This window comes from Oncorhynchus clarkii, chromosome 32 (genome assembly GCF_045791955.1).
Source record: "Oncorhynchus clarkii lewisi isolate Uvic-CL-2024 chromosome 32, UVic_Ocla_1.0, whole genome shotgun sequence".
NCBI classification, from domain to species: domain Eukaryota; kingdom Metazoa; phylum Chordata; class Actinopteri; order Salmoniformes; family Salmonidae; genus Oncorhynchus; species Oncorhynchus clarkii.
In genome coordinates, this window is record NC_092178.1 from 27,141,518 (window position 1) to 27,285,696 (window position 144,179).

Sequence of the window (144,179 nt, forward strand, 5' to 3'; positions counted from 1 at the left end):
ACATCAGACTGGATCACATGGGGGGCGTCTCCACGCAACGGGTTCAGCTGGACACAGCCACGTCCACATCCGACAGAGTCCCATAGATACAGAATGAAGACAGTGTTCCTAGGTGAGAACAGGTCGGGCTGTGGGTTCTCGGGTGAGGCTGTGACAACCAACATGGTCAACATACACAACCGTGGGGCGGCAGCACCCTTGTGGTTGTGTTTAACCAACCAGTAGAGCAGTAGGGTAACTGACATATCAGGGCTTGAACAGTCACACATTCTTTGGATTCTGTTGTTATTGATGTTGTTGTTTACGTTGAACCTGGCTTTTCTCTCATTCTCATTGATGTTTACATTTGAGTCCACCTGATGCAATTACCTAGCATGCATTTAATTCCAGGAGGGATTTAGGAACTCAAGGTGTCCAATTATCCTGCGTGGTAGACTGGGAATCTCAGTCTCTCTGTGGGGGGCTAGGGCCGTAAAAATAAATGTTGTTTGGAATCCTGACTGGTCCCAGCAGAGAGGAGCGGGTCAGTGGAGGTTAACCTCCCTTTAATGAGGGTAGGTACAGGATTTCCATTTCAACAGGGTAATTTAATACTAGCGCGACCCTCGGCACGCCACACCATTTAAAACATTGTTTCTCACTCTTTTGTGCAATATTCAACGTCCTCACATGCTCGTAATACTTCAATTTTGCAGCAGCTTGAAAATACCAAATGGTACAAGCCTCAATTTTACAATCTCCTCCCCTCACCGAGCAGAACAGGGCTGTTCTTCTGCCTGTTTTTGCAGTGGAGTCGTAACGTGGTGGGGCAATGAGGAAATCATCTTCCTATAATAAAAAGAGTAAAAGAAGCCGTGCTATTTATACCACATTCAACGTTAAAATACCACAATAATGTACACTACAGTTCAAAAGTTTGGGGCCACTTAGAAATGTCCTTGTTTTTGAAAGAAAAGCACATTTTTTGTCCATTAAAATGACACCAACTTGATCAGAAATACAGTGTAGACATGGTTAATGTTGTAAATGACTGTTGTAGCTGGAAACGGCTGATTTTGATTGGAATATCTACATAGGTGAACAGAGGCCCAATATCAGCAACCATCACTCCAATGGCACGTTGTGTTAGTTATTCCAAGTTTATCATTTTAAAAGACTAATGGATCATTAAAAAACCCTTTTGCAATTATGTTAGCACAGCTGAAAACTGTTGTTCTGATTAAAGAAGCAAAAAACTGGCCTTCTTTAGACTAGCTGTGTATCTGGAGCTTCAGCATTTGTGGGTTCGATCACAGGCTCAAAATGGCCAGAAACAAAGAACTTACTTCTGAAACTCGTCAGTCTATTCTTGTTCTGAGAAATGAAGGCTATTCCATGCAACAAATTGCCAAGAAACTGAAGATCTCGTACAACACTGTGTACTACTCCCTTCACAGAACAGCTCAAATTGTCTCTAACCAGAATAGAAAGAGGAGTGGGAGGCCCCAGTACACAACTGAGCAAAAGGACAAGTACATTAGAGTGTCTATTTAGAGAAACAGACGCCTCACAGGTCCTCAACTGGCAGCTTAATTAATTAGTACCCGCAAAACACCAGTCTCAACATCAACAGTGAAGAGGATGCTGGCCTTCTAGGCAGAGTTGTAAAAAAAAAAGCCATATCTCAGACTGGCCAATAAAAATAAAAGATTAAGATGGGCAAAAGAACACAGACACTGGGCAGAGGAAGGCCAGCATCCCGGAGTCGCCTCTTCACGGTTGACATTGAGACTGGTGTTTTGCGGGTACTATTTAATGAAGCTGCCAGTAACCAAAAAAGTGTTAAACACTCTGAGGTTCAACTCATCCCAAACCATCTCAAATGGGTTGAGGTCGGGTGATTGTGGAAGCCAGGTCATCTGATGCAGCACTCCATCACTCTCCATCTTAGTCAAATAGCCCTTACATAGCCTGGAGGTGTGTTGGGTCATTGTCCTGTTGAAAAACAATTGATAGTCCTACTAAGAACAAACCAGATGGGATGGCGTATCGCTGCAGAATGCTGTGGTAACCATGCTGGTTAAGTGTGCCTTGAATTCTTAATAAATCACTGACAGTGTCACCGGCAAAGCACCCCACACCATCACACCTCCTCCTCCATGCTTCACTGTGGGAACCACACATGCGAAGATCATCCGTTCACCTACTCTGCGTCTCACAAAGATGTGGCGGTTGGACTCAAATTTGGACTCATCAGACCAAAGGACAAATTTCCACCGGTCTAATGTCCATTGCTCGTGTTTCTTGGTCCACGCAAGTCTCTTCTTCTTATTGGTGTCCTTTAGTAGTTGTTTCTTTGCAGCAATTCAACCATGAAGGCCTGATTCACACTGTCTCCTCTGAACATTTGATGTTTAGATGTGTCTGTTACTTGAACTCTGTGAAGCATTTATTTGGGCTGGAATTTCTGACGCTGGTAACTTGAACGAACTTATCGTCTGCAGCAGAGGTAACTCTGGGTCTTCCTTTCCTGTGGTGGTCCTCATGAGAGCCAGTTTCATCATAGCGCTTGATGGTTTTTGCGACTGACTGACCTTCATGTCTTAAAGTAATGATGGACTGTCCTTTCTCGTTGCTTATTTGAGCTGTTCTTGCCATAGTATGGACTTGATCTTTTACCAAATAAAGCTTTCTTCTGTATACCACCCCTACCTTGTCACAACACAACTGATTGGCTCAAACATTAAGAAGTAAAGAAATTCTACAAATGAACTTTTAACAAGGCACACCTGTTAATTGGCTGAGAGAATGCCAAGAGTGTGCAAAGCTGTCATGAAGGCAAAAGGTGGCTACTTTGAAGAATCTCAAATATAAAATATATTTTGATTTGTGTGACACTTTTTGGGTTACTACATGATTCCATACGGTGTTATTGCATATCGCCTGCTCTGTTCAGCCTCACTCACCAATTAAAACCATGGAGAGTGAGAGCTCCAATCAAATCCTGCCCTGGTCTGACCCCCCCCCCCCTCCCCACCCCCAGACCCCCTACCAGAACCCCCACGGCCCACCAGGACACGGTCAGACTCCTCAATCCACCTCCACCTCCCCCCCACCTCCCCACCTCCCCACCTCAGAGCAGACCTAACACCAAGCAGCCTGTTAAAGGAGGTTTAAACATGTCTGTCTGCTCAGCGTCATGGCCTGCATGGGCCCCTAGATCAAGTCAAATTTACCTACAGCTATTAGTGGAGAACATGAGTTTGCAATAGAGGCCAGCAGGAATAGTGAATAGGCAGCCAAGAAACCCTCTGGTCATGGTCCTCTACTATTTTCCAGGCCCTCTTTAGTCGAGGAGGAATAGAGCATAAGCAATTGTAGTGGAAACACTAGCCTGCTTGCTGTGTGGGGGCTAACTCCAAGTCCTTGCACAGCACACAGCACAGTCTGGTTCATTGATTCATTTAGGCTTAAATGTCACTCAACAGGACAGAGCCCCACAGAGTCGCTGGGTGCAGGAGGACATGGAAAAACAGAAAGAACTCATGTCCCAAACATTAACTGAACTATTTATGTCTCTACATCAGGATGCCACATCACTGATGAGTAAATTGATTATTTAAAAATGGATTTATCCCTATACACGAACAAACGTTATGATGCAGTGTAAAGTTTCAGTGTAACAGTTTATAAATATCTTAGGGATATTTCATAAATGAGTCATAAAAATGTATAAATATTCAGGCAATCATCAAGACATACCTTATAAATGATCTGATAATGGCTTATAAATGAATAGTATTACACGTGTTACTACTTTACAGTATATGTGAACCCTGTGGTTAACTGGGCCTGGATGCTGATGTGATTTAATCAGACCCATAATATCATGGTAATATCATGTCATCTGCAGCTTTCACTGCGGCTTATTGATCTACCAGATATTGATCCATAGTCTTTACTCATTCATGGACAAGTTCATTGCTTTGATCAGTGCGAGCATGGTGCTGAATCTACATCAAACATGCTGGGGAGTGATATCCCATCCTTGATGCAGGACTATAATGAAATCAACATGTTCATGCGCTGGTGTTCATCTGTTCCCTGTAGGGCTCAATTCAGCACCTCGGTTCACTATCATCAGGAAGTGCACCTGATCCATCCCCAGTGGAAATAGACTGATGTTTTTTTTGTTGCTTTAAGAACATTAAAGAGCCAATCCAACAGCAGAAGAGACTTCACCTTACGTTTTTACATGATCTTAGAGACTTGACTTTGCTGCTGTGAGCAACAGTAACAGTACTTACCCACATCACACAGGTCCACGCCAGTGGTGGCTGGTGGCAGTTTAAATGGGGAGGACGGGCTCATAGTAATGGCTGGAACGGAATAAATGGAATGGTATCAAACACATCAAACACCTGGTTTCCATGTTTGATACCATCCCATTCACACCATTCCATTCATTATTGTGAGCCGTCCTCCCCTCACCAACCTCCTCTGGTCCACACAGTCTTCCCTTCTCGCACTGCATCATCGTGTAGGTTTGTCATTTCTCCTGATAGGTCACTGAGGGGCAAGAGGAACCAGTCAGAAAACAGTCATCACAACCAACCACGATCCTGCTCATCAGTCCCTCAAGACACACACACGCGCACACCGTTCTGACGACTTCAAAGTAACACTAAGCCCTGACAGTGTAGGGGCCAGTACGGATGTTCTGAGTAACACTAAGCCCTGACAGTGTAGGGGCCAGTAGGGATGTTCTGAGTAACACTAAGCCCTGACAGTGTAGGGGCCAGTAGGGATGTTCTGAGTAACACTAAGCCCTGACAGTGTAGGGGCCAGTAGGGATGTTCTGAGTAACACTAAGCCCTGACAGTGTAGGGGCCAGTAGGGATGTTCTGAGTAACACTAAGCCCTGACAGTGTAGGGGCCAGTAGGGATGTTCTGAGTAACACTAAGCCCTGACAGTGTAGGGGCCAGTAGGGATGTTCTGAGTAACACTAAGCCCTGACAGTGTAGGGGCCAGTAGGGATGTTCTGAGTAACACTAAGCCCTGACAGTGTAGGGGCCAGTATGGATGTTCTGAGTAACACTAAGCCCTGACAGTGTAGGGGCCAGTAGGGATGTTCAAAGTAACACTAAGCCCTGACAGTGTAGGGGCCAGTAGGGATGTTCTGAGTAACACTAAGCCCTGACAGTGTAGGGGCCAGTAGGGATGTTCAAAGTAACACTAAGCCCTGACAGTGTAGGGGCCAGTAGGGATGTTCTGAGTAACACTAAGCCCTGACAGTGTAGGGGCCAGTAGGGATGTTCAAAGTAACACTAAGCCCTGACAGTGTAGGGGCCAGTAGGGATGTTCAAAGTAACACTAAGCCCTGACAGTGTAGGGGCCAGTAGGGATGTTCTGAGTAACACTAAGCCCTGACAGTGTAGGGGCCAGTAGGGATGTTCAAAGTAACACTAAGCCCTGACAGTGTAGGGGCCAGTAGGGATGTTCTGAGTAACACTAAGCCCTGACAGTGTAGGGGCCAGTAGGGATGTTCTGACTAACACTAAGCCCTGACAGTGTAGGGGCCAGTAGGGATGTTCTGAGTAACACTAAGCCCTGACAGTGTAGGGGCCAGTAGGGATGTTCTGAGTAACACTAAGCCCTGACAGTGTAGGGGCCAGTAGGGATGTTCTGAGTAACAGAAGGCAGCAGAGTTGTTTTTGACTTGAAGTTCAGTAACCTTCCTTCCAGTCGAAAACAGTCATATGCCAAATGTGAACGTTAAAGGGAAAGGGGACACATAGTCAGTTGCACAACTGAATGAATTCAGCAGAAATGTGTCTTCTGCATTTAAACCAGCCCCTTTGAATCCGAGAGGTACGAGTGGCTGCCGGTTTGAAAAGCGAGCTCTTTCCAGGGATGGAAGGTGTCGCCGTACTCCTAATTATCCCAATAGGCAAAACAAGAAGTTTGAAATACTGCTGTTTAAAAGAAATGTAAAAACATGATTTTCCGTCAGCATGATAGGCTAGTTAATGCAGCTCATTGGATTCCATAAAAATGCAATACTTAGCATTGGGGTGAGTAGCTCCCAGAAGTGTTGTGGAACTAAATGGGCTCTTTTACCAGTCGCTACCTAGCATGAGGATGAAAAAGGCAGTTTAATTAATAACTAGCAGTATTTTAATCTTCTCAATTTGCCGAATATGATAATTAGGAGTACAGTAACACCTTCTTTTCCTGGATTGAGGTGGGTTTTCAAACCATTTCTCTTCTTGTTCACCGGGATGAAAACATATTGGAATATGACCATTTGGACTTAAAGGTTTACTGAACTTGAAGTCAAAAACCCTTGGTTAATTGGTTCCCTGGTCACTGCTAAATAACTGTTTTTCAGGAAAGAGATTATATTTTCCCTTAGTTGTGGGGGTGGTAGATGCCTACAGTATCTTAAAGTGAAGGAAGGATGCTTAGATTCATGATCAGTAGGCTATGATTCATCTACTTAATCTTCTAGTCAACTTTAACATGAAAAGCTCATTTTGAGTCATATGGATGGTGCTAGGTGAATGTGTCACATTTCTAAGCAATGTGGTGACAATTACTGTAACCTCCTACTGTAGCTCAGATCTCATATGGAGTTAGTTTGGTAGGCTACAACAGAAATCCATTCAATGTTTATTTAAACAGAAACGGTACAAACAACAGGTTGAAGAAATGAACTATGGTGGCCCAGAGGGCAGTTGTGTATGGTGTTGTGATGCACCAGTTTTGAGATCTCTAATGGTCACACCCATATTGATCAGGCCACACCTCGCTACACCGTTGGACTTGGACTTGTAACCGGAAGGTTGCAAGATCGAATCCCAGAGTTGACAAGGTAAAAATCTGTTGTTCTGCCCCTGAACAAGGCAGTTAACCCACTGTTCCTAGCCTATAATTGAAAATAATAATTTGTTCTTAACTGACTTGCCTAATTAAAATAAAGGTACAAACAAAAACTGGAGGAAATGTACCTTAAAGGCTGTTAAAGAACGGTGCACACTGTTTTAGGGAAATGTGTTGTTCAGTAGCATGTTGTCCATGAACGTACAAACTGCCACGCAATGCAGAAAACATTGAACCGAACTGAATGGCAGTGGTGGAAGAAGTACTACATTGTCATACATGAGTAAAAGTAAAGATACCTTCATAGAAAATGACTCAAGTAAAAGTGTGTGTGAATTGGATAATTTTACTGTCCTGCTAAGTATTCAAAATGTACTGACTACTTTTGGGTTTCAGGGTTTTAGTATGGAGTAAAACGTACATTATTTTATTTAGGAATGTAGTGAAGTAAAAGTTGTCAAAAAATATAAATAAAGTAAAGTTCAGATACCCCCCAAAACTACTTAAGTAGTACTTTAAAGTATTTTTACGAGGGTGGCGCAGTGGTTAAGGGCGCTGTACTGCCGCGCCAGCTGTGCCATCAGAGTCCTGGGTTCGCGCCCAGGCTCTGTCGTAACCGGCCGCGACCGGGAGGTCCGTGGGGCGACGCACAATTGGCCTAGCGTCGCCCGGGTTAGGGAGGGCTTGGTCGGTAGGGGTGTCCTTGTCTCATCGCGCACCAGCGACTCCTGTGGCGGGCTGGGCGCAGTGTACGCTAGCCAAGGTGGCCAGGTGCACGGTGTTTCCTCCGGCGCATTGGTGCGGCTGGCTTCCGGGTTGGATGTGCGCTGTGTTAAAGAAGCAGCGGCTTGGTTGGTTGTGTATCGGAGGACGCATGACTTTCAACCTTCGTCTCTCCCGAGCCCGTACGGGAGTTGTAGCGATGAGACTACGAAATTGGGGAGAAATAGGGGTAAAATAAAATAAAAAAATAAAAAAAAATAGTATTTTTACTTAATTACTTCACACCACTGCTGAATGTCATCACTAGCTTCCATAGCCTCAAAGTCATAAACCCCAGCCATTTCTACAATTTATCTTCTTAAAATGTGATTTTAAACCTAACCTCAATCACACTGCTAACCTTATGCCTAACTCTAACCTTAAAACATTACTAAAAAGCTAATTTGGACTTTGTAGACGTGAATCTGACTTTGTTGCTATTGAAGCTAGTGTAAACCGAACTGAAAGCACCCCTGTAGGTTATGTGCTACTATTTTTTTTTTACCTTTATTTAACTAGGCAAGTCAGTTAAGAACAAATTCTTATTTTCAATGACGGCCTAGGAACAGTGGGTTAACTGCCCGTTCAGGTCAAATAAAAAACATGGTAAATTACTTTGTAGCATTAGCATTGCATAGATTGAGGGCTTGAAACAATGTTGCTAATTTGCACACTAAATGTGAATGGGCTCCAGGTCAGCTTTTCACAGGATCGCTGGAGCCACTGAGGAGAAATAGGAAACGAAGTAACTTGTAATTAGCGAAGAACCAGCTAGCCTACATGTGGGGATCCCATTCATTCAATCAAGATAGGCTACTTTATCCCGGATATATTATTCATCTCGCGTTTTGTAAAATCATTTTTACTCGGTGCCTGAAAAACGGCCTTTTAAAGTTGCCGCTGTCCATGGTAACGGATGTGATAGGCTGAACCAGGGGAAGAAAGAAACTCGCCTCGTTTAGAATAGCTGCGGTGCTGGAGTAGTCTACACTCGTCGCCTGATAGTTCCAGCCAAAACGGAACATCGAACCTTTTTTATTTTATTTATTTGGTTCGATTTAAATCCTCTTCTCACACAAGATGTGACTCTTTTCAAAGAACAGACTAATACCTTAGAATATCCATGTCGTTCAGGATAGCTGGGAGAGAGAACGTCAATGGTTTTTCTACGAATGGAAGTTATTTGTTGTGAATTGTTTTGAATATGTTATTCCGAAGTGAGTTTGTTTTTTGTTTGTCTCCGTTCGTCGTGGACCTTTAATTTGGAATCTAACGACGAAATCCAGATCGTCAAGGGAAACCCAAAGCGAGGATTCTACAAAGCCAGAGAGCTCACAGACCGGGGATTTAAATTGTTTGGTGTGCTCCGGGAGAAGCGAGAGTCAAAGAAAGAAATTCATGTGGCCATTCTCTCTTTAGCAAAACATTTTGGATTGCAGAATGAGCAAGGAAAGACCTAAGAGGAATATCATCCAAAAGAAATACGTGAGTAACTACTAGCCTATTATTGTCCAATGTGTAAAATAATTTAACCTTTACAAGTTTGCACGTTCATTTCGCCTGTTTTAAAGAAAATGCATAAACTTCGATCACGGAGTGTGAAGGTTACCATTACACAGCTGTGGCCTATTGGGGCCGAATTTCCTTTTTAGATGGTAAAGTTGTAGAATGTGTTATCAATTAGACTTTATTTAAATTGTCGATTTTGCTAAATTTCTTCAACATCAGACAAGACGATTTATTTGATTATTAACTATCCATGGAAGGGCAATGCGCATTCTGGAATCATCTCTGTACAATATAACAAACGACTTGTTGTGTGAGATTGATTGATTAAGTCAGAATTTTCCACAGGAGCTGGCTAATTGTTTTCAGAATGTCTTTGTTTTCTCCCATAGCCCCTTTCAGAGCCATGAAGACACAGCCATATCGCCCATGGCTGATTCCGGGTTCTATACCCCATGCTGAGTAGCCCTATATAAACTGTGTTATTTATAAATGAACACCTCGTTTTGCTATTGGATATCACAATATTCACTTTATTTATGTTGATGCGACTTGAGAGTACCTGACTAGCACCGTCCGACCATGACGAGTGGACTGTAGCTCTTTAATTTTCTCCGTAGGGGGAGAGCGCAGAAAGGGGGTCAGGCAATTGAACATTTCCGTATAATTTCCAATAATTTCCAATCGTAGCGGAACGCTCGGGAGGAGTTGCTTGTCTGCGTTACTAACATATATATGCAATAAAGTGTCTGATCATTTTAATTTCGCGTAGCACGTCTGTGTGACCTCTGTGAATGGGATATATTGCAGCCTGAGCAAGAATGTTAGATTCTCTGATAGTTTTTTATTTATTATTCGGGTTATCTCCAGTCAATAGTTTTTAAGCAGACGAGAGACCATGGATGCAACTAAACGAAATGTCAGCGGTTAGTTGATTTAAGCGCTAGCTTGTTTATGGTGTAATGTTGAGGTAGTGTTTCAGTCGCATTGCAGAGGTTCATGTGAAGGGGAAGCAAGAAGCGACCATTTTCTTTCTGCGATTACCTAATACCGGCGAATTTGGCAGAAGGGGGCGATATCAATGTTGGTAATTTCAAGGTTTTTACCCTCGGTGTAACCTACAACATTTAAAGTATTTTAAATGGGGGTTTAAAACAGGCGTAAGCTAAACAATGGCGTACTCTCAAACGGAGACACTCAGCACATCGCATGGCTGAGTTTAACCCTCACATTACAGCGTGTGTTCTCGTGTGAAGTTTCCTCGCGTGAAAACAATGTGAAGTTATTATGAACCACAATGAATAATACATTTTTATTTCAGATGTACCTTTTTGTTACCATTTAACTAATCTCAAAACATTTTGGCCACGTGTGGGCCTGCTGCTGACTGGGCTACTTTGTTTGTGGCCCACGATGCACTGAGAATAATCAAAGTCCATCATAACTGGCGATTGTTGCCTTCCCCAAGCGTTCCACTCTAATAACGTGGTTGAAACATTATACATTTATATTATGAGGTGAAATAATACTTAATTCTTGAAGTGTTAAGCATATAGTTTTCAAACTTGATTTAGTCCGTACATTTCCCCATGAGTTTGATACTCTTTCTCCCCAAAATACTCACCTCTTATGGCAACGCTATTAAAGTAATCAATACATTACATTTCCAACTTTATTTTGGGGCCTGGTGAGATGATTTGACAGTGAAAAGGACATGGGGAAAAAATTGAAGTCTAAAATGGTCTATTTTTATATTTTATTCTTAATAACTTGTGTAATTATAGATGTATGCTCATGTGGCTGTGCGTGGAATGGGCACGCACAGAACATGGCTTTCACATCTGCTGAGGTGCAGCAGCTGGGGTAGAAATCTGCTCCGAACAAACCATGCGAACAACAAAACAACCTGGAGGTGCCCCCCTCTCCTTGGGCCCCCACTCAAAACGCAACACCCTCCCCCCTCAACAACTCTTGGCCCCTCTGGTTTAACCTCCCCTTAATTAGCGTTAGACAATTATCCATGCTTGGCTTAAGCATGTCCCCTGGAACACTGGGAGTTGTTATTCTCCCCCATGTGCTCCATCCATGTTATTAAAATTCATCAGTCAGGGAAAAAAACGTAATAAAAGCAAACAAGGTAAGGCAATTACCGCTCCTTTTGATAGGACACAAAAGTTAAAACAGGCCCTCTCAAATAACTCTGGTTTCTATGATGGCTGATCACTTTGCCTGGCAATTTGACAGACATTTAGAGGCACAAACACGTTATCTCTATTCTGGAATTCTATATTTGTATATTCAGTGAATTTGTTGGGGTGGGTTTAGGTCAATTGGGAAGCAGCATTAGTTATGTTTGTGGTGTTTAACTGAACATAGCATTGAGAGGAGGTGTGCAGCCAGGGCCAATTTGTCCTGACAAGGCTGTTCTCAGGCTGTGTGGTGGGATAGAGCCGGGCTGTGTGGTGGGATAGAGCCGGGCTGTGTGGTGGGATAGAGCCGGGCTGTGTGGTGGGATAGAGCCGGGCTGTGTGGTGGGATAGAGCTGGGCTGTGTGGTGGGATAGAGCTGGGATAGAGCTGGGCTGTGTGGTGGGATAGAGCCAGGCTGTGTGGTGGGATAGAGCTGGGATAGAGATGGGCTGTGTGGTGGGATAGAGCTGGGCTCTGTGGTGGGATAGAGCTGGGATAGAGCTGGGCTGTGTGGTGGGATAGAGCTGGGATAGAGCCGGGCTGTGTGGTGGGATAGAGCCGGGCTGTGTGGTGGGATAGAGCCGGGCTGTGTGGTGGGGTAGAGCCGGGCTGTGTGCTGGGGTAGAGCCGGGCTGTGTGGTGGGATAAGCACAGCTGCTGCAGGGGTCTTTACAAATGTAAAGAAGCTGTCAGTGTTTCATCAGTCGCACAACTGATTAGGGCGAATTTGAAAAATCCTCTGCAGTGTGTGGCGCACAAAAAGAGGAAACAAAAATCGAGCGGGGGCCGGGAACGAGGCCTGTAAAGGTTCCGTCCCCTCTCACTCTCCCTCCCCAGTCCTTCAGCTTTACTATTTAAATGTGGGCCTCATGTTCACACAAGGGTTTGTGGACCTGAGCATGAATGTGCTTAATATAACCTTCTGTTTTAATGCAGATGGTCATTTATTAATTTTTATCCTTAGTTCCTCTCTGAGGAGCCCTGGCACTGTAACTGGGTCAGTGAGATGCTGTGAGTTAGGGAGGTTGTAACAGGAATGTTTCAGATACTTTATCCTTACTCTATACCACTACCCTCCCTCGCACCTTCTCGTCAAGCGTTCTCAGTATTAGCTCTAGTTATATCCTCTCTTATATCGGAAGCACCACTGACACCACAGTACGTGGAGAGCCGTATATCTTGGAAGGCAGGGAACTGGTAGACACAGCATTTTGATTCAGTTCTTCTCAGTGTTTTGCTGTCTGCCAACAGACAATGTTCCACTTTACTGCATCGTTACGGGAGCTCCCCAAACTGCCGGTTTTAATTTGGGCCGCCGGTGATCAGCAGCAGCCAGCCCATCGCTTCCTATTCTCCGTTTTCTCTCTCTCTCTCTCCTCTCTGTCCCGATTTTTATGGCAGCTTTACGTCACACACCCTGACCCTCTTACTCTGTCATGTAATGTGACCTTTCTCTTATCAGCTGTTATCATCTCGGGACATTCTCTGCACACGCCACAGTTCCTCCTTTGTTAGTTAGACCAACCTGTTTATGGGCAAACTACCAGCTAGGATCATGCCTTACTGTACCAGACAGGTGAACACAGTGTAAGGAATGTGCCTGCTGTGTTGATGTGGGTAATGACTGTCTGTGCGGAGGAGGATGTTTCCCTATGGACTATAATCCAGTCTAAAATATACACTATCGTATGTGCCAATATTCTGAGAGGACAATGTGTCGGACATTGTGCTGTATTGAAAGACTGTTCAGGTTATATAAATAATGTCACTTAAACCATGTGTATTCTGGATCTATATATATATGTGTGTGTGTGTCACGTACACCACATTCTCACTGAATGCACCGTTTAATTTTGCTCCGTGATTTATGTCGTCCTACTCCTGTGGGTTTGGCCGGACAGCTGGACAGCCCTGAGAGGACACAAGCTGTCTACACAAAGTGTGTGTGTGGCAGCCACAGCTCATCCGTCCAGGATCCCTGAGAAGCTGAATCAACATTTTAGATGTCTTTGGTTTGGCCTTAACATGCTTAAGCTCTGAGGAGGGAGGACACTGGACACTAAGCTGGACAGTACTAGGGAGGCTCCATAGGTTTGACTGGAGGGCAGAACAGGGGCGACTGGACTGTCACTAGAATGGAGGCCATTATGAACAAGAGACCTTAACCTCACCAGCTGAATGGATGAGGTCATGTTTAGAGATCTAGTGAGTCTCTACTGACTGTAAAGCCTAATGAAACTGATGGTGCCCTAGAAGAAGCCCTAGAAAGACACCGGAGCGGAGTCCCGACTTCTGTTCTCTGGAGAAACGGAAGTTAGGTTGAAAATACTGTATCTTTGAAACCTGAAAACATCCACTTTCTACCTACCCTGCGGAGAGTGTCCAACCACAGACAGCAGGTCAGTTTTATACGCTCTCGGTCAATCTGGTATTATCCCCAGATCCCCCTCTACCACTCGGACTTGTCTTCATCAGGCAGCAGTAAGCCTCCAGGGATAAAGCAATAGAATGGAGCCTTTGATTATATTGATCCGCATTAGACTCTTAACGCCTGTATGGCTACAAGCTGCTCAATGGGAAATGGGAGTGTTATTTTTAGTGTTATTCAACTTGATTTATAAATCATTATAGTCAATGTCTAAATATAGTTTACACTAGACTGTTGATAATCAGACTACACAGTTGTGTTAGTGCTTAGTGTTATACCTGGTTTATAGGCCTCGTATTTACTCATACAGTATCTGACTGAGTCGTAGTGCACTCATAACAAAACTCTTATGTAGTTCTGGGTTTCCTCCAATTTATTCTCTATGAATCATGAGTGATGCAATCAGGGTGATGTTTGTAATGACGCTGTATAATATCTTTGTTTCCTGCCAGAGTGCTCACATGGACTTTTTGGCCACTGCTCTGTGTTAGATTGGCACACTGACTTATCCACAGGTTGTTAGATTGTAGTCAGCGTTTCTCAGATGTCACATTTACTGTGACGATGAAGACATCTTTTTACTCTTTCCATTTTTATTGCAGCCATTTTGAGGCCTTTGAACAAGCCTGGGTAGTTTCTGAAAGATGACCTCCCTCTCAGTGCATGTTAATGCAGCCTTTTCAACATGCATCAGCCCCTTAGAGGACAGGCCTAACTCTGGGTGGCAGCTCCCCTCGGCTTTCTACAGTAATGAGCTTGTCCGAAAGTGGCTACATTGTGTACTCGGCTCACTATAAACTGCTGGAGTAGTCAGGCATTGGCTTTGTGTGAGCTGTGTGCAAAGCGAAAGTGGGCTAGAGTGTGTGGGGCGAGGGGGTGGTGGTCTCTCAAAGGTGGGGAGACAAGAAACAGTTGATTTTATTTTTTAGGTCAATGGAGACGAGTTTCAGAGTTACAGCTCTGTGGGCTCCATCGCCGTGAGAAATGCATTAGTCTCCCGCTCCATCTCGTCTTGTAATAGAATACGGAGTGGCTCTTTAAAAAATGAAAAAAAAATGTAATTCACTCGGTGTCATTACTCAGCCAGGTACAAAGAGCTGAGCGACACCATTTCCAGCGGGGTCAGCACGAGAGCATAACGCTACGGCTGTTCTCTCCCGCTTAGCCATAGATTCTCCTCCAAACTGCTGAGGGGTTGGGGCTGTGGCGGTGGGCTCTTGCTGCTTTCAGCACTCTTATATTAGTTTAGTGTGTTTATGTATTCATCATCTGTTTGGTGGGAGATCTGTCTCCTTGGTGGTTTCTTCTCACTGCACTCTTCCCCCATTTTGTTGTTCTCGCTTCAGGCTGCCAAAGGAAACGTTGGAAGCTTCCCCAGATAGATGTCATGCAGCTGGAGTCTAAACTGTGAATACCTCGCCTCTCCCTCGCACCATAAACCGGCACCCTGTGCTTTGTCCCTGTGGGTCAGCTATACCCATGAGGCCAGGGGTTTGGTTAAAGTGTTGCTGTTGCCTTGGCGGCCTGAAACATGGAAACATGAAGATGACTCAAAATATCATGTGATTTCATAAAGCACTTTGACAGATGTTCATTATGACCTAACAGTGAGATTAATTTTTAAAATATAAGAATTTTCAGAAATGTGATTGTCTGTCAAAAGTAATGTCTTTGATCTCCTCTCTGCACAATGGCAACATTTTAATGGCACTTCTAGCTGCTAAGTTTCCACTAGGCCTCACAGCAGGGTACTGTAGTGTTTGGTACACCCATGGAAGGGAGCCAAAGCCCAGGCTGAAAGGCTGGCCCTGCCCCCTGGCCCTGGATCAAATAACAGGCCCAAAGGCAGCACTAAAACACAACCTGTGACAGTCAGAGCAAACTAAAGAGGATAGAAATAATTAAATTGGGCACTGTCGTAGCTAATGACCGAGCCGGTTCTGGAAACTGATTTTAATTACTTCATGGAGTAAATGTAGCTCATGACAGATTCATATACTGTAGACGCAGAGAACAAAGCCTGGCTTAAATCCCATTCCATAAGTCATTTACAGCTGATTTACACTACAGCCATTAGGGCCCATAGATGTCCATCTAGGCCTAAAGTATAATCTGACAGAGCAGAGTATGAGATTAGTAATGGTTCAGTTGGTCATCCTAAAGTTCAACCCAAACCAACTCTGCCATGTAATGTAAACTGAATCTGGAAGTCACCCTAAAGACAGGGTAACCATAGTGACCAGAAGTTTATCTTTTTTTATACACCGTGCCATCAGAGGGGGCCTAACCACTCCGTTACTATAGCAACTGCTGGAGTGGGGCAGAACGGAGCGTCTGTCTGTTTCAGACTTGACACTCAAGTGTCTGAACATAGTGGAGAGCTGAAGTTAGATTAAAGTATCCCTGCACAGAATGTACTGAGTGGTGGTTGTGTAACCCGGCTGAGAGGCATGACTTACTGTGGTGTGAAATGTGTGGCAATTTACACTCCTCTGGTACTCCAAGCATTTCACACAGCAATAACTAAGGTATTGTCTGACAGAACGAGCTGTATCAGGCCTATCCCTTTAATAGCATACTATTGTATTTTGAATGAAACCATTACCTGCTATTGTAAAACAGAGTTCCACTGAAATCAACTGTGGCATTTACTCCTATCAGCCATTAGTTGACACATTTACTTGACTACCTGAATGGAGATTGAGTGGAGGAGCGGCAGCCATTTGGTTTCCTCTGGCTTAGTATTGAATGGTCTTACTGGCTTAGTGCTCAGACATAGTGGAGTGGAACCACCGGTAGACTCTCCTCCTTCAAGGTTGGCCGAGTACCTTGATCACTGGACAATCTGCCAGACCTGCTGACTGAGGCAGCAGCCATGGTTTGGTGTCGGGCTTTGGGTGACTGACATGGCCTGATGGGACTGGCTCTCCTGTTTACTGTGACGTTGGCAGAGGATCCTGTAAGGGGTGACAGGTTTGTCTGTGCCCGAGACGAAGGACATTTATTTCACCTCCAGCAGGATCCCGTTTGAGCTCAATTACCAACAAGCGGGGAGAGGAGTGAGATAATGAGAAGAGCAGGAAGGAGGCGCGAGAGGGAACGAGGTATGAGTCAAACCAGCTGCTCCTCTCTGTACAACCTCTAATCTAATGGAGATCCTTCCCTCCTCCCTCTGTATCGCACCGTTTCTCATACATCATCATAATGTTCTGCGCGTGGATCCAGAGTATGCCGCCTCACCGTAACACCTACCCCTGTAACCCCTTCCCTGGGCCTCTTCTCTCCTGCAGTCCCCAGGCTGCCGCAGGGTTCTTTGTGAGGCAACGGGCCAAGCTGTGAGGTGAAAATCACTTCTTAATTGCCCGTTTTCTGCAGCTCTGTGCCAGAGGGGGGCTTTAGTGTTGTGAGCCCCGAACATCCTGAACAGCTCCGCTAAACACCTGGCTTTGTGTTGATAGCAGGCTGGCCCACTGTAATCTACAGTCATATGGCCCTGCACTCTGAATGGCCATTTTCATCATGTTTTCTTTTTTTTTGCTTGCGTTACAAATGTAAAAAGCAGATCAAACATTCTTCTTCCCAATGAAGTTTATACAGTGTGAGAATTGCCATAACAATCTGAGATACCAAAAATGTGTCCATGCTATGCTGCTGTGGAATGACCCTTTAAAAAAAAAAAAAGTGTGTGTGTATATATACACATATGTATTTGTTTTGCTATTAGATCCACCTCAGTATTGTTGTTCTATGTTCATGAGATTGTGGGAGCCCATATGCAGTACCACAGTGCAGAGCCAGGCTGGGGCCCCTCTGTGGTCAGCCAACTGTGTGTGTTCTGCTGCGGTCGCCACCATTACCAGCAGAGTAACGGCTAATCTTATCTACCTGACAGTTAGCATTACTCTCAGCCTTCTCTCCTGCTGCCATCTCTTTTGAGTGTCACTCTACAGTTCAGCCACACTGTCCCCTTGCCCTATCTTCCTACCAGGCTGCTCATTGTCTCAGATGAAAGAGTGCTTTAGTTACAGAGTTGAAGTTTCTCCCTCCCAGTCAAACTGGCCTGTAAAGTCCAGGCCAGCTAATCGCTAGGCGCTTGTATCGGTCACCCACAGCGTGTCCTGTCGGTACACTGGGCCTGCTGCAGGAGTGCGGAGCTTATAGCTCCAGTAAACCACATGAAAACCTCTCCACTTAATTTGTCTTGGCCCTGATATCCACTGACCTGAGTTGTTTTCCTCCAGCTAACAACTAGAGCAGTGTAGCGCGACTACAACGTAACATAATAATTGAATCTCCCAGCATCTGGTAGGCGACTCTGCTCTCTGAAATCCATCCACCACTGGTTTTATGGGGCATGAATCTGTTGAAGCCATGGCTGCTGCTGCTGCTGGCTGACTCGCTCTTTTCTCCTGTTGGAAATAACTTCTCTCCATCAGAAATATTAGTCCTTTTTATTATGGGTCATTTTCAGGCCTACTTTTTTTTGAGCGTCTGAAAGGAGAATGACTTGTGAGTTAAAGTAAAAATGGTTGAAATGTGAGGGTCACATGGCGGGACTATATTGAGTAACCGTAGTGCTGAGAAAAAACAAATGACATTTTCTGCTGCTGTTCTTTTGGTTCCTGTAACATGGCTGGTAGGTTGGTTAGGGGTTAAGCACAGCATTTGTATACTGTGAACCCTCTGACCCTGATTGGACGTTTTACAGATGGGACAAAGCAGCTTAGCGCCTCGGCTCAGTCAGGGCCTGCCGCCTCACTCTCGCGCCAACACAGCTCCTCAACCGCCATGATGGCGCAGTGATTGTGCATGATTGGAGCTGCAGAATGCTCCTCTGTTTTTGTGGTAAGAGTAACCCTCCCACTACCCCGCCCCTCTGTCTCTCTGAGACACGTTTTCCCCGCTGCTAATTGACTGTGCTGCATGGCTCTCCCTGGCTGTCAATCTCTCTGCTTGGTTGTGAGAAACGGCTACAGAGCTATGCCCTGTTCTGTCTGTCCTAAAACCACAGGACTGTGATGCTGCCACCCACACATGCATGGGACAACCACCTACCTTGCCCTGTCCAACTCACTCCAGAGAAACTGAAATTCTCTTCAGTCCATGCCACTGAAATGGATATTTGAGTTTGACTATTCTCAGTTTATGATGTATTGGGGCTGGTTACTTGTCTTTCATTTTATAAATGTCTCAATGTTGATATTATACTGAACAAAAATAATAAATGCAACAATTTCAATGATTTTACTGAGTTACAGTTCATATGGGGAAATCAGTTAATTGAAATAAATTATTTGACCCCTAATCTATGGATTTCACATGACTCTGCAGGGGTGCAGCTAGGAGTGGGACTGGGGGGCATAATCCCATCCACTTGGGAGCTAGGCCAGCCAATTCAAATTAGTTTTTCCCCACATATGCCACACCCTATTACAGACAGAAAAACTCCTCAGTTTCATCAGCTGTCCGGGTGGCTGGTCTCAGACGATCCCGCAGGCAAAGAAGCCGGATGTGGAGGTCCTGGGCTGGCGTGGTTACACGTGGTTGTGAGGCCGGTTGGACGTACTGCCAAATTCTCTCAAATTGTGTTGGAGGTGGCTTATGGTAGAGAAATTAACATTAAATGATCTGGCAACGGCTCTGGTGGACATTCCTGCAGTCAGCATGCAAATTGTACACTCCCTCAACTTGAGACTTCTGTGGCATTGTGTTGACAAATGCACATTTTAGTGGCCTTTTATTGTCCCCAGCAAAAGGTGCACCTGTGTAATGACCATGCTGTTTAATCAGCTTCTTGATATGCCACACCTGTCAGGTGGATGGATTATCTTGGCAAAGGAGAAATGCTCACTATAAGGGATGTAAACAAATTTGTGCACAATTTGAGAAGCTTTTTGTGCATAATGAACATTTCTGGGATCTTTTATTTCAGCTCATGAAACAAACACTTTACACATTGTTTATTTTTGTTCCGTATACGAACATCACAAGGTATACAGTAGCCCTTCATGCTAGTTTAGTTTAATGTTCTCCCTTCTCACCAGAGAAAAGCTGGTCTAAACCATACTGTTTTATTTTCCGGTCCTGTGAAATGAATTCATGGAAAAGCTGAAGCTGTGAGTGTCTGACTCTGCAGTGTGCATATTCTCTCACTAAATGAGGGCATTGATGTATGAATAACCTGTCAGAGGAATTGATTCCAAAAGCAGCTGTCTCCTCCTCAAACACATGGCTGTTCCCAGTGAGCCTACAGATTGACAGCCAAATGGAGGTTATCACCTTCTATCAGTCAGTAGGACGTCTTGGCGTCTAAACCTCTACCGCTCTCTGCTTCACTTTTGTATTCAGGGCCAAGTGTTGTTTTTTTTCTTCTGTCTCACAAAGGATTTGATGAATAGCTTTAATACAAGGTTTCCGTTTGCTCTCTGAGAAAAATAACCACCAATGCATTAAACTGAATGTGCCAAGGGTCATTTTGTAAGCTGCAGCACTACTGCTGCCTTTTTCCTACTCTAGGAACTCCCCCTCTCTGTGGGTTCTCTTTCTCCTCACCCCTACTCTTTTTCATTTCCCGTCTCCTCCATCCATGCTGCAATTGTCTGTTCTGAACGAGACTCTAAGGCCACATGCCTCCCTTTTGTGTGTGAACCTGTTCCTTCTGTCCCGCTAACCTGACGTCTGCAGGTGTTTGTTGTAAACGGTGTGGTCAGCCATGTGTGTGTGTGTGTGTGGTCAGCCATGCATAGTGTAGCCCAACTGTATGGTAATATGAGACTAGTCATTGTACAGCAGTGATTCTACTCTGAGCAACAACATGGATCTAGAAAGCACCTGAACCTTTATTCTCTTCACTCATCATTCAGCTTCTCTTACAATGGCTGATTGACAGATGGCCATATTTAATGTTGTATTTGTATTTTTTTTTAATGACAAACAAAGGAGAAAGGCATTACATGTGCAATGTTAAGGGTCTTGTGTCCTGTGATTTAATGGAGCTAATGTATTTACAAAGGAGGATGGGACTGAAGCGGATTGCCAAGCCCAGTATCAACGTATTTTCTACGTCGAACTGGCTTTTATTCCTCAAGGCTGTTTGGACAAAGGCAGTGGTGTCTGAATAGGGATGTGAGATATTCACAGCTGTGTTCTGCTGAAGATGTTTCCTCTATAAAGCCTCTACAGACAGGGGAAAGAATGTTGGAATTCGAAACGGATTATTTTCTAAGGACAGGTATACAAGGCAAGTATCCTTGTTATATATTTTTTTATTGTGAAATTATAATTTATTCAATGTATTCATAATACACAAAAAAAATGGCATCTTATCCGTACTTCTTCTACAACTCTGAAATAAATCAATAGTAATTCAACTGCCCGTTCACAGTAGAGGAGGGCATGAGCTGTCAATCAGCGGCTCTTGTTGTCCCATCTCATCAAAGGGCCACTGCTCCTCCTCACACGCCCAAACCTCCCTTCCTGCATGATTCTGGCCAGGGTCTGTCTCACGGCTCGGCTCCTGCTCAGACAGGTGCTGGCGGTGTGTCTGAGCTGGTACATTCTGCTCGCACTCCCAAATACCCGGGCAGCCAGCCTCCACCTGTGCCATCCATGGTACAGCCTGGACAGATCGCTGGGTATAGGCACGCATGTAGGCACGCACACAGGGCGTATGGAGCAGAGCATATTAAGATGGCCGAGTTGTGTTGTGTTGTGTTGTGTGAGGCAGGCTGCTGTTAACACCTCTCTGTGCGGAAGGGAAGGGCCTCTCTCTTTGTTTCTGCTCTGCTCCCCTCGCTGGAGGAACGAGGGAGTACGACGAGGGGAGGGAGAGCCCAAGACAGAGAGCCACAATGACATAACCCCCCCCCCCCCCCCCCCCCCCGTGTGACGAAACATTTCACCTGGTCTTCTGTGGAACTGTGTATCCCTAAGCAGTCATAGAGGAAGTGACCATCTGCCTCTTTTACTCCCAGTTCCCTTCCTGTAGTGATGATTGAAAAGTAGGTCAGAGCAGAGACCTCGTTCAACTCTGTTCTGTGCTGCGTAGAGCGGACCTGCGTAGAACGATATGCCTATGCTGCCTCAGCCTCTCTGTTTCTGTTCAGTGTTTCCTTCCGCCAGCAACCAGCCTGACATCCCACTGCTTCTGAGCCACTAGGCAAGAGGCCCAGGAGGTGTGTGTGTGTGTGTGTGACCACTGAAACCCTTGGCTTGGAGGGTTCTGTTCAGTGTCGTCCTGAGTGGTTGAGGTGGGGAAATGGCGAGAGGTGCGGAGGATGATGACTGCTTCTCCAAACCGGACAGGAAAACAGGGCGACAGAACTGGAGGGAGAGTGATCGACGAGAGCAGTTGGTCTGCAGAGGAGAGGGAGGAAGCGGGAGAGACTAGCATGCTGCTGCTGTTGTTAGGGGATGGGGGAGAATGGGTGGAGCCACCCACATGCCTAGGCCAATCCCTGCCAAGCTGCCTGCTCACCCTGCTGTGTAATTGGCTGATGTCTCCGTGGCAGAACAAAGTGCTTTCGATAGGCGAGCAGCCGTGTAACCAGACTGTGGGGGTTGAGGGGCTCTGGGGGGGATGTCTCCCTATCCTCTTCTCCCCTGTCTCCCTCCCCTGGGTATTGTCATGTGTTTAAATGGCTAATAAGAGCTGAAACTAGAGCTCAAGATGGTACTACTGCTCTCAGGACACTCTGTACCATCCTGACTATGACGCAGAGCATCTTGAACACAAAGATGACTAGAGATCAATGCTGCCAACTACAATGGAAGCAGAGTTCAGAGTGAACTGTGTCAATAAAGTATTCTGACCACAGCGGTTCTGTGTAATGTTGGATCAGGGTTATTTGAAGCATCCATGCCTCGCAAACCGCATAGAATCCCAGATGGATGTTTTAAGTCTACAAATGGCCAACACTGCTGTCTTAACTGTCAGTCATGCATGGCAATATGAGGTAGTCCACTCGGGGACCATGGAGCCTGTGTGGTTGTACGCTAGTTTCCTCCATGCCAGGATCAGAGGTCATCCAGTCTGTCAGTAAGGGCTCTCTTCTCCCCTCTCACTGGAGCGTTCCACAGACCCTGGTCACTAAGCCATCCCTCATGTCTCTGCTTTTCTTTTCTCATCCCTTCATCATTCAGACCTCGTCACATTTACCAGCATTCAGACTGACTCGTGCGTGCGAAGAGAATTGGCAGAAATTCCCATGTATTTGATATGTAAGCTGTGACTGGTGCTCTATGGGGTAGACTGCAGCCTGGTCTTAAACCAGAGAACAGTTTCAATGACGACTTCTCCTCGGAAGGGGGGTGTGGTCTTCTTCTTCAGATGACTGGCACTGTGACACACGGGGATCCTCCTGTAAGTGGGTGACCAACCAACCCTAGTCTGTTAGTGGAACCCGGAGAATTCACCTAAAGTGTGGTTGAGAAACTTCCCATCGGTCCTAGCCTGCAGAAAGCAGTGCTGTAGGGAGATGGACCGTGTTTCCTTTGGCGACTAAACAGGATCCTTCTGGCTGCTCTTCCTGTTCAGATGGTTACATCACTATCATGACATTGTGGGTCATGGACTAGGGTCCATTCAGAAATCTGCCACCTGATAGGGGGATCCCCACTGTCATCTGACAGGAAGACTGGTGTCAGAGGAGTTTCACTATGAGAGAAAGATTATCAGATGAAGGGGAAATGGAAAACGTTTGTCACTGATTTGCAGGAAATAGTCTGGTCTCATTACCTCTTCATTTTTAACCCAAGATGATGCCACATTTTTCCTCTGCCTGGTCTGTTGGTGGCCATTCGAAACAATTACAATGGACCATACTGTGAGTCTGTAGCAAAGCCTTGCATCACGTGGATTGTGATCCCAGGGAGCAGACTTCTGTGTGGGTGGAAGCTGGGGGAAAGTGTTGGTATGGAAACAAAAGCTTTCTGTGCTCTGGTTGTTCCATAGCCTTGTCTGTCTTCTTATATGAGGGGAAAGTAAGGAAGATGGGGGAGGGGAGTTTAAAAATATATATATATATATATATATATATATATATATCATAACATGGAATGGAACATAACATTTTTTTCATAACTTAATTGACTTTAACTACAATGTGAGAAGGTGGTACAGTTAAACATTTTAAGTTGGAAATGAGTGGGTGTGAACCCTGGGGAAAAATCACACTGGCTAGCACAAGGGGAACATCCTCTGATGTCAAAGGTTTTACCACAGAACTGCCTACTCCAATACAGTATCTTCCAAGTGTTCCGAAGTAGCTTCTAGAAAAGAAAGTTTTAGTGCCCATATGAGGACAGGTAATTTGCAAAATAATGACAGCAGAGAAAATAGAAATACCATGTGATGTTTGTTAACATGGCGAATTGAGGATACATAGTTGGTTAGCCTGGTTCAAATCGAAATCCCACCACTGCCTTGACTGGGCTGCAGTGGACTGGCTGTAGAGGGTAGGAGGAACCAGAGGAGAAGGACCCACATGTTTTCTACAGAGCAGATGATCAAGAAACTAATGGTAGACTCTGACTATGTCACACTTTGACTGGCAATATCCTCTGGCACTGACAGTTGAGGGAGGAAGACTGGGAGAGATGTCAATGGCTGCTCTCTGAATAACAGATGTTTGGGCCAGTGACTTCTGTACTTTTTGGTTTCCGCTGTGTGTAGACAGTGGTAGTTAACCTGTCTCCAGCATCCTCCCCCAACCCAGCCCCTGAACAATTTGTTGTGAGAGCCACTCCAAGACGAGACAGCCCTACACATGCTGGTAGCTGGGCTCAGACCAGTCTGTCTGTCTACAGGGAACTGTGGTTCAGTGGGGTTAGAAACCTTGTGGCTTCCTATGGCTCATGTCTGTCTACTGGGAACAGGCCCTCCCTGCAACAACACAGCTCTCATCTAAACCGGGAGAACCCTCTAAATATTCAGACAGAGGCCCCTGTGGGACTGTGTGTGTGTGCGTGAGGGAGTGTCTGTGTATAATTGGGTCTATCTGAGACTGAGCTACCCTCATGGTTTCTCTTTTGGCTGATGCCGTGTCTGTTTGGCAGCTTCTGATAGGACAGCACCACCAAGCTCAATTCAAGGCTCTCACTTTTTTGAGCTCTCTCCCTCATTCCTCCACACTTCTGTCATACAGTTCAAACAGCGCTTCTTCTGGCCCAGAGAATGAGTGGAATGTGAATGCAAGCTGAGGTAGCTCAGATCAGCTTGGAGGCAGGTACAGTCTGCACCCAGACTGACATCATTGATATTGATTATTCTAAATCTAGGCAGGGTGATTTTAAATGAGTTTGATATTTTATTGTTCAAGTAAAAAGGAGTGACAGTGGCCTGATTAGAACAGAACAGGTTTAACTTTTCACAACCAGTCCCTCCTGCCTGTAGGAGGTAAAACTGATCCACTTCTGTGTAATTTTAGTTCCAAGACTGGCAGTCCAGTAGACACCTCCTCTGACAGTGTAGTCCCCCCCCCCCCCCCCCCCCTCTGAGCCCACTGGCACCCAGCCAACCTGAACAGCCAGGCGGAAGTGAAGACTGATTAAAAAAGGAAGAAGATATGGGGGTGGGAGGGACTGAGGAAGTTTCCTTTCCTGATAAGGAAGTGTACAATTAGGAGCCGTCAGGGTGATGCGAGGACCTACATCCCGTTTTTATGGTGCTGTCAACATGAACTGTTAATTCTCGTCAGCCTCCTCTGCCCCTGCATGCTGAAATCAAGCACATGTTTTGCGAACGTATTTCCCACCCAGCAGAAATGTGTTCATGAGAACCTCCCCTGTCCGTAGAATATTGATGAAGACGACATGAAAGAATGATTCAGGATGGCTGAGTCACAGTACTTTCCTCAGCGCTTCCCCTCCCTGCATCACATCCAATCGTTATGTGGGTTGTGACCCGAGGGGGTTGTTAGGAAGATGACATCAATATCGGAAGTGTTTTACATTTTTTTTCCCTCTTAGTTCATCCTCTACTAGAAGCTCCCTGCTTTGTTGACAAATGTTTGAGATCCTCCCCTGTTATTAGACTGAGCTGAAGGAAACTAGTGTTGTTACCAAAGGAAACTCTCAGTCATTCCTCTTGCTGCTGTCGGTGCCTTGTGGTGATGTCAGAATCTGTGAAATGTTCAGATCAAATGTGCTTGTCACCCACGCCGAATACAACCGGTGTAGACTTTACTGTGAAATGCTTCCTTAAAATAAATAACAAGGTTTTATACAAGGAGTACCGGTGCACGGGTACGAGGTGGCTCTTCAGAGAGAAACCGTTTCTCCACTTCAGTCTGTAGTGTTTCAGCTCTCTATCCTGTGATTCGGTGGACATTTATAACTGGTTTTGTGGTGTAGTTGTTTCTCCATGTGTCTATGGTTTCAGGTTGAAGAACCCTGTCTGTCTCTGGGGCATACCGCCCCCTGGCTAACAACATTACTCTGAGAAGAGACGACTTGCCAAGGTGGGGAGAACAAGTTACTAACCATCAAAGACAAATGACCTCCAGTGGCTTGCGGAGCCGGGAGGCATCCAGTCAACCAAGCATCTAGGCCCTAACAATGTGACCTGGGTGGGCTGAAGTGGGATGAGCAGCAGGGTGGCCATCGGGGTCTTCAGAGGGTATGAAAGAGGAACTTGATAAGACAGTGGTCAGAGTAGTCTGACACAAAGCGTTGGCAAGGCTTGAATGGTCTGTGTGTCAGTGTTGCTTTAACTCGGTCACATGATACACCTAACTGACTGAACCTCCGGTGGTTTGTTCCCCCACCACCATATTAAACAGGCTGTACTGAGTCATTTGTTTGGGTATGGGGTTTTGCATTATTAAGGCACAGAGGGGCTCCTCCATTAGTCTGTCAGACAAGGTCACTGTAGACCTATAAACACCCATCCAGACTGTATACATGGGCTGTTTAATATAAACGCTGTTTTTCTGAATGAGGAGTCACAGCACTGCAGTTAGCTGATGACGTGTTCTAATACAACTGAACTGTTTCAGCAGCAGACAGAAATATGTCAACTACAAAAGCAATGAACAAGGCCTCTCTGCCTCAGCGACAGCACATGCCTGTGATTGAGACATAAGTGAAAAATGCACAGACAGAATGTTGGGTGTTCCAATGTAAACTTCCAAAGTATAGCCAAGCCCAAGCAACACATGGCTGGTGGCTCGGAGTCCAGATTTATTTAAATTGGACGCTCAAAGACCCAGTGGAATGTAGCTTACTCTAGAGCGGAAGTACTAATGCCCTTATATGGATTTATAACCGACCCGAGAGGAGAGGGCTGCTAGGACAGATTATTTAAAGACTATTTGTTAACCCTGGAATGTTCATATTGATGTTTGTTACATTCCTGCATCGTGTTGTATAGATTTTACTGGAGGGCCAACTTGCATCTGAAAATGGGCCCTTGTGGAAAGTGTGTTATGTTGCTTCCAACATAACAATCAAATCTGCAACAGCAGTCATAAACCGTGTTTGAATGGTTATCTATTTGATATTACTGTAGCGACAGGAAGTCTAGTACATAATCTGGCCTAGGGGATAGTCCTACTTCTGTGTGTGGGTTGAAAGAGTTCCTAAGGGCACAGCATCCTTTCTTTTCCGCTCTCTCTCGCTCTCTCTCTCTCTTGCTCTCTCTCTCTCACTTAACATCCATTTTGTGCCTGCCTGGTGAAGTTTGTTGAATGTGGACCTTTGACATCAGCTCCTTCAGCCTCCCACCCGCTCTCCACCCACAGCTCTGGGTTTCTGTGTTGTGGTCTGTCGGGTTGAGAGTGCACTGCTACTGCAGCCAAACTGGTTGCCATGCACAGATAACAGAGCTGCGTCTAATGCAGTAGTCTCCGCCGGGCTGTGCTCGGCAGGACCTCCGGACCTGAAGCCATTCCCAGTCATACATGAGCCTCTCCCATCCACCCGTCCTGGATGTGCACTGCCATTTAGTCCGGCACTAAGAGACCAGGTTAAAGCTACAGCATGGAGCCTCGGACCGAGTCAAGCGTACTCTTAGGTCTGCGCTCGGCCCATAAGAGGCTCACAGAGATGGTGAAATTAAATATTTCAAAGGTTAACTAGAAGATGCTGCTGTGGTTTTAGCTGGATGTGGATGCATCTTTGTTTGTTCGCTCCAGTGGCTGTCCCTACTAGACCTTCCAGATTGACTTTTTTCATTAATATGTAATAGAGTAGTGGAGCAATGATGGGGTAGTGGAGGGTTGTTAGGCTCTTATCATACTTGTCCATGATCGTTGATGCCCCAGTTACTCACTGCCCGAGCTGCAGCTCCAAAGTGGCCCTGCTTCCTGTCCTCCTTTCTAGCTTTCGTAATAGAAATGTGCTTGTGGGTGTGTATCTGTCTGTCTATGTATTTGAGTAGGAGGTGGGTGAGGGACAGTCAGGCAGGATCTCGCAGTGCTCAGTATCCACAGTTTTGTTGGCTGCACATCAAGATCGTGTGTGTCTCTCTCTCTGCTCGCTCTTTCTGTTCGCTCAGTCTGTTCGCTCAGTCTGTTCATCTTGGGGTCTGGTGCCTGAGTCATATATGCACTCCAGCGCAGTGCACCAGCCAACCCTGTGTGCGTCCTGTTATACCAGCCCAGCAGGACTGCCAGTCAGTCAGACACTGACAGCACGCCCCCCTCATGTTTCCCTCCCTCCGCTCTCTCCATCTCGCTCTCTCTCTCTCTCTCCATCTCTCTGTAATTGGAAAGTATAATCAGAGTAGAGGAGGATGTATCAGAAAGACTAGTCTTTTTAATTAGAGGCTTGTTGATCATTACTGTGAGTCCACATTAAAAGCCCATCGTGTGTTCTAGGATGTTTAGCCCAGTGGATGTTGGGATTATAGCTTTTTTTTCTGATCGGCTGGAGCCACATCAGTGCTGTCTGTTGGGATGTGGTGATGTCTGATGGCAGGCAGCCTCATCAGACAGACACCATCTATAATGTATTTCTATCTTCCCCATGAGAAAAAGGATGTGATGAGTTTGTACAAATTTGTGTAAGTATTTAACCCCCCCCCCCCCCCCCCCCATGCAAAAACATCCCTCTGAGAAGATGACTGTTAGCAGTTCCAGTTTCTGTGGGGGTTTAGACCAAACATCTGCTTCTTTATTTCTGCCCAAATAGGAGTAGCTGTATGGATGTCTTTCTGGCACACTGCCTTCCTAAGTGCCTGCTTCTCAGCCAGGTCTGCGGCCAGGTCTGTGGGTCTGCGGCCAGGTCTGTGGGTCTGCGGCCAGGTCTGTGGGTCTGCGGCCAGGTCTGTGGGTCTGTGGGTCTGCGGCCAGGTCTGTGGGTCTGCGGCCAGGTCTGTGGGTCTGCGGCCAGGTCTGTGGGTCTGCGGCCAGGGCTGTGGGTCTGCGGCCAGGTCTGTGGGTCTGCGGCCAGGTCTGTGGGTCTGTGGGTCTGCGGCCAGGTCTGTGGGTCTGCGGCCAGGTCTGTGGGTCTGCGGCCAGGTCTGTGGGTCTGCGGCCAGGGCTGTGGGTCTGCGGCCAGGGCTGTGGGTCTGCGGCCAGGGCTGTGGGTCTGCGGGGCAGCGGCCAGGGCAGCGGGCCAGGGCTGTGGGGCAGCGGGCCAGGGCTGTGGGGCAGCGGGCCAGGGCTGTGGGTCTGTGGCCACGGCTGTGCTGGGGGTTTTCCCTGGGCTCATGGATGACTGTGTGGAATAATCAATATCACCCCCTGGGCTTTAGGGAACCTGCAGGTCTGATCCGGTCCCCTTTTGATTTGACTCCAAACACCATTCCATTCTCAATCCTATATTTTACACACCTGGAATACAAACGTAATGTCTGTATTGTTTCATGATATTCCAGGCCTTTTGCGATTTCAGACTAATCATTACTATGTTCTATTGCCATTCCTGTCTGTCCAGTGTGTTGCTGCTATATATAGAGTCCTGCCCCTGCTGTAAGTTTTAGGGACATGATTACAGACCGAGGCTGTTAGCCTGGCCGCCGCCTCTCCTCCCGCTGTTGCTATTTTAAGCCTCTTTTGATTAGTGCAGAGGCCCTTGCAGACGCTGCAGACCTCCTGGCCGACTCTTCAGCCCGGTGTCTCCTCTCCTCCTCTCTCTCCTTAATGCACTATCGACCCTCCCTGGACCCTGCTCTCCTGTGGCCTTGTCCTGAAAAGGCAACTCACACTACCCTGCTCCACCTTGTCCCTCCCATCTCCCTGCTGAACCAGCTGATCTTTATCCTCTAAGAAGCAGCCTTGATTTCTAATATGGCTGTGTCTAACAGTAGTGCACCCCCCCCCCCTCCAGTCCAGTAGTAATGTAATTAGACTGTGTCCTGTCCTGGCGGAGCAAGGTAATTCAGTTTTCGCTGCTGCTGCTTGAGGCTTTCTGACGGCCATCACCAGTCTCACTCTCTGGCAGCATCCCCCCTCTTCTCCCACCTCTTCCCTCCCTCTCTCCACAGCTAGTTGACATCCTGTCATTTCCTGCCTAAATTGGGTGAATCTGCTCCGGCTCAGAGACTCACCAGAGACTTAATGAAGGGGAACGCCCACTTTACCTGCCGCTTAACGCTCAGCCTAGTTGAGGCTCTGCCTGAAGGATGTCTGGTTAAAGCTGTATCTGTCTGCTGCTTGGTTATCACTCCGTCTGGCCTCTCTACCTGCTGTGCATGCTGCCTGGTTATCACTTCGTCTGGCCTCTCTACCTGCTGAGCATGCTGCCTGGTTATCACTCTGTCTGGCCTCTCTACCTGCTGAGCATGCTGCCTGGTTATCACTCTGTCTGGCCTCTCTACCTGCTGAGCATGCTACCTGGTTATCACTCTGTCTGGCCTCTCTACCTGCTGAGCATGATGCCTGGTTATCCCTCTGTCTGGCCTCTCTACCTGCTGAGCATGCTGCCTGGATAAATCTATGCCTGCCGGTTAATGGTCTGCCTGGCTAAGGCTCTTTCTGGGACTCACTCAATCAAATGTATTTATAAAGCTCTTTTTTACATCAGCCAATGTCTAAGTGCTGTACAGAAACCCAGCCTAAAACCCCAAACAGCAAGCAATGCAGATGCCTGGCTTTAACTGCCTGGTTAACATGCTGCCTGGATAAATCTATACCTCCTGATGAAGGCTGTGTCTGGGACTGCCTGGCTTTAAATGCCTGGTTCACACGTCCTAAAATATCTATCTACAGACGTGAATGTCATGTGTAAATTGAGCTCTGAATATTTTCAGATTAAGGGGATAAGTGTGTTTTATTTCAGGAAGACCCCTCTCACCCAGACTGGGTATATGTAGACCGTATTATCTAGATGTGCATTGGCTCAGGGGATAAAATGGCATTAAAGACTGCATAATTGCCTGAGATATGGCTCGAATGACACCCATAGGAAAAAGATGACTTCACCCAGTGAAATGTACTTGCTGCACTCTCCCTCACGTCTCTCATCCCCCTCTCCCTGCACTCTCCCTCGTCTCTCATCCCCCTCTCCCTGCACTCTCCCTCATCTCTCATCCCCCTCTCCCTGCACTCGGAGTCTGAGAATGCTCTCACACGGCGCCTCTCTTGCGTGCTCTCTTTCTTCCCCTCTTGCGCTCGCTCTCTGTCCATTTTCCATGTGTTGATTCTTCTCTTGTGTGTGTAGTGGTGTAGTGTTGTGATTTTTCTATGAAAAGTCTCTCGGCCTAAATGAGCTGAAACGGAGACCGGAGCACTGTTATGGTGCGTTGAGCCCTGCGCTGTCAGAGTCACTTTGTCATTTAAAGAAACCAGCTCATTGTGCTAAATATTTGCAAAACATTAAGACCATCCTCTCCTACTGTACCCAACACACTGTTTACCCAACACACTGTTTACCCAACACACTGTGTACCCAACACACTGTTTACCCAACACACTGTTTACCCAACACACTGTTTACCCAACACACTGTTTACCCAACACACTGTTTTCTCTGAGTATTAGATGTGTTTCTGTTGTTTTCTTTCTCTTTGTAAAAATCATTAGAGCCTGTCTCCTTCAGACACTGAATGGATGGCTGTTATTCTACATTCCCTCCTCGCTACGCCCCTCCCTCACCCGCCTCGGCTCCTCGCAGCATCAGCAGAAGCCCTCCCTCCCTAAACCTCTAAACTGGGCCGGGGAAGCCTCGTGCCCTGTCCTCAAGGCGCCAGCCACATTATTGGCTCGCTTAATTGTGGACAGGAAATCTGGGAGTCCAGCGTCCCCCCCATGCCCAAGGGGCACTATGGGGGGGGGAGAGAAAGAGGCCGGGACGCTCTGTTTAGTCCCCTGTGTAAGGCAGGCAGCTTGGAGAAATACGGCTGCTCTCTGGAAGCTTGGTTTAATGGTTCTATGTGTAGCTGGGAGAGTAATTGAGTAAGCACTTGTTATTTAAAATGAGCCTGGCTTGGGTCTGAACTAGCCAGCATCAATGCATCCTATTGTGTCACTACAATGTTAATTAGGCTGCTATCAGACTCCGCTTTACTTTGCTAAATGGTTGGACTGTAACCATGAACATCTAGTATACTTTATCGATATGCTATTGAGTGTTCCATACCTACATTTTAACTCCTTTGAGATCACTTTTGTGATATATATTAGACCTCATTTTATTTGTCAAGTCTGAACATTTTCATGCCCTGGCACCAGTTGTGTCATTAGACATTCTAGTCCCGTAATGTTTTGGCTGCGATAGGGGGAAAAGCCTTTTTTTTCTGATCCATTTCCCCCCTAATAAACTGTTCTTTTCCAGCAGCAGCAGGGGCCTTCAGATTCAAACCTCCCACTAATGGAACGTGACCATTTCCCAGTGCAAAACCCCACTGCCATTCACTAGGAAATTGAACATGGGACTTGATTCCATTCCATATTGCTGACATCTTTAGAGCATCTTTTTCTTCTGCTCCCTGTTTTTTCCGAGGGAAAAAAGCCCAAAAGGCCCTCGGTGAGCTAATATACAGGGGAGTTATTGTGAGGTTTGCGAACAGAAAAATTGGTTAAATCTAAACGACACATTTTATGATGCCCTATAAATCACATAACATGTATACGAGTCACGGACATACATTAAAACGCCAGGACTGGTTTAAATGCCTAGTAGGGTTTAATCTAACAACCCAATCCGCTGGTCTCTCCTCCTATGGGTCTCTGTAGACAGACGGGAAAAGACTAATGTCCTGAGCCAATACTCTCCTTATTAGCGTCTCACAGAAGACAAATCGGCATTGTCTGACTTTGTAGTCAGTTAACGGTAGACCCTCTCCTCCTACAGTGAGTAGGCCTGTGTGTGCTGTTGCCAGAGGGCTACATCCTCAGGTCTGCCTGACGCTTATGTCTGGCTGAATTGTATTCACTGCCATATTTGTGTGTGTGGGGATAGAGTTCAGGGGAATGTGAAGCCACCTCATATCTCTTGTGTATTTCTCTGTGATTCCTGGTGACTGGCGCAGTGGATTCCTACAAGGTTGTAAAAAAAACCCACAAACAGTAAGTTATGACTCCATCAGGGTCAGTGAGAGGCCGTGCTGCTCCTCTCCCCCGAAAGGCTATCACTATCACTGTCCTTAAGCTCTGGGGATGAACACGTTAGAAATTTAGCCGGTTGGGATGAGTGTTATACGCGTAGGATCAGGCGGGGCAGTGCCGAGTCACAGACATGTCATGACGTGCACAGTGAGGTGTTGGGTACCTGTCCGGTAACGGCACCGGTGTAGCCGGTAAGGTTCCTAGTAGGACTACAGATGCTTATCCGGATCAGCGGGTAATAATTATGTGACCTGGTTTGACCTCTAACTGTGGCATGACCAAACTGGTGTTTGCTCTCAATATCCAGACATCAGAAATTAGTGTCTTAGGATCCAGGCCTGCTGCTAATGTAATAACACTATGTCCCAATGACTGTCAGAGCTGACGGTCTGTCTGCTCCTAGTGCCACACATGCCATGGTCATTAAACAGAGCTGGAAGGGACCGACTGTCTCAGCCACAAAACCAGCCTCCTCATTCCAGGTCGTAAAACAACATGCTGTCTGTCACCAGTGGATCCAGTGTATTAGCATTGTAAATCATATTCCAATCTAGGGTGTTCCTCTGCAAATCCCATGGACTTCCTTGAGCTAGATTCTCTCGTTAAAATATATCATTTCACACACACTCCGACACACAGGCACACGTCCCATGTACGCAACCTGGCAGCGATTTCAAACAGCCTGACTGTGGGTGTCTTTAAATAGACAGTGATTGATGGGAGGTATGATTTGTTTATTTAGATGCTGTCAGTGATTGATGGGGGGGACTGACATGTCTGAAGGTGTTAGGTGGGATTGGTTACTACTCCTCCCTGAGGAGGGCTCTGATTGGGCTGTTGGGAAGCTCTGTCATCATGGACCTAAGGGAAGGTCTGTCAGAATGGCAGTTCTTTCAGGAAGTAAAAATTGCCACTGAAACCAAACTTTCTTTCTGCAGAGGAAAAAATCAATGTCATATGTTTGGTCTATTTTCTCATGAAAGCCAGGTTTAATTCCTCCTAGACCTAGCCTATATGTATCGACTGGCTCTTGTCTTCTAGTTGACCAGTTTGGATGAATTGAATTCCCTTTTGAGCCCTAAACAGAGAATTGTCTATTGATGGAGCTAGCACCCTGTCCTCTGTCTGTTGATATCCAGGTCAGACACTGGCAGGGGAACATTTAACACCTCTAGTTTCACCCTGGAGGGGAAAGACAACCAGGGATGAAAAGACCCAGAATATGAGACACAATACCTGTCCCCCTCCCCCCTCTCCTTTCCTCCTTTGTCAGGACCGATTCAGCTGGTTGTGGGATCGGTTTCACCTGACAGATGGTTTGATGAGGGCGTTCTCCCTCTGGGAATCTAAACTCCAACGGAATCTTTACTAGCACAGATTGATGTTGTAGGCGATGAGCCACCCTGTCCCTCTGATCCTTCGGTTTAAAAGCAGGGTACTGACGATGGACCTGGTGCTATGGGGATTTCAGCCACCCTGGTATTGAAGAGTTTCTTTCATATATTTTTTTTGTCCTCTTTCCCCTCCCTCTCTGCCTTTCTCTCCAGTACCACTTTGTCATGTAAAGGGGCTTCTATCTAGCAGAGACCCTGGGGCTATGAGGGTTAGGGTGGGGGAGACTCGGGATGGTAAATAATCAATATTGATTGACAGGCTCTTTGAGCAGAGCAACTTAGAGGTGTCTGCTGCGAGTCACCTCTAACCCCAGAGGCCGGCTGCCTGCCTGACCCCTGACCTCTAACCCTTGACCCCTCTGGTGCAGCCCCCTGGACATGATCCTGTCTCTGTTCGGTTATCCCTCCCTCCTGTCTTCCCCTACAGATGTGTTCTGTCTCTCCTGCTCCCACAGATGTGTTCTGTCTCTCCTGCTCCCACAGATGTGTTCTGTCTCTCCTGCTCCCACAGATGTGTTCTGTCTCTCCTGCTCCCACAGATGTGTTCTGTCTCTCCTGCTCCCACAGATGTGTTCTGTCTCTCCTGCTCCCACAGATGTGTTCTGTCTCTCCTGCTCCCACAGAGCTTCGTAATTGCTGTAGACATTTTGAAGTGTCCCCCTCTGTCCAGACAGTTCCTCCTGAAGGCTCCAGTGTGTTCTAACCTCCAGAAGCCCAGCCCGCTCCGCATTTAAGCCTGGCTGGCTGCTGTTCCGTGTGATTTATGTTATTAAACATTTCACTAAATCATTTATTTCATTTTGTTGCCTTCGCAATGCGGTGTAATTTCCGTCTGCCCGCCAGCGCCTGGCATTAGTTTTGTGCTGTCTTGTAAACGGCCACTAACATTGACAAGTTAATGGATGCTGGAGAACAGGGAAGTGTAGATTTAATTTCCCTTTCTGTTTTAAATTGGGTCAGTGTGTCAGATTGAATCAACAGAACACAGTGGACTGCAATGATAATTAAAGGCCCACAGTGGCTGTTTGTGTCTGTATGTCCCTCACGCGCGTGTGTGTGTGTGTGTGTGAACTTTTCTCTCAGCCATGTGGGGGAATAAAGCAACGCAGTGTGAGGTCCTAGTGGTTGCTGCCAGATCTGTTTCTTTTGACTTCTCTGTAAAGCTGAGAGGACGGGAGAAGGCTGTGTTCGTTCTTCTAACCGTCAGGGTATGCTTTTGATCAGCTTAGATAAGCTACTGGTTATAGCCATACTACTGCTAGCCTTGTGGTAAACTGAGATGGTCATCACTCTACTGTGAATCTGCTTTTGACAAGCTGGAGCTGTCTGACTGATCCTGGCTGACTGTTTTGACAGACTAGTGCTGGCTGATTGGTGCTGGCTGACTGGACCATGATGTATTGGCCTATTTCAGTCATGCTGTTAGCCTGAATACACTGTTGTTCTGAAGCCTCAAAATGGGGAAAAAAAAGCTCACAGTACACAGGCTCTCTGTGTTAGTTTGGAAAGAGTAGCCATTTTGTTGGTCGGTCCCTCAGCAGTCAGTCTCCATGGCCAACGTGGTTTCTGTTCTGCAGCAGAATCGCTATAGGAAGTGAAGTGTGTCAGGGTCGACATACGTTCCATCTGACCCCTGTCGCTCGCAATTAATGCAAGTCCATATGGAGCTAGAGGAGAATGGAGGCCTTTGCTGAGAGATTGTGTGTGAGGCGGATGCAGCACACATCTGTGGTTTTACAGGGCTGAGGAACTCCACAGGATCTGGCTGGCTCACTGAGCCTCTGTGAACTGGGGGAGGAGGACACAGGATGCAGAGTGAGTAAGTGAGTTCAAGGCAGGAGCGGGTGAGAATTTAATTACATCACTAAAATGTCTGGGGTGAGGTGTGTAGGTTGAAACTCAGACAGGTTAACCAAAGAGAAACAGGTGACGCAGTCTACCAGGACCCCTACCGTCTACCCCTACCCTGCATCACACACTGGCTGGTAGTAATAAAATAATAATGGCCTCTGAACTATCAACTCCCTGCCAAGGTTTATCAAAGACACCAGGCCCATGTGCTGTAAAACACTGCGGATGGGAGCCTGAATGTGTTGCTCTGATGGATATTATGAAGAAAGAGCTGAGTGGTGCTTGGTAGTAGGGCTCAGGGGAAACCGGCTTGACCTCACACACATGCTACAACATGCACTGCGGTTTCTATGGTGGGGCAGCGTTTTTATCTAATAACAAATGGACTCTAATTAGATTTCCCGACGTCTGACTCAACCTGACCCTCACCACCGACTCTCTCTCTCTGCTTAAACTCTACTTAAACCCTAAACACAGTCATCTGAAAACAGCTGTTCATCCTCCAACACATGCACTCGATCAGTGCTCAGGCCCAGTAGTGTACCACAGGGCCAGTGGGTGGCAGGGTTGAGGAGGGCATCCCAGAACACTGCATCATTTACTGCTGCCCTGTGTCCTGACACCCCCGCTACACTCGACTACTCGCCGCTCGCTGCAACACGTCCAGGCTCCAGCCCTACTGCTGCCGCCAACAGCTTGGAAAGTATTTCTACCAGCTGTGAGAGGAGGTGTGAAAGCTCCCAGGGCTGACACACAGGTCCTGCATTGTTCACCCCACTCGCTCTCTCACTCTCCTTTTATTTTCTGTTCCTACCATGCTCCTTTCCTCCTCAGTGTTCATACACTACCATTGGAGTCATTTCAACTGACTATATGTACTCAACATAACATGTGGCGCAGTGGAAGCCAGTCTTAGTGAGTCACATGGTGTAAACAAGGTGGGACCCTGGCGCACTAGGTCCCAGGGGACAGGGCTGAATAATAATGCCAGGACAGGCAGGTGGACGTGGGTGGAGCCTCAGCGTTCAGTGCTCATTCATTTCAATAAGAAAACAGGAAGATTGATTCACCCCAGGAGACAGAAAGAGCTTCAGCATCATTGATTATGGTTACATGCACATAATAATGTGATTTTTATTGTATTTTATTGTGGATAATCCGATTAATTGGCTGCATTAACTCTAATAAATGCAGAAAATTAGCAATCAAAATTAACGTTCTACCACAACGTCTGAATTGGGAAGCTTATCTGATTCTGAGTCCGGACGTTTAAGGTTTGTACTTCGAAGACTCATACACTTGGTTCTTCCGAACTCCCTTCACTCGCGCTGAAGAGGGAGGCTCGCTCGGCTGGTGCTAGCACAAGAACAGATCAAATACACCACTGGAACGCCCATTTGTATCTTTTTATATATATATATAATTATTATTTTTAAACGAATTATTATGTCTTAATAATTAGAACGATTGCTCAGAAAACCAGGTGTTTTTAATCAGCGTATGCTTACTTCGATTTTGACCTGTCGCCGATTTTTTTTAAATGAGCAGTGTAAGGTGTTTACATGACTATTGCATAATCTGCCTACTGTCATAATCAGTTTATTGCATTATTACTGTGCATATACTCATTGTCTGGCTCTCTCCCAGGTTTAGTCAGACTGGCACTGAAGCAGAGTGGAGCAGGAAGTGGGAGTCTTTAAATGGCCTCTAAAGCTCTTTCTCCTGCTCAGTGACAGTTCTCGCTCCTGACCTACAGTTTGCCGCCTCCTCTCTCCCTCTCTCATTTGTATTCAATTTCTCTGTGTGTGTACCTACAGCTGTCTGCTCTTGTTGTAATAAAATAATCTTCTGAGTTGAAGGATGTGAGAGATAATATTCTGTGGCGCCCCCCCCCCCCCCCCGAACGCACGCGCATGCTGTTATTCTGACCAGGTGGACTCTGTTTCTCCTTCAGTCGTTTGAAGACTGGATTGACCAGTCACCACTGATCAAGGGTGGTCAGCCTGGTTGATAAAGCCTCTTTATTGGTCAAACTTGGGCCCTGTAACCTCCCTGTAGCTCCTATGGAATTCACTCTGGCATTTGTCTGTCAAAATAATCACTGCCCCCCTTTCCCTGCGCCTTTAAATCATTATCTTTCTGCTCCAGTTTGAGTCTGATAGCATTTTGTGCTCGACAGGGCTGAATGGCAGTGGCAGTCTGTCACTTAGACATGCTCAGCTGGCTTTAGCTCTGGCACGAGTGAGTGTGGCATGAGAGAGTGAAGAGGAAGAGAAACCACTTTCTACATCCCTCCTTCGGTTAAATACATTCTATGGAGTCTGGCAGTGTGTCTCAGATCAACAGTGTTCTCTCTCAGGGTGTTTACTGTCGGCCGCTGGGTACAGGGGAGGGCAGGACACACACAGGGACACAGCGAGGAGACGCGAGGCAACACCCCTCTTTCCCCCCTTGGCGTCGGCAGCCCCTAACATTTCCAAAGTCCCTGTCTGCGACTGGGAACAGGAATGTGGTCAATCCCAGCATGATGGTGTTCAAGGGCGTTGAGGTACAGGCGTAATGAGGTGACGACATTACGTTCCTCACACACCAGTTAACCCTAGGTTCTCTCTCTGCCCTTGTCCTGGTCTGCTCAGCCCTGCACTCTAGAATGGACTTATGCTGTGTTCCAGAACACTCCTTTGTGACAGGTGACTTGGTGAAATCCTGTTGGCCTTGGAACCTCTCCAATTAATTTGCAGCTTGTCACGTGTATATGTAAGCTAAGTTAATTTTTTTTAACAAAAATGGGGGGGGGGGGGGGCTGTGGGCTGTGAAATGTATTGTGCTGCGTAAGTCTGTGTGGAAATCCCTCCTGTTACAGATACACCAGCACTGACTGAGCTATGCATCTGGGACACGTGTGGAGCCTAGAGGGAGGGGGTTATACAGTACTAACACATTTCAGCCTGATCTCAGTTGGCTCCTGGCCCACATTCTCTGGTTGATGAGATCCAGACCATCATCAGCAGGCTATTATTAGTCTGCTATGTGAACCAACGCGTGCATGTTCCTTTTGTTTTGAAAGTGGGACAACCCCTCTCCTGTGTGTGTGTTTTTTCTTCTTTTTTTTCTTCTTCTTCACTGTGAAATTAGGGTGTGTGTGAACTTCCTGCTTGGTTAGATAGACTTAATTCCTCTTTCTCTCAGCACCAAACAGCTCAGCCAATCCTCTTACAGTACACAGAAGGTTAGAAGAACAAGTCATCTTTTATTCCTCATTGCAATGACCTTGTTTCTATAATTGTTCTCCTCACAAGACCATTTCTCTTTTGTCATGCGTCTCACATCAGTACTACAGACATCTCAAGAGATTGGGACTATTGTTCTTTCTATCTGCATTTTTGTCAAAATTGAGTTATTGACATAGGCTTGTTCCGTTCAATGTCCTCTACCTATATAGTACACTAAATACCCCAATTCAAGAGAAGACTAGATAAAAAAAAAAAATTATGTGTGTTTTGAACTTTTAAAGCCAATTATCTCAATCATCTTTTTGCAGGTAAAAACCTTAGTCCCAAGCTCTTGATCTTTATTTCTACAACTAGATTCAAGCTTTATCCCATCCATCATGCAATGTTAGTCGACAGATGAAACTGTTGTCGCTGTGCAGGTTATTCTATTAGTCCAGGTCTTAATGGATCAGATGGCTTTAGAGGGGAAGTGTTGGGGGTTTACAACGCAGTGGCATGATAACACGGGACATCTCACCAGCTGCTCTATAAGATCCACAGGAACCTCCACCCCGTTACTACGCACGTTGCTCTTAAAGGGACATTTCAAAAAGGTTCTTATCCATCTCCAGCGCCACCCCGACGTCGTCAACATAGCACCTTCAGAAAGTATTCACACCACTACTTCTTCCACGTCTTGTGTTACGGCCTGAATTAAAAATGAATTCCACTTTAGATTTTGTTGGTCACTGGCCTATGCACTCTACCCCATAATGTCAAAGTGGATTTATGTCTTTCGAAATGTTAAGACGTTTCAGTTTTTAATTTATTAGTTTGTTGAGATGAAGAATTCAACCCCTTTGTTTTATGGCAAGCCTAAATATGTTTAACAGTCACATAAGTTGCACAGACTAACTCTGTGTGCAATAATAGTGTTTGATATGAGTTTTGAATGACTACCTCATCTCTGTACCCCACACATACAATTATCTGTAATGTCCCTCATTCGAGCGCTGAATTTCCACCACAAAGACCAAGGAGGTTTAAAATTTTAAAAAAATGTTTACCCCCTTTTTCGTGGTATCCAATTGTTTAGTAACTACGATCTTGTCTCATCGCTACAACTCCCGTACGGGCTCGGGAGAGACGAAGGTCGAGAGCCATGCGTCCTCCGAAACACAACCCAACCAAGCCGCACTGCTTAACGCAGCGCGCATCCAACCCGGAAGCCGCGCCAATGTGTCGGAGAAAACACCGTGGTAGATGGGTATAAAAATAAAAAAAGCAGACTGTCAATATCCCTTTGAGCATGGTGAAGTTATTACTTACACTTTGGATGGTGTATCAGTACACCCTGTCACTACAAAGATACAGGTGTCCTTCCTAACTCAGTTTCTGGAGAGGAAATGGTGACTTTTAAAACAGTTAGTTTAAAGGCTGTGATAAGAGAACTGAGGATGAATCAAGAATATTGTAGTTGCTTCACAATACCAACCTAATTGACAGTGTAGGGGGGAAAATAAGGACGCCTGTAAAATGATTTTTTATTGAAAAAATATATATATATATTCCCAAAACATGCATCCTGTTTGCAACGAGGCACTAAAATAACACTGCAAAAAATGGACGGGAGTTTTTCGGGATAAAAAATAGAAACAGAATGGAGCTAAGCACTGTTAAATCCTAGAGGGCAACCTGGTTCAGTCCGCTTTCCACCACACATTGGTGATGAATTCACCATTCAGAAGGACAATAACATAACTCGAGGCCAACTCTACGTTGGAGTTGCTTAACAAAAATATGGGATGTTCCTGAGTGGCTGAGTTACAGTTTTGATTTAAATCTACTTGAAAATCTATGGCAAGACCTGAAAATGGTTGTTTAGCAATGATCCACAACCAATTTGACAGAGCTTAAAACAGTACAATCCAGGTGTGAAGAGCTTTGAGATTTACCCAGAAAGACTCAGTGTAATTAATTGCTGCCAAAGGTGCTCCTACAAATTATTAACTCGGGTGTGAATTATTTTGTAAACTAAATATTTAAATTGGCAAACATTTCTAAAAACATGGTTTCACTTTCATGTGGTGTTGTATGATTGAGAAAATATATTTAATACATTTTGAATTCCGTCTAACACAATAAAATGCGGTAGAAGTCAAGGGGTATGAATACTTTCTGAAGCCCCTGTATGTGAAAATGGTAGAGAAGTGTTTTTCAATGACGACAAGCAATTGGTCAAAATCACACAATGCACACCGATGATGACATTGGAAACGCATCATTTTCACATGTTGGGGTGTTGCTGGAAATGATGAATGTGAAGTTTCCCCTTTTAAGACGGCTGCAGATGTCCCTGCTTTAGACCCTGGTACTAACCCTGTAGAAATAACCATACCACAGTGTTTCTAGTGTAAACCGCAGCCTCCGAACAGTCAGGCGTAGACTACGTTTCTTCCTGAAGCCTATTGGGGATGTTCCAGACGCTAAAGGGTTCACAAGTTGATATGGAGTTTCTTTTTGGCGTCTATTAACAGTCTCTACTGGCGCGTGTTTACAGTGTGATGAGGGAGCCAGCATGTCGTCTGATGTAGAGTGGCTCCGTCTGCTGTGACAGACGTCTGTCTGGGACTACCCACCTTTAGTCTCTGTATGGGACTACCCACCTTTCCCATCCTGGCTCGTCTCAGTGGGAATGTTAAAGGAGTAGAAGCTCTTGATGTCTTTTAGAGGAGCCTCCGTGTGTCTTTCTGTTCACTGTGTTTGCCAAGGTGGAGCACTGTGGTATGAAAGGCAGTGTGTTCTGAGTCCCTTTGGGGCCCCTAAAACGTGTGTGTTGCAGAGCGTGCTGTGTGCCAGCCGGGCTGCTCCAGTAGACACAGAGGCCCCAGCGCTCATTAGCAGGCTGTGGGTTCCCTGCGGGAGGGGAGGGTGTCAGCGGGCGGGGGGTGTCAGCTCAGTGCTGCGTGTTGTCTCTGTGGTGGTGCCAGCGCCACAGCTCTCATCTGAGCCCCGGCCCTGCTCTGCCAGCAGCCCGACTCTCCCTCTCTGAAGAGGCCTAGCATCCCTCCGTCAGTCAGTCAGCCCCCTCGACGGCCTGCTGCCTGCCTGCCTAACTACCCACTCATGCGTCTCTGCTCGTCTCTCTGCCTACCCACGTCAGTCAAACTGTCGGTTGTGCCATTTGACAGAACCGGCTTTACTTACAGCAAAGGCACAATAGTAATGTTGGATTTCCAAACCGTTTTTGGTTGGATGAACATGTTGTGATGTATAACTCAGTAGGTCTGGGGGTTTAGAGAGGAGCTGAGACCTAGTTATGATTCCGAGGGGTTTAACCGAGGGGTTTAGCAGATGGGCAGGGCTGCATGCCTGTTAAGACCAGCGATTCGCAGAACAAAGTCCCATTTTAAAAGATGTAACAGTGCTGAGTTGTTTCCGTAGAGGGTTGTGAACCTTTTTGACTCCTTTCGCAGTTCTTTTTGCGTTGACATTTGACTTTGTTGTAAAAATACATTTGCAACATTTTCAGGGCCTCTTCAGGGCTCTCAGCTAATGATGTCCAGCACTCTGCAGTTTACAAAGTTGCGTCACTACATGTAGGGAGATGAGGAAATCACTCTGGCAGTCTGCCAGCCTCCAAGAGGATTTAAAAAAAATAATAATTCATGCAAATTCTTGGTCAGCTCTGAGTTCAAAGCCAGAGGTGTCGTCTGGGTGGGTGGGGGCCTGCATGCTTGTCAGTCGAAGCTAAGTGTAATGAGGAGTGGTGGTGCACAGCATCAGCAAAAGACAGTCGTGTGTGTGTGTGTGTCGGCAGGGTATCATGGCTGTCACCCCTCCATTTTATCAGGAGGAGACAGTCTATCGACAGTCTAACCTCCACCAACACTTTGATTATCATGCAATATCTCAGTGAAGGGCCGCTACTGATGATCACTACAGGGCAATTCCACAGTAACTTTAAAATGTATGCCTAACAAAAAACATTTGATTTCAAAGTTAAACAAAACACAACTCTATGCACAATGACTAATTTGAACAATTTACACAGTAAAAAAAAATGTTTTTCAATTTTACTGGAAACTGCAGATGCAAAGTCTGGAGTTAAATCTCCCTCAATTTTATTGTTACCAAACTTTCTGTACAGTTCTTCCTGTGTGTTTTGGTAAAAGTGGAACTTGTTCATAGAGCTCTATGGGTTGTTAAACTTTCAAATCAATGGTTTTTGTTTGATGTACATTTTCAAGTGAGAGATCTGAGAGTAATTCCTTTATCATGGAATTGCCCTACAACTATTTCAGTAGAGATCCAGCGTGTTTGTTAACTCTCGTTTTAATCTAATATCCTCATCATTAGTGTTACACATCAAACATTAGCCTAGTACAGCTGCACTGTGTGTGGGATGCAGCGCTGTACTTTAAGGGGAAGCAGGGTTATAAGTGTTATACAGTAAATCTGCTCTGTGTAGGAAGCAGGTTATTTCTGTACTCACACACTGGAGACCTTAATAATGAAGCATGTTGGAAAGTTAGTGTCCTTTAATGGAAGTCCATGTCACCATACCATTCTTCGGTCTTTCCTGGCAGTGTGCTGCTGTAAGTATCGGGGCTTCATTGACTGTCCATCCTCAAATGGTACTGAGATGGAAGGTTTATTGTCAGATGAAATGGTCCTGTAGGAAAAGGAAGTGACGTGTTTAAGCCGAAGGAAACTACTGGAACCTCAGTCATACTAGACAGCCATATTCTCCCTATTAATAAATTATTAGGCTTTTACTGAGTTACAGTTCATAGAAGGAAATCATTCAATTGAAATAAATTCATGAAGCCCACATCTATGGATTTCACATGACTGTGCAGTGGCGCAGCCATTGGTGGGCTTGGGAGGGCATAGGCCCACCCACTTGGGAGCCAGGTTCAGCCAGTCAGAAATAAAAATTCCCCACAAAAGGGCTTTATTACAGACACAAATACTCCTCTGCACCCCCCCATCCACCTCGAGCAATCTCGCAGGTGAAGAAGCCGGATGTGGTTGTCCTGCGCTGGTGTGGTTACACGTGGTCTGCGGTTGTGAGGCCAGTTGGATGTACTGCCAAATTCTCTAAAACGACGTTGGAGGTTTATGGTAGAGAAATTAACATTCAAATCTGGCAACGGCTCTGTTGGACATTCCTGCAGTCAGCATGCCAATTGCATGCTCCCTCAACTTGAGACATCTGTGGCATTGTGTTGTGACAACTGCACATTTTAGAGTGGCCTGCTATTGTCCCCAGCACTGTGTAATGATCATGCTGTTTAATTAGCTTCTTGATAGGTGTGGCATATCAGGTGGATGGATTATCTTGGCAAAGGAGAAATGCTCACTAACAGGTATTTAAACAATTTGTGCACAACATTTTAGAGAAATACACTTTTTGCGCATATGGAACATTTCTAGGATCTTTTATTTCATCTCATGAAACATGGGACCAACACTTTACATCTTGCGTTTATATTTTTGTTCTGTGTATATATGAACAAATATACAGTTGAAGTTTACATACCTACGATCTTTACATACGAACTTTGTCCCCATGTGCAGTTGCAAACCGTAGTCTGGCTTTTTTTAATGGCAGTTTTGGAGCAGTGGCTTCTTCCTTGCTGAGCGGCCTTTCAGGTTAGGTCGATTAAGGACTCGTTTTACTGTGGATATAGATACTTTTGTACCGGTTTCCCCCAGCATCATCACAAGGTCGTTTGCTGCTGTTCTGGGATTGATTTGCACTTTTCCCACCAAAGTACATTCATCTCTAGGAGACAGAACGTGTCTCCTTCCTGAGTGGTATGACGGCTGCGTGGTCCCATGGTTTTTATACTTGCGTACTATTGTTTGTACAGATGAATGTAGTACCTTCAGGCGTTTGGAAATTGCTCCCAAGGATGAACCAGACTTGTGGAGGTCTACAAAAAAAATTCTGATGGTCTTGGCTGATTTCTTTTGATTTTCCCATGATGTCAAGCAAAGATGCACTGAGTTTAAAGGTAGGCCTTGAAATACATCCACAGGTACATCTCCAATTGACTCAAATGATGTCAATTAGCCTATCAGAAGCTTCTAAAGCCATGACATACTTTTCTGGAATTTTCCATGCAGTTTAAAGGCACAGTCAACTTCGTGCATGTATACTTCTGACCCACTGGAATTGTGATACAGTGAAATAATCTATAGTTGGGAAAATTACTTTTGTCATGCACACAGCAGATGTCCTAACCGACTTGCCAAAACTATAGTTTGTTAACGGGACATTTGTGGAGTAGTTGAAAAACGAGTTTTAATGACTCCAACCTAAGTGTATGTAAACTTCCGACTTCAACTGTAAATAGGAAATATGTCATGCTTCTTCTGAAGGACCCAGAATATCATGGTTTTGTTCTAGTTTCGTGAGGAATCACCTTTCTGTCTTCTGTGTGTCATGGTTATGTTGTGAGAAACATGGTGCATTTGATGCTACTTGTAATGCTTTTCGATCTTATGCTAATGTAAGTGTTATGCTAATGTGTAGTCATCTACTATGCTGTGTTATGGTAACATCCTATTGCTAACCAGTTGCCCTGTGTTTTTAGGATGACATAGATGGGATCCCCTGGTCAGAGGAGAGGGATGTGAGGAAGGTGCTCTATCTCTCCCTGAAGGAGTTCAAGACTGCTCAGAAAAGGCAGCTTGGAGATGGAACCAAATACACAAATGGTGAGTTTCTCCGGAGACTCTTCTCTCCACCACTGACCCAGTCAGCCTTTTGTCTGGACGCTCATAGACCTGTGATGGGCTACTGTGTTTAGTTGTTTACAGTGGACTAGCTGAAAATGATCTGGTAGTTGTGATGGAATAGTGAATGGAGTTATTTCAGAGTGAAGGTGCTTTGGTAAACACAATGAAACAGAGGATGCTGCAGGTTTTTTTTTTCTAAGCAGGTGCAATATAATGTGTGTGTGTGTGTGTGTGTGTGTGTGTGTGTGTGTGTGTGTGTGTGTGTGTGTGTGTGTGTGTGTGTGTGTGTGTGTGTGTGTGTGTGTGTGTGTGTGTGTGTGTGTGTGTGTGTGTGTGTGTGTGTGTGTGCACCCAGGATAAAGTCTGGTATGTGCTATCTGATGCTGCTTTGTTTGACACCTCCGCTGTGCTTCAATCCACTCTGCTCTGTCTTCAAACTAGTAAATTAAACTTCACCCAGGCCTCTGAACCTATTCTCCACCGTCACAGACAGTCCAGAGACTGAGGGGGAGCGAAAGTCCTCTGGAGGTTCACAACGTGCTATGCAGGCAAGGGGAAGCCTCAGTTTAGATCTAGGTTACAGGCTCTGTCGCTCACAGACTGCACTGTACCGACTGAAACTGTCCTCTATTTTGGAGAATCAGTCAAACATCCACTACTGTGATGGTAGTGTTCTCACCCCCTCCTCCTTCTGTAGTGTTGTCGGTCTCTGGAGCCAGCTGCCTGCAGACACCCATGGATCCAACAGCAGAGGGAAGGGACCAAACCTGCAAGGCCCTAAGCGTGTCAGACCCCCGGCCCCCTGTCTATCTCCCATCTATAACCGGCAATCATGCCATCTCCCTGACCACTTTACCTCACTGTTGGCAGGCGTCCATCTCTTTTCCTCTTTCTCTCTCTGCATTATTGAACTAATTACGTGATGCCCTTCTGCGTCCCATTCCTTCCTCTCTCTCGCTCTCTCTCCTTCTCCCTGTTATTCCTCCCTAGATGGAAGGCATCATTATATCAATAGGCTTCTGGTTACTGCTGCTCAGGAAGCTTTCTTCCGGCTCCCTCCTCAATCTCCCTCTCCATATCGCTCCCCCTGGTGTTCTCGGGGGGCGTAGCTCAGTTCTATTGATGGAACTACTGTCTGCGTTGGAGCTGGTGGATGGTAGTGACTTCTCTTCCCCATAACACCACTGGCACCGGCTTTGTCCTGTCTGTCCCTTAGCACTGACCACTGAGACCTCAGGGGATGGAACTGTGGCAGTTTTGGCTAGAGCATAGTGGCAGAGGGCACAGTGCCTTGGTCTGGCCTTCTCTGAGAGAGTAACAGACTGCCCAATCTGCAGCATGTCATTCTCACATGCCACATTCACTGGACTTGTTATGAACTTGTTATTTTTTCAATATATTTGTTATTTTCTGAGAATGACAGTGCGACGGATGGAGGTGGTGTCAAAGAACAGTAGGCCAGAGTTGAACCTATGCCAACACTAGACGTGTGCCAGAAGTGACTGTATCTTAGACTGCTAGACCAGCCTAGGCCACATAGACTTATTATTGGGTAGAGCTTTTAATTGTACTCTTAGTACTCGCAGTAGACATTACAGTTACTAAATAGGATCTCTGTCTCCTTCGGTCCAGGTTTAAATTGTGGTCAGAACTGTGTGGTTGGGACAGCCATTTTAAAAACACTACTTTTGTTGTTCTATTGTAGTGTTGTCTCCTAGCATTCCCCTTTCAGTATCCTGTTCTATTGTCAGAAGTGGTTGGAAATGAATTAAAATGGGTTAAAATCCCAAATGTCAAACACATTGTTTATTTTTATATACACACTATGGTCCCAATCATACTGTGTCATAAAAGCTTTGAGAGGGATTTAAAAAAAATTGTTACTAGCCATAGTTGTGACGGCCACAGCACTCAGTGAGTGAGCTAGCAGACCCCAAGCTTGCTCCATTAGAAACCGCATTATTCAGTCGTAATCACTCTGTTTGTAAAGGTGATTAATCTGAAGTAATGCCACTCTCCTGGCTGTTAATATTTTATATCTGCCTCTGGGCTTCCTGTCTGCATTACTCCACCTCCCACTAATGGGCTACACTGTGGTTTGCTACGGTACGCACCCCCTCACCTCTCCATCTCTCCTTCCTTCCATCTCGGTTGCCCTCTCCAGAGAGCAGGAGGAACATGGCAAGGCGATGGGCTTAGTTAAGCACGCATAAATCTGATTACAGACCCTTACGGATCAGCCGACATCCCCCTTCCCCGCTAGGCCTCACTGGGACCAGGGGAAAGAGTTTAGGCCCCAGCCCAGTGTGGCTCCCTCATGACTCGCAGTCTGCATCCCTGCCTCTCTATCTTCCTCACTGCCCGGCCCCTCACAATGGCATTGATGTGAGACCGACATGTGTAAAACAACTCAGAGGAGAGGCAAGATGGCCCCTCACCAGGCTGTTTATGTTCAGTATGAGTATTATCCCAGTCACATACTACCACTGATTAGCGACGCGCAGATTAGTGTAGATGAATCTGGAGAATGCTTTCTTTGAGTTATTGGTGTCTTGTGTAAGCTTCATTATACCTGGAAAGTGTTCTTTAAAGTCATTCAAAGCCAAAGCTCTAATTTAGATTATTTCGAAAGGATGATTTGTGAAGGTACATTTCAGGGAGGTGTTCCACCAACAACCTGCAGGTCAACGACGTGACAAACGTCACTGTCTTGAGTGTAACTGCTCTCGTCATTGTTAGCATGTGTGGCCCTTTGTTCCTCCAAGGAGGCCTAAATGAGTGAATCATGAGTGCATATACAGACTTTTGGGGCCTAGTGTCTCTCTGCCAGCTGAACACCTAACTAACCCTGGGTATATTATATACACACAGTTGAAGTCAGAAGTTTACATACACCTTAGCCAAATACATTTAAACTCAGTTTTTCACAATTCCTGACATTTAATTCTAGTAAAAATTCCCTTTCTTAGGTCAGTTAGGATCCCCATTTTATTTTAAGAATGTGAAATGTCAGAATAATAGTAGAGTGATTTATTTCTTTCATCACATTCCCAGTGGGTCAGAAGTTTACATACACTCAATTAGTATTTGGTAGCATTGGCTTTAAATTGTTTAACTTGGGTCAAATGTTTCGGGTAGCCTTCCAGAAGCTTCTCACAAGAAGTTGGGTGAATTTTGGCCCATTCCTCATGACAGAGCTGGTGTAACTGAGTTAGGTTTTAGGCCTCCTTGCTTGCACATGCTTTTTCAGTTCTGCCACAAATGTTCTATGGGATTGAGGTCAGGGCTTTGTGATGTCCACAAAGCCATCACATATCTTGACTTTGTTGTCCTTAAGGCATTTTGCCACAACTTTGGAATTATGCTTGGGATCATTGTCCATTTGGAAGACCCATTTGCGACCAAGCTTTAACTGATTGATGCCTTGAGATGTTGCTTCAATATATCCACATAATTTCCCTGCCTCATGATGCCATCTATTTTGTGAAGTGCACCAGTCCCTCCAGCAGCAAAGCACCCCCACAACATGATGCTGCCACCCCCGTGCTTCACGGTTGGGATGTTGTTCTTCCGCTTGCAAGCCTCCCCCTTTTTCCTCCAAACATAACGATGGTCATTATGGCCAAACAGTTCATCAGGCTAGAGGACATTTCCACAAAAAGTACGATCTTTGTCCCCATGTGCAGTTGCAAACCATAGTCTGGCTTTTTTAATGACGGTTTTGGAGCAGTGGCTTCTTCTTTGCTGAGCGGCCTTTCAGGTTATGTCGATATTGGACTCGTTTTACTGTGGATATAGATACTTTTGTACCTGTTTCCTCCAGCATCTTCACAAGGTCCTTTGCTGTTGTTCTGGGAATGATTTGCACTTTTCGCACCAAAGTACGTTCATCTCTAGGAGACAGAACGCATCTCCTTCCTGAGCCGCATGACGGCTGCGTGGTCCCATGGTTTTTATACTTGCGCACTATTGGTTGTACAGATGAACGTGGTACCTTCAGGCGTTTGGAAATTGCTCCCAAGGATGAACCAGACTTGTTGAGGTCTGCAAAAATAATTCTGATGGTCTTGGTTGATTTTATTTTGATTTTTCCCATGATGTCAAGCAAAGAGGCACTGAGTTTGAAGGTAGGCCTTGAAATACATCCACAGGTACACCCCAAACTGACACAAATTATGTCAATTAGCCTATCAGAAGCTTCTAAAGCCATGACCTAATTTTATGGAATTTTCCAAGCAGTTTAAAGGCAGTCAACTTAGTGCATGTAAACTTCTGACCCACTGGAATTGCGATACAGTGAATTCTAAGTGAAATAATCTGCCTGTAAGCAATTGTTGGAAAAATGACTTGTCATGCACAAAGTAGATGTCCTAACCGACTTGCCAAAACTATAGTTTAAGACATTTGTGGAGTGGTTGAAAAATGAGTTTTAATGACTCCAACCTAAGTGTATGTAAACTTATGACTTCAACTGTGTGTACACACACAACAAACCTTAACCATTTATTTCCCTGAGCACCTCTATGGTCTGACTCATACTACCAGAGCATGTTAGGAGCAGTTTACAGCCATGACAGGGTCTATGACTGGCCTCCTGCTGCACACTGTACAGACTGTAACTACCAGCTGCTTGAGCGCCAAACAAGTTTTCATAGGAAGCCACTGCTCAACTCAACCATTCGCTACTATGTCATTACCATTCTAATTTATTTTCCTTTGACACCTGCTGTTAGGGGTTAGGGTTGTGGTTTGGGGTTGGCACATCAGTTAAGGTGTCAGTCCTAAGAAATGTGATAGGAGGGTGATGTGTCTACTAGAAATTCCAGTACCAGGTAGTAGACACTTTGTACGACCTACAAAGAGGGTTTCACTTAAGTTTTTCTGCCTTGGCTAATCAATATGTGCTCATTCATTTGACTTGAATGTCTTTTTGAGCTCTGTTCCTTTCTCCGGAGTCTGGACTTGTTCACTTTGCTCAGCCCACGGGCTCCAAACACACATCAGCCCTCTTACTTTGTTCACTCCGTTTCTCTCCGGTCAACCTGTCGTAGCAGTACACGACATGGTCTCTGACCCCTGTCCTCTTGTCTCTCTGTAGGTTCCCATGCCCGCGGCCAGCTCAACGGCTTGGGGCAGAAGGGCCACAAGGCTGACGGGTTGCGGTTCCAGAGCACCGATGGCAGCAGCGAGTACTCTGAGGATGGTCCTGCCAAGAAGAGGTGAGTGGTGTTAACCTATACTCTGGAGAGATCGTTTTCTCTGCTCGCTCTCTGCTCAGCAGCAGCTTTGACCAAGACCGAGTGAAGGTAGTGAATCAGGGGTTAGCTCTACAGTACTTTTTTTCATGGCCTGCAGTACAGCCAGGTGTCAGGTGTTTTGAACCAGGTGATGTCAGCATTTGTTAATTCAGTGCTCTGCGTTTTGTCATGATGGGATTGTGTGTGTGTGTGTGTGTGTGTGTGTGAGCAATAATTATCAAAGCAAAAATGAACAAATGTGCTGGTAAATGTATGAAAGCCTCTGCCATCTTTTATTAATTCACGTCATTCCTGCTGTATTCTCTTCTCAGTAATGGGACATGACAGCATTAACAGTGAAGGGTAAAGACGAGTTTGATTCTGAGGAATGGGAGCTCTTTAACCAGTGTTCGTTCTTAAAATGCAGAATGTTTTTAATTGAGGAGTTGAGATGTGTTGAGCATTTCCAATTAATAATTTAGGAGAAAGTTAATGCATTCAAATACAACAATTAGCTTGTTCTCATGTAATTTGTACTAGTGATTTGTAATCTGTAAAGGCCTTGGGAGAACTCCGCTTCACAAGAGCTTCTCTCACTCCGTTTCTCCCCTCAGGCTCATTCTCATGGGAAGTAGAATAAGACAGTTATTTGGAAATTGGTACATGTGCTTCTTATACCTTTTATTCTCCCTTTGAGATTCAAGTGATTGAACTCTAATGGGTTCTTTAGATCTAGTGTAAAGAGAGAGGACTGTGTGTGTGTGGAGATTGGATGAAGTTAGGGTGAAGACTCTGAAAACCGTCTATATAGTATATGAGTGAAATATTGTGCCCAGATTGAACATGTTGGCCTGGTCATTCCTTGTAGGGTTCCCCACGTGGTGCTCTGTACCTCTTGGCTGACTGTCACCTGGGAAATGTTTGTTTAGTTAACCTGTCTAGGACCGCAACAGCCAGTGAAAGTGCAGGGTGCCAAATTCAAAACAACAATCTCATAATTAAAATTCCTCAAGCATACAAGTATTTTACACCATTTTAAAGATCAAATTCTCTTAAATCCAGCCACAGTGTCTGATTTCAAAAATGATTTACAGCGAAAGCACCACAAACGATTGTTAGGTCACCACCAAGCCACAGAAAAACATTTTTTTCCAGCCAAAGAGGAGTCACAAAAAGCAGAAAGAGAGAAAATTAATCACTAACCTTTGATCTAAATCAGATGACACTCATAGGACTTCATGTTACACAATACATGTATGTTTTGTTTGATAAAGTTCATATTTATATTTAAAAAAATCTGAGTTTACATTGGCGCGTTACATTCAGTAGTTCTAAAACATGCGTTGATATTGCAGAGAGCCACATCAATTTACAGAAATACTCATATTAAACATTGATAAATATACGACTATTATACATGAAACTTTAGATAAACTTCTCCTTAATGCAACCACTGTCAGATTTCAAAAAAACTTTACGGAGAAAGCAAACCATGCAATAATCTGAGTACAGCCGTTAGATAACAAAGCAGCCAAAAATATAATATTGGGTAGTCAACATTACTCAGAAATAGAATTTTAAATATTCACTTACATTTGATCTTCAGAATGCACTCCCAGGAATCCCAGTTCCACCATAAATGTTTGATTTGTTCGATAATGTCCATCAGTTATGTCCAAATACAGTGGGGCAAAAAAGTATTTAGTCAGCCACCAATTGTGCAAGTTCTCCCACTTAAAAAGATGAGAGGCCTGTAATTTTCATCATAGGTACACTTCAACTATGACAGACAAAATGAGAAAAAAAATCCAGAAAATCACATTGAATTTTTAATGAATTTATTTGCAAATTATGGTGGAAAACTTTTGTTATTGACCAAATACTTATTTATCTCAATACCTTTGTTGGCAATGACAGAGGTCAAATGTTTTCTGTAAGTCTTCACAAGGATTTCACACACTGTTGCTGGTATTTTGGCCCATTCCTCCATGCAGATCTCCTCTAGAGCAGTGATGTTTTGGGGCTGTTGCTGGGCAACACCGACTTTCAACTCCCTCCAAAGATTTTCTATGGGGTTGAGATCTGGAGACTGGCTAGGCCACTCCAGGACCTTGAAATGCTTCTTACGAAGCCACTCCTTCGTTGCCCGGGCGGTGTGTTTGGGATCATTGTCATGCTGAAAGACCCAGCCATGTTTCATCTTCAATGCCCTTGCTGATGGAAGGAGGTTTTCACTCAAAATCTCACGATACATGGTCCCATTCATTCTTTCCAGTCGTCCTAGTCCCTTTGCAGAAAAACAGCCACAAAGCATGATGTTTCCACTCCCATGTTTCACAGTAGGTATGGTGTTCTTTGGATGCAACTCAGCATTCTTTGTCCTCCAAACACGACGAGTTGAGTTTTTACCAAAAAGTTATATTTTGGTTTCATCTGACCATATGACATTCTCCCAATCTTCTTCTGGATCATCCAAATGCTCTCTAGCAAACTTCAGACGGGCCTGGACATGTACTGGCTTAAGCAGGGGGACACGCCTGGCACTGCAGGATTTGAGTCCCTGGCGGCGTAGTGTGTTACTGATGGTAGGCTTTGTTACTTTGGTCCCAGCTCTCTGCAGGTCATTCACTAGGTCCCCCCGTGTGGTTCTGGGATTTTTGCTCACCGTTCTTGTGATCATTTTGACCCCACGGGGTGAGATCTTGTGTGGAGCCCCAGATCGAGGGAGATTATCAGTGGTCTTGTATGTCTTCCATTTCCTAATAATTGCTCCCACAGTTGATTTCTTCAAACCAAGCTGCTTACCTATTGCAGATTCAGTCTTCCCAGCCTGGTGCAGGTCTACAATTTTGTTTCTGGTGTCCTTTGACAGCTCTTTGGTCTTGGCCATAGTGGAGTTTGGAGTGTGACTGTTTGAGGTTGTGGACAGGTGTCTTTTATACTGATAACAAGTTCAAACAGGTGCCATTAATACAGGTAACGAGTGGAGGACAGAGGAGCCTCTTAAAGAAGAAGTTACAGGTCTGTGAGAGCCAGAAATCTTGCTTGTTTGTAGGTGACCAAATACTTATTTTCCACCATAATTTGCAAATAAATTCATAAAAAATCCTAGAATGTGATTTTCTGGATTTTCTGTCTAATTTTGTCTGTCATAGTTGAAGTGTACCTATGATGAATTCTAGCTTTTACGGCTGAGTAGCAGGCAGCTTAATTTGGGCACGTTTTTCATCCAAGCTACCCAATACTGCCCCCTACCCCAAAGAAGTTAATAAGATACAGGAGACTGGTCCTCGGGAAGGGCAGAAGGAGACTAGTGAGGGACTGGAGGATACTGGGGTGGGCTGTTGGAGACTGGGGAACAGGGGTGGTGAGAGCGACTGGGAGGGCTTCGCTCTCAAACGGCAGGTCCTCGGCCTGTAACAGACCAGTCATTATGGATTAAATGTATTGCTACACACACACACACTCCCAGCTACATTAAATGCTAATAATTAATTAACATATGCTGTATTGCAGAAGCCATAGCACATAGATCGGCTCTGTAATCTCTCTCACTATGAGACCCTCTGTGTAGCTAGCCAATGCATGTTTCCTCTGCCACCGTCTCCACCTGTCCTATTTTCGTGTGTGTGTGTGTGTGTGTGTGGTATCTTGCAGTACCTGTTAGTGAATAGTCCAGCAGACCTGGTCATTGAGGCCTGGCAAACCTGAAAAGGAGAGCAAGGGAACAAGATGGACAGATGGAGGAGAGAAGTAGACAGGCGTAGTGTCAACAGGCCTGTGTTCACTAGGGTGCTTTTCATTAGTTCTCATGCAGGAAATAAAAGCAGGCTCTCCCTCTCTTAATGAGCAGCCGGCTTACAGAGCGCTTGGCAATGGCTCAGGCCTTTTGGTGTGTGTGTGTGGAGGACGACTTCTTGGCCCTGGCATCTGCAGCCCACGCCAGTCTATAACAGGGTGGCTGACTGAGGAGCTGCCAGGACCTTTCACACCTGGCAATGCAATAACAAGAGAGGGGAGGGGAGGCGCAGGTGCATGGTTTTGGCTGCAGCATCCTGGGGGGCAGGGGAGGGTCCCTGTATGTCTGAGGGGAAGTGGGTCCAAGGGAGGCGTTTGGGATCTGGGTGATGTTTGTCTTCGCAGGAACCCGAGATGGGAGATCACGCACCAGGACCTCCCCTCCCTGCCAAGTACGGAAGATGTGCTTCCCCCCCTCTTCCCTTTCTCTCCAGTTCCCAGCCATACTACCCAGGCTGAAGTAGGAAACACAGGGTTCAGCCATGGTGACCATAGTTGGAGAGCTCCACATCTTATGGTGATTTTATTGAAGCCAGTTCTCCTCAGTAGCAGAAGCCAAGTAGAGCTCCTTGAGCTTGCTTGTTTGTTTTAATGAATGCTAAGTTAGTAATGCGCTTTCTTTCGGTCTTCTCACCCATCTACACACAATAGCCCGCAATGACAAAGTCAAAACATGTTTTTTAGAAATTTGAGCACGTTTATCGAAAATGAAATGCATATATCTCATGTACATACACTAAAAAGTTTGAGGTCACTTAGAAATGTCCTTTTTAAATACATTTTTAAAATTCAATTTTAAAATATCATCATTGATCAGAAATTACGTGTAGACATTAATAAGGATCCGTGCCTTTTTGTTCAAATTTTCACCTAAAATGACATTCCCAAAACGTAACTGCCTGTAGCTCAGGCCCTGAAGCAAGGATATGCATATTATTGATATCATTTGAAAGGAAACACTTTGAAGTTTGCAGAAATGTGAAAGTAATGTAGAAGAATATAAAAACTTAGCTCTGGTGAAACATAATACAAAGAGAGAACCAACTGTTTTTTGTAATAAAAAACAATTGTACCATCTTTGAAATGCAAGAGAAATGCCATAATGTATTATTCCAGCCCAGGAGCAATTTAGGTTTTGGCCACTGGATGCAGTATGAGCAAAGTTTTAGACTGATCCAATGAATCATTGCATTTATTATCAAAATGTTGTATCAAGACTGCCCAAATGTGCCCAATTTTGTTTATTAATAACCTTTCAAGTTTAAAACTGTGCACTCTTCAAACAATAGCGTGGTATTATTTCACTCTAATCGCTACAGTAAATTGGACTGTGCAGTTAGATTAACAAGAATTGAAGCGTTCTGCCAATATCAGATATGTCTATGTCCTGGGAAATGTTCTTGTTACTTACAACTTAATGCTAATCGCATTAGCATACGTTAGCTCAACTGTCCCGTGGGGGGGACCCACCGAGCCTGAAGTTTTAATGCTGTAAATGACTAGTGTAGCTGGAAACTGCAGATTTTATTTGATTGAAGATCTACATAGGCGTACAGAAGCCCATTATCAGCAACCATCACTCCTGTGTTTCAATGGCATCCTGTGTTAGCTAATCCAAGTTTAGAATTTTAAAAGGATAATTGATAATTAGAAAACCTTTTTTGAAATGATGTTAGCGCAGCTGAAAACGGTTGTGCTGATTTAAAGAAGCAATACAACTGGCATTCTTTAGACTTGTTGAGTATCTGGAGCATCAGCATCCATCTTCAGTTTTCTCCTATCACAGCCATTAAACTCAAACTGTTTTAAAGCCTCCCTTGGCCTCGTGGTGAAATCCCTGAGTGGTTTCCTTCCTCTCTGGAAACTGAGTTAGGAAGGACACCTATATCTTTAGTGGCTGGGTGTGTTTATACACCATCAAAATTGTAATCAATAACTTTACCATGCTCAAAGAGAAATTCAATGTCTGAATCTGTGTTTGAAATTCACTGCTCGACTGAGGGACCTTACAATTGTCTGTATGTGTGGGGTACAGAGATGAGGCAGTCATTAAAATCATGTAAAACACTTGTGACTTGTTAAGAAAAATACTTACTCCTGAATTTATTTGTGATTTCCATAATAAAGGGTTTGAATACTTATTGACATTTTAGATTTTTCATTTTTTTTATTCATTTGTAAAAATGTCTAAAACCATACTTTCACTTTGACATTATGGGGTATTGTGTGTGTGTGTAGGCCACTGACGATCTCAATTGTATCCATTTTGAATTCAGGCTGTAACTCAAAGTCAAGGGGTGTGAATGCCTTCTGAAGGCACTGTATATCAGTGATATACACTTAACCTTTCTTGCGCAGGGAACCCCTCGACAACATTCCGCTGAAAAGGCAGCGCGCGAAATTCAAAAATATTTTTTAGAAATATGTAACGTTCACAAGTCCAATACAGCAAATGAAAGATAAACATCTTGTTAATCTACCCATCGTGTCCGATTTAAAAAATGCTTTACAGCTAAAGCACAACATATGATTGTTAGATCACCGCCAAGTCGAAAAAACACAGCCATTTTTCTAGCCAAAGATAGGAGTCACAAAAAGCAGAAATATTGATAAAATTAATCACTAACTTTTGATGATCTTCATCAGATGACACTCATAGAACATCATGTTACACACTACATGTATGTTTTGTTTGATAAAATCTCAGTTTACATTGGCGCCTTACGTGCAGTAATGTTTTGATTCCAAACCATCTGGTGATTTTGCAGAAATACTCATAATAAACATTGATAAAAGATACAAGTGTTATTCACAGAATTAAAGAGAGACTTCTCCTTAACCTGTTGAATCTATCGGGGCGCTATTTCATTATTGGATAAAAAACGTGCCCGTTTTAAGTGCAACATTTTGTCACGAAAAAATGACTCGACTATGCATATAATTGACAGCTTTGGAAAGAACACAGTCTAACGTTTCCAAAACTGCAAAGATATTATCTGTGAGTGCCACAGAACTCATGCTACAGGGGAAACCAAGATGAAACTTCAAACAGGAAATGAGCAGAATTTCTGAAGCTCTGTTTTCCAATGTCTCCTTATATGGCTGTGAATGCACCAGGAACGAGCCTGCGCTTTCTGTCGTTTCTTGAAGATGTCTGCAGCATTGTGACATATTTGTAGGCAAATCATTGGAAGATTGGCCATAAGAGACTACATTTTCCAGGGGTCCGCCCGGTGTCCTTTGTCTAAATTGGTGCGTAATCTTCAGTTGCAGGCATTTTCTCCTGGGATTCAGGACAGAAAGCACACTTCCACGAACGATATATCATCGAAGAGATATGTGAAAAACACCTTGAGGATTGGTTCTAAACAACGTTTGCCATGTTTCAGTCGATATTATGGAGTTAATTTGGAAAAAAGTTTGGCGTTTGATGACTGGATTTTCAGGTTTTTTTGGTAGCCAAACGTGACACACCAAACGGAGCGATTTCTCCTAAACAAATAATCTTTCAGGAAAAACTGAACATTTGCTATCTAACAGAGTCTCCTCATTGAAAACATCTGAAGTTCTTCAAAGGTAAATTATTTTATTTGAATGCTTTTCTGGTTTTTGTGAAAATGTTGCCTGCTGAATGCTAACGCTAATGCTAACGCTAAATGCTATGCTAAATGCTACGCTAGCTAGCTACTGTTACACAAATGATTGTTTTCCTATGGTTGAGAAGCATATTTTGAAAATCTGAGATGACAGTGTTGTTAATTTAACAAAAGGCTAAGCTTGAGAGCTAGCATATTTATTTCATTTCATTTGCGATTTTCATGAATAGTTAACGTTGCGTTATGGTAATGAGCTTGAGGCTGTATTCACGATCCCGGATCCGGGATGGCTAAGTGCAACTGTTAATGCAACCGCTGTCAGATTTTAAAAAAACTTGACGGAAAAAGCATAATCTGAGAACGGTGCTCAGAACCCAAAACAGCCAGAGGAATATCCGCCATTTAGGAATCAACAAAGTTAGAAACACCATAAAAATTAACTTACCTTTTGTTGATCTTCATCAGAAGGCAATCCCAGGAATCCCAGTTCGACAATAAATGACTGATTTGTTCCATCATTTATGTCCAAATAGCCACTTGTTGTTAGCGTGTTTAGCCCAGTAATACATCTTCATGAGGCGTGAGCAGTCCTTTAGAAACATGTCAAACGATGTATGGAATCAATCGTTAGGATGTTTTTAACATTAAACATCAATAATGTTCCAACCGGAGAGTTCCTCTGTCTTCAGAAAAATCACTAGAACGCGAGGTTACTCTGTCGGGAGCGCTTGTCATGAGACCGAGGCACTATGTGCCAGACCACTGATTCAAACAGGTCTCATGAGCCCCTCCTTTATAGTAGAATCCTCATTCAAGTTACAAAATGCGGTTGACTTCTAGTGGAAGCCCTAGGAAGTGCAACCTCATCCATATCTCAATGTGTACTCGGTAGGCCAAGCTTTGAAAAACTACAAACCTCAGATTTCCCATTTCCTGGTTGGATTTTTCTCAGGTTTTCGCCTGCCATATGAGTTCTGTTATACTCACAGACATCATTCAAACAGTTTTAGAAACTTCAGTGTTCTCTATCCAATACTAATAATACTATGCATATATTAGCATCTGGGACAGAGTAGGAGGCAGTTCACCCTGGGCACGCTATTCATCCAAAAGTGAAAATGCTGCCCTCTATCCCAAAAATGTTAACAAAATATAAACGCAACATGCAACAATTTCAAAGATTTTACTGCATTACAGTTCATATAAGGAAATCAATGAGTCAATTGAAATTAATGCGCTAGGCCCTAGTCTATGGATTTTACATGACCGGGAATACAGATCTGCATTTGTTGTTTATGGATGCCCTTTTAAAAGAAATAGGAGTGTGGATCAGAAACAGTCAGTATCTGGTGTGATCACCATTTGCCTCATGCAGAGCGACACAACTCACCATAGAGTTGATCAGGCTGTTGATTGTGGAATGTTGTCCCATTCCTCTTCTGTGGTTGTGCGAAGTTGCTGGATATTGGCGGGATCAGGAACACTGTTGTACACGTCAATCCAGAGCATCCCAAACTTGCTCAATGGGAGACATTTCTGGGGAGTATGCAGAAACTCTGATTTATCCGTGAAGAGCACACTTCTCCAGCATGCCAGTGGCCATCGAAGGTGAGCATTTACAACGCCAAAATGCAGTCAGGTCAAGACCCTGGTGAGGACAACATCCTTGGGTTGTCTGCCCAAACCGTTTTATCAGCTGTCGGGGTGGTTGGTCTCAGACGATCCAGCACTTGAAGAAGCTGGATGTAGAGGTCCTGGGCTGGCGTGGTTACATGTGATCTGCGGTTGTTAGACTGGTTGGAGGTACTGCTAAATTCTCTAAAATGATGTTGTGGCTTATGGTAGAGAAATTAACAATTCTCTGGCAACAGCTCTGGTGGACATTCCTGCAGTAAGCATGCCAATTGCATGCTCCCTCAACTTGAGACATCTGTGCCATTGTGTTGTGATAACTGCACATTTTAGTGGCCTTTTATTGTCCCCAGTGCAAGGTGCACCTGTGTAGTGATCATGCTGTTTAATAATTAGCTTATTGATATGCCACACCTGTCAGGTGGCTGGATTATCTTGGCAAAGGAGAAATGCTCAATAAAAGGGATGTACACATTTGTGCACAGTCCGAGAGAAAATGTTTTTTTTGTATGTGTGGAACATTTTTGTGGTCTTTTATTTCACCTCATGAAACAGGGGTCCAACCCTTTACACATGTTTTTGTTCAGTGTATAATCAGTGGTGCCATATGTGAATGATTATATGTTGCACTCCCTCTAAGGAATCCCACCATTGTTAAAAGCAACCCATAATAGCACTATTGATGAGTTGTAAATAGTACTATTGATGAGCTGTAAAGTCACATGAGAAGTGTTTAGCTATATAGAACATCTCTTGACGAGTCACGGGCTGTGTCATGCCTACTATAGTGTTGTAACGACTCAGGGCAGTTTAAACTGTCAGTATATCCAATGGATCTGACAGGCAGGTGAGATATCTAACCCTGCGTAGCTAGTTACTGTTGCATAAGATGGCCAGTCACAAAAAAACGTATCACACTAAGTCACAGAGGATTGGCTGAACCATCTTCAGTTACCCTGCACTGTTACTGCTCTTACTGTTGTTTACCCACAGTGCATGTGTGTTCCAGTGTTTTTTTTGTCTTCCTCTCTCTCTCCCATTTAAGTTATTATTCACGTTTGGTTCCGAAGTCAACAACCTCTTGTCACTGAGACTCATTTTATAATTCCTTTTAACTCCTCTCTCGCTATTTCTCCTGCTCTCTAAACCACTTTACCAAGCCTCTATAAAGATGGCAGCCTTAGGGATATTAATAACCAACTACATACTCTCACAGAGTGGTCTGAATAAACTCGATCACAATACTGTCTGCAGAGGAGTGTGTTATCGCCCATTGTGATATTGTATACCCTGCCACCCCCTAGTGAACACAGTAGGTGAGATCTGAGATGGAGCAAGGCTTTGCTATGCACATTATTTGTTCCAGTTTCTCTATTCTCTGCAAGCTGCATGTATTCACTGAAGACAGTAGGCGTATCAAAGGAATAAAACTGCACCATCGCAACAAACTATACAGCAGTGCTGGAGAGATGTTTGTTCTATCATGATCAAATTTGGACTGCGTGGCATTGCCCATGTTCCAGAACCAATCAGAGCGCATGTGATGTCATGGATAATGTCCTAGGTGTCTTCTGACCTGGTCCTGATTTTAAAGTGATGTCTTTGGTGATAACAACCGCAGCACAGTCTTTCTCTGAGCCTGAATATTGACCTGGCTTAGCTTGATTTAAGATGGCTGCCAAGCTCAGGGGTTAAAGGTCAGAGGCTAGGGTCAGTCCGGTAAAGCGGTCGACCCACTGAGCCGAGGAGATAAGGTGACGTTGTCCAGCTCCAACTTAATACACAGTTCATCAGCTCACTGCGCTAAGCATAGAGAATGGTCCCAGTACACTGGTAGTATAATAATGAACAATAGTGGACACAGTAACATGGTAGTATAATAATGAACAATAGTGGACATAGTAACATGGTAGTATAATAATGAACAATAGTGGACACAGTAACATGGTAGTATAATAATGAACAATAGTGGACACAGTAACATGGTAGTATAATAATGAACAATAGTGGACACAGTAACATGGTAGTATAATAATGAACAGTGGTGAACACAGTAACTTGGAAGTATAATAATGAACAGTGGTGGACACAGTAACATGGTAGTATACTCATGAACAGTGTTGGACACAGTAACATGGTAGTGTACCAATGAACAGTGGTGGACACAGTAACATGGTAGTATACTAATGAACAGTGGTGGACACAGTGAAGGGTACTATACTAAAGTGCAATAGTGCACACAGGACAGGTTTCAACCTCTCCTCTTCCCACAGTTCATGCATTATGCAGCACGTGGGCTTAGGTTGCTTTTAAGGAAATGATGTGCAAAGTGGATTAGGTGTGAAGATCATCGTGTCGGAGTCATTTAAGCCTTGTGTACACATTACACAACCGTGTGTGCACATCACACAACCCTGGGCCAATACATTTGTTAGTCTGTGATGACTTACATTGGAATGTTCGCCAACACTCCCTGTTTCACATCCATAAGAGAAATGTGTTCACCACTGCTGTGCTTTCGTCTTGTTTAAAATGTCGGTCAATGTGTCAGTGTTTTATAAAGGTGTGTATTTATACAGTACATTCGTAATACTAGACATATGTGCCCTGTAGCCATAATCATGTTTATTCAGGCCAATGTAGGTTGATCTATTGTGAAGATTACGTTCTAACTCCCACATCCATCTCTTTAAATCCCTGGGTATTTTTATATTCCCTCAGATACAGTTCAATGCTGGGATCTCAAACTCGTTGATATTCCCTCAGTATTTAGCCTGTGTCTCTGACTACCAGAGCAATTGTGTCCAGAAAGCTGAAAGCAGCACACATCTTAATCGAGTTGTCTGAATAGAAAGCTCGTGTTTTAATATGGAGTGTCAATGTCTAACAGGAGTCTAAATTGTGAATAGAATAAACGCCACCTTGGCAGCATGGACCTGCATCACGCAGGACTATCAAGGTTATTCAGCATCGGCACATTCCAGACAATGCTATAGTTACAACTATTGCCCCTTAGAATAATTTAATGGAACCTTAGATGAAATTCAAGAGATTTAGACTTCAAGACCCGGGGGTCACCAGGTCAGTCAGCTGCATTCAAGGCCGTCTCTCCTCCAGGTGCTCAACACTCAGACAGAAAAGCAATAAACACATTAGCCAGAGTGGCTCTCTCCCTGAGTGTGGTTTCCACTAACCCTGCTTTAGAATCCCAGTCATTTGGGTCCTCCAGGCTTAATGTTTGTATTGACAGCCATGGGCGTGGTGCTGATGTTTCCAGTGGAATGGTGCTGCTGTGAGGAGAGATGTTGGCCACAAAGCTTGTGGCTGTAGTTTCACCTGGATACTAAAGCCTGGGGGGGTTTATCAGCTACACACTCCTCTCATGGTTGTGTTAGTGTGATGTCGATCAATACTTTTAAACAAGGGCGCAAGAACCATTACTGCAGCTTAACTGAATATTGCTGACCTGCCTTGGCTTTACTCAGTCTTTCTGGGGCGGCAGGGAGCCTAGTGGTTCAGAGCATTGGACCAGTAAACAAAAGGTTGCTGGTTCAAATCCCAGAGCTGGCAAGGTGGGAAAATATTCCTTTCTGCCCTTGAGCAAGGAAGTTAACCCCGAACAACAACTCCTCCCCGGGATGTCGATTTTTAAGGCAGCCCCCTGCACCTCTCTCTGAGGGGTTGGGTTAAATACGGGAGACACGTTTCGGTTGAATGCATTGTTGGGCAACTGACTAGGTATTTCCTGTCTCTCTCTCGGTCTTTCCTGCATGAGTGTCTGACAGTACAGTCTTGTCTCCTCTCCAGCTGCTGAGCGCTGCAGTGTCTGCTGCTAGAGTTTATTAGGACCATCTGGAGTGGTTTAGAACCTCATTTAGCCGGGGGAACCCAGGCAGTGTTGCCGTGACCGGCTCTGGGGAACCCAGGCAGTGTTGCCGTGACCGGCTCTGGGGAACCCAGGCAGTGTTGCCGTGACCGGCTCTGGGGAACCCTCTCTGACAGCTAATCAATGATACAGAGTAGAGACACATGTAACATCAGAGGAACGGCAGCTTTGAAGAGCGAGGAGTGGGAGGAAGAGGAAGATGAGGAAGATTAGCCTTGGATGAATGGGACATCCTGCAGTAATTCTTCCTCCCTCCTCTGTATGCATGCACCTCCACTGCTCTCTCTCCGCGCTCTCCCTCCCTTAGACTAGCTGCCTTGGTAATGCGCCCAAGTCAGGATTAAGTGGTGCGTGGTGGTAATGAACAGCCTTGCTGAACTTTAAAACCTAGCGTGCCTTTAGACACCTATAGAAGGAATACCGGGTAAATCCGAAAGGACCTCAATAAGCAGCTCTAAGTGACAGTGTTGACAAGTTTGTGCGTCAGCGAGACCTTTCTGCAGAGAGGCTCTGAGTTTGAGGGGCTTGGTGTCTGTTGGTGTGTCTGCTGTTTGTGTCTATCTGGCATTGTGGGTACTTGGTGCCATGACATTCTGACTGTAGATGGTCTGTACTTTGTCCCCCTGGGGAAAGGTTAGTCTTGTGATTCAGCCACAGTGCTCATTGGGGCTCAGGTCTGTCTAGACAGGATGTTAGAGGCATGGCTCTTCTCATAGTTTTACTGGCCCATCTTTAACTATTGCAGTTCTCATCGTTTTACTGGGACAACTTACGCTTCTAACTGACCCTTGAACAACCCTGTCAAGTTAAAGGGCTCCTATTTATTTCTGGTTCTATTCCTATGAAAGCTGAAGGATGCTATTTCTGAAAGGGTTTATTGAAATAGATGTTTTTATCCTGTTACTGTCTGGGAGGCAGTAATTAAATACCCCTCATCCATGTTCTAAGGGAGTTGTAGTGATGGTTCTACCCGAAGTAAGTTGTAGTGTTGGAACTGCACTCTGGGAGTTGGTTCTCCCTTCAATGAGCTGTAGTGTCAGGGAGCCACTGTAACTAATGCATTCTGCAACTCTAATCTGCACTAGTCTCCATGATGCACAGTAGCGCCCGGCCGGCTATAGGACCGCCAGAGGCAGGCTGTTTAAACAGCTCATGTTTTACCAGTCTGGCAGTGAAACTGATAGTTCCATCCACAACATAATGATGGGCTGGCGAAACCAGCCGTCTGACACCTGTCACAAGTCCTGCTCAGGTGTGACCTGCGGCAGCCATTGGTCCTTTCAGGGGGAGCATACACGGAACCTTTTTATTGTTTTTCTCTTCACTGGCTGATCTAAAGCATGAACAGATTGGTTATCATACTGATGCACCTACTCATCCAATACAGAATCCTTCTTGAACAATGGCTTCTCTCAGGAACCGGGCAGATTATTCAGTCACTGAACCGTGTGTGTGTGTGTGTGTGTGTGTGTGTGTGTGTGTGTGTGTGTGTGTGTGTGTGTGTGTGTGTGTGTGTGTGTGTGTGTGTGTGTGTGTGTGTGTGTGTGTGTGTGTGTGTGTGTGTGTGTGTGTAATCTCTTCTCACAGCTTCTTGTTCAAGGTATTTATTTTTTTATATCACCTTTTATTTAACTAGGTAGGCTAGTTGAGAACAAGTTCTCATTTACAACTGCGACCTGGCCAAGGCAAAGCAGTGCGACACAAACAACAGAGTTACACATGGAATAAACTAACGTACAGTCAATAATAGAAAAAGTCTGTATACAGTGTGTGCAAATGAGGTAGGATAAGGGAGGTAAGGCAATAAATAGGCCATAGTGGCAAAATAATTACAATATAGCAATTAAACACTAGATGTGCAAGTAGAGATACTGGGGAGAAAAATAAATAACAGTATGGGGACGAGGTAGATGGATGGACTACTTACAGATGGGCTGTGCAGTGATACGTGAGCTGGTCTGACAGCTGGTGCTTACAGTTAGTGAGGGAGTAATTTAGTATTTGGTTGGTTATAGGCTGCGTATTGCTTCGTGATTCAAGTGGAATTGGAACGTTGTAGGTTCCGGGGGCTTGATGGAACCAAAATGCATTGTGGGTGTTTTCAGGGCATGATTTGCAATATTTAAACATTTTAATACATGAAGAAATCACTAAGATATCATGAAGCATTCCCCTACATGTAGCGCGATGAGACAATCACCCGGGTAGTCACAATCTGTCTGGAGCAAGCGGCTGTGGTCTCAATTGATTAGTGATGCTGTCTGTGCCTGTCAACCCACCTAGCAGGGCTGAACATCTCCTAACAAGCATCCGATTGAATGGGAGATGATTTCAAACAGCGTGGCGGTATACGGGGAGGCAGTATGACCGCGGCGTTGTCTTTTTCTGTTTATTGTAAGACAGCCGTGTATCTGGCATCAAACATCCCTGAGACAAGGAGATGATGAAATGATTGTGAAATGAAATGGCTGCGTGGGTGAGATAAGAGATGAAGAGGTCTGACCAGGTCCACCAGACAAGCTGCTCTTAGTATTCCATCCTGTCAGCCTGCCCCCCCCCCCCCCGTGGAATCAGAAGAGAGGAGAGACGGAGACCGAGCAGAAAAAGAGATCTGAAAGGCCCTGTGGATCTCAGAGAGGGCGATGGATAGACAGAGAAAAAGAGATCTGGCCTTGAACGTCTGTTGGCAATTTGACGCCTCCTTTGTGCTTGTTATCAGTTGTCAGCTGCTGCAGAGGTCTTGGCTTTAATGGAAAACTTAATTATAAATCAGAAGTCTGTTATGAGGTGGACGGCTGCTGGCTGGTGCTGCTGGGAGTTATTCTGAAGGAGCATTATCATTGTTTTAGCCTCCCTGGACACTGCAGTGTTGATATTAAAGATAATTAAATGATGTTCAAGGACCAGACTGACGAAAGGAGTCAAACCAACAACTGAGACCAGAGATGAGTTAAACTGCTGAACAGAGGGGTATACTACAAAGCAGCTGACTTTGATTAAAAAACAGAAATGCGTGGATTTTCTGTTTCTTTAAGAAAGGTAAACATATATAGTTGTGTCAATTAGACTGTGCCCATTTCAGGCATACCTTTTCTTTTTAATAAAAAATATATATTTCAGAATATTCCGGCAAGTTGGCTGGCTAACTCCTTGTTCCTACTTTGTAGTATTCTTCTGTTTAGATCCATCCAGGGCAACTCGGTCAGAGCCTGGGGTCATGATTGAAAGGCCATTGAGCTAAGCCTGGGCTTCCAAACTGAATGAAATGCATACACAACACGGGGCAGTGGGTCTGTGTAAGAATGCATGGGAATAATCCTGTTTTCACCTGTCTCTTCCCAGGCCCAGACTGCAAGCGCAGAGGAAGTTTGCCCAGTCTCAGCCCAACTCTCCCAGCACCACGCCGGTCAAGGTGTCTGATACCGCCCTGCCCGCCCCCTCCGCTCACATCAGAGACATCTCCAGACGGAAACCCAAGACTGAGGACTTCCTCACCTTCCTCTGCCTGAGAGGTACAGTAACCCTGTAGTCCGTGCCTAACATCTCACCCTTTCATCAGCAAATCCGTTCATCCACCCCTACACACACCCCAACCCTTCATCCTCCCACCTCACTCCCACCTCTGACAAGGCAAACACCAAATCCGTTCATCCACCCCTACACACACCCCAACCCTTCATCCTCCCACCTCACTCCCACCTCTGACAAGGCAAACATCAAACCCGTTCATCCACCCCTACACACACCCAACTCTTCATCCTCCCACCTCACTCCCACCTCTGACAAGGCAAACACCAAAGCCGTTCATCCACCCCTACACACACCCAACCCTTCATCCTCCCACCTCACTCCCACCTCTGACAAGGTAAACACCAAACCCGTTCATCCACCCCTACACACACCCAACCCTTCATCCTCCCACCTCACTCCCACCTCTGACAAGGCAAACACCAAACCCGTTCATCCACCCCTACACACACCCAACCCTTCATCCTCCCACCTCACTCCCACCTCTGACAAGGTAAACACCAAACCCGTTCATCCACCCCTACACACACCCAACCCTTCATCCTCCCACCTCACTCCCACCTCTGACAAGGCAAACACCAAACCCGTTCATCCACCCCTACACACACCCAACCCTTCATCCTCCCACCTCACTCCCACCTCTGACAAGGCAAACACCAAACCCGTTCTGTCCTCACAGGTTACGCATTGACCATTTCTACAGGTAACATTTCAACAGTGTGTGCAGATAACAATGTTCATTATTCAGTCTCAGCTTTAAGTGCCCCCCTCCGCACACACCTACACAGACATCCTGGTAGGGCCAGCTAATCCTGCACCTCAGGGCACTGAGAGGCCCGGGATGCTATCTGCCGCCCACCAACACAAACACGGCCAGCTAGGGAAATAAGGGCAGCATTACAGGCTCAGGGTTCAGCTGAAATCCCACCTCTTTTCTGTAGTGCTTTATAACGTGTTATACAGGATTCAAGAAGTTCACTGTAATGGCCAGTTTTCCTTTTACTCTTTATCTCAATTATAAATTGAAATGTCAACAGAGAAGTGGAGTATAACCTCACATCCGGAGCAAAGGTCCAAAAGGCTACTAAACAGCTTCTACCCCCAAGCTATAAGACTGCTGAACAATTAATCAAATGGCCACCTGGGCTATTTACATCACCGCTGTTACTCGCTGTTTATTATCTATGCATAGTCACTTTACCCCCACCTATATGTACCTTGACTAACCTGTACCCCCCCGCACATTGACTTGGTACCGGTACCCCCTGTACAGTCGTGGCCAAAAGTTTTGAGAATGACACAAATATTAATTTCCACAAAGTTTGCTGCTTCAGTGTCTTTAGATATTTTTGTCAGATGTTACTATGGAATACTGAAGTATAATTACAAGCATTTTCATAAGTGTCAAAGGCTTTTATTGACAATTCCATGAAGTTGATGCAAAGAGTCAATATTTGCAGTGTTGACACTTCTTTTTCAAGACCTCTGCAATCTGCCCTGGCATGCTGTCAATTAACTTCTGGGCCACATCCTGACTGATGGCAGCCCATTCTTGCATAATCAATGCAGAATGTGTGGCTTTTTGTTTGTCCACCCGCCTCTTGCGGATTGACCACACGTTCTCAATGGGAACTGGGGAGTTTCCTGGCCACGGACCCAAAATATCAATGTTTTGTTCCGTTTTGCGCTCCATCATGCTGGAAAAGGCATTGTTTGTCACCAAACTGTTCCTGTATGGTTGGGAGAAGTTGCTCTCTGAGGATATGTTGTTACCATTCTTTATTCATGGCTGTGTTCTTAGGCAAAATTGTGAGTGAGCCCACTCCCTTGGCTGAGAGGCAACCCCACACATGAATGGTCTCAGGATGCTTTACTGTTGGCATGACACAGGACTGATGGTAGCGCTCACCTTGTCTTCTCCGGACAAGCTTTTTTCCGGATGCCCCAAACAATCGGAAAGGGGATTCAACAGAGAAAATGACTTTACCCCAGTCCTCAGCGGTCCAATCCCTGTACCTATTGTAGAACATCAGTCTGTCCCTGATGTTTTTCCTGGAGAGAAGTGGCTTCTTTGCTGCCCTTCTTGACACCAGGCCATCCTCCAAAAGTCTTCACATCTCTGTGTGTGCAGATGCACTAACACCTGCCTGCTGCCATTCCTGAGCAAGTTCTGTACTGATGGTGCCCTGATCCCGCAGCTGAATCAACTTTAGAAGACGGTCCAGGCGCTTGCTGGACTTTCTTGGGTGCCCTGAAGCCTTCTTCACAACAATTGAACCGCACTCCTTGAAGTTCTTGATGATCCGATAAATGGTTGATTTAGGTGCAATCTAACTGGCAGCAATATCCTTGCCTGTGAAGCACTTTTTGTGCAAAGCAATGATGACGGCACGTGTTTCCCTGCAAGTAACCACAGTTGACAGAGGAAGAACAATGATTCCAAGCACCACCATCCTTTTGAAGCTTCCAGTCTGTTATTTGAAGCTTTCAGCATGACTGAGTGATCTCCAGTCTTGTCCTCGTCAACACTCACACCTGTGTTAACGAGAGAATCACTGACATGTCAGCTGGTCCTTTTGTGGCAGGGCTGAAATTCAGTGGAAATATTTTGGGGGGATTCAGTTCATTTCCATGGCAAAGAGGGACTTTGCAATTAATTGCAATTCATCTGATCACTCTTCATAACATTCTGGAGTATATGCAAATTGCCACCATACAAAGTGAGGCAGCAGACTTTGTGAAAATGAATATTTGTTTCATTCTCAACTTTTGGCCATGACTGTATATAGCCTCATTATTGTTATGTAATTCTATTGTTACTTTTTATTTTGACTTTAGTTTATTTAGTGAATATTTTCTTAACTCTATTTATTGAACTGCGTTGTTGGTTAAGGGCTTGTATTTCACGGTAATGTCCCAGATACACCTGTTGTATTCGGCACATGTGACAAATACAATTTGATTTAAAGATTTTTTTGGGGATGTTTTTTTCTGAACAACCTTGGCCTTGGCTTTTACTGCTGTCCTCAGTCCCAGAGTGTGTTTAACTCTGAACAGTGTCTCCTCCCACCCAGAAGAACCCTTCATGACTCCATCACAAACAGAAATGGCCCTTTAGGAAGACTAATGCCTCGATTTTAGATTAATTTGGTATTGGCATTAACCTCTGCTGGCAACATAAAGTAGGTTAAAAAGAACTGCAATCAGCTGGGAGTTGAGAGGCCCAGAGGAGAATGCGGCGGCTCGTGTTTTAAAAGCCAATGCCACTTTAATGTAACAGAGCGCTGTTCAGAGCACCGTAATTAGAGATCAGTAAAACTGACAGGGTTGGCTGCCTTCTACTCAGTGGAACAGATCGGTTCTCATAATGACCCAGTAAATGTCTTCTGTTCAGGGTTTGGACAACTCCTGTTCATGTTTTGGATGCTATGCTAACTCCTGATCAGTTTCCTGTTTATCTTCACTGTGCCTGGTTGACTGCCGCACCCCCTGTCTCTGTGGTAGCCTTATTTATAGCCCCGTTACCCGGCCGAGAGGCAGACTGAGTCCTCTGCGGAGCTCATGCTGCCTTAATGGTATTTTCATACACAGGGTTTTGCGCTCTCTTCCTTCACTTTAATGGCCCATTTGGAAAGAGGCCAATGCATTGAGGTGACGTGCAAGATTGACAGGGCAGCACAGAGGTGTGCATATATGTGTGTGTGCATGCATGCGCACGTGTGCGGTCTGTGTCCTGGGGACATATGGATATAGACCATAAGGAAGCAGTGTTTCAATGTTTTATCTTTCAAAATTGTTTTTGGCCTTTGTTTTCATTCAGAGAGCTTTGTACGTCTGATTCCACTTTGGTGGCCCAGGCTAGCTAGGTGTGTAACAGTCGGTGGTGCCCCAAGAACAGGCAGCTGTGTTTGGCTTCCAACACTTAGTGCCGTATACATTTATTTTCATTTGCCCCATAGAGTGGACAGGGAGGGGTAGGCAAGCAGTCGGCACAGTCTGGTCTGTTCCAGAGCTAGAAGAACAATGGCGTTCCTGGTAGAAATTAGAGGTCAATCGGCCATTCTGTTTAAACTGCTCGAATCCTCTCAAATGTTTATCTTATCTGACAAACATACCACATACAGTTGAAGTCGGAAGTTTACATACACCTCAGCCAAATACATTTAAACTCAGTTTTTCACAATTTCCGACATTTAATCCTAGTAAACATTCCCTGTTTTAGGATCACCACTTTATTTTAAGAATGTGAAATGTCAGAATAATAGTAGAGAGAATTATTTATTTCAGCTTTTATTTCTTTCATCACATTCCCAGTGGGTCAGGAGTTTACATACAATCAATTTGTATTTGGTAGCATTGCCTTTCAGTAGTTTAACTTGGGTCAAATGTTTCGGGTAGCCTTCCACAAGCTTCCCACAATAAGTTGGGTGAATGTTGGCCCATTCCTCCTGACAGAGCTGGTGTAACTGAGTCAGGTTTGTAGGCCTCCTTGCTCGCGCACACTTTTTCAGTTCTGCCCACAAATTTTCTATGGGATTGAGGTCAGGACTTTGTAATGGCAACTCCAATACCTTGACTTTGTTGTCCTTAAGCCATTTTGCCACAACTTTGGAAGTATGCTTGGGGTCATTGTCCATTTGGAAGACCCATTTGCGACCAAGCTTAAACTTATTGACTGATGTCTTGAGATGTTGCTTCAATATATCCACATAATTTCCCTGCCTCATGATGCCATCTATTTTGTGAAGTGCACCAGTCCCTCCTGCAGCAAAGCAACCCCCACAACATGATGCTGCCACCCCCATGCGTCACGGTTGGGGTGGTGTTCTTCGGCTTGCAAGCCTCCCCCTTTTTCCTCCAAACATAACAATGGTCATTATGTCCAAACAATTCTATTTTTGTTTCATCAGACTAGAGGACATTTCTCAGAAAGTACGATATTTGTCCCCATGTGCAGTTGCAAACCGTAGTTTGGCTTTTTTATGGCAGTCTTTGAGCAGTGGCTTGTTCCTTGCTAAGCAGCCTTTCAGGTTATGTCTATATAGGACTTGTTTTACTGTGGATATAGATACTTTTGTACCTGTTTCCTCCAGCATCTTCACAAGGTCTTTTGCTATTGTTCTGGGATTGATTTGCACTTTTCGCACCACAGTACGTTCATCTCTAAGAGATAGAACGCGTCTCCTTCCTGAGCGGTATGATGGCTGCGTGGTCCCATGGTATTTATACTTGCATACTATTGTTTGTACAGATGAACGTGGTACCTTCAGGCGTTTGGAAATTGCTCCCAAGGATGAACCAGACTTGTGGAGGTCTACAAAAGAATCCGGATGGTCTTGGCTGATTTCATTAGATTTTTCCATGATGTCAAGCAAAGAGGCACTGAGTTTGAAGGTAGTCCTTGAAATACATCCACAGGTACACCTCCAATTGACTCAAATGATGTTAATTAGCTTATCAGGAGCTTCTAAAGCCATGACTTAATTTTATGGAATTTTCCATGCAGTTTAAAGGCACAGTCAACTTCTGATGTCCTAACCGACTTGCCAAAACTATAGTTTGCTAACAAGAAATCTGTGGAGTGGTTGAAAAACAAGTTTTAATGACTCCAACCCAAGTGTATGTAGACTTCTGACTTCAACTGTATTCCCGCATGCCCACTGTCTGACAGCTTCTGACGACAACGCGCTGGTTATGAAAGTAGACCGTTCCCACCGTGATTTCAGTTTTCCTGTCTTTTGTTCTCTACAGCAGCAGCTTGTAATCACCACTGCTTATACCTCTGGGACTCAGCATCATAATGAGCTGTTCTTGTCTTCTGGTTTTTAAACAGGAACCATATATTTTTAATCCCTCTTGGGGAAACGTCTGGCTGCTCTGATGCAATGTGGAGTAACATGCGACAGACACAAAATGGAGCGAATCACACTGTAATGTTTATGTGCTACATAGCTTCTCAAATCCCTTTTCATTACGGCTGTTTATATCCGCGGAGAAAGCCATTTGGAGGCTGTCCAGCCAGCCTGTCTCTGGGCCTTGTCTGTAGCCTGTAGCCTTGGGTAAAGAGGGTCATTGTCGGTAGTGGCAGTGACGCTATGCCTGATATATATTTTTTTCTCATCTCCGCTTGAGCCTTCCTCTGCGCGCACACACGCACACACACGGGTGGGATAATGCCAGATAAAGTGGTAGATGAATAACCCCCACTAATATTCTCATTCAGTGTTACATAACAGGTACTTCTAAATGCGTGTATGCCATGGCTGGCTGAACATTGAATGGGTCTAGGTCTGAGGCTGCTGCTGCGGCCGTGGTTGCGTTGTGAAGGGAAGGCTGATTAAATTTAGCCAGCAACTCCCAGAGCTGACTAGAGCCGAGGGCAGCGTGGGTTAATGGATTTGCAGACATTCAGGAATGTAAATTGGAGGAGATATAATCCCCGATCCTTTCGGATTCACTCCGCTGCATCGGCCTATAAAACAATGTTATTGAAAAAGCCCCAGTCGGCGCTCTTTCATTCCCTCCCCTCCTCTCCACCTATCTTGTTCCCGATGAGGCACATGGTGAAGTATGAGGGGTACGAGAGAGGGCTGGCGTGGTCTCTCCACACACTGTCTATGACGGGGAATTCGGCCAGGGATTTGGCCCTCTGCTTCCGTTGGAACAGCTTGAGAAGAGGAAGCTCATACTCTTGACTCTTTGGGGGCAGTTTTTTTTTTATACACCACTTGGAACTGCTTTTCCAACCAGCTTTAGAGATTCCTGAGGCTCTGTAGCCTAGAAGTGAGGACCACGAGAAGTGCTATTTTTCGGTAACATGGATGTTAATCAGATGATTATAAATGTTTTTTTTTTTCTTCGGTTAACGCCCTTGATTGGTCGTTTAAACTCCTCATTGTTTTTTATTTTAAGTCAACCATTTTGGTTGTAATTACGCCTGTCTAGTTAAAATTCCAATCATAATAGACTGTTTCAGCCTTCATTATAATTTGCCTGTGGTTCTGAGGCACATGAAAAGGCCCATAATTGAGGATAGGGAGGAGGGAGGGGAACAGGCCTGGAGCAGGGAGGAGGGAGGCCTGGGTTATATTTCTCTGTCTCTGGGAGCTGACAGACGGAGTCTCTGCGCCAGAGAGGCTGTTAAACCCAGCACCACCCTTCTCCCCTCTGTCTGAGAACCAGCCACTGAAGATATAACCTAGCCGTAGACCAGACGCCAGTGACCAGAGGAGCCAGCCCAACAGGCTTCCTCCTTTGGACTCTCTGGGGGCTACTGAATAAAAAGTGGGAGCAACAGGCTTATTTTGGGCCCTCAGGAAAGGTTATAGGATAACATTGTCCAGTCTCATCCTCCCCTATTTCTCTCTCACTTCCCCAGAAAAAGATCCCTCGTCCACTCATCGGACAAGAGACCTCACCCTGTGCCCCATCGGTCTGCTAGCTATTGACCCTGTGACCCCAGTGAAGGCAGTAATTGCAGCCATGTTGTTAATGAAGCAGGTCATTTGGAGCTGATTGGGAGTTTGTTGACTCTAAGTCACCCTGACCTCTGTCACTGTGAGAAAGGACTTCTTTTTTTTTTTAAAGAGCTGGAGAACTGGTACAGATGTGCTATGTACCACACTCCCATACAGTCAATCAATCAAATATATTTATAAAGCCCTTTTTACATCAGCAGATGTCACAAAGTGCGTATACAGAACCCAGCTAGCCCAGTCCTCTACAGGTCTTAGCTAGACTGATTCCAGCACCTCAAACCTAGTCCAGACTGGCTTCTTCTCACGTTACACATTGGGCTCTACTCTTAAACCTTATTGAATGACCCCTAACCCTAATAACAATGGACTGGCGTCTCGGCTCTGTCTACATAGAGAGCTATTCAAAGTATCATTAAAGTATCACGTTTGGCCACGCTGCCGTTTTAGTCCTGTCGTGACGAAGCTGCATTGTGGGTACTGACTGTTGTGTAGGCTTACGAACTGTATTCTGATGTGATGTGCATGTGATTCAGAAGGCTCCGATATCACTGTCATTCATTACTGCATTCAAAGTAACCCTAACCCCATTGGCTCCCCTGTTGTCTGCCATACAGCAGGATGCTTAATTCAAAACGAGTCGCTGGTTAATGAAGCTTAGCTTAAAGCTCACTTTGCTGCACTACACTACAACCAGGTTATATAATGATATTGATTGTATAGATTTGTTATACATTTTAATTCGATAATGACTTTTTGGTTTGATGTCTGACTAATTCTAGCTTCACCATATCTCATTTCAGGTTACTCCTCCTGGCCAAATGAAGGTTGGTTACGTTTATGCATTTCTTTTTAAAGTCCTCGTGATCTAGACAGTAAATGTTAATAAAACACAATGATGTATTTCCCATTTTTACATGAATACACTACAACATAAACCTGTGATACATGAGATGAAAATGGAATGTCATACAATGTAATGATTCACAACATTAGGCCTAGTCGAGGCTCATTTGTGACCATTACGACGCTTTAAACCGATAAACCACAATGTCATTCAACTAGTCATGATAACAATGGAGAATGAGGTGATGCAGACAAACCATCGCTTTCTTTTCCCTCTGCTGTCTCTAATGGCCACGAGACCAGACTCTCGTCCTACCCAGTGGTTCCATCCTAACAGAATGGATGGTGACCTCCGTCAGCTGGCCATGGAACAGCTTGCTCGATTTACTTTAGGGTTAGGGTTCCCAAACTGGTGGCCCGTGGGCTAAATTCAGCCCATGGGTGATTTTTATTTAGATGTTTTCTGAGCAATGTTTTTTGTTAGACATGAAAGACTGTAAAACACCAGCAAATCAGCTCCAAGTGATTTTAATTGAGGTATTCTGTTACAAACTAGTCCCACACATAATAGAGATATATACATTGAGTTTACAAAGCATTAAGATCTCTCCATGACATAGACTGAACAGGTCAAAGCTATGCTTCCTTATTGATGTCACTTGTTAAATCCACTTCAATCAGTGTAGATGAAGGGGAGGAGACAGGTTAAAGATGAAGGGGAGGAGACCGGTTAAAGATGACGGGGAGGAGACCGGTTAAAGATGACGGGGAGGAGACCGGTTAAAGATGACGGGGAGGAGACCGGTTAAAGATGACGGGGAGGAGACCGGTTAAAGATGACGGGGAGGAGACCGGTTAAAGATGACGGGGAGGAGACCGGTTAAAGATGACGGGGAGGAGACCGGTTAAAGATGCCGGGGAGGAGACCGGTTAAAGATGACGGGGAGGAGACCGGTTAAAGATGACGGGGAAGAGACCGGTTAAAGATGAAGGGGAGGAGACCGGTTAAAGATGAAGGGGAGGAGACCGGTTAAAGATGAAGGGGAGGAGACCGGTTAAAGATGAAGGGGAGGAGACCGGTTAAAGATGAAGGGGAGGAGACCGGTTAAAGATGAAGGGGAGGAGACCGGTTAAAGATGAAGGGGAGGAGACCGGTTAAAGATGAAGGGGAGGAGACCGGTTAAAGAAGGATGGTTAAGATTTGAGAAATGGGTTGTGGATGTGTGCCATTCAGAGGGTGAATGGGCAGACAAAAGATTGAAGTGCCTTTGAACAGGGTATGGTAGTAGGTGCCAGGCGCACCGTTTGGTGTCAAGAACTGCAATGCTGCTGAGATTTTCACTCAACAGTTTCCTGTGTGTATCAAGAATGGTCCACCACCCAAAGGACACTGTGGGAAGCATCGGAGTTAGTTAGTTTTAGACACCATGAGATTTAAAATCACCAGTTTTGCTTTTATGACATTTTCTGGGATGCTGTGATTTTACAGTATTGCATGGTGCACTCTCAGACGACTGCAGTAGCTCTCTCTCTCTCCTCTCCACACAACTGCTCGGTAGGTTCTCATTGGTTTTAACCTGCTCTGTCTCTTCTCTCTCTCTCCCCCCCCCCCCCCCCCCCCCCCCCAGGTTTGTCAGCGTTGCCCAGTAACATGGCGTACTTTGGGAGCTCTCAGGATGAAGATGAGCTGGATGACGATGAAGAGGAATACGAGGATGTGAAGCCAGACATCAGCGTGGCGTCTACTTCCTGTCAGTCCACGCCCAGGAAGGGCAAACCCCCAGGGAAACATGCCGTCAACGGTCACGGTATGACAACGTCCTCTTACCTACCTAACCCCAACAGTAAGAAACTGTCATCTTTCTCCTTTTCACCAACCTAACCCCGAACTGCCCTGACCAATCACAACACAGATATTTAACACTCACCAATCACGGCTGAGGGCCGAAGTGGAACGGGTGGAATGGACCTAATACGTACAAGAGACCCACATGTGTAGAGCTGTCTGCAGCCGAGCATGTCTAAGTTAGTCTCCGCACTCTCTCTCCCTCTCTGAGGGAGCATTCCATCTTTCCACTCCAATTAACACTAGGAGGGAACAGAGGTAACAAGGTGTTTATGCATTCAGCTCACAGCTAGCCAGGGAGGAGGGGAACAGGGACGGAAAACAAGGAGCGCACACCCCACAGCCCCGCCTCTTACATGCACACACTGTACGCTGCCCAGACGTGGAGAGATGGACAGCTTAACAGGAAAGTTGGAAAATCTCTCGAGGGAAAGTGTGTGTGACTCTGAGGGGCGCTTGTCTTAAGGAAACGCGTCACGTTAAAACAGAACAATGTGCCAGTGGTGGTGAAAGCTACAAGCAGGCAAAGCCACGCAAGAACCATCTACATGTTATCAGTGGCATATGCTTGGTGTTGCTCGCTGTGTCCCAGACGCTGTAGTCCTCCCTGTGACAACATATCCTCCAGGCCAGGCAATCCCCATGGAAACAAGGCCAGTGTTTCAGTTCTTCCTCTAGACTTGCAGACAGGGGTTTAGAAAGTGAGCACTTGGACATAGTAGCGTGGCCAAAGCAATATTTACCAAATTAGCCTGTCCTATGGCAACACACTCGCTCTCAGTACAGTGTTAGGCCTGGGCCGTAAGTACCGTAGAAGCCCGTCTCCCAGTACACTGTCAGACCTGGCCAGTACAGTACACTATAAGGCCGTGTGTCAGATGTGACACTTTAAAATGCAGCATGGGCAGGACTCCAGTAGTTTATATGAGCTGCAAGGCACAGAGAAAGAGCGAGCGAGAAACCACAGAGCTCTGCTTTCATTACCCTGCACCTCAATAACCCCAGCCATGTTTACATTTCTAGATTAAACACCTTTTATTGAGTTGCGTTTTCTAGTAGCTTTTCAAAACGCCAGCCTTTCAGCAAGGGACTTTGGCAGATGGAGTGGGGGGGGGGGGTTGATATTTAAACACTGTAAAAATAAAGTGAACCTCATAAAATATGAAGCGAGAACTATTGAATATGTGTTAATTGAATGGTTCAGACAGTTAATATCAGTGTTTCTGCACTAGTCTGAGGTTAGCAGGGCTGTAGTCTGGTGCTTGACCAACATAATGTTCCCCACAAGTGACTGTACAAGACTGGAGAAAATATTTCATTGACGTTATAAATTCTTGTTGAGGTTTTAATATACAGTGCTTTCAGAAAAAAACTCACACCCCTTGACTTTTGTGTTCCAGCCTGAACTTAAAATGGATTAAAATGAGATGTTTTGGGGGTGTCACTGGACTATGCACAGTACACCATAATGTCAAAGTGGAATTATGTTTTTCAATTTTTTTTTACAAATGAAAAGCGGAAATGTTTTTAGTCAATAAGTATTCAACCCCTTTGTTATGGCTAGCCTAAATAAGTTCAGGATGAGAAATGTGCTTATTAACAAGTGACTTAAGTTGCATCAACTCACTCTGTGTGCAATAACTACCTCATCTCTCTACAAACTCAGTGGCCTTGTTATTTAGACTGTCCGGCCCGAGATTGGAAGATTGGGCGTTCGATCCTTGGCCGAGTCATACCAAAGACTGTAAAAATGGGACCTGATGCGTTTCTGCTTGACACTCTGCATTAAGGAGATTGATTGGAGATAAGGCCCTGCGATAGACTAACATTCTGTCCAGGGGGTGTACTTGTATACCGAACAAAAATATAAATGCAACATGTAAAATGTTGGTCTCGTGTTTCATGAGCTGAAATTAAAGATCCGATTTAATGTTTCATAGGCACAAAAAGCTTATTTTTCTTAAATGGTGTGCACAAATGTTAACATCCCTGTTAGTGAGCGTTTTATAACTTGTCAAGATAATCCATCCACCTGACAGGTGTGACATATCAAGAAGCTGATTAAACCAGCGGATCATTACACAGATGCGCCTTGTGCTGGGGACAGTAAAAGGCCACCCTAAAATGTGCAGTTTTGTCACAACACAATGGGGGGTGTATTTATGTCTGTAATAAAGCCCTTTTTGGGGGTAAAAACTCATTCTGATTGGCTGGGCCTGGCCATTAAAAACACGTTTTCACTTTTTCATTATGGGGTATTGTGTGTAGATGGGTCAGAAAAAAACATGTTTAATCCATTTTAAGTTCAGACTGTAACACCGCAGCATCCTTCTACACAGATCTGAGATCATCTTTTCTCTACTTTTGGTCCAGTGTTCAACCTTCTAAACTGATCTAAGATCATCTTTTCTCTCCTGTTCAGTGTTGAATGGCCACAGCAAGTCGCCCCGGGACAGCCAAAAGCCCAGAGGGAAGGAGTGGGTGCAGGTGAGGGAGCGCAGTGAGAGGGCCGAGGCCCGGAGGGAGCAGGCCCTCAGCCAGCCAGAGGCCACAGCCAGGGGCCACACTACCAATGGACTGCCTCACAGGAGGGCTGCAGAGGAGCCCCGCAAGCAGGTACTGCATCTATACCTGAACAGTATGCTTGGTTAATTCGGCTAATATGTAACTCTCTATAACGGTCATAAAGATGGCTGACCAGCATGCTTCAGTAACCACCAGGCGAGAGCAGACATTATCATTAGACGAGCAGTAATGTATGACGACGATGAACGGTGACATATTATTAATATAGTAACGTAACAGCAGCATGCTCAGTGTGAAATCCCTGAGCTCCTTTCCTCTCCTGCCTTTGAAACACAATCATTACACAGATGCAGTCTGCTACTATATTTACTACTGGAGCTGGGCTGTCAAAGCTGCCTTCCTGTCCAAGAAGGAGCTCTGCTAAGGAGGAGAGGATGACGGGAGGAGAGAGAGTACCTTTGGCCCAGTTTAAAATGCACATTGTGGTTCTGACAATTACATGAGCTAATCAGAGGGGAGCACTGGGAGCTTTGCCTCTCGTCAGAGAGAGCAGCATCATGAACGGCAGCTCGGCTCCCCCAGACAGCCGGTACACCGGAGCCGGGCCACGCTGTCTCATGTCGATGCCGGGCCTGTCGGTTTTAAGTGCCGCCAACTGACTAATTAAGGAACAATGAATCTCAATGAGCAGGGGAGAGCCAAGACAAACTACGCTGAAGTGATTGGCCTTTGTTCTAGCCCTCTGCCCTCTCTCTGCTTTCTGTCTCTCTCTGTCTCTCGCTCTCTCTGTCTGTCTCCCTGTGTGTGTGCTCATGTGTTGTACTGGCAGATTCACCGTCCTTGGCAACAGAGCTCCAATCATTTTGAGGCATTCACATTTTTAGTCTTCTGATATTAACTGTGAGAGTGCAGCATCAGGGCGATATCCAATCCCCTGGCCGATAGCAACGAGATCATGATCCCTAGTCTGTGGAAGGGAATCAGCCATAGTTCAAATTATTATCATACAAGAACCCATTGGCCCTGTTTATACAGCATTTAGTTAGCACAAGCCAGACTAATGATATTCTGTGAAATCTGAACTGGGGGATGTTATTTGGTCAGGAAAATTGAGCTGCTGCTCCTGTCTCCTGTTGACCTTTGTCTCGGTTTTAAAAGTCATTATGCTGAAGACTATTCATGTAGACAGACCTCGAAGACCATCTTTTCAGCTATCACATTGATGTGCTTGTTTTTATGTACTTTTGAGTGCTACATTGTTTGTGTTTTATTTTTATTGATAAGTGTGTCCGTTTCTCTATGCGCTGGAAGAGTCACGGTTACGCTTCCTGATCCGGTCTTTTCAAATTGGTTGCTGAGCTCTAGGTCTGTTCCTATGGGCTGCTGAGCTGCAGTGGATCCAGTCTGTTCCTATGGGCTGCTGAGCTGCAGTGGATCCAGTCTGTTCCTATGAGCAGCTGATTTGCTGTAGATCCGTCCTCTTCCTATGGGCCGCTGAGCTGCAGATGTTCCGTGTTTAATCTTCCTGCCATCCTGCAGATGGACTATAGCAACACATGATGTCATCCTGAGCCATCCCCCGCCTCCCCCCTCCTCTCTTTCCACTCACATGGGACCAAAATCCACTTCAGAGAGTTGGCTGTGGTTCTGTTCTCTCTTGTTCCCTCACTCTTTCTCCCTCTCCCTCGCTTACTCTGTCTGTTTCCTGTAATGATTTTTCTTGATTTTTTTTCTCACCAGTCTTTCAGTGCCTTCTACAGGGGCCTTCACCTTCTCCACAGGGCTGGGATATAGCCCGTCTCCTCTCTCTCGCTCCTCTCTGTCTCAGACCAGACTATTACAGAGCAAAGGCCGCTGCTCACGTGCACACCAATCCTTGAGAGAGTTGTGCAGCAGAGTAGAGCCAGTGAGCCCTCTAGTGGTGAAACTAAAGTAGACAACCACCACCCAGCCCGCTGTGCCTTTGTCAGCATATCTGTTTTGGTCACAGCTGGCCCACTGGCTCTGTTCTATTCTTTTGGTCGTGAAGGCAATATGGATGAGTTTGACCCTTAAGCAAGGTGTTTAAATTCTGCAGACAGAAGTCTCTGAATCTGATGTTGTCTTTGGTTATAGCTCTATCCCTCTAGAGTTGAGAATCTGATGTATTTGTTGAATCTTTGGCATCGTGCTGCTTTGAGACCCTGGCAGACGTCACACTGCGTTTAGCCACTCCGCCATCCATCACTCTGGCCTGCCGGGGCGACGGGGTTCGCTCTCTCTCTCTCTCGTGCTCTCTGTCTGTGTGTGTATTTTTCCACTATTGAGGGGAGCAGGATTTATGAAGGGGGTCACATTTCACTCCCCTTATCTTTTAATAGCCTCTCTTTGTGTTGGCTGCACCTGATAGAAGCAGGGCTGCAGCTGTATTGTACTCCTAATGCAGAGGTGTTCAGGGGGCAGCAGAGGGAACAGAGAGAGGGAGACAACTCTGCTTCTTCCGCTGGTGGGTCTGGATGGCTTTATTCCCCCAGCTGCGTTTAGCCAGTGAGGCCCCCGATGTAACTTAAGCTAGCTACATTTCAGAGCTCACATGTTCAGCAGGGGTTCTCAGATCTGCAGGGTAAAAAACTTTTATTTGAGGCATTAAAGGCGAATTAAAGAGCTTAAGGAAACTATACCAAATAAAACTGTCTTCATGTGCTGGGATAGAGTTTCAAGTCGTAACCTTTTTTTATGTAGTGTTCTCTACATACAGCAGTTGGCTCTAAAATTAAAGCCTCACTCTGATTTGGGCCGGGATGGCTTTTTTCAGCTGTTGAAGTTAACATTGTTTCGTTTTCTTGCCCTGTGAGGAGTGTTTGTCTACAATAGCAGATTTAAAAGTACAACAACCCATGTATAGGCTTCATTGAATAGCAGCAGTTTAAAATGTTTGCTTACTAGTTTGTACTTCTTCAATTTGAAGCCACAGCTCCGGAGGGAGAGAGAGAGAGTGTGTGTGTGTGTTAGAACACAGAATGTTTATGAACAAATGTTTCTGATCTCTCTCTCTCTCGTTCTCTCTCTCGCTCTCAGGTCTTTAAAGTGAACGGCGTCACACGGCTCTCCCAGCCAGGCGTGCACACGGCCGGTGCCCAAAAAACGAAAGACTTCAGACTGCCGTCCAAAACTGTGAAGGGCCAAGTCACACACACCAAAGGAAAACGAGAACTGGTCAAGAAAACCAAACTGAACCACCACAAACACAGCACTGCTGCTTCCCATAGAGCCCATAGCAACAATCACCACCGCAAACACAGCACTGCTGCTTCCCATAGAGCCCATAGCAACAATCACCACCGCCACCAGCGACTCCCCCTCTCCAACTCAGGAAAAGCCCAGAATAGCAAAGCAAAAACACGCAAACAGGTGCTATTATCCAATGGGGTGTACAAGGTGGCTAATGGGGGCGGTGTGCGCCTCAACGGTCGCCTCTGTGCCAAGCAGGAGGTGGGCAGGCAGGGGCGTGAGGGGCTGAGGAACTCCAAGCGGAGGCTGGAGGTGGCGGTAGCAGCCATCGGGGCGGTGGCTGACTCCCAGGGTCAGCTGGTCATCCTGGAGAATAACCCCAACCCTAAGAAGACAAAACAGCACCAGACCAGCCCTCTGGAAACACGCAGTAAGAAAGCATGTCAGGACAAGACCGTGGTCCCCAACGGACACATTGTCATGGAAACCACCCCTCCCCCGACCCTGCTAGCCCCACCCCCTCCCCCGACTCCTCCCGCCACACCACCAGCCAATCCAGAGCCAGAGCGTCAGCGGCCCAAGCGGGCGTCAGCCGGCAAGCTGATGTTCATCAGACAAGCACAGCAGCGGGGGCAGGTTGCCTCTAACCCTAACCACAACCGCTCAACTACCTCAGAATCCCCTTGCCACACTTCTGGACACAACCCTGGACATATCCCTCACAAACCAGCAGAGCCCCGGCCTGACAGGGAGTGGGAAAGGGAGAAGGAGAGGGAGAGAGAGAGGGAGAGGGCTGAGAGGAGCAGGGTGAGCTGGGCGGCGTTGGGTGAGGCGCCAGTGTTCTGCCCCACCCAGCGGGAGTTCCAGGACCCCCTGGTGTACCTGGACTCTGTGCGGGAGGGGGCGGAGCCCTGCGGACTGTGTCGGGTGGTTCCCCCGGCTGACTGGCGCCCAGAGTGCAAACTGAACGATGAGATGCGCTTTGTGACCCAGGTGCAGCGCATCCACAAGCTGGGCCGTCGCTGGGGCCCCAACGTACAGAGGCTAGCCTGCATCAAGAAGCATCTCAAATCTCAGGGCATCACCATGGAAGACCCCCCGCTCATCGGTGAGTCTAACTCTTAGACTGTCCCTACTTTACCAGCCACACACACACTTAACCCGATCCCCCTGGTCGTTGGTTGGTCTGACAGTCAAACACACATATAGGCTGGACGAATGTTTCAAACCAAACCGCTTTAGCAAACATTGGGTCTCGGAGGTATTGACAATACAATAAAATGTTTGTTGCATTCCACCAATGGTATCTGGTATTTTTACTGCAGATGTCAATAACAATACTCAGATGTATGTCTGTGAGGCAGTAAAACCACAACCTAGCATGTTGCTTGACACCTTAGATTTCTCACTCAGCAGCTTTATGTGTTTTTACACTGAAAGAGGCTGTTTATCTGACTGAAATAAATGTTTGAGTCTGTATAAGCATGCGGCCGATGTTGTGCTATGACTTATCGAAGAAGTGTTAAACTCATGGCCATTGACCCTCACCCATTCCTCTCTCCCCAGGCGGCTGTGGGGTTTGGGTTAGGCTTAACCCTGTATCTGACCCCATCTCCCTCTCTTCCTCCAGGTGGCTGTGAGGTTGACCTGGCTCGGTTCTTCCAGCTGATTAATGACATGGGCGGCATGCAGCAGGTGATGGACCTGAAGAAGTGGAGTAAACTGGCTGATCTGCTGCGGATCCCCAAGTCAGCCCAGGACCGTCTGGCCAAGCTGCAGGAGTCCTACCTCCAGTACCTGCTGTCGTATGACTCTCTGTCCCCCGAGGAGCACCAACGCCTGGAGAGGGAGGTGCTGCAGGAGAAGGAGGGCTTGGAACGCCTCAGGGGGCCCCTGGAGGGCCACACAGAGAGGAACCTGGCCCTGCCGCGCTACGAGCCTAAGAACGGGCTGGCCGGCAGTCTGGTGCAGCGCAGCAATGGTCAGCTCTGCAGCCGGCTGAAGGAGCTGGACAGTCAGCAGCTGAAGGTGGGACGCCGGAGGCTGTTCGCTCAGGAAAAGAATAATGGGGACAAGACACAGCAGGAGGAAGAGGAGGCGGATATGGAGAAAGGTGTTCTCAGTGACCAGCACAAGTGTATTTACAAGGTGAGGCTAGCTTTATTCTGTTGTTCTAGCTGATGGAATGTAGGTCAGTGCTGAGCTGGTTGAAATGGAGCCACAGACAGCAGGCCTCTGCTTCTCTACTCCACATCTCCCTGCCCTGCCTCTCTCTGTGTCAACCCTGCCCACACTTCGGCCTACACACACATACAGTTGAAGTCGGAAGTTTACATACACTTAGGTTGGAGTCATTAAAACTTGTTTTTCACCACTCCACACATTTTTGGTTAACAAACTAGTTTTGGCAAGTCGTTTTGGCAACATCTACTTTGCATGACACAAGTCATTTTTCCAACAATTGTTTCCAGACAAATTATTTCCCTTATAATTCACTGTATCACAATTCCAATGGGTCAGAAGTTTACATACACTAAGTTGACTGTGCCTTTAAACAGCTTGGAAAATTCCATAAAATTATGTCATGGCTTTAGAAGCTTCTGATAGGCTAATTGACATCATTTGTGTCAATTTGAGGTGTACCTGTGGATGTATTTCGAGGCCTACCTTCAAATTCAGTGCCTCTTTGCTTGACATGATGGGAAAATCAAAAGAATTCAGCCAAGACCTCAGAGAGAAAAAATGGTAGACCTCCACAAGTCTGGTTCATCCTTGGAGCGTTTTCCAAATGCCTGTAGGTTCCACGTTCATCTGTACAAACAATAGTACGCAAGTATAAACACCATTGGACCACACAGCCGTCATACCGCTCAGGAAGGAGACGCTTTCTATCTCCTAGAGATGAACGTACTGTGGTGCGAAAAGTGCAAATCAATCCCAGAACAACAGCAAAGGACCTTGTGAAGATGCTGGAGGAAACGGGTACAAAAGTATCTATATCCACAGTAAAACGAGTCCTATATCGACATAACCTGAAAGGCTGCTCAGCAAGGAAGAAGCCACTGCTCAAAAACCACCATAAAAAAGCCAGACCACAGTTTGCAACTGCACATGGGGACAAATATCGTACTTTTTGGAGAAATGTCCTCTGGTCCGATGAAACAAAAATAGAACTGTTTGGCCATAATGACCATCGTTATGTTTGGAGGAAAAGGGGGAGGCTTGCAAGCCGAAGAACAGCATCCCAACCGTGACGCATTGGGGTGGCAGCATCATGTTGTGGGGGTTGCTTTGCTGCAGGAGGGACTGGTGCACTTCACAAAATAGATGGCATCATGAGGCAGGGAAATTATGTGGATATATTGAAGCAACATCTCAAGACATCAGTCAGGAAGTTAAAGCTTGATTGCAAATGTGTCTTCCAAATGGACAATTACCCCAAGCATACTTCCAAAGTTGTGGCAAAATGGCTTAAGGACAAGGTATTGGAGTTGCCATCACAAAGCCCTGACCTTAATCCTATAGTTAATTTGTAGGCAGAACTGAAAAGGTGTGTGCGAGCAAGGAGGCCTACAAACCTGACTCAGTTACTCCAGCTCAGGAGGAATGGGCCAAAATTCACCAAACTTATTGTGGAAACCTTTGGAAGGCTACCCGAGACATTTGACCCAAGTTAAACAATTTAAAGGCAATGCTACCAAATACTAATTGAGTGTATGTAAACTTCTGACCCACTGGGAATGTGATACTATTATTCTGACTTTTCACATTCTTAAAATAAAGTGGTGATCCTAACTGACCTAAGACAGGGAATTTAGGATTAAATGTCAGGAATTGTGAAACTGAGTTTAAATGTATTTGGCTACGGTGTACAGTGCCTTGCGAAAGTATTCGGCCCCCTTGAACTTTGCGACCTTTTGCCACATTTCAGGCTTCAAACATAAAGATATAAAACTGTATTTTTTTGTGAAGAATCAACAACAAGTGGGACACAATCATGAAGTGGAACGACATTTATTGGATATTTCAAACTTTTTTAACAAATCAAAAACTGAAAAATTGGGCGTGCAAAATTATTCAGCCCCTTTACTTTCAGTGCAGCAAACTCTCTCCAGAAGTTCAGTGAGGATCTCTGAATGATCCAATGTTGACCTAAATGACTAATGATGATAAATACAATCCACCTGTGTGTAATCAAGTCTCCGTATAAATGCACCTGCACTGTGATAGTCTCAGAGGTCCGTTAAAAGCGCAGAGAGCATCATGAAGAACAAGGAACACACCAGGCAGGTCCGAGATACTGTTGTGAAGAAGTTTAAAGCCGGATTTGGATACAAAAAGATTTCCCAAGCTTTAAACATCCCAAGGTGCACTGTGCAAGCGATAATATTGAAATGGAAGGAGTATCAGACCACTGCAAATCTACCAAGACCTGGCCGTCCCTCTAAACTTTCAGCTCATACAAGGAGAAGACTGATCAGAGATGCAGCCAAGAGGCCCATGATCACTCTGGATGAACTGCAGAGATCTACAGCTGAGGTGGGAGACTCTGTCCATAGGACAACAATCAGTCGTATATTGCACAAATCTGGCCTTTATGGAAGAGTGGCAAGAAGAAAGCCATTTCTTAAAGATATCCATAAAAAGTGTCGTTTAAAGTTTGCCACAAGCCACCTGGGAGACACACCAAACATGTGGAAGAAGGTGCTCTGGTCAGATGAAACCAAAATTGAACTTTTTGGCAACAATGCAAAACGTTATGTTTGGCGTAAAAGCAACACAGCTCATCACCCTGAACACACCATCCCCACTGTCAAACATGGTGGTGGCAGCATCGTGGTTTGGGCCTGCTTTTCTTCAGCAGGGACAGGGAAGATGGTTAAAATTGATGGGAAGATGGATGGAGCCAAATACAGGACCATTCTGGAAGAAAACCTGATGGAGTCTGCAAAAGACCTGAGACTGGGACGGAGATTTGTCTTCCAACAAGACAATGATCCAAAACATAAAGCAAAATCTACAATGGAATGGTTCAAAAAACATATCCAGGTGTTAGAATGGCCAAGTCAAAGTCCAGACCTGAATCCAATCGAGAATCTGTGGAAAGAACTGAAAACTGCTGTTCACAAATGCTCTCCATCCAACCTCACTTAGCTCGAGCTGTTTTGCAAGGAGGAATGGGGGAAAAAATTCAGTCTCTCGATGTGCAAAACTGATAGAGACATACCCCAAGCAACTTACAGCTGTAATCGCAGCAAAAGGTGGCGCTACAAAGTATTAACTTAAGGGGGCTGAATAATTTTGCACGCCCAATTTTTCAGTTTTTGATTTGTTAAAAAAGTTTGAAATATCCAATAAATGTTGTTCCACTTCATGATTGTGTCCCACTTGTTGTTGATTCTTCACAAAAAAATACAGTTTTATATCTTTATGTTTGAAGCCTGAAATGTGGCAAAAGGTCGCAAAGTTCAAGGGGGCCGAATACTTTCGCAAGGCACTGTATGTAAACTTCCGACTTCCACTGGATACACACACACACACACACACACACACACACACACACACACACACACACACACACACACACACACACACACACACACACACACACACACACACGACAGCTTCCTGACCCAGACGCTCCCCCTGCTGCTCTTCTCAAATCATATCACATTTGTCACATGCGTCAAATACAACAGGTGAAATTTTACAGTGAAAAACCTTACAGTGAAATTCATACTTACAAGCCCTTAATCAACAATGCAGTTCAATAAATAGTTTTAAAATAAAATAAAGTTAAAAAATACAGAGTAACACAGTAGAATTACATAACAATAACGAGGCTATTTACAGGTGGCCCGGTACTGAGTAAATGTGCGGGGTTACAGGTTAGAGGAGGTGTGATGTAATATAGTTTATAACCCTAGCCTGCTGTGTGTCTGTGATCATGACATCTCAAACGCCGTTCTGGTCTGGATTCCATTTCAATCGTTTCCCTCCCCAACACAAGCAGACCCATAAGACAATTACAGTAACCCAGAGACAGTACAGGCAGTTTTTATCGACGCCATCATGGCCCCTCCAATCTGACGAGGCATCCCAGGGAAGGTTCATATTAGCTAGTCATGCTCAGAAACGTTCGACATGGAGCTGCAGAGACTTGCGTACAGTACACTCGGGTCATCCAGTCGTTCATTTTTCATTGCATAATTTAGCCCCGGTGTGTGTATGGCTATATGTTTCTCTTAAAGGCTCGTCCATAGGCTGGTATTTGCTTTTACAGGGTACCTGCCTCTGTGTGATGCTAGTTGTACTATGTGGCCAATCTTGTGTTGCAGGGGAAATCTGTATCTCTCACCAACTTCTTTAGGATAGCCAGGAACACCATGACCATGTGCTTTAACAAAGAGCCCGGTGCTGCTGAGGTCGAGGTAAGAATGGCGTGTCTTAGTCACTACTGTACATGAAGCTTCTTTTTTTTTCTTCTTCTTTTTTTTTTTGTTGTGCACATTTTATTCGATCACTGCTCACTTCTCCTTTTTGTCTTCCTCGACAGCAAGAATACTGGAGGATAGTGGAGCAGAGGCACTGCCATGTGGCAGTGCATTATGGGAAAGTGGACACCAACACACACGGAAGTGGCTTCCCTGTGGGAAAGTCCGAGCCATTTTCTAAGTAAGAAGACCCAATGTCATCACACGCTAAACATAGAAATACCCAATATGGTCCCACATTATTACGTTTGGCTTCATAAAGCCTTCATAATGTCTTCATAAGCACTACATACATGTGTTAATCTATAACCATATCTCATGCTTTTATAAATGGTTCATAAATTTGGCATAACTGACAATCACCAATGTTTCATAACCCGCTATGTCAAATATGATACAGTATGACAGATTTATAAATGCTTTGTGAAGCCTCAATTTAATGATTTTTAAGAGGTTCTTATGCCATAGAGTGGGTTATGTCGTATTTGACATTGGCGGTTATGCCACATTTGTGAACCCTTTTATAAAGCATGACCTACAGTTATAAATTTGTAACACATTTGTGTAGTGTTTATGAAGGCTTTTATAAGCAGCTCGTTATTTATTTAACAATATCTCTTGACTGGCCACTGTGGAATGACTGTCCTCCATCTGACCCTGACAGTGACTGTTTGTGTCCTCCATCTAAACCTGACAGTGACTGTTCACTCTCCGTTTCAGACATGGATGGAACCTCACTGTCCTCCCAAATAATTCTGGATCCATTCTGCGGCATCTTGGAGCCGTGCCCGGTGAGATTTCTACCCTAACCCCTGATCCTCACTCTAACCCTCACCCCTGATCCTCAACCCCTCTCTCACACAAACCCTCACCCCTGATCCTCAACCCCTCTCTCACACAAACCCTCCCCCCTGAGGCACCTCTCTCTCCTTTAGACAATGGGAAGATCTCAGTTGCATCCTCCTCGTCTCCTTCCCTAAACCCATTGGATAAGAATGCCAGAGGTCCCTCCCTTGTGACCTTTTCCTCCAATGGGTTTTGAGAAAGAGCTGAGGAGAGAGGACGCTAGGAGTATTGCGATCTTCCCATTGTGAGGCCTGTTGTGGTCTCTGCTGTTTTAAAACGGACTCCTCTGTCTCTCCGTAGGGGTGACCATTCCCTGGCTGAACATTGGCATGGTCTTTTCTACCTCATGCTGGTCTCGAGACCAAAACCGCCTTCCATACATTGATTACTTACACACTGGTGCTGACTGCATTTGGTAAGTATCCCAACATGACCACCTCTGCCTCTCTTCCTCCTCACAGGTAATGTGTACTGTACAAGGACATTACAGAGATATGTGGTTTTTCTAAGGGGACATGGAATTAGCACCCATCTCGGATCAGGCTTGTAATTAGCTGATCAAATTCCATTCTTCTTGAACACACGCCAGTCTTTTGGAAATATGTATTTATGCCAAAGTGGCTCTCTTTAAAGCCACCCAGAAATGACTGGGTGGCAGCAAAGCCACAGACATTAGTGTGTTGTGTATTTGACCTGTTATGAAGGCAATGTTTATTCTCTTTGCATTAGCCCAACTTGAATGTAATGGTAATGAAGGGGTTGAGAAAGGGCATTGGCTGTAGACATCCAGCAGCCCAACCCCCTCCCTCCCCATGTGTTCTACCTGCTCATTGGTGGGGACACAGGTGAGTAGCAATGTGCTAGGAGGTTCCTGAGATGAAGGCAAGTCATAATCAACATCATTGACCGCCTGCTCTCTTGAAGTATGAATGTTCCCCTCATCTTTTCATGGTGTGTCTGTATGTATTAGGCCAGGGGTTCCCAAACATTTTCACTCGGGGACCCCCCCGTCCAGCACACGCCATGTTTATTTCTATGTGCACAAGAACTGCTCATGAGACAAACTGTTCACACCCCTCTTGGTGGTGGAGAGAATTTCCGGTTTAAAGCATATTAAAGCATATTTCCTGTAATTCTACACATTTTGTCATGGGGTGCAAAGAAAATGTTGTAGTTTTAAAGCAAATTTTCTTCCAATTCTGTCTAATGCCATGTCTAATGTGTATTCTTGTGATATTTGAGTAACCAAAAAATTACAACAGTATCTATGTGCTACAACATCTAAGTAAAAAAAAAGAAAGTTAGCTGATCATGGGCTAGGTGATCTGGACATTTCTTAAGTTATAAACAGCTCGATAAAGGTACACAATATATACGAAAGTATGTGGACACCGCTTTAAATTAGTGGATTTGGCTATTTCAGCCACACCCGTTGCTGACAGGTGTATAAAATCGAGCACACGGCCATGCAGTCTCATATACAAACATTGGCAGTAGAATGGTCTTACTGAAGAGCTCAGTGACTTTCAAAGGGGCACTGTCATTTTATTTATTGAACCTTATTTTAACTAGGCAAGTCAGTTAAGAACAAATTCTTATTTTCAATGACGGCCTACACTGGCCAAACCTGGATGACCCTGGGCCAATTGCGTGCTGCCCTATGGGACTCCCAATCACGGCTGGTTGTGATACAGCCTGGGTGCCACCTTTACAACAAGTCAGTTCGTCAAATTTCTGCCCTGCTAGAGCTGCCTCAGTCAACTGTAAGTGTTATTGTGAAGTGGAAACGTCTAGGAGCAACAACTGCTGGGCCGCAAAGTGGTAGGCCACACAAGCTTACAGAACGGGGCCGCCGAGTGCTGTAGTGTGTAAAAATGGTCTGTCTGTCAGTTGCAACACTCCAAACTGCCTCTGGAAGCAACCTCAACACAATAACGTTTTGTCGGGAGCTTCATAAAATGGGTTTCCATGGCCAAGCAGCCGCACACCATGCACAATACTGCTGGAGTGGCGTAAAGCTCGCAGCCATTGGACTCTGGAACACATTCTCTGGAGTGATGAAACACGGTCCACCATCTGAGAGTCCAACGAAGAATCTTGGATTGGCGGATGCAAGGAGAACGCTACCTGCCCCGAATGCATAGTGCCAACTGTAAAGTTTGGTGGAGGAGGAATAATGGTATGGAGCTGTTTTTCATGGTTTGGGCTAGGCCCCTTCGTTCCAGTGAAGGGAAATCTTAACGCTACAGCATACAATGACATTCTAGACAATTATGCAATTTTGTGGCAACAGTTTGGGTGAAGGCCCTTGTTTCAGCATTTCAAAGCCCCGTGCACAAGCGAGGTCCATTCAGAAATGGTTTGTTGAGATCAGTGTGGAAGAACTTGTCAGGGCTCTGTGCAAGCCAGTCATCAACCCCATCGGACACCTTTGAGATGAATTGGAACGTCGGCTGCGAGCCAGGTCTAATCACCCAACAATCAGTGCCCGACCTCACTAATGCTCTTGTGGCTGAATGGAAGCAAATCTCAGAATGGAAGCTGTTAAAGCATGGGCGGGGACCAAGTCCATATTAATGGCCATGATTTTGGAATGAGATATTCGACGAGCAGGTGTCCACATATACTTTTAGTCATGTAGTGTGTGCAATGACTAACACAAGAGGAACTGATGATGAACTACCCAATTTTGGAAGTGCACCTGGCGCCTTCTACGATTTATAACTTTCAAGAGTAAGTTTAAAGCTGCCCCCTCGCATCCCCTAGTTTGGGAAACACTGTCCTAGAGTTACAGGAATGGGCCAGACAGCCTGTCTACACGTGCCAGAGTTACAGGAAGTGCTAGTTTGGGATGCTCTAGAACAAGCGCAAGTCTGTTACACTATTCCCAGAGGACCTAGTTGTCCAGTTCTATAATGCAATCAAGATCCTCCATTTTACAGATGAAACCACAGGCCATGATCCGTACAGGCTGTGATTCCCCACAGGAAAGCAGACACTCAGGCTGTCATTCACTCTGTCATTCACTCTCTCGCACCTCTTGAGGCAGTGCATAAGCACAGACCTTCCTCTGACTGTTCAAAGCTGAGGGGTTACACTGCACAGTTGATGTCCTGCAAACCGCACACACACACACACACACACACACACACACACACACACACACACACACACACACACACACACACACACACACACACACACACACACAGTTGAATGAGCCTGAGTGGACCCCTCTCGCCCTGCCAGGTATTCTGTTCCTGCTGAAGAGAAGGTGAAGCTTGACAAGGTGGTTCACACACTGCTGCAGGCCAACGGGACCCCTGGGCTGGAGATGCTGGAGAAGAACATCATGATCTCTCCGGAGGTGCTTTGTCAAGAGGGTATCAAGGTCCACCGCACCGTCCAGCAGAGTGGTCAGTTTGTGGTCTGCTTCCCGGGGACCTTTGTGTCCAAGGTCTGCTGTGGCTACAGTGTGTCGGAAACCGTTCACTTTGCCACCCCCCAGTGGATGAACCTGGGATACGAGGCTTCTAAGGTAAGGCTGGAGCTGCTGTCTGCTGCCTGCTTGTGGCCATTTAGAGATATAGCTCATTGTCTACAACAGTATCTCTAGAACAGGGCTGCTCACCCCTGTATCTGGAGAGCTACTCTGTCCTGTAGGTTTTCACTCCAACCCTAATTTAGCACACCTGATTGTAATAATTAGCTGGTTGATGAGATTAATCAGGTTAGTTCATTGGGGATGGAGCTGAAACCTCTGAGGGTATTGTAGCTCTCCAGGACAGGGTTGGTGAGCCCCGCTGTACAGTCTATGCACAATTTTGTTCCTGTTGATTAGTGTAGTGTCATGTGTAATCTGTAATGTAGTTTAATCTGGCTGGTACAAAAGTCTGTAGAACATTGACAGAATATTCTGTTAACCCAGTGTCTCTCTGCCTTCCATCTGTAGGACCTTAAATGCCGGCACATAGCCAAACCCTTCTCCATGGAGAAGTTACTCTACCAGATCGCCACGGCCGAATCGAAACGCGAGAACGGACACCTTCTGACAACAATCTCCGCTCTTCTCAAAGACCTCAGGTGAGTAGCCATGGAAACCGGTCACATCAAAACATGGATGTTGTTAGCGTCAGCTGCCATGGCAGTATGATCAAAGACCCCAAATGCACTCCATGCTTTAATGGATGGGCTTAGTGTCTACATCAAGGCCAAAAGACATTGAAATAGGACTGACTGTTTGCTGTACTGTGCTTAATCCCTGAGTTGAGTTCTGTTGTGGCGTTTGGAATCACTGAGTTGTGTTGCTCTGTCTGCTCCAATAGGAACATAGAGATGAGACAACGGCAGGAACTGTACGAGGCGGGGCTTCTGTCTTCTGCCCGCTACGGAACACACGACAACAACCTGGTGCCTGGCGACGGACGCAAGAAACCCAGGAAGTGGCTGGCGCTAGAGTCCTCAGAGAGACGCTGCCAGACCTGCCAACACCTCTGCTACCTGTCCATGGTGAGAGCTGTGCCATGGGGAATAGTGCTAGGGCTGGGATACGGAGACTAGTGCTATGATTAGTTGAACTAGCGCTGGTGCTGAGGATGAATGGAGTTGACCACTCCATGAAAATATGTGTTGTGTTGTCTACACCAGGTGGTCCAGGAGAATGAGAACGTGGTCTTCTGTCTGGAGTGTGCTCTGAGATACGTGGAGAATCACAAGTCCTGCAGAGGCCTCAAGATGATGTATCGTTATGATGAGGTAAGATGCCTTCCCAGAAAACCGGGAACATTCCCAGGACATTAGCTAACATTCCCATTTAACTGCGCTATTCAATCTATTGCTGAAGCGTTACAGATTGCGCGATGGACATGTGAAGTACATTTTCCGATTGAGCTGTCACAAGCAGCATTTACCGTGAACGTAGTCTCCACCACGTTGGGAACATTGCCTTTTTAAGTTTAAATTGGGCTTTAACGCTGAACCTCCGCGATACGGATTGAATAGAGCCCTAAGCTAGTTAGGGTTTTATCTAACATTAGGATGATTATGTCCCAAAAACATAATATATATTTATTTTTTAATGATTTAAATTAAATATCCTTGGCATGTTTTGTGTTAGAACTTTTGGGCAACCTAATAAATGTTCTGGGAACAATCACAGAACCGATTTTAGTTTGCTGGGATGGCCCGGTCTTATCTGAGTAGAAATGCTCAGAACCTTCAACAGTAGAGTGGCGTAACATGCATATAACACATATGCTTTCTCTCTGATTCCTCCCTTCCCTGGCTGTGCCCCCCATGCCTCACCCCCTTGCAGGAGCAGATCAACAGCTTGGTGAAGCAGGTGTGCGGCAAGGCCCTGGGGAAGACGACTGAGAAATGTAATGGTGCGAGCCCCTTTAAACCACCACCCAAACGCGGTCCCCGGAAGAGAGCCACCGTGGAAGTGTCCCTGTCCCGCCTCTCCTCCCACCTGTCTCCCGCAGCCGTCTCCTAAGGACGTTAACACCCCTCACTGCCCCTCCATCTTAGTTTGGCCAATCACTGTTGTCCTTTTTAAAGAAAGAAAAAATATTTCCAGCTTTTAATGCCCCAAATCTCCCCTACCTGTGCCCCTTACCATGACAAACAACCCCCCCCATTAGTATGGCAAACTTGTGAAAGCAAACTGTATTTTTTTGCACTAGCACAGAAAAAACTATTTTTCAGTTTATTTTTTTGGGGGGGGGGGGGGGGGGGGTTAGTTGATGTCGTCCTTAGCATTAATTGAAAAGTTCACCGGTAAATGTTGTGCCCCTTGCACTGCCCCCCTCTACACTTTTTGAGGATAGGGTCAGATTGGTCTTCCCTACCCACACTGCAGTCACACCCATCGCCACCTGTCAACTGTGAACAAAGGGACGAACGGAGAAGGTGCTCCTTTTTTCATTTTTATTGAAAGTAGAACCCAAAGTTTGCTCTCGTCTTTAGTTTTTGAAGATGAATTGTTTATATTCTCCTTTTTCACCTGCAGCAGCTCTGTTGTTCAGGGTCTGTTGCTCCCTAACCCACGCCAGGTAAAACTTGAAAGGCAGATGTTTTGGCTTGCTTGTTTTTATTTTGTATTTTAGCTTTGATTTTAGTCTTCTGTGTTTATTTTGTTGTTTTGTTCCTTGGTGGCTGTGGAACTAGCGGTGCCGTGGCTGTATGTCAGAAATACAGCCTGGTGTGCCGTATGTCAGAAACACAGACCTAGGTGCCGTGGCTGTATGTCAGAAATACAGCCTGGTGTGCCGTATGTCAGAAACACAGACCTAGGTGCCGTGGCTGTATGTCAGAAATACAGCCTGGTGTGCCGTATGTCAGAAACACAGACCTAGGTGCCGTGGCTGTATGTCAGAAATACAGCCTGGTGTGCCGTATGTCAGAAACACAGACCTAGGTGCCGTGGCTGTACGTCAGAAATGCAGAACTGGGTGCCGTTGGTCTCTGTGCCCGTAGTAGAAGGGAGGCCTCCTTCGCTAGCGAGTGAAAACTGTGCCTAATACTCAGCAAGGAGATCCATCATTTTTGGTGCTGTTGGTTATTATTACTGTATAACAATACAAAAGAAAGGTGAGGTGCTGGCTAACTACTACTCTCCTCTCCCACAGGGATGAGGTTCAAGGTTTTCATGTCCCACAGGGTTAGGGTTCTAGGCTCTCTTCTCCCACAGGGTTAGGTTAGGGTTCTAGGCTCTCCTCTCCCACAGGGTTAGGTTAGGGTTCTAGGCTCTCCTCTCCCACAGGGTTAGGTTAGGGTTCTAGGCTCTCCTCTTCTAGATGTGCAATCATGTTAACATTCCATTCTTCCAGTCCTATTGTTTCAGCTGTACCAGTAAACATGACTTATTTTATTATTATTTGATATTTTTATTGTGTATGCGTTCTGATGTGCGTGTAGAACCACTAGTCGAAGGGTGTAAAATGTGAAATATGGAAATCCGTGTTGTTTTTTTGCTTTTGCATTTTCCCTTTTTCAGATGTATAATGTTTGATTTTAGGAGACAGTCCAACACAAAAACAAACTTTTGTACATAATCCTGTAAATGTCTTTAAATACTTGAGCCTTTTCTGGGGGGAAGGAAGGAATGATGCCTCTAAAGGTATTAGCGGAAGCAAGGGAGGAAGTGCTTGATGAAGAAAAAGCCTTACGTTTCAGTTTCTTCATGTGTGTGAGTTTGATGCTTACAGGGTTGCTCTGGTTACGTGTATACATTTAAGTGCTGCTTACATCAGTGAGAAAGATATGGAGTAGCAATGGCCCCCTATTTTATTTTTATTTTTTAGCTTTACTTTTTTAAAGAAAAGGGAAAATATGTTCATAAAAAAAAATGTTTTAAATTTTCATTACTGAAAATTCAACAATGTAGTAGCTCATGTTGCACTGAGCTTGCCAGTGGTGGCTGACAAGGTGATCCTATTATCAAGTTTGTTGGTTGTTGTCCTTTACAGAAGACTGAACTGTTTTAGGAGTATTTAATGAAAACCAAGTTGGATGTTTTCCACAGAAAGTGGTTGTCAAGTTTTTATGGCCTTACAATGTATTTTATTCCGATTTTTTTTTTTTTTTTTTGCATTTTCTTTTTCTACAGTATAAACTATTGCGCACGGTCGGTCTGGCAAGTTAATTTATTAGCGATGCGTCTCCAACTTTCCTTCCACTTGGAAAGATTTCATGTTGGTTATATTGCCAGTTTTTTTTTTTTACTTTTGCAGTTTGTACTAAAGGTTTAATAAAAACGTACAGACAATTTCACCGTCTTTTCTTTTGTACCTGTGTGTATGTTCGTCTTTGTTGTTCTGAACATGTCATGTTACGCAGCTCATTAACCATTCTACGAATAAGTCTACTCTCCACGTCTAGGGGTCCAAGCCTGACTAATTGGTCCATAACTTGATATAAACGTGTGCGTTCAGTATGAAACTAAAGAGTAAGCGGACCGATGTTGTCTGTAATGTACCTGCATACTTACCAGGGTCCAGGATGAGTTCTGTCCCGACTCTAGTAAGCCAGCCCAACCAGGTCATTGATGTTGAAATGGTGACAAATAATATAGAAAAAGGGAAAATCTAAAAGGCGTGCCATAACAAAAAGGTATGAAACCAACGCTGTAAGACCCCACCAGACCGAGAGGCTACTTAGTCCCCCTCTCACTCTGCAATAACCTGCTATTCACCCACACCTGTGAGCTATTACTCCACTAGCAGGCCTTTTGCTGTATGATATGATTCTATATAATCATGTTACACAGTTTACAAGTCATTCTGACCACCTATTCTTTCCATTAGACTGATGAGGTGAAAGCTATGATCCCTTATTGATGTCACTTGTTAAATCCACTTTGATCAGTGTATATGAAGGGGAGGGGACAGGTTAAAGAAGGATTTTTTAAAGTTAGAAATCAAGACTCATGGAGGGAGTCTATGAAACAGGGTCATTCTATTCCAGTTTCATTTCATTATGAAATAACTTTTAAGGTATCAGTATGAGAAATGGTAGTACAGGGTGGTGAAATATTTATTACCAAGTCGAGAGATTATGGGGGAATAATACTGTAACCACAATGTTCAACATGGAGTTATTTCTTTTCAGAAAAGGATGAAAATACAGGAAACAAATTACGAATCTCTTCCTCCATGCATCCAGTGCATCACATATATTCCACTCAGTTTCGGTCTGTTCATTGTCTTAGCTCCCATCCTCTCAGGGTTTCGGTCTGTTCAGTGTCTTAGCTCCCATCCTCTCAGGGTTTCGGTCTGTTCATTGTCTTAGCTCCCATCCTCTCAGGGTTTTGGTCTGTTCATTGTCTTAGCTCCCATCCTCTCAGGGTTTCGGTCTGTTCATTGTCTTAGCTCCCATCCTCTCAGGGTTTCGGTCTGTTCATTGTCTTAGCTCCCATCCTCTCAGGGTTTCGGTCTGTTCATTGTCTTAGCTCCTACTCTGGCCCTTATGTGGCCTGTGAGCTGCTGTCCTCAGTGTTTAAGTGTCTTGCTTCTGGGTGGGGGGTGGTGGCCTCTCTGCTAGGACAGTGTTGGGGGGAACCTCTGCACCCCAACAGGACGGTGGCTGCTGTCCTCCCTTCCCCCTTCATCCTCTTCATCATCGTCCCCAGCCTCGGTGTCCTGGCTGTCAGTGCATGTGGAGGAGAGGGAGGACAGCTTGTTTCCTAGCTCAGCCTGGGTGGGAACCTGCAGGGTGATCTCTGTGGTTAACGAGTCAACGTCTGGACCTGAGAGACATACGGAGGAGAGACGTTTTATGCAGTGCCAGTGAATCAAACTATGAAGTTGCTGTTTACTGTGCATGTCTGTTATAAAATAAAACATGTTAAAAAAAATATGGCATGGCAAGCGGCACCGGAGTGCCAAGTCTAGGACAAAAAGGCTTCTCAACAGTTTTTACCCCCAAGCCATAGGAATCCTGAACAGGTAATCAAATGGCTACCCAAACTATTTGCATTGTGTGCCCCCCAACCCCTCTTACGCTGCTGCTACTCTCTGCTTATCATATGCATAGTCACTTTAGCTATACATTCATGTGCATACTACCACAATTGGCCCGACCAACCAGTGCTCCCGCACAGTGGCTAACCGGGCTATCTGCATTGTGTCCCGACCACCCACCACCCGCCAACCCCTCTTTACACTACTGCTACTCTGTTCATCATTTATGCATAGTCACTTTAACCATATCTACATGTGCATACTACCTCAATCAGACTGACTAACCGGTGTCTGTATGTAGCCTCGCTACTTTTATAGCCTCACTACTGTATATAGCCTCACTACTGTTATAGCATCACTACTGTTATAGCCTCAATACTGTTTTTCACTGTCTTTTTACTGTTTTTATTTATTTACTTACCTATTGTTCACCTCATACCATTTTTGCACTATTGGTTAGAGCCTGTAAGTAAGGTGGTGTATTTGGCGTACGTGACAAATAAACTTTGATTTGATTTGAGGTAGTCACCTGGAATGCATTTCAATTAACAGCTGTGCCTTGTTAATTTGTGGAATTTATTTACTTCTTAATGTTTGAGCCAATCAGTTGTGTTGTAACAAGGTAGGGGTGGTACACAGAAGACGGCCTTATTTGGTAAAGACCAAGTCCATATTATGGCAAGAACAGTTAAAATAAGCAAAGAGAAACGACACTCCGTCATTACTTTAAGACATAAAGGTCAGTCAATCCGGAGAATTTGAAGACCTTTTGTGTGCAGTCGCAAAAACCATCAAGCGCTATGATAAAACTGGCTCTCATGAGGACTGCCACAGGAAAGGAAGACCCAGAGTCACATCTGCTGCAGAGGATGAGTTTATTAGAGTAACTAGCCTCAGAAATCGGCAATTAACTGCACCCAAATAAATGCTTCACAGAGTTCAAGTAACAGACACATCTCAACATAAACTGTTCAGAGGAGAGGGTGTGAATCAGGCCTTCATGGTCGAATTGCTGCAAAGAAACAACTACTAAAGGACACCAATAAGAAGAAGAGACTTGCTTGGACCAAGAAACACGAGCAATGGACATTAGACCTGTGGAAATCTATCCTTTGCTCTGATGAGTCCAAATTTGAGATTTTTTGGTTCCAACCACCGTGTCTTTGTGAGACAGAGTAGGTGAACAGATTATCTCTGCATATGTGGTTCCCACCATGAAGCATGGAGGAGGAGGAAGTGTGATGGTGGTTTGCTGGTGACATTGTCTGTGATTTATTTAGAATTCAAGGCACACTTAACCAGCATCGCTACCACAGCATTTTGCAGTGATACGCCATCCCATCTGGTTTGGCCTTAGTGGGACTATCATTTGTTTTTCAACAGGACAATGACCCAACACAACACTGTGTAAGGGCTATTTTACCAAGAAGGAGAGTGATGGAGTGCTGCATCAGATGACCTGGCCTCCACAATCCCCCGAACTCAACCAAATTGAGATGGTTTGTGATGAGTCGGACCGTGGAGTGAAGGAAAAGCAACAAACAAGTGCTCAGCATATGTGGGAACTCCTTCAAGACTGTTGGAAAAGCATTCCAGGTGAAGCTGGTTGAGAGAATGCCAAGAGTGGGCAAAGCTGTCATCAAATAAAGGATGGCTACTTTGAAGAATATAAAACATATTTTGATTTGTTTAACACTGTTTTGGTTACTACATGATTCCATAGGTGTTATTTCATAGTTTTGATGTCTTCACTATTATTCTACAATGTAGAACATAGTAAGAATAAAGACAACCCCTTGAATGAGTAGGTGTTCTAAAACTTTTTACTGGTAGTGTATATAAAATATATATTTTTAAAATATATTTTCCTTTATTATTTTCCCCTAACATTACCACCCCTCCCCTAATTGGAATAAACTAATGGACAACAACACTTAGGCTTCTACTTCCAGCTTATATATACTATATACTATATACATTTTACAGACACTGTATATGTTACAATAGCTTTCTTTTGTTTGTTTTTAGTCCCACCCTTCAGCTGCCCTCAACCCCTCCCATCTATCTCTGAAGACCATCCAGTTTTGATTTCTATTTGCCTTATATTTTTCAACCTATATGCAAAAAACAAAACAAATGATTTAATAATTCTGTCTCTTCGCAGCCAAATCTGCAGAGCATATATATAACATTCTATTAGTTGCAAGAATTTTGTATAACAATTTAAATTGAAAAACTAAGTTTTAAATCCAGTGTCGTTTTGTGTATCAGTTCATAAACCATGTGCCATGGAATCGGTAAATCGGAGATCTCTTCCCAATGATTTTGCTATCCATATGGCACAGCTGTCCATTTGTTGGTCCTCAAATTAAACTGGTATACTTTTTTATTTATCACAGTTTTTTTTTAACCAATTTTGGTCTTTAATGCAGGGCCGACAGAGAAGTTCCTTACTTTCTCCCCCTTCCACTTGCCTCTTCCATTTTTACGGTAATGAGGCAATTAGTTGTTTGTAATACTTTTCCATATATTTTTGTTGGCTGCATGTGTGACATATCCTATTTATGAAATCACTTACAAAGATTATACCGTTTTTTTTATAAAGAATCCTGCAAAAAAAATGTTTTGTATCAATCACTATATTTGAGTTTAACTTAACTTAATATTTGTTATAATATTTGTTCTGTCTTTTCTCGTGGATTAAACTGACATTGCAAACAACTTTATAGCGATATTTTTGAGATTGTTTCATTTTTCAAATAACCGAAAGTGAGAGGTTGTAATCTGAAAAAAGGGAAAAAGGCTATTCTTAAATAAGGCAATTTGGACTAATCTGCTAGTGAACCAGTTGGATTTAAGTGTAACTTGTATGACTGAAGCCTTTAGTGAGAAGTCTAATGCTTTCATTTTTCATAATTTCTGCCCTCCAAATTCACATTCATTATATAAATAGGCCCTTTTAATTGTGTCTGGCTTGCCATTCCAAATAAAAATAAATATTTTTTGCTCATATAATAAATTAAAAAAAACTAGTAGCTAGGTGTAGGCTAGGCCTTAAGAAAATAGGTCAACTGGGATATGACTAAAGAGTTAATCAGGGTGATTTTTCCACAAATAGACAGGTTTTTTCCTTTCCATGGTAGCACGATCTCATCTATTTTTGCTAACTTTCTATAAAAAAATATTATGTTGTGAGATCCATTCTTTCTTTCGAAATATAAATGCTGAGTATGTCCACTTCCAAGGCAGACCATTGTATTGGTAAACTACACAGTAATGTAAAAGTTGTCTTCTTTAGTTATCCAATATGTAATATAGCACACTTTGGTTCTAATCCTGAGAGGTTAGAAAAAATATCTAGATCTTATATGAGGCTGTGGAGGGATCCTAATTGTTGATTTAAAAGAACATAAATCATCAGTGTACAATGACACCTTCGTTTTTAAGCCCTGTATTTCTAGCCCCTTGATATTATTGTTGGATCTGATTTTAATAGCTAACATTTCAATGGTCACAATAAATAGATATGCTGAAAGTGGACAACCTTGTTTTACTCCTCTTGACAGTTTAATACTTTCTGAGAAGTAGCCATTATTTACTATTTCACACCTAGGGTTACTATACATAACTTTAAACTATTGTAAACAAAATTCTCCAAAATGTATATATTCCAGGCATTTATATATCAATTCCAGTCGTACTTTATTAAAATCCTTTTCAAAGTCAGCTATGAATACCAGGCCTGGTTGCCCAGATTTTTCATAGTGTTCTATTGTTTCCAGTACTTCGAGTCTTATACGGTATTATCTCCAATATATCGTCCATGTAAAAACCCTGTCTGATTAGGATGACTAATATCTGACATTACCTTTTTAATTCTATGTGCTATGAATTTTGCAAAAATGTTTGTATCACAACACTGATGTGTAAGGAGCCTTCATTTTTTTTAATGGACTGAATCTTTATATTTATCACTTGGGTCCTGTTTCAGTAATAATGAGTATCTGATAATCTACCATTTTATAGGAGTGGTTAAAACACGCTAATAACGGTCCTCTGAGTACATCTAAAAAGGTTTGGTATTCCTCAACTGGAGTTTTCTGGGACTTAAAGGATTTCATTGCATCAATAAGTTCCTCTTCTGTACTTTGCCATTTCATTAATCTTTCTGCTTTTAATTTGACATTATTATTTTTAATCCTTACAATTATCTTTGGTTAGTGGAGATATTATATAAAATATTGTTTGGTGAATCATGGGTGACTAATTTCAGGGTGAAATGTTTATTTATTTATTTATTTAGAGATTATGGGGTAATAATACTTGTAACCACAATGTTCAACATGCAGTTATTTCTTTACAGAAAAGGATGAAAATTCAGGAAACATAAATTATGCATCTCTTCCTCCATGCATCCAGTGCATAGCATATATTCCGCTCAGGGTTTCGGTCTGTATATTGTCTTAGCTCCCATCCTCTCAGGGTTTTGGTCTGTTCAGTGTCTTAGCTCCCATCCTCTCAGGGTTTCGGTCTGTATATTGTCTTAGCTCCCATCCTCCCAGGGTTTCGGTGTGTTCAGTGTTTTAGCTCCCATCCTCCCAGGGTTTCGGTCTGTTCAGTGTCTTAGCTCCCATCTTCTCAGGGTTTCGGTCTGTTCAGTGTCTTAGCTCTCATCCTCTCAGGGTTTCGGTCTGTTCAGTATTTTAGTTCCCATCTTCTCAGGGTTTCGGTCTGTTCAGTATTTTAGCTCCCATCCTCCCAGGGTTTCGGTTTGTTCAGTGTCTTAGCTCCCATCCTCCCAGGGTTTCGGTCTGTTCAGTGTCTTAGCTCCCATCCTCTCAGGGTTTCGGTCTGTTCAGTGTCTTAGCTCCCATCCTCTCAGGGTTTCGGTCTGTTCAGTGTCTTAGCTCCCATCCTCCTAGGGTTTCGGTCTGTTCAGTGTCTTAGCTCCCATCGTCTCAGGGTTTCGGTCTGTTCAGTGTCTTAGCTCCCATCTTCTCAGGGTTACGGTCTGTTCAGTGTCTTAGCTCCCATCTTCTCAGGGTTTCGGTCTGTTCATTATCTTAGCTCCCATCTTCTCAGGGTTTCGGTCTGTTCAGTGTCTTAGCTCCCATCCTCTCAGGGTTTCAGCTCCTACTCTGGCCCTAATGTGGCTTGTGAGCTGCTGTCCTCAAAGTGTCTTGCTCCTGGGTGGGGGGTGGTGGCCTCTGCTAAGACAGTGTTGGGGGGAAAATATGAATTATTTTAACCTAAATTTGAAAGATGAGTATCCCAGTCTGCTGTCCCCACGTGCTTTAAGATGGCCACCATTGTTCTTGTACCAAATAAGGTGAAGATAACTGAACTACTAAATTACTATCGCCCCGTAACGCTCACTTCTGTCATCATAAAGTGCTTTGAGAGACTAGTCAAGGATCATATCACCTCCACCTTACCTGCCACACTAGACCCACTTGAGTTTGTATACCGCCCCAACAGGTCCACAGACGATGCAATCACCATCACACTGCACACTGCCCTATCCCATCTGGACAAGAGGAATACCTACGTATGTAAGAATGCTGTATATTGACTACAGCTCAGCATTCAACACCATAGTACCCTCCAAGCTCATCATTAAAATTAAGGCTCTGGGTCTCGACCCCGCCCTGTGAAATTGGGTCCTGGACTTTCTGAAAGGCCGCCCCCAGGTGGTGAAGGTAGGAAACAACATCTCCACTTCGCTGATCCTCAACACTGGGGCCCCACATGGGTGCGTGCTCAGCCCCCTCCTGTACTTCCTGTTCACCCATGAATGCGTGGCCATGCACTCCTCCAACTTATTCATCAAGTTTGCAGATGACACAACACTTGTGAGCTTGATAACCAACAATGACGGGACAGCCTACAGGGAGGAGATGAGGGCACTCAGAGTGTGGTGTCAGGAAAACAATCTCTCACTCAACGTCAACAAAAAAAAGGAGATGATCGTGGACTTCAGGAAACAGCAGAGGAAGCACCCCCCTATCCACATCGACGGGACAGCAGTGGAGAAGGTGGAAAGGTTTAACTTCCTCGGAGTACACATCACGGACAAACTGAAATGGTCCACCATGGCGCCTCTTCAACCTCAGCAGGCTGAAGAAATTTGGCTTGTCACCTAAAACCCTGATGGCAATTTGCATATACTCCAGAATGTTATGAAGAGTGATCAGATGAATTGCAATTAATTGCAAAGTCCCTCTTTGCCATGCAAATGAACTGAATCCCCCAAAAACATTTCCACTGCATTTCAGCCCTGCCACAAAGGGACCAGCTGACATCATGTCAGTGATTCTCTCGTTAACACAGGTGTGAGTGTTAATGAGGACAAGGCTGGAGATCACTCTGTCATGCTGATTGAGTTCGAATAACAGACTGGAAGCTTCAAAAGGAGGGTGGTGCTTGGCATCATTGTTCTTCTTCTGTCAAGAAGGGCAGCAAAGAAGCCACTTCTCTCCAGGAAAAACATCAGGGACAGACTGATATTCTGCAAAATGTACAGGGATTGGACTGCTGAGGACTGGGGTAAAGTCATTTTCTCTGATGAATCCCCTTTCCGATTGTTTGGGGCATCCGGAAAAAAGCTTGTCCGGAGAAGACAAGGTGAGCGCTACCATCAGTCCTGTGTCATGCCAACAGTAAAGCATCCTGAGACCATTCATGTGTGGGGTTGCTTCTCAGCCAAGGGAGTGGATCACTCACAATTTTGCCTAAGAACACAGCCATGAATAAAGAATGGTACAACGCATCCTCCGAGAGCAACTTCTCCCAACCAGACAGGAACAATGCCTTTTCCAGCATGATGGAGTGCCTTTCCATAAGGCAAAAGTGATAACTAAGTGGCTCGGGGAACAAAACATTGATATTTTGGGTCCTTGTCCAGGGAACTCCCCAGACCTTATTCCCATTGAGAACTTGTGGTCAATCCTCAAGAGGCAGGTGGACAAACAAAACTCCACAAATTCCAAACATTGATTATGCAAGAATGGGCTGCTATCAGTCAGGATGTGGCCCAGAAGTTAATTGACAGCATGCCAGGGCGGAGGTTTTGAAAAAGAAGGGTCAACACTTCTAATATCTTTGCATCAACTTCATATAATTGTCAAGAAAAGTATTTGACACTTATGAAATGCTTGTAATTATACTTCAGTATTCCATAGTAACATCTGACAAAAATATCTAAAGACACTGAAGCAGCAAACTTTGTGGAAATTAATATTTGTGTCATTCTCAAAACTTTTGGCCACGACTGTATATCCTAATTATTTGATGGTCTGACTGTGCATGTCTGTTTGAGTGTGTGTCTGGGTCTGTGTGCCATACCTAGCATGGGGGAGGCAGCGTTGTTGTCCTCTCCCCCAGAGAGGAGGAAGACGTCAAAGCTCTCATGGTCGGACAGGTCCATCTGCTCCAGCATGTCCACGTTCACCTCCATGGACGAAAAGCTTCCTATTGGCCCTGAGCAGCAAGACACAGGTGTTAGTCACCAACGCATACAAAACCAAGAATGCAACGACAAGGGGCTGAGTCCAGGAAGAGCCTTTTTCTGTTTTAAAACTCTCAAACACACTAAGGAAGAAATAACAACCTTGGCAAAACCATCAAACTGCTCTTGGCTAAAACTGGGTAATCTTGGAATCCACAACAAAATCTTGCATGCTAGCTAGCTAGTCTGCAGGGTTCTATCCTGTCTAAATTGATTCCAGGCAGGAGTATAGGGTTCTATCCTGTCTGAAATGATTCCAGGCTGGTTTCTGTAGGGTTCTATCCTGGTTCTATACATGTCCTGGATTCATCACATTGCAGGAACCGTATCTGTTGTTATACCGGTGTTAAGATCACGTGTTGCATGCGTCACAAACACACAGTGCACTGTGAGGTATGATTGACAACTGAGACGGCGTACCTCAAGGATACGAGGAGAGCAGGGCAGGGCAGCAGGGTGTGCAGAGTAAAGAGAGAGAGAGAACTGTCAAATTGTCACCCAAGTCATATACTGTTCTCTCTGCTACCGCTTGGCAAGCGGTACCAGAGCGTCAAGTCTAGGTCCAAAAGGCTCCCTAACAGCTTCTACCCCCAAGCCATAAGACTGCTGAACAATTCATGAAATGGCCACCCGGACTATTTACATTGACACCCCCTTCCATTTGTTATTACACTGCTGCTACTCACTGTTATCTATGTATAGTCACTTCAGCCCTACCTACTGTACATGTACAATTTACCTTGACTAACCTGTACCCTCGCACATTGACTCGGTACCAGTAGCCCCTGTATATAGCCTCATTATTGTTATTTTATCGTGTTACTTTTTAAATAATTTTAACTTTAATGTACTTGGTAAATATTTTCTTAACTCTTTCTTGAATTGCACTGTTGGTTAAGGGCTTGTAAGTAAGCATTTCACGGTAAGGTCTACCTGTTATATTCGGCGCAAGTGACAAATAAAGTTGGATTTTATTTGAACTGTTATTACCCAGCCCCACACACACAAGCACGCACCCACGCACACATACACACACAAAAGGGTGCTTTTCCAATGAGACTTACCCCCACACCTGTGGGTCGCCAGTGTTTTATGTTAAGGTGAGCTGTCATTGTGTTTCCATCAGGAGTGCGATACTAAAGACTTCTGGCACGTAGAATCAACAACCTTTGCATCATTCAAATATGTTGCTTTGTGAGAAGGTGCAGGTCCGCAGGTCCGCTGGAGCCATGGCCCAGTAAGACAACAACAAAAAATGTCTGAGCCTTTTGGGTAAAACACTGGGGTAAATCCTCATTGGAAACTCGCCAGTACACACACACACACACACAACCCATCTGTCACAGGGACCGTACTTCTCCATTGAAGATGGTAAGGCGTTATGGTTCATGTGGGGCTCTCACCTCTCCTCTCACTGATCTGCAGGTAACCGGTGGACAGGTACTGATCCATGTCTTGCTGGAATGCCTCTTCAAAGAACTTCTGCCTCTCCTTCATCTTTGCCTGGGCAAGCTCCGCCTCCTTTAGCTTAAACTGGCCAGGCTCCACCTCCTTTGGCTTCACCTGGGCAGGCTCCACCTCCTTCACGTGGGGTGGCACCTTCTCTGCTACACAGAGCCGAGATATTTACACGTTTCATTTAAAGGTCCATTGCAGACGTTTTTATTTCAATAGTAAATCATTTCTGAGTAAAAATTAATTATCTTACTGTGTTTGTTTTAAATTAAAATGGTCAAAAAGAAACAAAAATAGCTTCTTAGCAACAAGCAGTTTCTAAAGCAAGAATTTTGCTAGGACTTTCCTGGACTGGTCTGAGTGGGGAGGGGAAAACTGATACTAGCTGTTATTGGCAGAAAGGTCAAAACTCGGTCCCACCAAAACAGGACTACATTTTAGGCGGTCTTTTCAAACAGGTCTTACACTAAAATACATTTCACAATTTCACAGTATTATTCCAAAACACAGGAAATCACGTTTTGACTGCACTCAAATTACAATGAATGGTTACTAGCGTGGATTACGTGTGTACAGCATCCCATATACACTAGTTCGATGTCAGTTGCCCTAGAGCTTGGGCCTTTGGATAGCAACTGACCATCTCTGTCTGCCTGGGCGATGACAGAGAAGCAACTGACCATATCTGTCTGTCTGGGCGATGACAGAGCAGCAACTTACCATCTCTGTCTGTCTGGACGATGACAGATCAACAACTGACCATGTCTGTCTGTCTGGACGATGACAGAGTGTGGAGTTTTAGATGACACAGTGTCACTTCAGCTGACTGTTTCTCCCAGACAGGGAAAGACCGTTATATAAGACACGAAAGGGAGAGAGAGACAGAGAAAGGAAGAGGGAGACTGGGATAGATCGAGAGGGAGAAAGAGAAAGAAAGAGAGAGGGTGCAGTTGACGTCCCCATTATCAGCATCTTCCACGCTTTCTCGTTGTATAGGTGCTGCCGAGTCTGTTGTGTTCCTTCCACTCTTTTCAGAAGTGTGTGTGTGTGTGTGTGTGTGTGTGTGTGTGTGTGTGTGTGTGTGTGTGTGTGTGTGTGTGTGTGTGTGTGTGTGTGTGTGTGTGTGTGTGTGTGTGTGTGTGTGTGTGTGTGTGTGTGTGTGTGTCTTTAAGTGCATACATGTGTGGGTCGTGTTTTGTTTGAGGATTAATTAAAGGTAGTGAGTTTCCTAAGGGACTCCAGTGTGATTCATTACTGTGGTTGGTTGGCTCGGACTTTGTTAACCCTAAGAAATAAAGATATTCTGTCCTTGTAGATTGTGTCTCCACTCATCTTGACATAATAAAACCGCACGCATGTTATAAATATGAAATGAGTCATGTGGACTGTGCCAAGATAATTGAATCATGTTAGTCACTGTATATGCTGTCAAATAAGATGTGTGTTGACTGATGGAAAAATCTGTATTTATAGACATTAGTATTACCTCCAAACATATTCCACCCTAACCAATAAACAGATGTGTATGTACTACTATTACTGCATAATAAATCTTAGTGGGTTGTAATGAAAATGGATGACCAAGGTGCACCGGTGAAGCATGTAAGCAGTAAAAGTATATTAGCATTCTGTGAGAGGGTTTTGGTTGGGCCCCTATTTAACTGGACATCATTATCTGATTGCAGCGCTGCATTTAGAATGTTGCGACTACACAGTCGAGCTAACCTCGTCTAGACCACTAGCGGAAAGAAGGCTAATGCAAGCACATCCCACATCATTTACGAGGACACATTATTCACAATACAGGACAATGCTGACAGTTTCCCTCCTTTATTCTTCTGAAACGCATCAGCTCAAATGATTGTCTATTATTAGATTAAAAATATACAATTATTCAGCATGATGCAAGGCATCCTCATACGTTTAAAAGGCAGATTTCCACCTAAAGAAAAAACTACAGGCCTGACAAACGTCACATTCATGACAGTTGTAGCAGTATAATCTGCAAATGTAATCTAGCCTGGGCTAAAGCAAGGAAATCATGTTCTGATTGGCTGATTGGCAGTTACGAAACAAGTGTTATTTTCTTCTCGGGAAGGTCAAGTCTGAAGATTTTAAGTCTGTTACCACTGATAACCTGAATGACCCTAGAAAGTTTTGGAAGGCTATTAAGTGTATGTCTGGTAACAGTAATGTTAATGAATTACCGTCATGTGTATTGAAGGACTTGCTGTATATGACAAAACTGAAATGCTGAATTGTTTCAATGAGCGCTTTGTATCATCTGGTATGCTGTTTGATTCAGTATCATCTCGTCTCTGTACAGCCATGTGTGGATGAACCAGTGAGAGCTGGTCAAACTTTTAGCTTTTTGCCATTCTCAGTGCAGGAAGTACATAAAGCCCTGAAATCCTTAGATCAGAGAAAGCCTGCAGGTCCTGATCATCTTGAGCCCTGCTTTCTAAAACGGGCAGCTGATTTCATAGCTGAACAACTTACATATCAGGAAGAAGCAGAGCACAATTACAGCAGCCATGAAGGTTTTAAATGATATCACTGAAGCCCTTGACAAAAAACGCCCTGACCATAGAGAGCCCTTGGTTCTCTATGGTGTAGTAGATCAGGGCGTGACTAGGGGGTGTTCTATTATGTCTATTTCTATGTTGGTGCTAATATGGTTTCCAATTAGAGGCAGCTGTTTATCGTTGCCTCTGATTGGGGATCATATTTAGGTAGTCATTTCGCCACCTGTGTTTTGTGGGATATTGTTTGTTTAGTTGCCTGTGTGCATGTCATGACTTCACATTTCGTTGTTTCTTTATTGTTTTGTTTGTTTCACGGAGATTCAAAATATGTTGAACTATACTCACGCTGCGCCTTGGTCCGCTCATTACGACGATCGTGACAAAAGGAGAACAAGTTCTCATTTACAACTGTGACATGGCCAAGATAAAGCAAAGCAGTGCGACACAAACAACACAGAGTTACACATGGGATAAGCAAACGTACAGTCAATAATACAACAGAAAAATCTATGTTTGGTGTGGCAATAAATAGGCCATAATGGCGAAATAATTACAATTTAGCAATTAAAAACCGGAGTGATAGATGTACAGAAGATTAACGTGCAAGTAGAGACACTGGGATGCAAAGGAGCAAAAAATGTAAAAGAACAATATGGGGATGAGATAGTTGGGTGGGCTATTTACAGATGGGCTATGTGGATGACACACAGCTGTGCATTTCAATGAAACATGGTGAAGCCCCAAAATTGCTAGAAGCATGTGTTTCAGACATAAGGAAGTGGATGCCTGTGAACTTTCTACTTTTAAACGGCCTTGTCTCAGGATGGTAAATTGTTGTTTGTAGATATCCCTCTAGTGGTGTGGGGGCAGTGCTTTGCCAAAGTGGGTGGGGTTATATCCTTCCTGTTTGGCCCTGTCCAGGGGTAACATCGGATGGGGCCACAGTGTCTTCTGACCCCTCCTGTCTCAACCTTCAGTATTTATGCTGCAATAGTTTATGTGTCGTTGGGCTAGGGTCAGTTTGTTATATCTGGAGTACTTCTCCTGTCTTATCTGGTGTCCTGTGTGAATTTAAGTATGCTCTATCTAATTCTCTCTTTCTCTCTCTCGGAGCACCTGAGCCCTAGGACCATGCCTCAGGACTACCTGGCATGATGACTCCTTGCTGTCCCCAGTCTACCTGGCCGTGCTACTGCTCCAGTTTCAACTGTTCTGCCTGTGATTATTATTATTTGACCATGCTGGTCATTTATGAACATTTTGGCCTTGTTCTGTTATAATCTCCACCCGGCACAGCCAGAAGAGGACTGGCCACCCCACATAGCCTGGTTTCTCTCTAGGTTTCTTCCTAGGTTTTGGCCTTTCTAGGGAGTTTTTCCTCACCACCGTGCTTCTACATCTGCATTGCTTGCTGTTTGTGGTTTTAGGCTGGGTTTCTGTACAGCACTTTGAGATATCAGCTGATGTACGAAGGACTATATAAATAAATTTGATTTGATTTGTACAGGTGCAATGATCTGTGAGCTGCTCTGACAGCTGGTGCTTAAAGTTAGTGAGGGAGATATAAGACTCCAGCTTCAGTGATTTTTGCAATTCATTCCAGTCATTGGCAGCAGAGAACTGGAAGGAAAGGCAGCCAAAGTAGGAGTTGGCTTTGGGGATGACCAGTGAAATACACCTGCTGGAGCGCGTGCTATGGGTGGGTGCTGCTATGGTGACCAGTGAGCTGAGATAAGGCGGGGCTTTACCTAGTAAAGACTTGTAGATGACCTGGAGCCAGTGGGTTTGGCGACGAATTTGAAGTGAGGGCCAGCCAACGAGTGCATATAGGTCACAGTGGTGGGTAGTATATGGGGCTTTGGTGACAAAACGGATGGCACTGTGATAGACTGCATCCAATTTGCTGAGTAGGGTGTTGGAGGCTATTTTGTAAAAGACATCGCCGAAGTCAAGGATCGGTAGGACAGCTCATTTTACGAGGGTATGTTTAGCAGCATGAGTGAAGGATGCTTTGTTGCAAAATAGGAAGCCGATTCTAAATTTAATTTTGGATTGGAGATGCTTAATGTGAGTCTGGAAGGAGAGTTTACAATCTAACCAGACACCTAGGTATTTGTATTTGTCCACATATTCTAAGTCAGAACCGTCCTGAGTAGTTATGCTAGATGGGCGGGCGGGTGTGGGCAGCGATCGGTTGAAAAGCATGCATTTAGTTTTACTTGCATTTAAGAGCAGTTGGAGGCCACAGAAGGAGAGTTGTATGGCATTGAAGCGTGTCTGGAGATTTGTTAACACAGTGTCCAAAGAAGGGCCAGAAGTATACAGAATGGTGTCGTCTGTGTAGAGGTGGATCAGAGAATCACCAGCAGCAGGAGCGACATCATTGATGTAAACAGAGAAAATAGTCGGCCCGAAAATTTAACGCTGTGGCACCCCCATAGAGACTGCCAGAGGTCTGGACAACAGGCCCTCTGTTTTGACACACTGAACTCTATCTGAGAAGTAGTTGGTGAACCAGGCGAGGCTGTCATTTGAGAAACCAAGGCTGTTGAGTCTGCCGATAAGAATGCTGTGATTGACAGAGTCGAAAGCCTTGGCCAGGTCGATGAAGACGGCTGCACAGTATTGTCTTTTATCGATGGCGATTATGACATCATTTAGGACCTTGAGCGTGGCTAAGGTGCACCCATGACCCGCTCGGAAAACAGATTGCATAGTGGGGAAGGTATCGTGAGATTCGAAATTATCAGTAATCTGTTTGTTAACTTGGCTTTCGAAGACTTTAGATAGGCAGGGTAGGATAGATATAGGTCTGTAACAGTTTGGGTCTAGGGTGTCTCCCCCTTTGAAGAGGGGGATGACCACAGCTGCTTTCCAATCTTTAGGGATCTCAGACAATACAAAAGTGAGGTTGAACAGGCGTTAGGGGGGTTGCAACAATTGTGGTGGATAATTTTCGAAAGAGAGGGTCTGGATTGTCTAGCCCAGCTGATTTGTAGGGGTCCAGGCTTTGCAGCTCTTTCAGAACATCAGCTATCTGGATTTGGGTGAAGGAGAAATGGGGCGGCTTGGGCAAGTTGCTGTGGGGTGTGCAGAGTTGTTGACCGGGGTAGGGGTAGCCAGGTGGAAAGAATGGCCAGCAGTAGAAAATGCTTATTGAGATTCTCGATTATCGTAGATTTATCGGTGGTGACAGTGTTTCCTAGGCTCAGTGCAGTGGGCAACGGGACGAGGTGCTCTTATTCTCCATGGACTTTACAGTGTCCCAGAACGTTTTGGAGTTTGTGCTACAGGATGTACATTTTTGTTTGAAAAAGCTAGCCTTTGCTTTCCTGACTGCCTGTGTATATTGGTTCCTAACTTCCCTGAAAAGTTGCATATCTCAGGGGCTATTCGATGCCAAAATATGTTTTTGTGCTGGTCAAGGGCAGTCAAATCTGGAGTGAACAAAGGGCAAACAAAATGTTTTGAATGGGGCATGCTTATTTAAGATGGTGAGGAAATCACTTTTAAAGAATAACCAGGCATCCTCTACTGATGGAATGAGGTCAATATCCTTACAGGATACCCGGGCCAGGTTGATTAGAAAGGCCTGTTCTCTGAAGTGTTTTAGGGAGCGTTTGACAGGGATAAGGGGTGGTCGTTTGACCGCAGACTCATTACGGACGCAGGCAATGAGGCAGTGATCGCTGAGATCCTGGTTGAAGACAGCAGAGGTGTATTTAAAGGGCAGGTTGGTCAGGATGATATCTATGAGGGTGTCCGTGTTTACGGATTTAGAGTTGTACCTGGGAGGTTCCTTGATAATTTGTGTGAGATTGAGGGCATCTAGCTTAGATTGTAGGACGGCTGGGGTGTTAAGCATACCCCAGTTTAGGTCACTTAACAGTACAAATTCTGATGGTGTCCAGGGGTTAGGGCAACAGTGAGAGACTTATTTCTGGAAAGGTGGATTTTTAAAAGTAGAAGCTCGAACTGTTTGGGCACAGACCTGGATAGCATGACAGAACTCTGCAGGCTATCTCTGCAGTAGGTTGCAACTCCATTCCCTATGGGAGTTCTATCTTGGCGGAAAATGTTGTAGTTGGTGATGGACATTTCAGAATTTTTGGTGTCCTTCCTAATCCAGGATTCAGACACGGCTAGGACATCAGGGTTGGCGGCGTGTGCTAAAGCAGTGAATAAAACAAACTTAGGGAGGAGGCTTCTGATGTTAACATGCATGAAACCAAGGCTTGGGGACAGAGAATAAAATGAGCAGATTTTTGGGCGTGGTAGAATAGATTCAGGGCATAATATGGTAGGATATGAGTACAGTGGAGGTAAACCTAGGCTTTGAGCGACGATGAGAGAGGTTTCGTTTCTGGAGGCACCAGTTAAGCCAGGTGAGGTCTCGGCATGTGTGTGGGGTGGAACAAAATAGCTATCTAAGGCATTTTGAGCAGCACTGAGGGCTCTACAGTGAAATAAAACATGAAAAACTAGCCAAGACAGCAGTAGACAAGGCATATTGACATTAGAGAGATGCATAAAGCAAACACAGGTGTTGATCAAGAGAGCTAAGACAACGGGTAAATGGCGATGAATGGGCAGAACGGGTCAGTTAGGTACATACAGGACCTGAGTTTGAGGCTTGGGCCGACAGGTAACCAAAATGAGGTACCGTGTTGTTGAAAAAGTCCAGGGCATCAGCTGTGTAGCCGAGTGATCATAGGGTCAAAAGAGCAGCAATATGTGAGTCGGGGTGCTGTTTGGTAGTCACTACTACACTAGGGGAGCAGGGGACACAGTGTTCAGAAAAGCTAGCTGCCCGGGCTAGTAGATGGTTCTTCGGCAACATCGTAGCAGAATAGTCTGTTGAGACCACCTCGAGCGATCACGTCGGCAGTCCAGTCATGATGGATCGCGTGGCTCCGTGTAAACAATAAAGGGTCCAGTTGTCACGCCCTGACCTTAGAGAGCCTTTTTATTTCTCTATTTGTTTAGGTCAGGGTGTGATTTGGGTGGGAATTCTAGTTTTCTATGTCTTTGTTGGCCGGGTATGGTTCCCAATCAGAGGCAGCTGGGCCCGGGAGAAAAGTGAGTGGAGGACATCCTGGGAGGATATATTAGATGGTTAAGGATCCTGGATGTGGGAGGAGATCCAGGCTGGTATGGATCGCCTTCCATGGGAGCAGACGGAGGCAGCGAGGGAGGAACAACGACGACACAGGGGTTCGCGACCTCGACGCAAGCACGAGAGGCAGCCCCCCCAAAAAAATTGCGGGGGGCACACGGGGTGGCTGGCGGAGCCAGGTTGCAGACCAGAGCCAACTCCCTGCACTCGCTTTAAGGAGCGTGCCTTGTAACCATTTAAGGAGCGTGTAACCATGCTTTGCGGTTACACGTACTGTGTCGCCGGTACGCATCCAGAGCCCGGTGCGCTCTGTGCCAGCTCCCCGCATTTGCTGTGCTAGAGTGGGCATTCAGCCAGGACGGATTGTGCCGGCTCAGCGCTCCTGGTCTCCGGTGCGTCTCTTTGGCTCAGGATATCCTGCGTCGGTTCTGCGCACTGTGTTTCCGGTGCGCCTTCACAGCCCAGTGTGTCCTGTGCCAGCACCCCGCAGTTACTGGGCTAGGGTGAGCATCCAGCCAGGACGCGTTGTGCCAGCTCTACGCTCCAGACTTCCCGTCCGCCTCCACGGCCCAGTATATCCTGCGCCGGCTCTACGCACTAGGCCTCCAGTGCGCCTTCACAGCCCAGTGCGTCCTGTGCCAGCGCCCTGCACTTGCCGGGCTAAAGTGAGCATCCAGCCAGGACGGGTGATGCCAGCTCTGCACTCCAGACCTCCACGGCCCAGTATATCCTGTGCCGGCTCCACGCACCAGGCCTCCAGTGATGATCCATGGCACGAAGCCTCCAGTGATGATCCATGGCACGAAGCCTCCAGTGTTGATCCATCTAACGACAGAAGTAACACCAGGGCAATTGGCAAAAGAGGCCCTAGAATAGCCCTAGAATTAGCTGGTATATGGGCCTAGCTCGAGGCTAGCTCAAGGCTAGCTGGTGCTTGCTTCGGGACAGAGGTGTTAGCTAACAGTAGCCACTCATTTGCAGCTAGCTAGCTGATCCGGTGTAATGATCCAGAGCGGCAGGAATCCGGTGATTGGTAGAGAGAAGCAGTCCGATATGCTCTGGGTTGATATTGTGCTGAGCAGACAGGCAGGTGCTGTCCGTGCTAAGGCTGGCTGGCTGGTGACCGAGAAAAAGGTGAAGACTGCTATCCGTGGCTAATAAAGACTAGTTGCTAGTTAGCTGGCTAGCTCCTGATGGAATAAAAATAGCAGATCTGTACCACATTGGGTAAGGTGGGTTGCAGGAAAGTATATTTATTTCATAGATAGAAATGAGATTAAGATATATACGAAGAAGACCGGCTATTAACACTGGATAAGACAAGGACAAACACACATGTCCTACTGCTATGCCATCTTGGATGTGGTTGAGGATAGGGTTAATGTTGAACTAGGATGTGGACATAAACCTAGTGTTAGGGTTAGGGTTGTGGTTGAGGCAAGACTTAGAGTTGAACTGGGATGTTGACATGAACCTAGGGTTAGGATTAGGGTAAACCAGCATGTGGATATGAAGCTAGGGTTAGGGTTAGGGATAGCAGCGTCCTCATCTGTGCTCGTCTGTCACCCAGGATTAATTTAATTCACTTATTGAACGCCTCATTACAAAGGGAACTGATGGTGAGCTGCTCATGACAAAGTGACCCGATAAATGACTATGAGGGGGGCGCCAGAACGACAAGACTACTCTGTCTTTGTTTGCTTTGTTGAATAGCTTCAACCAGCGTACATACAGAAGCTATACTGGTTATGGCAAAGCAAACACACACACACACACGCACACACACATTCACAGAGGATTTTCCACTACAATACTCATTGGAACACAGTGCCCAGGCTATCTGCATTTTACTTTGGTTTGTGCAGACAAGGAGAGCATAGGAGTGGGAACCTGGGGGCAAACTGAGTCTCTCTACTGTTAGGTCCACTCAACATCCTAAAGAGAGAGCTGGCAGAGCCAAATTAACAACACTCTGTTAGAGCATTAAACATTCACTGCCATTAAATAATCTAATGTTCATTCTGCCTGCCTGTCTGTCTCATCCCGACTCCCGACTCCAACATGTTCATTACTGTGGGACAGCTGGAGATCTAATTTGAATATTGAAACAATGTTGCAAATGTCGGAGACAGATAGCAAGGTTTATACAAATCTCTGCTGTTGAAAAGGAAATGTTATTCTAAAAGAAATGTGAGATGTCTAAATGTTTTTTATAGGGGAGATCAAGTTTATAACTTCCCTCCCTGGGCTGATGAGACAGTGGATTGCGCAGTCAGATGGAACAGAGTAAATAGCCATTTTAACATCATAGATTTAGCCGGTGGTAATTTGTGGAATAGACACCAGCTGGAATGCGCTTTTAACCAATCAGCATTTAGGATTAGACCCACCTGTTGTATAAATCATATTATAAACTGGGTGGTTTGAGCCCTGAATACTGAGGTATATCAGCCCGTATTTTTTAAATCTTTATTTAACTAGGCAAGTTAGTTAAGAACAAATTCTTATTTTCAAATCCGCGTTGCGGTTAACTGCCTTGTTCAGGGGCAAAACAACAGATTTTTACCTTGTCAGCTCAGGGATTTGATCTTGCAACCTTTCGGGTACTGGTCCAACGCTCCAACAACTAGGCTACCTGCTGCCCTCTGTATACCATGGGTATGACAAAACATTTATTTTTACTGTTCTAATTACGTTGGTAACCAGTTTATAATAGCAATCAGGCACCTCGGGGGGGGGTTGTGATGTATGGCCAATATACCACGGCTAAGGACTGTGTTCTAGCACTCCACGTTGCGTCATGCATAAAGAACATCCCTTAGCCGTGGTATATTGGCCATATATCACACCCCCTCGGGCCTTATTGCTTAAGTAACTCATATTTGAAACACATTTATGGACAATTAACAGATTGTGCAAGATGGATGTCTTCCTCCTCCTCCTTCTTGCAGCGTTCTCAAGGCCGATGGACAACCAGTGCTAACCCAGCACTAACTGTTCCTGTTCTGTTCTATGTCCTGTCCTAACTCTGTCCTATCTCTGTCCTGTCCTAACTGTCCTGTCCTATCTCTGTCCTGTCCTAACTCTGTCCTGTCCTATCTCTGTCCTGTCCTAACTCTGTCCTATTCTATCCTGTTGTCCTGTCCTTTCTTAACTCTGTCCCATCTCTTTCCTAAACACGGTCAAACCATCCCATGGAAACCATCCAATCTTCTTCTGCACTCAAAATGAGTGGCTGTGTTAATAGACCATGGGACATGAGAGTCTCAGGACATACTTAGCATTTTATGTTGTATTTCATTCTATGAATGTCATTATTATCCCAGCGTGTTGCACAATAGTTTTCAAAATTGTAATGATGACTGCTGCAGAGAATATGTTTGATTATATACTTATAACCGCAACATGTAAAGTGTTGGTCCCATGTCTCATGAGCTAAAATTAAAGATCCCAGAAATGCTCCATAAGCACAAAAAGCTTATTTTTCTCAAATGTTGTGATCAAATGTGTTTACATCCCTGTGAGCATTTCTCCTTTGCCAAGATAATCCATCTACCTGACAGGTGTGGCATATCAAGAAGTTGATTAAACAGCATGATCATTACACAGGTGCACCTTGTGCTGGAGGAGAACATGGTGGGGGAGAAGTGGAGGGAGTGGATGTGGAGGAGGGGGATGGATGGATGGATGGATGGAGGGGCAGAAGGAGGAGGGAAGTGGAGTGCAATAATAATGAAAGCAATAAAAAGCCTGCTCCAACAGATCTGATCCATGCCTCAACTAAGACATTCTGTGTGTCTGTGTGTGTGTGTGTGTGTGCGTGCGTGCACCCACAATGAGTGACATCGCTCATCAATGACTGGAGGCTACAGCACCAATAATTTCACACCCAGACTTTGTGTTATTCATAAATAATACATGTATCTGTCAGCTTATTACTGCATGTGTTCAGTTGTGGTTGAGGGCTTGCATCTTATCCTCTTCACTCCAAACGTTTGACATCAAATAATGTTGATATTAATTCCATACATGTTTGAAATGAAATCCACACGTTTTAAACTAAATCCAACACGTTTAGTAATTAATCTAGCACCACCCCAAAAAATACATTTTCGTGACAACTGTGACCATGAAAACTGGAAAAGAAAGCCAGATTTTAAAAAAGTCTACCAAGAAGGAGAAGACACATACCCACAAATATCAAAAATATCTAATAATCAAGCATGGATCAACATCTGCTAGTCCCCGATACCTTAGCGTGTAGACATCACGACACAAACAAAAAACTAAACAAATAAATAAACCAAGACAAGCTGGCATCGGTACCATAGAAATAGAACTAGAGCCCTGTATTATACACATATATACTGCATGTATATCTATGGTGGGTACCTACAGCTATTCCTCTGGCTGCCGTCCATGGATCCTGGAGAAGAAGACATCCCAGCGGTGTTGTAGATCAGAGCCAGAGGAAAGAGAAAGGAGAGGAGGGCAGGATGAGGACTGGGTGAGGCGGCAGAGAGGCGATGTTGCCAACTCTCAATCACAACACCGTCTGTCTCTCTCTGCCTCTCATCCTAAGAGGCTGCTTTAACCACTAACTCACACACGCAAACACGCACATATAATATTACACACACGCAATCTCGCTCACACAGAAACACGACAGCAAATGTTCTCCCCGACACACACTGGCTGTCTGAAAGTATAGAGCTGCTGCCTGCAGGCTGACTGACTGGTCTGGCTGTGCAGACTGAGAGGCTTCAGCACGGCTTGGAGCTGGACCAATCAAATGGCTAGGAGCTGGGAATGTACCAATCACACGGCTAGGAGCTAGGAATGTACCAATCACACGGCTAGGAGCTGGGAATGTACCAATCACACAGCTAGGAGCTGGGAATGTACCAATCACACAGCTAGGAGCTGGGAATGTACCAATCACACAGCTAGGAGCTAGGAATGTACCAATTACACAGCTAGGAGCTGGGAATGTACCAATCACACGGCTAGGAGCTGGGAATGTACCAATCACACAGCTAGTAGCTGGGAATGTACCAATCACACAGCTAGGAATGTACCAATCACACAGCTAGGAGCTAAGAATGTACCAATCACACAGCTAGGAATGTACCAAGCACACAGCTAGGAGCTAGGAATGTACCAATCACACAGCTAGGAGCTAATAATGTACCAATCACACAGCTAGGAGCTAAGAATGTACCAATCACACAGCTAGGAGCTAAGAATGTACCAATCACACAGCTAGGAGCTAGGAATGTACCAATCACACAGCTAGGAATGTACCAATCACACAGCTAGGAGCTAAGAATGTACCAATCACACAGCTAGGAATGTACCAATCACACAGCTAGGAGCTAGGAATGTACCAATCACACAGCTAGGAGCTAGGAATGTACCAATCACACAGCTAGGAATGTACCAATCACACAGCTAGGAGCTAAGAATGTACCAATCACACAGCTAGGAGCTAGGAATGTACCAATCACACAGCTAGGAATGTACCAATCACACAGCTAGGAGCTAAGAATGTACCAATCACACAGCTAGGAGCTAGGAATGTACCAATCACACAGCTAGGAATGTACCAATCACACAGCTAGGAGCTAAGAATGTACCAATCACACAGCTAGGAATGTACCAAGCACACAGCTAGGAGCTAGGAATGTACCAATCACACAGCTAGGAGCTAATAATGTACCAATCACACAGCTAGTAGCTAGGAATGTACCAATCACACAGCTAGGAATGTACCAATCACACAGCTAGGAGCTAGGAATGTACCAATCACACAGCTAGGAGCTAAGAATGTACCAATCACACAGCTAGGGATGTACCAAGCACACAGCTAGGAGCTAGGAATGTACCAATCACACAGCTAGGAGCTAAGAACGTACCAATCACACAGCTAGGAGCTAGGAATGTACCAATCACACAGCTAGGACCTGGGATTGAACCCTTAGCCACAGTCATATATGTATATTTTTTTTTTAAATTTGACCTTTATTTAACTAGGCAAGTCAGTTAAAAACAAATTCTTATTTACAATGACAGCCTACCCCGGCCAGCACAGGGCCATTTTGTGCCGCCCTATGGGACTCCCAATCACAGCCGGATGTGATAGAGCCTGGTTTCAAACCAGGGACTGTAGTGACGCCTCTTGCACTGAGATGCAGTGCCTTAGACTGCAGCTCCACTCGGGAGCCCCATGTGAGGGGGAGCTGCACTCAGAACAGGGAGAGAAAGAGAGAGGCAAATAGTGTGTGTGTGTGCGCGCGCGCGCCAGAGATGAGGAGGAGTAAAAGAACCTCTGATATGATGTGTGTTGTCATTGTCATAATATGGCTGAACATCCGGAAAATACTCAGCCTCTCTTCTTCTCTCCTCCCTCATAACGCGCAGCTAATAACCCTCTATCATCATAATGTCAACACTGGCCTCAGTCCTCATGACTCAGAATAGCTCAAGGCCTGGCTCAGTCTATACAACTATTGCAACATCCTGCACCACTATCAACAGCTTTTTACCAATGCATACAAGAGGGACAGGAGGGAGCAGGAAATTTTATATTATTACTTATGAAGACCCTCAATTAGCTAGGGGGTGATTATGAAAAAGGGAGGGGAGCACCAACTGGACATAGTTAATGGGATATGAAAACGTATATTGGTTCACAAGTTAATGACTCATTTTCTCAGGACATACAGTACTGTGTACTGGTTGTTTGTTTTTCTGTTGAATAATTCTGTAATCGTAGACTCAGTATTATACCGAATTCTATGAATATAATCCTTGACCCAGCATGTTGCACAATAGTTCTCAAAATGTGAGTGATTATTGCTGCAGAGAACGCGTCCGATTAAATTCAAAATTACGCAGTGTAAACATTTCACCATGACAAGAATGTGTTAAAAATAATATTACGAATAATCATTTATTTATGCAGAAAAGTCACATTGAGATTCTAATTTTCATACGAGCCCAAGCAAGCAGCACACTTATAGTTAGTTACATATGAGACACAACACAACCTAAAAATAACAATGAATGAAAGTTAAAACAGTGCAAAGTGCATAAGAGAGCAGGTTTAAAAACATGTACAATCTGTGGTCAGCACATCCCTCCAATCTGGGATTTAAAATCATCAATCAGAATAAAATGACCCGAGTTGTAAACCCTTCTAGAAAACAATATGATGGGGCAGCACAGCTAAAAGCACTGTGTTGGGAACAATATGTAAAATACAGTTAATTTATCTTAGACGGTCATTTCCATGACTCTGTTGGGTACGTTAAGCGCTTCGATATTTTGGCAGCGGAACCTAAAATGGCCATCTAGACAAACATATAACAGTGAGTCTGTGGCCTTACAGTTAAGGACGGCCATCCTGCTAACTGATAGAAGGTTCCAGTGATGTGTAAGAGGCCTTGTAAGAGCCTTGTGTTTGTTACACATTTTAGAGCAGCATTCAGCATGGTTGATTCCTACGGCGACACACACACACACACGTACACAATTTCCTTATCACAAAACAGGGAAAGGACTTTGTTTTTATGTCCATAGTAGTTTATTATTTTCTTCATAGAACTGGATAGACAAATGGCCCACAAATTTGAATCCCATAGGTAACAATTCTCACATAAAATAAACACATCCAGCACCTGGTCAGCATCACTGTAAAATATTCTCAACATCCCATGGGAGTGATTACTGAAGAATTTATTCACGTTTTTTCTTAAATGTCATTTACAAAACAAAGACAACATACAATAGTGTTCCGTCATGTTGACAGTCTTGTCAAAGTGTTTTCCTTTATCTTTTTTTTGTCCACATATTTTATACTCATACGTACAAACGTCTACAGTTTCTACACACAGTACAATGATAGCACGTTGATGTTTAAGTCACATTAAAAAACGGCAGTTTCATCTAAGTGGACATGAGCTTTAATTTACTGAGGGCGCTCTTTTGACGAGAACATGGTGGCCATTTTGAAATACTTACTTTTGGAAACCCATCTATTCTTGTGCCTGTTTGCTAGGAAAGGGCGAAAGATATCCCTTTTATTGCTTTGATTTATTTTCTCCTTGAACTTTAACCCCCACTGAAAGCAGAGAGAAGTACAACTATTTAACAGGATCACCAAAGACTTACCAACAACGGCATACTTTAAAAAAACACAGACAAAACTTGCACCAAGTCATCCCACTCTGACCAAAAGCGGTCGTAGAACTGATACTGTACATAAAGACCCAAAGTGTCACCATACGACAGCAATACAAAAGCAGCTCCTGCTTTGGACAAACAGACCAGGCATATGAACAGCCAGAGAGATCAGACACTACAAGCATGCTTAACATCCTGCTTATTGGGAAGGCTACTTTGACAAGCCTGCCACAGGGACCTTTGATCTTAGAGAGATATGAACAGAGAAAAGTTTAAAGGTTGATGGGTCTAAAACTAGAGTCCAGATTCTTATCCTGAAACTACACGCATCTAATGGGATAATGGCTGGGATTTTGACACTCCCCAAAACCACTCTGCAATTGGTAACACACGTCATTTGAATTTGCTTTGTACAAATGTCATGTGCTTTTCTCATGATTACCATGCAACCTGCCAGGCAATCACAGAGACAAAATACCGCTTCTCAGAGGAAAACATTTGTTTGGCGGAGGCCTAATCAGCAAAAGAGCGCCCAAGGTTGACAACTATAAAGAACATCACATTGATCTAGATATCTATTGCATTAGTCTTTTAGTTCATAGATATGTTATAATGGCCCCTATTGACCTGTGCTCGTTCTTAGGGATGAAAACACCAGAACAACAGAAGTAGAAAAATATTTGGCACACACACTCACACATGCACGCACTCACACAAAGAGAGCACAACAGAGATCACAAATTCAATCTACACACATTGTTTTACACTTATCTTTCGCAAACTCACTCAAACACACTAGGTCTAGAACAAATGTGTCAGTTATGTGCACACACAAATAACAATAGATGTCACATACAGACATACGCAACACTAAAGAGATCCGATTTGAAGAAATAATTCCAGTACCACATCAGACACTGCTCTTGTATCAAGCACACAGCAACAGAGAAATCCCACAGGCCCAATCTCCCTGCAGTCAGATATCACACTCACACTACAGCTGAGCAATGGAGAGATCAGCTCTCTCACTGATTGTCACCACACTTGTGACACAAAGATTAAAAGGGATGGCGTGGACATGGTGACAAGTAAGCACATAATAATCAACAAAGGACCAGATTCAACCAAGCCTGCCTTGCCAACGTACATGTCCTCCCTCTGAAGGGATTTTTTTTAGGGGGGGGGGGGGGCAATAAATTGTACATTGTAAGTCGCTCTGTACATTGTACATTTCTTATCACAGGGAAAATAGTGTTTATATTACGGTTTGCATTTAATTGAGCCCTTCAAATGAATCTGGGAGTGACTAGTTGCTATAATCACATGAGCCGTATGACTGGAGGATAATGTTCTTCGTAACAGTGTATATGGATTCATTAATACTGCATTGCTTGGCGACTGAACAGGCCGACTTCGGTCCTCCTAGGTATAATGTTCTGTATGCCTTAATAGACAGCCGAGAGCGGGGCACATGCTGATGCAGAGAGCATAAGACCACTATGTGATAAGCAGGAAACATGAGTTGTAATCCTGGGCTCATTGATGTATTCGTTATTTTAAAGTAAAAACATCCGAGATTTTCAAAATGAACGGATATCTCCACTGATGTGTTAAATAGGTTGTCATCGTATTTACTCGTCTTTGTCTGGCGTTGCAATATCTTTACAGGATCCTAATGATGCACTTTATCAATGTAGATCAATGTACATGAATGAGTGCCCCAGAGGTCTCATAGAACCAATTACAAAACCATACAGGATACATATGATGTAACTCTTTCTCCATCTCCCTCATACATACACACCATAAAATGATTTAGACATATGCAGTATTTCACTGCTTGAAGTAAATCTGATCTAGAACAACAAATACAGTAGTTGTTGAGTGTGCACGGGGATCCATAATAAATACAAATATAAAACTAAAAACGATCCCGTCAAATTGCCATCAATAAATAAACTCAAATATTGACCAGTTATTGGTCATGTCATTATTTCAATACTTACAATATACCTTCAACACACATGTAGTCTGTTGTCTATATGATAAAATAACTAGTATCAATGTCAAGTGTGAACAAATAATATATATCATTCTTTTGAAGCAGGGAGCTTGGTGCATGTCACCTGGTAAGGGAAATATTGTTTGTAATATTCTCTTTCAGAGGAAGCCAATAAGAGATTTAAATGACAATGATCCTGTCCTTTCTTCCCCACAGATCCTAAAGGACAGAGGATATAAGATGCAAGCAATAGGCTGATCAACCAATGGGCTTCTATCATACGGCTTTCACTCATCAAGTCCATTCAGATTACAAAGGACAAGACGCTTTGAAGTATGATTCACCACTATTATAATCAGCCAAAGCTGAAAAACATCAATTTAATATTCAAGTATTCATTTGAGCTCCGCTTTTTCAGCAGGAAGCTAAGTTACAGTGAAAGCTATTTTCAGGTGGAAATCTATTGGAGGGCATCTGTAACCTTATTTGAATGGCATGATGGTCAGCTTTGGATGCTAGGATGAATTGAGGGTGTATAGATGTTTGATCTCTTTTGTTGGGAAGTATCTATGATCAATTTATCCCCATTAAGCATTGTAGCTATCAAGCAGTATCTTTGCATCCTTTGGCAGTGGGTTATAAACTTGTATCTGTGTTGGCAGGATTTCATTCCGTCTAACCTGTAGGATCTCTTAGAAAGAAAACCCAATGTGCTATTTTATGCTGTGGTGAAGATGTCAGCTAGTCTGTGCAGGCTAAATGGGTTACATCAGCATTTTAAGTATGATGCTATCCTCATTTTTTCTCAGTAATCTGGGACCGTTGTGATACTGTTGATGACAGTCAGTTTTTTGGTGTTTAATGGGCTGAGATTGTATGGTTGGTAGGGCCCTGGTTGCAATGTGGCCACTGCAGCTACACTCTTCTGCCTTCTGGTGGTGAATTGTGCTACTGCAGCACCTGGCCCCGTGTTTCAGGCAGCTTTAGAGCCAGGAAACTGCCGGCTGCGAGTGCGCCCGCAGCGAACAAGATGGGCACAGCCTTGGTGATGCCTACGAAGGACTGGAAGATGCTTATGCCGAGGACAGCAGCCAGTTTGCAAAGGGCATTTAAGAAGCCAAATGCAGTTGTCCTAAAAAAGAGAAGATAATGGAAATTGGCAGAGTAACTTCTCAGAACTTAACATGAAAACTTAAATATGTTTTCAATAAAACTGCATAAAATACCCCTTTATTCACTGTGCAAGAAGGAGCTGTAACACTTAAAAAATGTGAGGTAGGTGCGCTTGCCTTTTATCCGAGGGGTACAGTTCCACAGTCAACACATCCAGGGCATTCCAGGAAGCTATGCTGATGCCGCCGAAGAGACATAAGAGGGCGATCATTCCCGACTCGGTACTGCCGAATGACAGGAAGAAACAGCTGACACAAGATATGACACTTGATCCCGCTGTGTAGGAAAAGAGATTGAGGGCGAAGAGAAAGAGAGAGAAGAAAAAAAATCTAAGATAAGGGCTCTTTCTGTAGTAGGCTAATCATGAAATACTGTGGTATAGTAAAGCCTGCATGGTTCATGTATCATCAGATGTATAATCTCACAAGAAGCACCTTCTCTTTGAATGTTGTATAAAGCATTAATAACACATTCATGAAGGCGTGACATACCCAACATCCTCAGACGTCCAATTTTGTCCATCAGCAGGGCTGACACAATGTTGCCGGGTAACACGGCCAATGTGCCCAGGAAACTGACAAAGTAGATCATGTAGGCGTTGTTGTCATCAGTGAAGTCCAACAGACAGCCTTCCTTGTTGTGTAGGAAGGTGCTGTTTACAAGTTTGCTGTTGATGATTCTGTTCTGGAACAAGTCTGACAAGAGAATTGAAAGCAAGAGAGGTGTCAAGAAGGGGCCACGGGTAGGATACTGCCCAGTTCAATGCTAGGCAATATTCTAAGCTCTACTCTATATCGTTTCATGCTTCTGGTTTTGGGAGAGACTTTACCTGTATTGTAAAAGAGAGTTGCGATAAAGGTGCAGTTTCTGAAGAAGCTTCTGCTAGAGGTGATGTCCTCGAAGTAGCACTCCTCAAACACTGAGTCCTCAAACACCATGGACTTCATCTTAAGGTTGATGAACCTTGCGGACAATGATAAAGTTAGAAAGACCTTGTATTTAACGGCCCAGCTGTGTTAGAGTCGACTACCAATTAGTGTCTATTGCATGGTTGTGAAATTAAGGCCAGCACAGTTAACCATTCCTGATTAGATACAGAAAGGCATATTGCAAATTCACAAAGTTCTGTGTAATATCATGAGGACTGACTTGTCGTTGAAGTACTGTCCTTGGCGGTGCACCTGGTTCTCCAAGGTGAAGTTAAAAGTGACATGCTCCACTCGCTCCTTGGTGAAGAACTTGGTGCGCGAGGCATATTCCTGCTTCTGGATGTACTTGATCATGTCAGGGAACCACACTGTCAGCCCATAGTAGCTGGGGGAGAAGTAAAATACAAAAGTGGTTCAACCAAATTTTCACTATTTTTTTCACTATTTTCACAAAAATTTTCATTTTCACCATTTTTTCACTATGTTGAAATCAGTTGAGATAAGTATGAACCTCAATGGCCGGCCTGTTAAGATGGCAGGAGACATGATCTTTTAGAACCTTTTCAGATTTGATATGATAAAACATTTTTTTGAGCTTTCTGATTGATCAGACAATAACCGGTTTGTGCACAGGCCGCTGATAACAACTAAGGTCATGGCCCTGGTTCTGCTACCTGAACGACATGGTAAACCAGACAGCCATCATCATGAAGGTGGTCCTTCTGTACTCTGGATTGAAGATGGCCAAGAAGTTACTCCGCACCTATAGCAACCCACAGAAAAGTACTAAGATATGCACCTAGGTTTTTACAGCTGAGTCGGTTTAAAAACACAAAAACACACTATAAAACCCACTTAGCATAAATTGGGCTTTGGTCGTTTCGGATAAAACGCCTGCTGAGTGGCGTACATAATCTATGCAGTCTCATACAGTAAATGAACATATACTGTGTGAAATATAAAATATATACACATAAAACCATCATATTTTCATACCTGTATAGGATCTTAAACATGACGCTTACCTGGTGGAATAGGCTGGTCAGCTTCAATTTATAGCGTCGCAAAGTTGATATGTCTCCACCCATGTCCACCAGCTCATCCATCTGCTTTACAGTCTTGATGGTGGTGACCTGGGAAAACAATACCTTCCATTTTCAACTCATCTGTATGCAGTACATGTACAGTGCCTTGCGAAAGTATTCGGCCCCCTTGAACTTTGCGACCTTTTGCCACATTTCAGGCTTCAAACATAAAGATATAAAACTGTATATTTTTGTGAAGAATCAACAACAAGTGGGACACAATCATGAAGTGGAACGACATTTATTGGATATTTCAAACTTTTTTAACAAATCAAAAACTGAAAAATTGGGCGTGCAAAATTATTCAGCCCCTTTACTTTCAGTGCAGCAAACTCTCTCCAGAAGTTCAGTGAGGATCTCTGAATGATCCAATGTTGACCTAAATGACTAATGATGATAAATACAATCCACCTGTGTGTAATCAAGTCTCCGTATGAATGCACCTGCACTGTGATAGTCTCAGAGGTCCGTTAAAAGCGCAGAGAGCATCATGAAGAACAAGGAACACACCAGGCATGTCCGAGATACTGTTGTGAAGAAGTTTAAAGCCGGATTTGGATACAAAAAGATTTCCCAAGCTTTAAACATCCCAAGGAGCACTGTGCAAGCGATAATATTGAAATGGAAGGAGTATCAGACCACTGCAAATCTACCAAGACCTGGCCGTCCCTCTAAACTTTCAGCTCATACAAGGAGAAGACTGATCAGAGATGCAGCCAAGAGGCCCATGATCACTCTGGATGAACTGCAGAGATCTACAGCTGAGGTGGGAGACTCTGTCCATAGGACAACAATCAGTCGTATATTGCACAAATCTGGCCTTTATGGAAGAGTGGCAAGAAGAAAGCCATTTCTTAAAGATATCCATAAAAAGTGTCATTTAAAGTTTGCCACAAGCCACCTGGGAGACACACCAAACATGTGGAAGAAGGTGCTCTGGTCAGATGAAACCAAAATTGAACTTTTTGGCAACAATGCAAAACGTTATGTTTGGCGTAAAAGCAACACAGCTGAACACACCATCCCCACTGTCAAACATGGTGGTGGCAGCATCATGGTTTGGGCCTGCTTTTCTTCAGCAGGGACAGGGAAGATGGTTAAAATTGATGTGAAGATGGATGGAGCCAAATACAGGACCATTCTGGAAGAAAACCTGATGGAGTCTGCAAAAGACCTGAGACTGGGACGGAGATTTGTCTTCCAACAAGACAATGATCCAAAACATAAAGCAAAATCTACAATGGAATGGTTCAAAAATAAACATATCCAGGTGTTAGAATGGCCAAGTCAAAGTCCAGACCTGAATCCAATCGAGAATCTGTGGAAAGAACTGAAAACTGCTGTTCACAAATGCTCTCCATCCAACCTCACTGAGCTCGAGCTGTTTTGCAAGGAGGAATGGGAAAAAATTTCAGTCTCTCGATGTGCAAAACTGATAGAGACATACCCCAAGCGACTTACAGCTGTAATCGCAGCAAAAGGTGGCGCTACAAAGTATTAACTTAAGGGGGCTGAATAATTTTGCACGCCCAATTTTTCCGTTTTTGATTTGTTAAAAAAGTTTGAAATATCCAATAAATGTCGTTCCACTTCATGATTGTGTCCCACTTGTTGTTGATTCTTCACAAAAAAATACAGTTTTATATCTTTATGTTTGAAGCCTGAAATGTGGCAAAAGGTCGCAAAGTTCAAGGGGGCCGAATAGTTTCGCAAGGCACTGTATACATTAGGTCAGATTAGATTAGAACAACTCCATTTTCCTGTGAGGGAAATTCCCGTTTGGAGTGGTAAAAAAATTAACCAAAAAATAGCAGGTCTAGCATATGCAGTAAACAAATAATAGTCTCATCACATACTTCCAGCCTGGGGACGAGGTTACACAGAAATAAACAGCTAGGACAGGACAATACAACATCATAAACCCTTTCTGCAGAAGAACCTTTCAATTCAATGACTTTACATATTTGTCTCAGACATACTCACAGAAAACACCTTCTCTGGGTGTCCCTTTGCTCTCATGTTGGTGTCGTGAACTTGTTTCAGAATCATCCAGCCTTCGTCGTGTTTGCCGTTCTGTTGCGAAATGATCGCATAGTTCATCAAAAACACTTACAGTTGAAACACATTACGAGTATTGTGAAACATCATGTCTGTGTGAAGTATCTAAGGGTTTACTGTAATGTGCCTTAATATAATTTCCATGAATTTGGAATAAAACCTTATATTTTGCGTTATGCTAGTAAAGTAAGTAGTGCGAAGCTCAAAAATCAATGTGGACAGTGCATTCACAAAGTATTCAGACCTTTTGACTTTTCCACATTTTGTTACCTTATTCTAAAATGGATTCCATCGTTTTTTCCCCTCATCAATCTACAAATAATACCCCATAATGACTAAGCAAAAACAGGTTTACAGAAATGTTTGCAAAACAAATGTACAATAATTCGAATTTACCTAACTGTTCAGACCCTTTACTCAGTACTTTTCTGAAGCACCTTTGGCAGTGATTACAGCCTTGAGTCTTCTTGGATATGACGCTACAAGCTTGGCACACCTGTATTTGGGGAGTTTCTCCCATTCTTCTCTGCAGATCCTTAAGCTCTGTCAGGTTGGATGGGGAGCATCGCTGCACAGTTATTTTCAGGTCTCTCCAGAGATGTTCGATTGGGCCCAAGTCCAGGCTCTGGCTGGGCCACTCAAGGACATTCAGACACTTGTCCCGAAGCCACTCCTTCTCCCATCTCCACAGAGAAACTCTGGAGCTCCTCTGTTTATTCAAGCTCAAGTACTGCCATAGATTTTCAAGACGAAACTGTAACTAGATCACTCAGGATCATCATACTTATTCAATGTCATCTTGGTAAGCAATTCCACTGTATATTTGGCCTTGTGTTTTAGGTTGTCCTGCTGAAAGGTGAATTTGTCTCACAGTGTCTGTAGAAAAGCACACTGAAGCAGGTTTTCCTCTAGGATTTTGCCTGTGCTTAGCTCTATTCGGTTTATTTTTATCCTGAAAAACAAGCATTCCAATAACATGATGCAGCCACCACAATGTTTGAAAATATGAAGAGTGGTACTTAGTGACGCGTTGTGTTGGATTTGCCCCAAACATAACACTTTGTGTTCAGGAAAGAAAGTTCATTTCTTTGCCACATTTTTTGCAGTTTTACTTTAATGTTTTGAAGAAAAAAAATCTACACAGGCTTCCTTATTTTCACTCTTTCATTTAGGTTAGTATTGTGGAGTAGCTACAATGTTGTTGATCCATCCTCAGTTTTCTCCTATCACAGCCATTAAACTCTGTAACTGTTTTAAAGTCACCATTGATTGGTCTCATGGTGAAATTCCTGAGCGGTTATCTAACTCTTTGGCAACTGAGTTAGGAAGGACACCTGTATCTTTGTAGTGACAGGGTGTATTGATACACCATCCAACGTGTAATTCATAACTTTACCATGGTCAAAGAGATATTCAACGTATGCTTTCCCCCCCATCTACCAATAGGTGCCCTTCTTTGCGAGGCATTGGAAAACCTCCCTGGTATTTGTTGTTAAATCTGTGTTTGAAATTCACTGCTCGACTGAGGGACCTTACAGATAATTGTATGTGTGGGGTACAGAGATGAAGTAGTCATTGAAAAATCATGCTAAACTATTATTGTACACAGATTGATTCCATGCAACTTATTATGTGACTTGTTAAGAAAATATTTACTCCTGAACTTATTTAGGCTTGCAATAATAAAGGAGCTGAATACTGATTGACGCAAGACATTTCAGCTTTTCATTTTTTATTATTTTGTAAAAAATTCTAAAAACATAATTACACTTTGACATTATGGACTATTGTATGTAGGCCTCGACACAATCCTGTCTCGGCGCTCTAGGAACAATTCTTTGAACCTCATGGCTTGGTGTTTGCTTTGACATGCTCTGCCAACTGTGGGACCTTATATAGACAGCTGTGTGCCCCTTTCCAAATCATGTCCAATCAATTTATTTTACCACAGATGGACGCCAATCAAGATGTAGAAACATCTCAAGGATGATCAATGGAAACAGGATGCACCTGATCTCAATTTCGAGTCTCATAGCAAACGGTCTGAATACTCATGTAAATAAGGTATTTCTGTTTTTTTAATTATTTGAATACATTTGCAAAAATGTCTATAAACCTGTTTTTGCTTTGTCATTATGGGGTATTGTGTGTAGATTGATGAGGAACATTTTTTATTGAATCCATTTTAGAATAAGGCTGTAGCGTAACAAAATGTGGAAACAGTCTGAATAAAGAAAAGGGGTCTGAATACCTTCCGAATGCACTGTAAATCTGAAGAATTGAAAATACTAAATTAACAATATCCCAGATTGTGCCTTTAAAGGTATGATCTGCCTATATTTACTGCTGTTCAATAGCCAACTCAGGTAATGATATATTAGGCATCAAATTATTGAGGTCAGAATTGGACTTGGGTAAACTGCTTCTATATGGACTTGTGAGAAAGCAACCCTTGCTTACCTCTAAGAAGAAGCGAGGGCTTTCTGGCATGGTGGTGAGAGAAGCAATAGCTGCAACAGAGGGAAATGCACACACCAGGACGAACACACGCCAGCTGTGGAACTGGTACGCAGAGCCCATCTGGAAACTCCAGCCTGGGAGGAGAGGAAGCAGAGAGAGAGAAATGGGACGAAGCACAAACTGTATCCCTGCGTAATCACTAGATACAACTTTGTGATAAGGAACTTTGAGGGCTTTTGGGGCCATAGCCGTGATGATTGAATTCCCGCCATAGGCTACTCACCATAGTGTGGGATGATGGCCCATGCCATAGCTGAGGCATAGATGCCACCAATCATCCAGAACATGCAGAGCCAACTGAGGTGCTCCCCACGTTTCTCCTGGGCCAGAAACTCTGAGTAGTAGGAGAACACAATGGGGATGGAACCACCGATCCTGAAAGGATTAGCATGGAGAAACAAACCACTGGAGGTTAAATGAAATCAAACTTGAAGATCATATTTGTTGGTAGGAGTGCTACAAAGCTTCTCGAGATGGTGCTATTGGGATGAACGGTCATTCTTAGCATTAAAGCCAAGAAAATCTAACTCTCCTAATTATTAACAGTGCCTTCAGAAAGTATTCATACCCCTTGAATTATTCCACATTTTGTTGTGTTGCAGCCTGAATTTAAATATAATTTATTTCTCAACCATCAACACACAGTACCCTATAATGACAAAGTGAAAACATGTTTTTAGACATTTTTGAAAATTTGGGGAAAATTAAATACAAAATATCTCATTTACATAAGTATTCACACCCCTGAGTCGATACGTGTTAGAATCACCTTTGGCAGCGATTACAGCTCATAGTCTTTCTGGGTAAGTCTCTAAGAGCTTTGCAAACCTTGATTGTAAAATATTTGCACATCACTCATTTTAAAATTCTTCAAGCTCTGTCAAGTTGGTTGTTGATCACTGCTAGACAGCCATTTTCAAGTACTGCCATAGATTTTCAAGACGAAACTGTAACTAGATTACTCAGGAATATTCAATGTCATCTTGTTAAGCAATTCCACTGTATATTTGGCCTTGTGTTTTAGGTTATTGATCTGCTGAAAGGTGAATTTGTCTCACAGTGTCTGTAGGAAAGCAAACTGAAGTAGGTTTTTCTTCTAGGATTTTTCCTGTGCTTAGCTCTATTCAGTTTATTTTTTATCCTAAATAACAAGCATTCCAATAACATGATGCAGCCACCACAATGCTTGAAAATATGAAGAGTGGTACTCAGTGATGTGTTGTGTTGGATTTGAAACAAACATAACGCTTTGTATTCAGGACAGAAAGTTCATTTCTTTGCCACATTTTTTGCAGTTTTACGTTAATGCCTTAACGCAAACAGGATGCATGTTTTGAAAAAAAATTATCTATACAGGCTTCCTTATTTTCAACTCTTTCATTTAGGTTAGTATTGAGGACTAGCTACAATGTTGTTGATCCATCCTCAGTTTTCTCCTATCACAGCCATTAAACTCTGTAACTGTTTTAAAGTCACCATTGATTGGTCTCATGGTGAAATTCCTGAGCGGTTATCTAACTCTTTGGCAACTGAGTTAGGAAGGACACCTGTATCTTTGTAGTGACAGGGTGTGTTGATTACATCCAAAGTGTAAGTCATAACTTTACCATGCTCAAAGAGATATTCAACGTATGCTTTTTTTTTTTTTTTTTTTACCTATCTACCAATAGGTGTCCTTCTTTGCGAGTCATTGAAAAACATCCCTGGTCTTTGTGGTTGAATCTATGCTGGAAATTCACTGCTCGACTGAGGGACCTTACAGATAATTGTATGTGTGGGGTACAGATATGAGGTAGTCATTTATAAATACTATTAAACCCTATTATTGCACACAGAGTGAGTCCATGCAACTTATTATGTGACTTGTTAAGAAAATGTTTACTCCTGAACTTATTTAGGCTTGCAATAATAAAGGGGTTGAATACATTTCATTTCAGACTGTAACACAGCAAAATGTGGAAAAAGTCAAGGGGTGTGAATACTTTCTGAAGGCACTGCAACAATATTAAAAAGCCCTTAAGCCCACCTGTATCTGTGTGTCACTCATTCACCATCCATCAGTTTTCAGAAACTTACCCAACACCAGAAAGAAGTCTGCATAAGAGAAAGGTGCTGTAGCCCTGAACAAAGGAGGAGAAGAAGGAGAAGACACTGTTGATGGAGAGACAGATGAGAAGGGACTGCCGTCGGCCGATCCGGTCAGCGAGCCCACCCCACACGAATGCCCCGACCATCATTCCCAGATAAACAATCAGACCTGCAGAGGATGGAGAGAGACAATGAGAGAGATTCATGTTTCAATCAGACCTGTGCATACAGCTGCTTTATTTTAGACCTCTTTGAAGTTATGCTAATTGATTGCACCAAATTGCCATTGAAATGTATAGGATTCATATAATATTGAATAAATATAGTACCTAACTTTTTTCTAACAATGAGTTAGACATGAGGAATCAAAATAAACGGTCAAACGTTTATATTATATGAATCCTATATATTAAAATGGCCAATTTGGGTGCAATCAATTAACAAAATAACGATGCAAGAATGCTAATCTGATCGGTTTGGGTTCCAAGTTCTACGGTAAATCCCTCACATCTTGAGACTTTGTTATCACAACTCACATAAATGACTGTCTTAAATGACTGTCCCCCAAAAAGATTTGCATTTGTGCTATCTGCCAATTGCATTGTGTAAACCTGCGGTTAGGTGTGTGGGCAGACACCGTCATACACTCACACACACACACCGTCATACACTCACACACACACAAACAGGCAGACACACACACACACACAAACACAAACACACACACACACACACACACACACACACACACACACACACACACACACACACACACACACACACACACACACACACACACACACACACACACACACACACAGCTCAAGGGCAGTGAAAGGGGGAGGTGTGGGATGGAGGAGGCTATTTATAGATGGTTTTCCCTTTTATGTGAGAATGAACTCTCTGTCAGCGGAAGAGGAAGGAACGTGTCAGGAGACAGACAGACGTGTCCGAGAGACAAGATCAAAGCAAGCTGCAGAGCATGCTTTACCGCAGAACGACAGGGTTTAATTGAATTTGCATTGGGACCGATAAATCCCCCCACATACTGTATGACACTCGATCAGAGAAATACAGTCTTCAACACGCTCCAAAAAAATGTAAGGGTTCACTTACCTAGCATGTAAATCAATCAAATCAGTTAAAAAGACACAGTTTAAGGGTTACACTTACCCAACATGCCCTTGCTTTCCTCTGACAGACACATATCTTTCTCGGCGCTGGGGAGCACAAAGCCCACTACGAAGATCTCCACACCGTCTGCCATGAGTGCCAGCCCCAGCACAAAGTAGAGAGTCCACTGGAACTTCCCATGGCCACACTCCTGCAGGATGGTCTCGTACTGCTGGGCTAGCTCTTCTTGGTCCTTCCGCCGTTCCCCCTCAAACTGTGCCATGTCCCTGAACTGCTGCCCATCTCCCCCTGCTAGGCCGTCAGCAGCCTTGCTCGAGTCAGCGCGGGGAATGCCCTGGTACTCGCCCTCGTAGATCTCGTCGTCTTCGTCGTGACCTTCTGTGGAGTCGCTGTGGCCACCTTCCTCGTCATTGGCTGCCTGGCTGTCGCCCCGGTAGTAACCACCGTCCTGCCCCCCAGGCACTACAGGGTAGTCATCGTCGTCGTTTTCCTCAAAGCGGGCGTAGGAGCGTTTGCTGTACTCGTCGGTCATCTTGTCCACACCACGGCCCACTTTCTTGGCCGCCTGGCGCTTGACCTCTTTGGCAATGTCTTTGGCGCCCTTTATAAAGGCTGTCTTGTTCTGATAGCCGTCCTCCATTATTGAAGTGTTGAGGAATCTCAAAGGCAGGGGTTTATCACCTGAAAAGTAGGTTGTGAACTCAGGAATCTCTGGGGAGTGTTTCTGTCAGGTAGCGTTCCAGTTTACCCTCAACAGGGTGGCGGAGAGTTGAGCTGAATTGGATCACAGGGCCCGCTTTGTGATGGACAGCTCCTATACAGAGGGAAAGCGCAAACACGTTGTCAGTCACATGGACCATACTTCAGAATCAGGGTTGGGGTCAATATAATTGTAAACAAATACCGTATAGTTTAAAACATGTTTGAAACCATAATTGTGATCGAATGGAGTCCTTGCATCCATAGCTCCATCCCTCAGCTCTTTATCAAAACAAGTGGTGGGTTGCAATTTGTTGTTTTGTGAATCCCAGATTGCCCCTTTAAGTACCATTCCATCTCTATAATGCTCAATAAATGAGTAAGCCTGTTACTGTTGCTAGGGGGAGAGTATTTCTAAGCAGTTGCCAAGCAGCATCTTATCTCAATTTGCACTCTCCGAACTGATTAGGAATGGCTTACTGTTCTCCTGTTGACATATTGTGTCTGGTGTCCATCTGATAACCACTCAACACCAGGGAAACTATAGCAGGGACATACTGAGAAGGGTAGCAGCAATTCCTAGTGGACTGTGGATTCATGGATAAGTCAAAAGCAATATTTTTTCAAACATATGGAAAGGACATTTTAAATAATATAAATTAAGAGTATGAATCCAAGTGTGTATTATTGCAATGCACAAACAATGTTGCTTTGTATTCAGACCCTTGCTATTAAACTCTAAATTGAGCTCAGGTGCATCCTGTTTCCATTGATCATCCTTGAGATGTTTCTACAACTTGATTGGAGTCCAACTGTGGTAAATTCAATTGGTCGGACATGATTTGGAAAGACACACACCTGTCTATATAAGGTCCCACAGTTGACAGTACATGTCAGAGCAAAAACCAAGCCATGAGGTCTAAGGAATTGTCTGTAGAGCTCAGAGACATGATTGTGCTGAGGCACAGATTTTCTATTTAACCTTTTTTTAACTAGGAAAGTCAGTTAACAACAAATTCTTATTTACAATGACGGCCTACACTAGCCAACCCTGGACGACACTGAGCCAATTGTGCACCACCCTATGGGACTCTCAATCACGGCCGGTTGTGATACAGCCTGGATTCGTACCAGGGTGTCTGTAGTGACACCTCTACCACTGAGATGCAGTGCCTTAGACAGCTGCGCCACTTGAGAGCAGATCTGGGGAAGGGCACCAAAAAAAAATTCTACAGCATTGAAGATACCAAAGAACAAAGTGGCCGCCATTATTCTTAAATGGAAGAAGTTTGGAACCATCAAGACTCTTCCTAGAGCTGGCAGCCCAGCCAAACTGAGCAATCTGGGGAGAAGAACCTTGGTCAGGGAGTTGACCAAGAACCCGATGGTCACTGACAGAGTTCCAGAATTCCTCTGTGGAGATGGGAGAACCTTCCAGAAGGACAACCATCTCTGCAGTACTCCACCAATTAGGCCTTTATGGTAGAGTGGCCAGACAAAAGCCCCTCCTCAGTAAAAGGCACATGACAGCCCGCTTGGAGTTTGCCAAAAGGCACCTAAAGGACTCAGAACATGAGAAACAAGATTCTCTGGTCTGATGAAACCAAGATTGAACTCTTTGTCCTGAATGCCAAGTGTCACGTCTGGAGGAAACCTGGCACCATCCCTTCGGTGAAGCATGGTGGTGGCAGAATCATGCTGTGGGGATGTTATTCAGCGGTAGGGACTGGGAGACTAGTCAGGATCGAGGGAAAGATGAACGGATTAAAGTACAGAGAAATCCTTGATGAAAACCTGCTGCAGGGAGCTCAGGACCTTAGACTGGGGCGAAGGTTCACCTTCCAACAGGACAACATCCCCAAGCCCATAGCCAAGGCAACACAGAAGCAGCATTGCGAACGAGTCTCTGAATGTCCTTGAGTGGGCCAGCCAGAGCTCGGACTTGAACCCAACCGAACATCTCTGGAGAGACCTGAAAATAGCTGTGCAGCAACGCTCCCCATCCAACCTGACAGAGCTTGAGAAAAATGGGAGAAACTCCCCAAATACAGGTGTGCCGAGCTTGTAGCGTCATACCCAGGAAGACTCAAGGCTGTAAATGCTGCAAAAGGTGCTTCAACAAAGTACTGAGTAAAGGTTCTGAATACTTATGTAAATGTAATATTTCAGTTGTGTATTTTTAATACATTTGTAAACATGTCTAAAAACCTGTTTTTATGGGGTATTGTGTGTAGATTGATGAGGGAAAAAAACAATTGAATCCATTTTAGAATATGGCTGTAACGTAACAAAATGTGGAAAAAATCAAGGGGTCTGAATACTTTGCGAATGCACTGTATATACGCTGAGATACAGTTTCCTGTTCCCCAAAGTCAGATTTAAAATAGTGGCCACCATTAGAGAAGGTGGGAATATTTTGATACAATCAGCATCACCGATAACAATATTATTTGGGAGCCTTTTATCTATCTATGTCTGCCTATCACAGCGGTAAACGTGCAATGGTCTCTTTCTCTAAATGTGAAACAAATAAATATAGCATTTATTAGTATAGCATTGGATTTTGTAAGACAATGATGAACAGATGTGTTGATACAAGAATTTAAATTTGTTACAGAATCAAATGGGTTGGTCAAATTGTAACTGAGCTTCAAATGCAATGTTTTGAACTGGCTGCCCAGGGGGATGGGCTGTATGTCCTTGCCATTTTATCTTTCTGCCTTTTACAATTCATTATTATCTCAATCTATGGACGTGGCCACATTTTCCTTGACAACAAAATACCAAAAGCCCATTGTACAAGGCTGAAACCCAGTATTTGTATTTTGTATGTATTTTGTTGAAACAGCTGTCCACTTCATCTTTGACAAGGACTGGAGATAAGCTCTAATGCTCTCCTATACCTATAATGCCATTTTGGGGTGTTTAAAGCGGTGCCTGCTTTAAATGGTTAATGAGGATTATTAATCCTCTCATGTCATGTGTTGGGATTATACGAAGGGAAAACAACAGTATAGGAGTGAGAGGATTCACTTTTTTGCATCAAGACTGTGTTCAGAGAATCAGATTGATTTCAAAGCTTTGGGAGGTTCAAGCCTGTGAGCAGATGGGAGGGGAGAGAAACATCTAGAGAGTGATAGTGAGAGGGAGGAAGAAAGCAAAGGAAGTGAGACAGGACATGATACAATGCACAGACAGAATGGAAGAGATACATTGAGAAAAGGGGAGATAGAACTTGAGAGAGAGAGGAGAGAGAGTGAGCGGGAGAGCCTTCTTCAGGGAATTCCTTCCTGACAACAGGGTGGCAGACAACATGATTAAAGAGCCACTGGGTGACCCATTAGCCTAAGAGGTGCCTGCCAAAAGCAGCAAGAGTGAGGATGAAACTGGGTACAGCAATGACAACACATCCATCTATTTAGAAAAAAACTGTCGCTGTAAATATACACATCAGATATACTATATTTTAGTCAGTAACGTCCACACGATTGCACATGTGGGGTCAGAGATGGGGACAAGACTCACTTTAACACATATTGGTCCTAAAATGCAAACCCCGCTTTCCTGGCGTCCCAGTACTTTACCCCAGCGATTCCCTCACACCATAGAACACTCCTAATGGCTGCACCTGTGGTGCCATCCCACTTCTCACATGAAGGTGACAAATTCAAGGGGGTAGTCCGACCATGACCTGAACCAGAGGCCCTGTGACTGTCAGTCCCAACAGTCCAACGTCCCCTTGACAAGTTCATTGGGTGGCCTGGGTAAACGATTGAAAGGAATGTGAGTCTTATTTAGTTATTTCTTGCTTTTCTAAAGTCTACCAACCTTGCCACCAGGCATACCAGCTAAAATAGATAGACAAGCTAGCTACTCCAACTTGATATATAGCCTGCAATGGCTTCTTGGTAGCTAGTTATGAGAGATTGGGAACCTATCTGGGCTAGCTAAAGCCAACTTCGAAAAATTGCTGTGGCTTGTAGTATTACAGAGAAAAAAATATAAGAAAAAATAAAATATTTTTACAAACTTGTGGGGACATGTGCCACTGGGCATGACGCCTCTGCATGCCAAAAAATCTAAATCTACAGGCACTAAATATGCTAATTATGTTGTGCAGGCATGATTATTTTAATGGTCAAGGAAACATGTATTTGTTAAGAGAAATAGTAAACCCGTTGAACATTAGCAACAAATGGCGCCATCTGAGACAAGGTCGTCATATGGAGGCAAAGCATGGAAGCATTGGCTTGCCAAAAGTGACGCGGCTTTAATTAGACCTCAATATGATGGTCCATCTGAGATCTTTGCAAGGTCACACATGTACGTTTATTATGTCAGAAATTGTCTGCCAATAACTTGCATTACGGACGGTTGGCATTCAGTCGACATGGAATCCCCCCTTACCATCCCCCTCACCAACACAATCACGATGAATCGCCTTCGTGAAGGACAATTGCAAAATTATAACACATTTGTCAAAACACAAGGCAATACGACTGCGAAAATTAAGATAGTATGCTAGTAATATAATTTATTTAGGGGTAGCCAATAATTCAATATTTAACTCAGTACAACAAAAGCAGCGCGTCTTTTACAACTGACTTAAAGCAATTAGCAGAATTGTTGATCTAAATTCAATATTCAACATATTATTTTCGGAAAAATATATATTTTTTAAACCGAACGCAGTTCCAATCGTATTATTTGAAGAGATATGACATTGTCGTGACTGCATTTTTACGCAGGGCTGCGGGATGATGTGGATATAATGTTAGACAGGATACTGTCATGTTAAATAGGCAATAAGAAATATCCACAATTTGAGTCTGAATCGACGCATAAATAGATAGGCTGCATTTCAATAAAACGCAAGATGATT

The 144,179-nt window shown here is 44.5% G+C and overlaps 3 protein-coding genes across 3 annotated transcripts in view; 1 reads left to right on the forward strand and 2 right to left on the reverse strand.

The window, feature by feature from the left end:
• Nucleotides 1–8,584: 8,584 nt before the first annotated feature.
• On the forward strand, nt 8,585–99,129 carry LOC139391725 (protein Jumonji-like). Its single transcript, XM_071139224.1, has 18 exons — nt 8,585–9,109; nt 46,297–46,420; nt 51,540–51,660; nt 67,933–68,102; nt 76,397–76,420; nt 78,068–78,247; nt 80,708–80,901; nt 83,869–85,129; nt 85,652–86,169; nt 90,360–90,452; nt 90,578–90,696; nt 91,236–91,306; nt 91,662–91,776; nt 94,611–94,899; nt 95,314–95,444; nt 95,687–95,870; nt 96,009–96,116; nt 96,676–99,129. The coding sequence occupies exons 1-18, from the start codon at nt 9,065–9,067 to the stop codon at nt 96,853–96,855; spliced, it is 3,927 nt and encodes a 1,308-aa protein (XP_070995325.1). The 5' UTR covers nt 8,585–9,064; the 3' UTR covers nt 96,856–99,129.
• Nucleotides 99,130–99,881: 752 nt separating this feature from the next.
• Nucleotides 99,882–112,320, reverse strand: LOC139391922 (dysbindin-like). The gene is made up of 4 exons (XM_071139532.1): nt 112,284–112,320; nt 109,733–109,936; nt 108,167–108,301; nt 99,882–100,608 (listed from the first exon to the last, which is right to left on the reverse strand). The coding sequence occupies exons 1-4, from the start codon at nt 112,318–112,320 to the stop codon at nt 100,400–100,402; spliced, it is 585 nt and encodes a 194-aa protein (XP_070995633.1). The 3' UTR covers nt 99,882–100,399.
• Nucleotides 112,321–124,884: 12,564 nt separating this feature from the next.
• Nucleotides 124,885–144,179, reverse strand: part of LOC139392092 (synaptic vesicle glycoprotein 2A-like) — a 19,523-nt gene continuing 228 nt past the window's right edge. The window contains exons 2-13 of the mRNA XM_071139811.1: nt 138,638–139,412; nt 137,453–137,633; nt 135,600–135,751; nt 135,317–135,450; nt 132,782–132,871; nt 130,739–130,846; nt 130,388–130,476; nt 129,934–130,098; nt 129,614–129,747; nt 129,276–129,479; nt 128,901–129,060; nt 124,885–128,743 (exon numbers count right to left, since the gene is read on the reverse strand). Of these exons, the coding sequence (XP_070995912.1) occupies nt 128,560–128,743; nt 128,901–129,060; nt 129,276–129,479; nt 129,614–129,747; nt 129,934–130,098; nt 130,388–130,476; nt 130,739–130,846; nt 132,782–132,871; nt 135,317–135,450; nt 135,600–135,751; nt 137,453–137,633; nt 138,638–139,238 (2,202 nt within the window). The 5' untranslated portion in view covers nt 139,239–139,412 and the 3' untranslated portion in view covers nt 124,885–128,559. The remainder of the gene's footprint in view (nt 128,744–128,900; nt 129,061–129,275; nt 129,480–129,613; nt 129,748–129,933; nt 130,099–130,387; nt 130,477–130,738; nt 130,847–132,781; nt 132,872–135,316; nt 135,451–135,599; nt 135,752–137,452; nt 137,634–138,637; nt 139,413–144,179) is intronic.

What these genes read in the sequence shown, in the direction of transcription:
- LOC139391922 (XM_071139532.1), bottom strand. Translation starts at nt 112,320, where the DNA reads ATGGCTGCTGTAATTGTGCTCTGCTTCTTCCTGATAT. An exon ending in GCTCTGCTTCTTCCTGATAT is followed by an intron (nt 109,937 to 112,283) that starts GTAAGTTGTTCA and finishes GGCTCTGTGTAG; the next exon opens with CAGAGAAGGTGCCACCCCAC. An exon ending in CGCTGCCTCCCCCATGCTAG is followed by an intron (nt 100,609 to 108,166) that starts GTATGGCACACA and finishes TATGTCTCTCAG; the next exon opens with GTCCAGACGTTGACTCGTTA.
- LOC139391725 (XM_071139224.1), top strand. Translation starts at nt 9,065, where the DNA reads ATGAGCAAGGAAAGACCTAAGAGGAATATCATCCAAAAGAAATAC. An exon ending in ATATCATCCAAAAGAAATAC is followed by an intron (nt 9,110 to 46,296) that starts GTGAGTAACTAC and finishes CTGTGTTTTTAG; the next exon opens with GATGACATAGATGGGATCCC. An exon ending in ACATGCCGTCAACGGTCACG is followed by an intron (nt 78,248 to 80,707) that starts GTATGACAACGT and finishes TCTCCTGTTCAG; the next exon opens with TGTTGAATGGCCACAGCAAG.